Source organism: Rutidosis leptorrhynchoides, chromosome 5 (genome assembly GCF_046630445.1).
Source record: "Rutidosis leptorrhynchoides isolate AG116_Rl617_1_P2 chromosome 5, CSIRO_AGI_Rlap_v1, whole genome shotgun sequence".
Classification (NCBI taxonomy): Eukaryota; Viridiplantae; Streptophyta; class Magnoliopsida; order Asterales; family Asteraceae; genus Rutidosis; species Rutidosis leptorrhynchoides.
Window position 1 is genome coordinate 44,976,468 of NC_092337.1, and position 144,179 is coordinate 45,120,646.

Here is a 144,179-nt window from a genome sequence, read left to right on the forward strand (position 1 = left end):
TTAACTTTGGTCCATTGGTTGAGGATTTTTTTTTATTTGACCAATTTTCTGTGGTTCCTACTATTCCCCCTCCGGAATCTCTTCTTCTTCCGGTTCCTCTTCTTCTGGTTCCTCTTCTTCCGGTTCCTCTTCTTCCGATTCCGTTTCCTCTTCTTCCAGTTCTTCGGGAACTTGTGAATCTTGCCAATATATATTCAACTCTTCATTATTATTAGGTGAGTCAATGGGATTTGTGCTAGAGGTAGACATCTATCACACAATATCAAACATGTTAAGAGATTAATATATCACATAATAATTACATGTTAATAATATATAGTTTCCAACAAAAATGTTAAGCAATCATTTTTAAAGAAAACACGGTCGAAGTCCAGACTCACTAATGCATCCTAACAAACTCGATAAGATACACTAATGCAAATTTTCTGGTTCTCTAAGACCAACGCTCTGATACCAGATGAAATGTCCCGTTCATATTGATTATAAACGTTCCATATTAATTGATTTCGTTGCGAGGTTTTGACCTCTATATGAGACGTTTTTCAAAGACTGCATTCATTTTTAAAACAACCATAACCTTTATTTTATCAATAAAGGTTTTAAAAGCATTACGTAGATTATCAAATAATGATAATCTAAAATATACTGTTTACACATGACCATTACATAATGGTTTACAATAGAAATATATTACATCGACATATGTTTCTTGAATGCAGTTTTTTTACACAATATCATACAAACATGGACTCCAAATCTTGTCCTTATTTTAGTATGCAACAGCGGAAGCTCTTAGTATTCACCTGAGAATAAACATGCTTTAAACGTCAACAAAAATGTTGGTGAGTTATAGGTTTAACCTATATATATCAAATCGTTACAATAGACTACAAGATTTCATATATCAATACACATCCCATACATAGAGATAAAAATCATTCATATGGTGAACACCTGGTAAACGACATTAACAAGATGCATATATAAGAATATCCCCATCATTCCGGGACACCCTTCGGATATGATATAAATTTTGAAGTACTAAAGCATCCGGTACTTTGGATGGGGTTTGTTAGGCCCAATAGATCTATCTTTAGGATTCGCGTCAATTAGGGTATCTGTTCCCTAATTCTTAGATTATCAGACTTAATAAAAAGGGGCATATTCGATTTCGATAATTCAACCATAGAATGTAGTTTCACGTACTTGTGTCTATTTTATAAATCATTTATAAAACATGCATGTATTCTCATCCCAAAAATATTAGATTTTAAAAGTGGGATTATAACTCACTTTCACAGATATTTCCTTCCTCGGAAATAAGACTTGGCCTCGGATCGATTCACGAACCTATATAAATATGTACATATATTTCAAAGTATGATCAAAATATAATTACAACCATTTTTATTATGTTTTAAAGATTTGAGTGTATTAAGTCAGCTGTCCTCGTTAATAACCTACAACTAGTTGTCCACAGTTAGATGTACAGAAATAAATTGATATATATTATCTTGAATCAATCCACGACCCAGTGTATACACGTCTCAGGCTAGGTCACAACTCAAAGTATATATATATTTTTGGAATCAACCTCAACCCTGTATAGCTAACTCCAACATTACTGCATATAGAGTGTCTATGGTTGTTCCAAATAATATATATACATGGGTCGATATGATATGTCAAAACATTTGCATACGTGTCTATGGTATCCCAAGATTACATAATATATTAGAATACATGTATAATAGAATATAAGTTAGCTAGGATATGATTTTTATGGATTTGTTAAGCATTTCCCGTAGCTAAAAAGATCAAAAATATCCAATCTTGTTTTACCCATAACTTCTTCATTTTAAATCCGTTTTGAGTGAATCAAATTGCTATGGTTTCATATTGAACTCTAATTTAAGAATCCAAACATAAAAAATATAGGTTTATAGTCGGAAATTTAAGTTACATGTCAATTACTAAAGAGGTAGTTATTTCCGTCGAAAGAACGACATCTTGATGACCATTTTGAAAAACATACTTTCACTTTGAGTTTAACCAAGATTTTTGGATATAGTTTCATGTTCATATGAAAAATCATTTTCCCAGAAGAACAACTTTTAAATCAAATTTATCATAGTTTTTAATTATCCAAACCAAAACAGCCCCCGGTTTCACTACGACGGCGTATATCCGATTTTATGGTGTTCATCGTGTTTCCAGGTTTTAAATCATTAAGTTAGCATATAATATAGATATAGAACATGTGTTTAGTTGATTTTAAAAGTCAAGTTAGAAGGATTAACTTTTGTTTGCGAACTAGTTTAGAATTAACTAAACTATGTTCTAGTGATTACAAGTTTTAACCTTCGAATAAGATAGCTTTATATGTATGAATCGAATGATGTTATGAACATCATTACTACCTCAAGTTTTCTGGATAAAACTACTGGAAATGAGAAAAATGGATCTAGCTTTAAAGGATCCTTGGATGGCTTAAAAGTTCTTGAAGCAGAATCATGACACGAAAACAGTTCAAGTAAGATTTTCACTCGAAATAAGATTGTTATAGTTGTAGAAATTGAATCAAAGTTTGAATATGAATATTACCTTGAATTAGAAAGATAACCTACTATAAATAACAAAGGTTCCTTGATCTTATATGATTACTTGGAATGGATTAGAAAGCTTGGAAGTAGACTTGCAAACTTGGAAGTATTCTTGATTTTTATGAAACTATACTTATGGAATTTATGAAGAACACTTAGAACTTGAAGATGGAACTTGAGAGAGATCAATTAGATGAATAAAATTGAAGAATGAAAGTGTTTGTAGGTGTTTTTGGTCGTTGGTATATGGATTAGATATAAAGGATATGTAGTTTTGTTTTCATGTAAATAAGTCATGAATGATTACTAATATTTTTGTAATTTTATGAGATATTTCATGCTAGTTGCCAAATGATAGTTCTCACATGTGTTAGGTGACTCACATGGGCTGCTAAGAGCTGATCATTGGAGTGTATATACCAATAGTACATACGTCTAAAAGCTGTGTATAGTACGAGTACGAATACGGGTGCATACGAGTAGAATTGTTGATGAAACTGAACGAGGATGTAATTGTAAGCATTTTTGTTAAGTAGAAGTACTTTGATATGTGTCTTGACGTCTTTCAAAAGTGTAAGAATACATATCAAAACACAACATGTATATACATTCTAATGTTGTTAACCCAATGTTTATTATATCAAATGAGATGTTAAATTATTATGTTATCATGATATTATGATGTATGAATATCTCTTAATATGATATATACATTAAAATATAGTTACAACGATAATCGTTACATATAAGTCTCGTTTCGTAATTCTTGAGTTAGTAGTCTTGTTTTTTACATATGTAGTTCATTGTTAACACACTTAATGATATATTTAAATATCATTTTATCATGTTAAATATAGTGTATCAATATCTTAATATGATACATATGTATTTAGTAGACGTTATCATAACGATAATCGTTATATATATCATTTCGAGTTTCTTAACTTAGTAATCTCATTTCTTATGTATATCACACATTGTTAATATACTTAGTGAGATACTTACTCATCATAATATCATGTCAACCATATATATATGACTATATATACCACAACATGTAGTTTTTACAAATTTGTAACGTTCGTGAATCGCCGGTCAATTTGGGTGATCAATTGTCTATATGAAACTTATTTCATTTAATCAAGTCTTAACAAGTTTGATTTCTTAACACATTGGAAACATTTAGTCATGTAAATATCAATCTTAATTAATATATATAAACATGGAAAAGTTCGGGTCACTACACTAAAGCCGTGAGACTTCAAGGAGAAATAGTTACGTTCACACAAAAGCCAAATGAAACATTATATGAAGCGTGGACAAGATTTAGAAAGTTGTTGAGAGGATGTCTGCAGCACGGTTTAGACACTTATCAAATAGTGCAAATATTCTACCAAGGTGTCAACGTTGCTACACGAAAAGACATCGACATAACAGCTGGTGGTTCCATTATGAAGAAAACCGCAACTGAAGCTTACAAAATTATTGATAACACAGCATCCCACTCACATGAGTGGCATCAAGAAAAAGATATTTTTCGATCATCTAAAGCGGCTAGAGCCGATTCTAGCCATGACTTTGATTCCGTTTCCGCAAAGATAGATGATTTCGAGAGACGAATGGAAAAGATGAATAAAGATATTCACGCAATACGAATCAGTTGTGAGCAATGCGGTGGACCACACTTAATGAAAGAGTGTCACATCGAACAAACGATGGAACAACGAGAGAATGTTTCCTACATGAACCAAAGGCGGGGAAATAATTATCAAAATAATTATCAACCGCTAAGGCGAAACTTCAATCGAAATCAAAACATTCTTTACAATCCAAATGGACCCAACAATAACTCGTATAACCAACAAGGTCCGAATAACCAACCAACTCAAAACAACACTTTCAATCAACAATGACCTAGCTTGTATAAACCACCACAACAAACCGAAGAGAAAAAGCTAAATCTGGAAGAAATGATGGCAAAGCTAATGGAATCTCAAACACAATTTATTACATCTCAAACCCAAACAAATGAGAGGTTTCATCAGTCATTAAGAACTCAACAAGCTTCCATTTTGAATCTAGAAAAACACGTAGGTACTCTTGCTAGCATGATGAGTGAGAGGGAACAAGGAAAGCTACCGAGTAATACTGAAGTAAATCCTCAGAATGAGAATGTTAATATGGTTTCAACGAATTCTAAAAAACCAGCTCCAGAAGATGGGAAGGTTTTAGATGTGAGTAACAATGAAGAAGTTACAACACCACCACCACCACCCGAGTATGTAAAGCCAGTGGTGGCACCATACAGACCACCCATCCCGTTTCCAAGAAAAGGAGTTGAGTATGAGCAAGTAATAGGTAATAAAGTTTATGATACCTCTAGAAAGAAGAAGAAGAATAAGAAAGTGTAAGAAACAAAAACCGTAAAGATAAATCCGGTGAAGACAGTTCCATCAAAAGTTCCACCCAGGTTGGGTGATCCGGGTGAATTTATTGTTCCTTGTCTACTTAGTGATTGTGTCATGTATGATGCACTAGCAGATTTAGGTGCGAGTGTGAGTGTTATGCCTCTTTCATTATATAAGAGATTAGGAGTAGGTGAGTTAAGTCCAACAGAGATGAGTGTCCGACTCTTTGATCGAACCATTAGGCACCCAGTTGGAATTGCTGACAACCTACCCGTTCAAGTAGGTAATTTAACCTTTCTAGTCGAATTCATTGTCATTGACATAGAAGAGGACTCAAACATTCCTCTAATTTTAGGTCAACCATTCTTAGCGTCCACCGGAGCGTTATTTGATGTAAGAGAGGGTAGAATGACACTTAGTAATGATGAAAAATCGATCACCTTTATAAGTCGAAAGTCTAAATCTCCACCAACCAAAACCGTTGAACCAACAAAAATGATTGGTAAGATCCATGTTGTTTTACCAACTCCAACGGTAGTGCTTAACAATAATAAAACGCCTAAGTGTGGGGAAGATGAAGTAACACCTAATTATGACCTGATAACAAAGAACCCCGTTGTTGATACAAAATTAAATGACCCCGTTATTAATAGTTCAATGAAGAAACTTATTAAACGGATTCGCGATGCTAGAACCATGGGGAACTTTAAGTTATGTAACCGGTTAGTATCCAATCTATCGCCTAAAGAAAAGGCGAAACTAGTTGAATTTATGGATATTACACAGGAATCCGACCAATGGCTTAAAGTAAAAGTCACAGATATGCAAGTTGATTATGGTCCTAGAGAAATTGACGATGAAGTTAATCACAATTTTGACACCACAGCTACCTAAGTGTGGGAAGATTCAATTGTTCTAAAAGGAAAACACTGTCTAGAGTTAGTTGTTCTGTTCTCGTGTAGTTCTGAGAATGGAATCTGATTGGTCTTTTCCACTAGCAGACATTAAAGAACTAGTTTTCTTTCCCCCATTCTGAATTTTTTTTTATTTTGTAGGTTTTATATGAAATTAATATGCTTTTTAAATTTAAGTTTTGTGTGAATTTAAAAAAAAATTTACTTTATTTCATTAAGTTTAAAAAATGATTTCTAAAATTCATCGTAAGTTGAAGACTAGGTCATGAAACCGAAATTGCTTTACCCGAGGGCGGGGCGACAAATTTTGTTATCATTATTTTTAATATTATTGATCTAAAGTATACCAAAAAAATTAAAAAACCCAAAAATCTTTGCTTTTAAAACAATCACTTTAACGACAAATTTTAAATTTTGTCGAGGGACGGACTAGGTAAACATACCGAAACTACCTAAAGTAAAAGGAAACAAAATTTTAAAAAATTATTCATTTAAATTGTTTTAATAAATAAAGGTTTATATATATATATATATATATATATATATATATATATATATATATATATATATATATATTATGTTTGTAGTTTATCTTATGTACAAAACAGGGTAAAACAGCGCACTTGTAAAGATTAAGTTAAGCAAAAGCTACTAATTTTGACGATAAGACGCAAAACATATGTGAAATTACAACAAAAGGAATGAACGATGAGGCGCGCCATCTATCATTCGACGACCTTAGTAATTACAAACTCGGTATTTTTAATCACTTTTCTACACTAATCACCCTCATGAATTTATAATTATAGTCTGATTTCATGCAAATGAGGGCATTGCATGATCTCAAGTGTGGGGAAGGGTTATAAATTCTCTCGGGTTTACACTTAGTTTAATTGCCAAATTTTGTGAAAATTTGAAAAAATTTCAACTAAATGAATTCAAAATCATGTTTATACATATTTATGAACGATAAAACTAAGTGTTAATCCGAAATTATTGCTACCTCGGAGAGAACATAAATGGAGAAACAACCCAAAACGTTAGAATTCATTTAAAATGGAATAAAGGAGAATAAAAAGGCAAAGAAATAAAATAAAAAGCTAAGTGTGGGAAGAATTTACCAAGTTCTTCAAAACATATATCACATATTTGTACAAGATTATTGCAGGTACTTTTGCTTTGGACGATTTTAATCAGTTTTACCTAATTTACTGTAATATATTTGAAAGAATAGATGGATCTACATGATGAATCAATTCCATCATTAAAAGGAAGTAAAGTCTTCCGAAAAATACACGCGCTTCTTTATTTAGGTCAGGAAGTTGTCGTCCAGACCATTTGTAGAGTCTACGAAAAACCTTGAAAAGTTTTCTCGAAATTCAGCTGGAAATCCACGGACCTCAACATCAAACAGGGTCGCCAAGTGGTCAGACTTATCCTAACCATGAGAGGATCTGTCTAGTAAAATGGGGAGGGCGCCGTGCAAATTAGCTTGATAAGGCTAATGAATCCGACCCCCAGAAAGGATAATCTCCTTAAAAGATTAAAAATCAGCTTTTAAGCCTGATATTACTCAATCCTTGAGATTGACTTTAAAGATTGAGAATTACAAACTCATAGAATTCAATGATATCTAAACTCGAACTTGAACGAGAAAATATTTTGATCAATATTACAAACCGATTTGTTTTCTGAAAACCCATTTTCAATGCGTTATTTATCATTGAACGTAAAATCCTAGGAATTCACCTAGAATTCATTAGGTCACCTGAACCAAATCGGGTGTCAACCGTAAGAATGGTGGTTGCATAGCATGGTCGAAGACAGGACCTTGTGCCAGACCGAAAAACTATTGGGTGATCTTTACTATTGCTCCTACAAAGGATAGTAATTGCATCCGACACGATATATACCATAATCAAAAGCATGTCACGGGACATTGCCTTAACAGTTGCTTGTTCAACGCTTTCCTTTACAACTGGAAGGTAGTTTATCGAAAGGTAATATACGGAGCAAGTATACTGGACGTGTTGCTTTCCTAATACAAGGTTAGCAAGTGGGTGACACAAAACCGCAAGTTTTGAACTAAAATTTTAAAATCTGAAACCCACAAAACCCACAAAAATAATTTGCAAACACCGGTGAAGGGTTCTTCCGGAAATCTTATCTAGGGTAAAAGCTAGAATAAATTTTCAAAAGATCAAATGTTTTCATAAAGATCCAATTTCCTTAAAGGATCTAAATTTTTAATAGTCATGTGGAACTGTAAACCACATCGTGACTATCATTGTGTATACCGTTGTATCAAAATCACTTATGTATAAAGTGTGAGAATAAAAAAGTGATTCAAGTGAAGTGTGATTTTTATTTCAAGACTATATTGCTTGAGGACAAGCAACGCGCAAGTGTGGGAATATTTGATAATGCAAAAAACGAACATATATTTCATAGCATTATCCCTCAAGAAAGACAAGCTTTTAGTTGCAATTGTTCTATTTACAAGTGATATTCGTTTAAATAATAAAAGGTGAAGACAAAAGACAGATTCGACGAATTGAAGACGCAAAAGACCAAAAAGCTCAAAAGTACAAAGTACAATCCAAGTGGTTCAAATTATTGATGAGAAACGTCTAGAAATTACAAGAGTACAAGCCGCGAAACGCAAAGTACAAGATATTAAATTGTACGCAAGGATGTTCGAAAATCCAGAACCGGGACCAGAGTCAACTCTCAATGCTCGATGCAACGGACTAAAAATTACAAGTCAACTATGCACATGAATATAATATAATATATAATTAATTCTTAAAATTATATATATTATGTTATATATTAAAACCGTCGGCAAACAAGAAAACAAAATTATGTGAGCTGGATCAGAGGGCCATGCGATCGCATGGCCTGGAAGCACAATTTCCATGCGATCGCATAGGGCCAAAAGTCAGGCCAAGTGCTATAAATTGCAAAGTTTTCAGCCGAGTTTGGTACTCCTTTTTCTATCCTCTCTATCTCTCTGTAATATATATATATATATATATATATATATATATATTATAATTTTAATTTTAATTTTAATTTTAATTTTAATAATAATGAGGGTATGTTAGCGAATGTTGTAAGGGTGTAAGTCGAAATTCTGTCCGTGTAACGCTACGCTATTATTAATCATTGTAAGTTATGTTCAACCTTTTTAAATTAATGTCTCGTAGCTAAGTTATTATTATGCTTATTTAAATCGAAGTAATCGTGATGTTGGGCTAAATATTAAGACGGGGTAATTGGGCTTTGTACCATAATTGGGGTTTGGACAAAAGAACGACACTTGTGGAAATTAGACTATAGGCTATTAATGGGCTTTATATTTATTTAATTAAATGATAGTTTGTTAATTTAATATAAAGATTTACAATTGGACGTACCTATAAATAACCACATACACTCGATCGGACACGATGGGCGAGATATTTATAAGTACTAATAATCGTTCATTTAACTGGACACGGGAATGGATTAATAGTTAATGGACTTATTAAAACAGGGGTAAATTACATACAAGGGAAATTGGTGTAATTATAGTTTAAGTCCACAATTAGTTGGAATATTTGACTTCGGATATAAGAATAATTTGACGAGGACACTCGCACTTTATATTTATGACTGATGGACTGTTATGGACAAAAACCAGATGGACATATCGAATAATCCAGGACAAAGGACAATTAACCCATGGTAATAAACTAAAATCAACACGTCAAACATCATGATTACGGAAGTTTAAATAAGCATAATTCCTTTATTTCATATTTTATCGCACTTTTATTTTCATTATATTTAATTGCACTTTTAATTATCGTACTTTTTAATTATCGCAATTTTATTTATTGACATTATATTTATCGCATTTTAATTATCGCAATTTTATTATCGTCATTTACTTTACGCTTTAAATTAAGTCTTTTATATTTTTAATATTTTACATTAGATTTTAACTGCGACTAAAGTTTTAAAATCGACAAACCGGTCATTAAACGGTAAAAACCCCCTTTAATAATAATAATATCATATATATATATATATATATATATATATATATATATATATATATATATATATATATATATAGCGTTAAACTTGGCTAGTTCCCTGTGGACGAACCGGACTTACTAAAAACTACACTACTTTACGATTAGGTACACTGCCTATAGTGTTGTAGCAACGTTTAGGTATATCCACTCTATAAATAAATAAATAACTTGTGTAAAATTGTATCGTATTTAATAGTATTTAGCAATAAAAATATAACTATTTCGTATACTACCTCGCATAACATCAGTAACAAATGAGAGGCTTAACCTAAAATGAAGAACATAAGACTTTATATACCCCTGCTGTTGACTCACCTGTACGAGTCATCCATCACACGTACGAGTTGGCTCCATAAGCCGTACGGGTGATCACTCACTTGTGTCTTCTCATTTAGGTTGTAATTGTGACTTAGCTCAGCATCAACCGTGTATGAGCCTGTCAGCCGTATGAGTGAGGCTTCACTAGCACGTCTGACTAAGTCTAACATAGTCAAACATCCAAATCTCGTTCCAGCAGTTCCTGTAACCACATACAAACATGTATAGGATAATAACGAGCGATCATGGTGGCCTGTAAACTGTTATACCTGCAATGGACGTGGGTAGATGTCTAGGGACTTGCATAAAATGCATCAACACCATTGCCCCATTGTTTTGAGGGATATAGCAATTGACTATGGTCCGAAACCAACTAAATTATTTGATGAATGGTTAGAAGCCGAAGGTTCTAAGAAATTTATTGAAGATGCGTGGAATCTAAGCGTTGAAGGGAATAGGGTTGATTGTGTGTTTCGTAACAAGCTAAAAAATGTTAAGCAAGCGTTGAAAGAGTGGAGCAAAAAAACCTTTGGTTGTCTTGACTTAGAGATTGAGGAACTAAAGAAAAAAGGCGTGTGGGGAATTGATTGCGGAGAGACGTGTTTTAAGTGATGAAGATAGACTTAATTGGATGGATACTAGGAAACAATGGACTGATAAGGAAAAGGTACGAGCAAATATGGCAAAGCAAAAGTCGAGGGTTAAATGGATCCATGACAGATACGAAAACACAAAATATTTTCACTCGGTTTTTAAAAGAAGGCACTCAAGAAGAAACATTAGGGGGTTGAATATCAATGGGATTTGGTGTGAGGATCCTATCGAGGTTAAGCAAGCCGCTTTTAACCATTTTAAGTTGCAATTCGAGAAAATAAATGTCATAAAATACGTTTTTCGGATGCTGATTCTGCTGCATCAGCAGTTACTGTTTTAAACACAGCAGCGATTACTGCTTTGTCTGATTCGGTCTCTGCTGCTTCGTTTGTTCTTGCTACCAGGCAACTAGGATTGGATACTTCAGCTAATGCTGCTGCTTTGTGATTCGTCTGATTGGGCTACTGCAGCTACTGTATCCGTGATGATCAAAATCGACAACCAACAAGCTGCTGATATTGAGGCTGTGTTCACGGAAAGGGAGGTGCTTGAGGCTGTTAAAGAATGCAACTGTTTGAAGGCGCCGAGTCCAGATGGTTTTAAGTTTAAATTCTTTTATTTGTATTGGGACTTGATTAAGAACGACCTCTTGAAAGCTCTTAGTTGGTTTTGGAAAAATTGTGATACCTCCAAAGGTTGTAATGCACTTTTCGTTTCTTTGGTCCCAAAGAAAAATGATCCAATGGATCTCAACGATTACCGACCTATCAGCATCCGAAAAGTCTTACCTTCGGTTATTGGGTTCGAGCAAAGCGCATACCTTAAAGGTAGGTTCATTCTTGACGGTTCTCTAATTGCAAACGAAGCTATTGATTATCTAAAGATAATTAAAAAGAAGAGTCTCATTTTTAAGTTAGACTTTAAGAAGGCGTTCGATAGTTTGAGTTGGAATTTCCTTTTTGATATAATGTATAGAATGGGGTTTGGCCTTCGGTGGAGGAATTGGATTCGGGCGTTTCTTAAATCGGCTTCTATATCGGTCCTTGTTAATGCTTCTCCAACCAATGAATTTCTCACTGAGAGAGGTGTTCGACAAGGCGATCCTTTATCGTTGTCACCTTTTCTTATTGCGGTGGAGGGTTTGAATTTCATTATTAAAAGGACTTGTGATGTTGGTCTCTTTAATGGGGTGGAAGTTGGTAAAGATAAAGTTAAATTATCCCACTTGCAATTTGTGACGATCGCTCCAAATCCATATGGACGAACACGTCATTCATCGATTTCATTGTGAGGTATTTGACCTCTATATGATACGTTTTGTAAACATTGCATTCTTTTGAAAAGGCACACCATAAATGAATATTTAAATCAAAAGTTTTCGACATCTGATGATTTCTACATATAGACAATCACCATAAATAATAGTTTACAATAGTACTTCCGTTGACAATGTAGTCAAAATAAGATACATGGTGATGATTTGGTGAATGCAACGTTTCCTTGAAAAATATGCCATGTAAGACTCCATGCACATAGCTTGTCTAACATATAAGCAAACAGCGGAAGACTTCTAGGGAACCTGAGAATAAACATGCTAACAAGTGTCAACACAAAGGTTGGTGAGTTCATAATTTGAATGTTTTGCATAATTGATAGTGCTCTAAATGAACATATATTTAGTAGCAATATCCTCCCAATATGTAAATTATTTTGTTGTAATTGTCCTATTTTAAGTTGTAATCGTTTATATTAAATAAGTGCGAAGACAAAAGGCGAAAACGACGATTTAAAGACGCAAATGACCAAAAAGCTCAAATGTACAAGATACAATCCAAGTGGTTCAATTTATTGATAAGAAACGTCTAAAAATGACAAAAGTACAAGTTGCGGAACGCAAAGTACAAGATATTAAATTATACGAAAGGACGTTCGAAAATCCGGAACCGGGACATGAGTCAACTATCAACGCCCGACGCAACGGACTAAAAATTACAAGTCTACTATGCACAAGAATATAATATAATATATAAATAATTATATTAATTATTTATATTTTATATTTATATATAAATTATGTCGACAAGCTAAGATCCAAAAAATTGTGAGCTGAAAAATCAAACTCCACGACTCGCGGAGTTTGAAGGCCAAAAACTCCACGACTCGCGGAGCAGCCAGATTCCAAAATGCCTATAAAAGGCCACGAGCTTCTGCAGTTTTAAAAAAATAATAAAATAATAATAATAATACTCTGTAATAAATAAATATATATATATATATAATATATATATATATATATAGTATAGGGTAGTTTTATATTAGATTAGTTCGGGTTATGTAAAGGTTTTTTTACGGGTTTTTAAAGTCAGAGCTCTGTCCGTGTACTACTACGCGATAAATAATCAATGTAAGCTATGTTCTCCTTTTTAAATTAATGTCTCGTACTTAAGTTATTATTATGCTTATTTGAGCCGAAGTAATCATGATGTTGAGCTAAATATTAAAGACGGGGTAATTGGGTTTTGTACCATAGTTGGGGTTTGGACAAAAGAACGACACTTGTGGAAATTAGACTATGGGCTATTAATGGGCTTTATATTAAATTAACAATACCTCGTTAATTTAATATAAAGGTTATGATTTGACGTATCTATATATAACCACATACGCTTAATCGGACACGATGAGCGGGATATTTATAAGTACGAATTATTGTTCATTGGGATGGATTAATAGTCAATGGACTCATTAAAACAGGGGTGGATTACATTCAAGGGTAATTGGTGTAATTGTTAACAAAGTATTAAAACCTTGGTTTACACACAGTCGATAACCTGGTGTATTCATTAAGCAAAGTATTAAGACTTTGTTACAGTTCGAATCCCCAGTTAGTTGGAATATTTGACTTCGGGTATAAGGTTAAATTTGCCGAGCAGTTTATAATTATGACCGATGAACTATTATGGACAAAAACCAGATAGGTTTCAAATACATCCAGGACAAAGGACAATTAACCCAGGACAATAAATTAAAATCAAAACGTCAAACATCATGGTTACGGAAGTTTAAATAAGCATAATATATTTTATTTCATATTTCCTCGTACTTTTATTTATTGTCATTTTAATTATTGTTATTTATTTTATATTGTTAGTTAAATATCGTCATTTACTATACGCTTCGCTTAAAATATAAAATCGATAAACCGGTCATTAAACGGTAAACTCCCCTTTTATATATTATTATATATAATTATATATATTTTGTACAAATATAGTTAATTAAAATATAGTGTGAAATAAGCCAGCTCCATGTGGAACGAACCGGACTTACTAAAAACTATACTACTCTACGATTATGTACACTGCCTATAGTGTTGTAGCAAGGTTTAGGTATATCCCATCTGTAAATAAATAATTAAAACTTGTGTAGTTTGTATCGCTTTTCGTATCAAAAATATATAGTATTTCACGTACACCTCGCACGACATCAATAATCTGTACATAAAGGTGGATCACAAGATTTCAGTTGTTTCTTCCAGAAACGTTTATCAAAATATTCTACAAGATTGAGCACCCTGGTAGCTAAACTTTAACGTTATAATAAGTACCCCTGTTTTAACATACATGCAACCAACACGTACAATACACGCAAACCAACGTGTACTAAACTCAAATAGCATACATCTGTTTTATAGTTCAGGCTAGGGTTTCTATACCTGGAACAGACGGGGATGTCAAGCCCTATGGATCCATATATAACTACTCGCGCCCACCAGTTCTTATAACCGGCAGTTACTAGTTACCAAAGCTAAGGGATTTTCGGTTCAAACTCGGTGTAGAATTTAGTATGTACTTGTATCCATTGCATTTAAAATAAAGTGCATATATTCTCAGCCCAAAAATATAGATTGCAAAAGCAATTAAAAAGGGAGCAAATGAAACTCACCTTAGCAGCATATAAAGTCGTTCACCAAAATGTGACTAATACTCGGATTACCAAATAACCGTATATCTCAACCTAGAGAATATATGCTGGTCAATAAATGTCTATCAAGCTAGGTCAGGTCATAGTGTATCACAATCCGAATGCTCGAGATCCACATACAAAAGTTTATCAAAAGTCATTTCAAAAAGTCATTCTGACTTAATACTATAGTTGAATGATCATGGCAATCGAACATTTTAACATTTCACATAGTTTTCTAATTCTTGTAAAATTAGTCTATAGTTTTTATAAGGCTTTAAAACATGATAAAACAGTCAATGTTGACAATTGTTCAACAAAACGAGACGTGTCTTAAATAAGGATTCATTTACTCGACTGGTAATATTTAAAAATCCATTTTATCAATCTCGTAAACAAGCTGTATAAATCTTAATTGCAGATTCAAAAGCAATTTCAATTAACGTTGATCATAATTCAGTTGCCCATATCTTTTAATTCGTTCATCGAAATTTCGCGATTTCTAAATGAAAAGTTATTGATTTTTCGCCAGCTTTCCAAAAACATGCATATCATATACCTTTTATCAGTAATATATATATTAAATTCGTGATTCATCATAAACTGTTTAATGATAAAATTTAGCATACAAGCATGCATAAACATATATACTCGAGCACTAGACATGGATACACAATTAATATATAAAAGATAAGATATGAATGCTTACGTATCAATATTGAGATTCAATATTGTAGGAAAGTACGTAGACGCAACAGAGATGATAAACACTAGATTTGATTCACAAATATACCCTCGAACATTACCCATAACCTCCTTGGCAATAACCCATAATTTCCTTAGCTCTATCCCGCTCAAAAACCCATTTTGAAGGTGACACGCTCATAACCTCGTCGTAGTATTTTATGTATATATACTACTAATAATAATATTATAATAAGATTAGTAATAATAATATTAATCTTAATAATAATAATAATAATAATAATAATAATAATAATAATAATAATAATAATATAATAAATAATAAATAATACTTCATAACTCATTGATACAATATACTCGTTGTTGACTCGTAATGATGTCCACGGTGCTTTCTTGAACTGGCAGAGCTTGTGATGTTAGAGGCGATGTTGACAGCACTGACTGTACTGGTGAGGCTAAGTGTACTATTGATGCTGTTGGTAAAACAAGTCTAGCCTGTACCTTACGCACCATTCCTGTCGGAGTTTCTATTCTCCTCTCTACTCATCTGATTTATGATTAGAACTGGGATAAATAATCTCTAAGATTTTAGAGATTACATAATCACCGTAGAATGTTTCTCCGATGAAGTTATGAATCAATACTTCATCATTTATTGTTGTTGGTACTCCTTGGTACCTATGGTGCGTATGATGTTGATATCCGAGGTACAGATTGTGATGTTGAGGTGTGGGATGCGGATGTTGTTGTTGGTGGTGGTGATGGTATTGTTGGTGTTGCTGACGGTGGTACTGTTGCTGCCGGTGCTGCTGCTGGTGCTTGTAACCTTTGCACCACATTCTCCAAAGCCACTACCCGAGCGCGAAGCTCGTTGATTTCTTCTATTACACCGGGGTGATTGTCGGTTCGGATGAGTGGACGAATAAGATCTAGAATTTGAGATAATATATAATCGTGATGACACACTCTGGAAATGAGAGAGAAAATGGTGTCTCGAATAGGTTTGCCGGTAAGTGCTTCAGGTTCTTTGCCAAGAGGGCAATGTGGTGGATGGAAGGGATCAACTTCTTCTTGTCTCCAATGACTAAGCAGGCTACGAACCTATCCCCAATTCATCTAGAATAGATGATGGCTAATTGGTTGATCCATTCCGGTTACGCTGTTTTCGGAACTTGAGTGGAAATCCATATCGGAATAGCTTTCGGAATCTAAGGAATTTGAACTAGATATGGGATCCATCTTGTATAATTAGGGAGATGATTTTTGATATGAATTAGATTATAAAATTTAGTTTGGTATTCTTCAATACATAATTTACATATGTATATATAATACCAAATTCCATAAATCACGGAGAAATTTTCGGAAGATGTCAGGAAAAGGTTATAGTAACAGATACGCTAAGATATGAATTTTTATCTACACACTATTTATGCAATAAATGCAGGAAAACGTGTCTAGACTTAAGAATGATAAGCATGTAATTTCCGACAATAAATGATAAGCAAAACTTTTAACATGCAGACACGGTCGAAGTCCAGACTTACTAATGCATCTTAACAACTATCAGTTAGACACACTCATGCAAGACCTGGTTCACTAGGACCAACGCTCTGATACCAACTGTGACGATCGCACCAAATCCATATGGACGAACACGTCATTCATCGATTGCATTGCGAGGTATTTGACCTCTATATGATACGTTTTGTAAACATTGCATTCTTTTGAAAAGGCACACCATAAATGAATATTTAAATCAAAGGTTTTTGACATCTGATGATTTCTACATATAGACAATCACCGTAAATAATAGTTTACAATAGTACTTCCGTTGACAATGCAGTCAAAATAAGATACATGGTGATGATTTGGTGAATGCAACGTTTCCTTGAAAAATATACCATGTAAGACTCCATGCACATAGCTTGTCTAACATATAAGCAAACAGCGGAAGACTTCTAGAGAACCTGAGAATAAATATGCTAACAAGTGTCAACACAAAGGTTGGTGAATTCATAGTTTTAATGTTTTGCATAATCTGTACATAAAGGTGGATCACAAGATTTCAGTTGTTTCTTCCAGAAACGTTTATCAAAATATTCTACAAGATTGAGCACCCTGGTAGCTAAACTTTAACGTTATAATAAGTACCCCTGTTTTAACATACATGCAACCAACATGTACAATACACGCAAACCAACGTGTACTAAACTCAAATAGCATACATCTGTTTTATAGTTCAGGCTAGGGTTTCTATACCTGGAACAGACGAGGATGTCAAGCCCTATGGATCCATATATAACTACTCGCGCCCACCAGTTCTTATAACCGGCAGTTACTAGTTACCAAAGCTAAGGGATTTTCGGTTCAAACTCGGTGTAGAATTTAGTATGTACTTGTATCCATTGCATTTAAAATAAAGTGCATGTATTCTCAGCCCAAAAATATAGATTGCAAAAGCAATTAAAAAGGGAGCAAATGAAACTCACCTTAGCAGCATATAAAGTCGTTCACCAAAATGTGACTGAAACTCGAATTACCAAATAACCGTATATCTCAACCTAGAGAACATATGTTGGTCAATAAATGTCTATCAAGCTAGGTCAGGTCATAGTGTATCACAATCCTAATGCTCGAGATCGACATACAAAAGTTTATCAAAAGTCATTTCAAAAAGTCATTCTGACTTAATACTATAGTTGAATGATCATGGCAATCGAACATTTTAACATTTCACATAGTTTTCCGATTCTTGTAAAATTAGTCTATAGTTTTTACAAGGCTTTAAAACATGATAAAACAGTCAATTTTGACAATTGTTCAACAAAACGAGACGTGCCTTAAATAAGGATTCATTTACTCTGCTGGTAATATTTAAAAATCCATTTTATCAATCTCGTAAACAAGTTGTATAAATCTTAATTGCAGATTCAAAAGCAATTTCAATTAACGTTGATCATAATTCAGTTGCCCATATCTTTTAATTCGTTCATTGAAATTTCGCGATTTCTAAATGAAAAGTTATTGATTTTTCGCCAGCTTTCCAAAAACATGCTTATCATATACCTTTTATCAGTAATATATATATTAAATTCGTGATTCATCATAAACTATTTAACGACAAAATTTAGCATACAAGCATGCATAAACATATATACTCGAGTACTAGACATGGATACACAATTAATATATAAAAGATAAGATATGAATGCTTACGTATCAATATTGAGATTCAATATTGTAGGAAAGTACGTAGACGCAACAGAGATGATAAACACTAGATTTGATTCACAAATATACCCTCGAACATTACCCATAACCTCCTTGGCAATAACCCATAATTTCCTTAGCTCTATCCCGCTCAAAAACCCATTTTGAAGGTGACACGCTCATAACCTCGTCGTAGTATTTTATGTATATATATACTACTAATAATAATATTATAATAAGATTAATAATAATAATAATAATCTTAATAATAATAATAATAATAATAATAATAATAATAATAATAATAATAATAATAATAATAATAATAATAATAATATAAATAATAAATAATAATAGTATGTGGAGACCAGATCAAGCTTTTATAGTATGTGGCCTGCTACAGTACCTCATGCGATCGCATGAGTTTTCAGTGTTTTTGCCATGCGATCGCATGGCCGCCTTATCCTTTTTTGTTTGTTAGTTCGTCGGCATCAAATAGTGTTTTACTGTAGCAAATAGTGTTTACTGTAGCAAATAGTGTTTACTGTAGCAAATAGTGTTTCACTGTAGCAAATAGTGTTTTACTGTAGCAAAGTCATTTTTATTGTAGCAAATAGTGTTTTACTGTAGGAAAGTCGTTTTTACTTGTACGTATATATATATACATACATATAATTGTTGATGAATCATCGTGAGCAGTCAAATGTAATTGAATACATGAAACAGTTCTAAAATTTTGAGATTCAACTTCATAGACTTTGCTTATCGTGTCGTAAATGTTAAAGATTAAGTTTAAATTTGGTCAGAAATTTCCGGGTCATCACACAATTCGCGGATGACACAATTTTCTTTGGTGATTGGCAAAGTCACAACTTTTGCAACCTCATGAAAGTGTTAAAATGTTTTGAAAATGTATCCGGACTTAAAATTAACTTCCATAAAAGTGTGTTGTATGGGTTAGGTGTGTCTGGTGATGAGGTGGGGAGGTTGTCCTCTCGAGTTGGTTATAAAGTGGGTGAGTTCCCATTCACTTATCTTGGTCTCCCGGTGTAACGACCCGCCAAAATTGCTATTGAACGATATGTTATTCATTGATTTCAGAGTGAGGTACTGACCTCTTCATGATACATTTTGTAAACATTGCATTCTTTTGAAAAAGGTACACCATAATTGAATATCAAATTCCAAGGTTTTTGACGATTGATGATTTCTACATATAGACAATCACTTTAATTAATAGTTTACAATACTACATCCGTTGATAATGCAGTCAAAATAAGATACATGGTGATGATTTTGTGAATGCAACGTTTTCTCGAATAAAACATGTATGACTCCATGCACATAGCTTGTATCACATATAACCAAACAGCGGAAGACTTCTAGGAACCTGAGAATAAACATGCTTACAAGTGTCAACACAAAGGTTGGTGAGTTCATAGTTTTAATGTTGCGCATAATCTGTATATAAAGATGGATCACAAGATTTCAGTTGTTTCATCCAGAAACGTTTATCAAAATATTCTCAAGATTGAGCACCCTGGTAACTAAGCTTTAACGTTATAATAAGTACCCCTGTTTTAACATACATGCAACCAACATGTACAATACACGTAATCCAACGTGTACTAACCTCAAATAGCATACGTATGTTTTATAGTTCAGGCTAGGGTTTCTATACCTGGAACAGACGGGGATGTCAAGCCCTATGGATCCATATACAACTACTCGCGCCCACCAGTTCTTATAACCGGCAGTTACTAGTTACCAAAGCTAACGGATTTTCGGTTCAAACTCAGTGTAGAATTTAGTATGTACTTGTGTCCATTGTGTTTAAAATAAACAGCATGTATTCTCAGCCCAAAAATATAGATTACAAAAGCAATTAAAAAGGGATCTATAAACTCACCTTAGCAGCACATAAGGTCTTTCACCGAAATGTGACCGAAACTCGGAATGCAACTAACCGTAGATCTCAACCTAGAGAACATATGTTGTTCAATACATGTCTAACAAGCTAGGTCGGGTCATAGTGTATCACAATCCTAATGCTCGAGACTGACATGCAAATGTTAACAAAAGTTATCTCAAAAGTCAACCTGATCCAATATAATCTTTAAATCTATACAAGTTTATTAACATAATATAAGTCTTGATAATTGAACGAATTTTTAGTTTATCAAACTCAAAATATTATTTATTTCAGGAGCTATATTATATTTGAATTATCATGGCAATCTGTAACGACCCGACTTTTTTGACTTGTTTTTGTGCCTTGTGATTTTTGAGAAACTGCGTATTTATGCGTACTGTGCTACTTTATACTCTGGAATCTTTGTACACATGGCTTACTTTCATTTATGTGTTAAAACGTGCCTTTAAGTACGTAGGATACTTAACTTGATCACCGGAAACCTTTATGACCGTTAGTGTCACTTGACGTTACAAACAAACTACGTACTGCGTACACGTTTAACTTTTGTCGTAATCGGAATATTATGACTACGAAATCTTAATTATTATTTTATAATTATAATTACTTGGGTTTTTGGATGCTTAATTACGCATAGTAATTTACTTATGCTTACTAGTTAGTCTTGTTGGACTTTCTACCTTGTTGGGCCTTAGTCCACCCTACACTAGTTAGTGGACTATTTAATTAGCCTAATTATAAATAGCTAGTGACCCACTATTATGTAAGACAAATTCCCATTTATTAGAGGGAACATACTAGCATTTATGTCAAGTATTATCCTTAATGTTGCATGGGATCCTAACATAAGCACCAACTTTAGACAACCATTAACCAAAAAACAAAAGTTGGTCTCCCTTGTCCCCTCTCCAAAATCACGGCCACCTTACCCCTCCCCTCACCTCATTCACCTATAAATACAAGCCTTATTCCATCCATTTTACACTTTCTTTCATTTGTAATTCACACACACTCACTCTCTAATTCTTTCTCTAGTTCTTTCTCTCTCTAAAAAGTGTAAGTATTGATTTTTCTTCTTCTTCTTCCTCTCTCTCTCTCTCTCACGAATTCATCATCATCATCATCATCATCATCATGGGTCTAGCTTTTTAGCTTTGATCTTGATTACATCTTGTAGATTCAAACATGGATTTGAATCCTTCAAGAGCATGGAAGATTCAAGCTTTCTAGCTTTGAATCTTCACCTACTTTGTAGATCTATATCTTTTAACTTTAATCTTGTTATTTTGTTATAAAGATTCAAATTTGTGTTTGTAATCTTCATGTAACTTAAAGATCCAAGCTTTATGCTTCAAGATCTTCAAGAACAACCAAGATGCAAGCTTTCTAGCTTGAATCTTCATATCTTTTGTTGGATCTAAGTTTCCTAACTTATGATCTCATTATTTTATTATAAAGATCAAAACTTGTGTTTATGGTCTTTATATAACTTAAAGATCTAAGCTTTATGCTTCAAGTTCTTCAAGAGCACTAAAGGTTCAATCTTTCTAGCTTTGTGACCTTATAACTTTTGTGAAAAGGATCCAAGATCTCTAGCTTAGGGTTTCATCACTTTATTTGACTTAGATTATGTTCATACTTGCTTGATTGAAGTAAAGTTTGTAGCTTTAGTTATAAATGTAACTTGTAATTGTGTTAAGACTAAGGATATGATGTAACCTTGGTTCATCATCCATCTAAGACTCTTAAATGAGTTGTGTTCTTACTTGGTCTTAACATATTGTGTGTTGATGGTAGAATCTTGGTCAAGGTGATGCTAACCCATCAACGAGTTGTACACTTGAAGCTACAAGCATCAAGGATGAGAACCGTGATGAGCATCAAGCACTAAGAACCCCACCATAGCACCTTGCTTACTATTTTCGGTATCTGATCAGACCACCTGGGCTACTGGAAAGTTAAGTTTCAGTTAGTTCGGTTCGAGTAGATGATTTTCCATTTATACCTCGTCTTAATCAGATTTACGGTTTAGGATTTATGGCCTTTCGAAAGTCACTACACCCTATTAACGTTGTGCTGAAATTTCTGACCTACTCGCACTTAAACCGTCGCCACAGTTAAACGATGACGAGTTTGGTTCTGGAAATTGGTCAGAAACTAGGGGACTCATATACGGAACCATATCCACTAACTACGCGTCTTTTCGATTTACGTAGAGGTCGTAGCAGCTTACCGAAGTCAGCCTATTGTTTTGATCTCTATTCTTGTCAAACTTACTTAGCTTTTATGATGATGAATGATGATGATGATGACACTTAAACTTATTTTATGCACTATTAGAACTTATGAGGATAACATACTGACCTAGTAACCTTTGACTTAGGTTGACGACCTTTCGGACCGACTTACTACTTGCATACTTTCATTGTCGACTTTACCGCTCTTATCACTGTGAGTTATAGCTTCCCTTTTTACCTATACTATTTTTGGGACTGAGAATACACGCGCTTTTTATGTTTTACTTACTTAACATGAGTTCTTAAACTTTACATATGTGTGGGTTATATAACGGCATAAACATTCCCCTTAGCACGGTAACGTTTAATCATTGGTTTTGAACCAGTGAAAGCGAATATTAGATATGGATCCATAGGGTTTGACATTCCCACTCGGGCTAGTCGCGCTAGCATTTAACGGGTGTTTAATACTTCATAAACATACGCACTCGCCAAGTGTACTTTTAGGGGGTTATAAACGTTAAGTTAGTTACCAAATGCCCACGGTTAAACATATACTTTTCATACTGTTTTGAAATACTGAAATCTCGAAGCCTACCTTACATTACTGTTACAACTTAAACTATAGCTCACCAACATTATTGTTGATGTTTTTAAGCATGTTTTCTCAGGTGCTTAGAGGTTTGTTGCTTCCGCTGTTTAGACTTGCTGTCTTGGTGTTTAAACTTGCTGTTAAGGACCTGCTGTGCTAGAATTCCGCTGCATAACATAGAGATGTCTCAATCATGGAACTTTTCGTTTACATACATAGTTTATGTTATTTTCAAATAATGACTTTGTAACGACCTTCGTGTCACGTTATCTTTTGTAAACACTATCTTTTATGAATGCAAAACTAGTTTTCAAATAGCATGTAGTATTCGACCGTGTAAAGATCCTATTGTTGACGAATCGTACACGATGGTTTTGTACGGGGCGTCACATTTGGTATCAGAGCATTGGTTGTAGGGAATTAGGTTGCATTAGTGAGTCTAGACCAGACCGAGTAGGATTCACTAATAGGACTAATCTACAACTTGCTAGTTTACTTGTTTCTGCGAAACTTACTGAATGCTGCTACTTACTTTTACTGCTATATGACGTATACCGCTACATGTTTTCATTACTGCATGACATCATCTGTTTTCGATTGCATGATACTTCTGTACGATTTGCTATTATTGCCATGCTATTTATTGCTATAGATGATCTAGACTGTCGTAGTTATTTTTCCTAATACGAGCTTGCTTTATGACTTACTGACATGGAAAAAGTTATTTTTCCCTGTTCAAATATCGGATGTCCCGCCCGTTATCATTTTGGAGAGCGACTCAGACTCACCCTTCACCTCGCCTGCCATTGTTGCCGATTCACAGATCCCATCGTTGACACCCTCCAGTGACTCTGGCGATTCGTCCTCTGGAGCCAGTGGCCATGCACCCGACCCAGTGATCACCTCAGATGGACACGAGGATCCACCAGAGATTCCAGCCCCACAACTTTAGTGGTACTGAGGGGCCAGTTGGATTGACTAGGTGGTTTAAGAAACTAGAAGCTGTGTTCCGTGTAAGCAGCTGCTCAGAGAAGAACAAAACTAAGTATGCCTCCTGTACGCTGCCGGACGGCGCCCTAACCTGGTGGAACACACTTGCTCAGGCCAAAGGTATTGACGAGGCTTATGCTACTCCTTGGGAAGAATTTAAGGGAGCCATGATCGAAGAGTACTGCCCCAGAACAGAGATACAGAAAATGGAGGCTGAGTTCTGGGAGTTGAAGGTTGTGGGAAACGATCTTGATGGTTACAATCGTACGTATCTAGAATTAGCGCTGATGTGTCCCACGATGGTTACCCCGGAGTTTAAGAGAATGGAACGATACTTGTGGGGACTTCCCAAGTCCATTTAGGGAAATGTCACCTCTTCTAAGCCACCCAACATCCCGGAAGCTATGCGCATGGCGCACACCCTGATGAACCAGATCACCCGCAAGAAACCTGAGAAAGCGAAATCAGAATCGGGGACTAGTCATGAGAAGTGTAAGTGGGATGGAAACAAGGAAAGGACTTTGATCAAAACCCAGCTAAGAGGCATGAGGGTTTCAAGGGAAACAACGACTGGAGGAAGCCCAACCCGACCCCTAGCTCGAACCCCAACTACAAGGGTACTCTACTGCAGTGCAAGAGGTGCTACAAGCACCATACCGGCTACTGTAATGTGGTCTGTGAAAAGTGCAAAAGGACCGGGCATATTGGTTAGAACTGCAAGATTCCCACCCCAACGGTGAAGACAAACCCTACTGGACCAAGGCAGTGCTATGAGTGCGGACAACAGGGCCACTTCAGGAATGAATGTCCCAACAAGAGAAAGGACGGCGGGCCAACACGTGGAAGAGCTTTCAATGAGAACGCAAGGGATGCCCGTGAGAACCCCGACTTGGTTACAGGTATATTCACTATCAACAATCTATTAGCTTCTGTCCTATTTGATACTGGTGCCGATAGGAGCTATGTTTGTAGACACTTTTGCTCTAAGATATATTGGTCGTTAGTTCCTTTAAAGGAGAGTATGCTTGTTGAGGTAGCCAATGGAAAACTTGAGAAAGTTGACCAAATTGGCCGAGGAGCTATTATCAATATAGCTGGCGTAGATTTCGAGATTGACTTGATACCCATCAAATTGGGAAGTTTTGATGTGATTGTCGGTATGGACTGGTTGACCAAAGTAAGGGCCGACATTATCTGTAGAGATAAAGCTCTTCGTATACCCCACGAAGATGGTGAGCCACTGATTATTTACAGAGAGACATGTAGTTCGAAGCTGAACCTCATTAGTTGCATGAATGCACAAAAGATCATGAAGAAAGGACGTCTTGCTATTTTAGCAGATGTGAAAACGTTAGAAGCCGAGGTGAAGAGTGTGAATGATGTACGAATTGTGAACGAATTTCCCGATGTCTTTCCGGAAGAACTGCCTGGATTACTGCCACCGAGAGCAGTGGAGTTCCAGATCGATCTAGTGTCGGGAGCTGCACCAGTAGCTCGCGTACCTTATCAACTAGCACCTTCTGAACTGCAAGAGTTGCAGAGTCAACTGCAGGAATTGCTAGACCGTGGATTTATCCAACCGAGTTCATCGCCTTGGGGCGCACCTGTTTTACTCGTAAAGAAGAAGGATGGATCTTTCCGCATGTGTATTGATTATCGTGAGCTGAACAAGTTAACGATTAAGAATCGGTATCCCCTTCCCCGAATTGACGATCTTTTTGATCAGCTGCAAAGATCCAGCATTTATTCCAAGATCGATTTGTGACCAGGTTATCACCAGTTGAGGGTGAAGGAGAGCGATGTGATGAAGACTGCGTTCAGAACCCGTTATGGTCACTATGAGTTTTTAGTGATGCCATTCGGTTTAACCAACGCACCTGCTGTGTTTATGGATCTCATGAATCGAGTATGCAAGCCATATCTGGACAAGTTCGTTATCGTTTTCATAGATGATATCCTCATCTATTCCCGAAGTGAAGAAGAACATGAACAACATCTTCGACTAGTGTTGAAACTCTTAAGACAAGAGCAACTTTATGCCAAATTCTCCAAGTGTGAATTTTGGTTGAAGGAAGTCCAATTTCTGGGTCATATTGTGAGTGATCAAGGTATCAAAGTTGATCCAGCAAAGATCGAAGTTATCAGCAAGTGGGAAACCCCCACTACTCTGACTCACATCCGCCAATTTCTAGGTCTTGCCGGTTACTACCGAAGATTTATTGAAGGTTTCTCTCTGATTGCGCGTCCTTTGACCGCGCTGACTCACAAAGGGAAGAAGTTCGTTTGGGAAAAAGAACACGAATCAGCATTTCAAAACTTGAAGCAGAAATTGACCACCGCACCTATCTTATCTCTTCCTGAAGGCAGTAATGATTTTGTCGTATATTGTGATGCCTCGAAAAATGGTTTTGGTTGCGTATTGATGCAAAGATCGAAGGTTATTGCCTATGCTTCTCGTCAACTAAAGATTCACGAGCGAAACTACACAACTCACGACCTTGAACTTGGAGCTGTTGTCTTCGCACTAAAATTGTGGAGACACTATCTTTATGGAACTAAAAGTACCATCTTCACCGACCACAAAAGCCTCCAGCACATATTCGATCAGAAACAACTGAACATGAGGCAGCGACGATGGATCGAGACGCTGAACGACTATGATTGTGAACTTCGTTACCATCCTGGAAAGGCAAATGTCGTAGCCGATGCCCTGAGCCGAAAGGAGAGGATGGTACCTCTTCGTGTCCGTGCCTTGAACATCACCATTCATTCAAATCTCAATAGCCAGATTCGAGTAGCCCAAGATGAGGCTCTCAAAGAGGAGAATATTTCTCAAGAACACATGAACATTCTCGTTTCACGATTCAAGGTTAAGGAGACTGGACTCCGATGCTTTGCCGGAAGGATTTGGATACCTAGTTATGGAGATCTACGGAGCCTTATACTAGATGAAGCCCACAAGTCGAGATATTCGTTTCATCCAAGAGCCGGTAAAATGTACCACGATCTCAAGGAACAGTATTGGTGGCCTAATCTTAAGAAGGATGTTGCAACTTACGTTGGTAAGTGTTTGACTTGCTCTAAAGTTAAGGCCGAACATCAAAGGCCATCTGGATTACTTCAACAACTGGAGATCCCGTAATGGAAGTGGGAAAGGATAACAATGGACTTCATTATAAAGCTCCTGAAGACGGTAGGCTGTTATGATACCATCTGGGTTATCGTTGACCTACTTACCAAATCTGCACACTTCTTAGCCATGAAGGAAACGGATATGATGGAGAGACTCGTGTAGCGACCCGACCAAATCATGTTTGACGGCGCCGTCTACTTAGGTCCCGTTACGTGGTCGTAAGTCTTTAAGACAAAGTTTGACCAAAATATGTCGCCTTCATTTCAAAATAAAGATTGTTCCCAAAGTTTACAAGAATTGTTCAACCAATAGTTAAGTTACAACGTTATAATACGAATGAAATCTAGGCGACACGGTTTAAAGTAAAGTCAAAAGACGCTCCATGAAATGCACATATACTCGACATCCAATGCAAGTATCAAATAATGAGCGGAAGCATGTATCATGTATCGTTCAAGGACCTGAGAAAAACATAGAAATCTGTCAACGAAAACGTTGGTGAAATCATAGGTTTAAGTAAGTAAGTACAAGTGAACCACAAGATTTGCATCAATGAAATAATAGTAATACATTCCAAAAGTTTGTTTCACGAGCACCCAATTATCAAAGCTTAACATTCCTTCCATTGTATACCCCATCACTTAGTGCTAGAACAAACACTGATTCTCGAAAATATATTTCATCCGTAGACGGTAGCGAACCGTCAAGGATGAGGGTTGTCAACCCATATGGCCATATAACATAAGTTCTCGCTTACACCCGGCAAGTGTAACTAATGATAATCGAATTGAGGATTTTGTTCTAAACTCGTATGTAGAATGTTTGTTTTCCCGTTCTTGTGTTCACTTAGTTCAAAAGAATCGTTTATGTTTTCTCATCCCAATATAAGTTCAAAAAGAGTAAAAGTTGGACTATGATCTCACCTTGAGTGCACGAGTAGTAAAGTACTTCGACAAGTAAACGTGTGCAAAGAACAATGCTAGTCTTGACCTAAACAATAGGTTGTATCAATAACGGTAAACACGATAGGTCAAAGATGTTCAATTAGTCCTATGGCTCGTTACGACTCGATTATTTAGCATGTGAAATCAAATTGCCAAGTTTCATGCAAGATACAAGTATATAAATAAGTTAGGAAGGTTGCATAATCATTTGGGTAAGTTTGACAAAAAGTCAAACTTTGGTCGGTCAAAGTCAACGAAAGTCAACACGTTCGGGTCGGGTTCCGAACTATTTTTCTGAGGTTTTTAATCATATATGAACATGTTAGAACAAGTTTCATGTGAATCGGAGGTCCGTAGTATGCCAAACATTTTTCGTAATTTGGACATGGTGGTCAGAGCCTGACCAAGGCTTATGTCGCGCCGCGACATAGTCTGGCCGCGCCGCGGCATTAGCCGTGCGCTGGTACCTGGTCAGTCTCAATTGTTCAAGTCCCAAATCAAAACTCTTTCAAGCATAAATTACAAACCGCTAACATTTAGAACTCGCACCTTATATCGTTGGAAAGGTAATTTGACAAAGAACACAACTAAACACAATTCATCAACCAAACTTCCACTTACAACAACCAAAAACCGTAATTAAACGTTCATAATCAAAGTTCAAGTTCCAAAAACGCATTTTATGATTCGGGCAACCAATTTACATGAATGATATGCCGTTTTGAAGGTAATCAAGCATACAATCCAACTAAACACTTACCAATAATAATCCATGGCATTCAATGCATCAAAAGTCCATTTCAAGTTCATCAAACCCTAACCCAAATTCACCAAAATCAATAATCAAGTTCATGAAGTTTTTCTAAGGCAACCTACACATCAAATTGAAGCTAGTGATGCTAGTAACACAATTAAAACATCAACTTTTAACATCTAACAACATATGATCATCCAAAATTCAAGAATAACACACCAAAATTCAAGTTCATGCTAGTTACACTAAAACAACGAGATCGAGCATACAAATTACATATTCATGTTAGACTTGAGCCATAGACACTAATTAACACTTTTATAAGTTAAAAACATCAAGAACACAAAATCTAGTGATTTTAGAAAGTTACCCAAATGAGATGAAGTTGGTACCAAAACGAAGAGGATGAAGAGAGGATCACGAATATGTAATTTATTTTGTTGTAAGCCTCCTAGATCGAATTTAGATGATGATTGAATGAATTTGGAAATTGGGTGTGTGTGTTCTTGCTAGAGAGAAAGAGAGAGAGATGAAGATGAAATGAATGGGTGAAAGGGGTTTGACCCTTTGACCTAGTCAAGGGTTTGATCCCTTGTCAAGTTTAGTCCCTCAACTTTCGCTCGGGTGCGGGAATTACCTAAACGAGATAATTTAAAACGCGTATCAACGGGAGATGTTATAAACATATAACGGACTTTATATTAGTATAACGGAAAAATAAATGGAAAAAGGCGGGATGTTACATTACCTACTCCTTAAAAGAAATTTCGTCCCGAAATTTAAGTAGGCGTAGTAGTCGTTGTTTCTTCCTCGAGATCTCGCGTTTCCGAATTCACGAATAGATGAGGATACTTCCTTTGCATTTGATCTTGTCTTTCCCAAGTAAACTCGGGTCCTCTTTTGGCATTCCAACGAACCTTGACAATCGGGATTCGGCTTTGTTTCAATGTCTTGACGGAGGTGTCCACAATTTCAACCGGTTCCTCCACAAAATGAAGTTTGTCATCAATAGTAAGTTCTTCGAGAGGGATGACGATATCGGGTTCGGCAAGACACTTTTTCAAGTTAGATACATGGAAGGTAGGATGAACGGAGTTCAATTGAGGCGGAAGATCTAAACGATAAGCAACGGTTCCAATACGCTCCAAGATTTCGAAAGGACCAATATACCGCGGATTTAGCTTCCCGCGTTTCCCAAAACGGATTACACCCTTCCAAGGTGCGACTTTTAACATTACTCGGTCACCGACTTGAAATTCAAGATCGTTGCGTCGTTTGTCGGTATAGCTCTTTTGACGACTTCGGGCCGTCCTAAGCCTATCTCGGATTTGAACGATTTTCTCGGTGGTTTCGTGAATGAGTTCGGGTCCGGTGATTTGCACGTCGCCTACCTCGGCCCAACAAAGAGGTGAACGACATTTGCGGCCATATAGCGCTTCAAAGGGTGCGGCTTTAATACTCGCGTGATAACTATTGTTGTAAGAGAACTCGGCGAGAGGTAAGTGCTTGTCCCAAGCTTTTCCGAAATCAACCACGCAAGCTCGTAACATGTCCTCTAAGGTTTGAATTGTACGTTCGCTTTGTCCATCGGTTTGAGGATGATATGCGGTGCTCATGTCTAAACGTGTTCCCAACGCTTCTTGCAATGTACGCCAAAATCTAGAAACGAAACGGCCATCTCGGTCGGAGATAATCGATAAAGGTACACCGTGTCGGGCTACGATCTCCTTAATGTAAAGTTGTGCAAGTTTCTCCATTTTGTCCGTTTCTTTCATGGCCAGGAAGTGTGCGGATTTGGTGAGACGGTCAACAATAACCCAAATGGTATCATAACCGCCCGTCGTTTTTGGTAGTTTGGTGATAAAATCCATCGTTATCCTTTCCCACTTCCATTGCGGGATCTCGGGTTGTCGAAGTAGTCCGGACGGTCTTTGGTGTTCAGCTTTGACTTTGGAACATGTCAAACACTTGGAAACATAAGTAGCTACGTCCCTTTTGATGTTCGGCCACCAATATAGCTGTTTAAGGTCGTGGTACATCTTATTGGCACCGGGGTGAATCGAGTATCGTGACTTATGGGCTTCATCTAAAATAAGGCTTCGTAGGTCCCCATAACTAGGCACCCAAATCCTTCCGGCGAAATATCGGAGTCCGGTTTCTTTAACTTCGAATCGAGAGGTGAGGACGTTCAAGTGTTCGAGAGAGATGTTTTCATCCTTGAGAGCCTCATCTTGGGCTACCCGAATTTGGCTATTAAGGTTTGTGTGGATGGTGATGTTTAAGGCTCGGACACGAAGAGGCACCACTCTTTCTTTTCGACTTAAGGCATCGGCTACTACATTTGCCTTCCCGGGATGGTAACGAAGCTCGCAATCGTAATCGTTTAAGGTTTCAATCCACCTTCGTTGTCTCATGTTTAGTTGCTTTTGATCGAAAATGTGTTGAAGGCTTTTGTGATCGGTGAAGATAGTACTCTTGGTTCCATAAAGATAGTGTCTCCACATTTTAAGTGCAAAGACGACGGCTCCGAGTTCGAGATCATGCGTCGTGTAGTTTCGTTCATGGATTTTGAGTTGTCGAGAAGCATAAGCAATGACTTTCGTTCGTTGCATCAATACACACCCAAAACCATGTTTCGAGGCATCACAATATACAACAAAGTCATCATTGCCTTCGGGAAGTGACAAGATAGGAGCGGTGGTTAGCTTCGTTTTCAAGATTTGGAATGCGGATTCATGTTCGGTCGCCCAAATGAATTTCTTTCCCTTGTGAGTCAATGCGGTTAGAGGACGTGCAACCAAAGAGAAATTTTCGATGAATCTACGATAGTACCCGGCGAGACCCAAAAATTGACGAATGTGAGTAGGAGTAGTAGGAGTCTCCCATTTGCTAATGGCTTCGATTTTCGTTGGATCGACTTTAATACCTTGGTCACTTACAACATGACCAAGAAATTGAACTTCCTTTAACCAAAATTCACACTTGGAGAATTTGGCATAGAGTTGTTCTTGTCTTAAAAGTTCAAGCACAAGTCGGAGATGTTGTTCGTGCTCTTCTTCATTTTTAGAATAGATCAATATGTCATCGATGAACACAATAACGAATTTATCGAGATACGGTTTGCACACGCGGTTCATAAGATCCATGAACACCGCCGGTGCGTTAGTGAGACCAAATGGCATGACAAGGAATTCATAACTACCATAACGAGTTCGGAAAGCGGTTTTGGAGACATCTTCCCCCTTAACCCTCAATTGATGATAACCTGAGCGGAGATCGATTTTCGAATATACACAAGACCCTTGTAGTTGATCAAAGAGGTCATCGATGCGAGGAAGAGGATATCGGTTCTTAACCGTCAATTTATTTAGTTCACGATAATCAATGCACATTCGTAGGGATCCGTCTTTCTTTTTAACAAACAAAATCGGAGCGCCCCAAGGTGAATGGCTAGGTTGGATAAAACCACGATCAAGTAGTTCTTGGATTTGACTTTGCAATTCTTGCATTTCAGATGGAGCGAGTCTATATGGTGCACGTGCTACGGGTGCGGCTCCTGGAATAAGATCGATTTGGAATTCAACCGGTCGATGAGGCGGAAGACCCGGCAATTCGTCGGGAAATACATCGGAATAGTCACTAACAATTGGCACATCATCGATGTGCTTCTCATCGGACCCGACTTTCTTAACGTGGGCAAGGATCGCAAAACAACCCTTACGGAGTAGTTTTCTAACTTTAAGGCACGAAACGAGGTTGAGTCTGGTGCAACTCTTATCGCCATAAACAATCAAAGGTTCACCATTCTCGATAGGAATTCGGATTGCGTTAAGATCACAAAGAATGTGAGATTTCATTTTGACTAACCAATTCATACCAATTATTACATCAAAGCTTCCTAGTTCCATGGGTATCAAGTCAATTTCAAATTCCCTACCCAAAATGTTTAACGTACACCCCCGGTAATATGTGTTGGCACTTAATAGTTTCCCGTTAGCCACTTCAATGGTATAAGTGGTATCTAATGGAAGAGGTGGAGTGCTAAAAGAATGAGTCAAAGTCTTGGATACAAAGCATTTATCGGCACCCGAATCGAATAAACAGGAGACATAGGAATTGTTGAGAAGAAACGTACCCGTGACTAGTTCAGTGTCATCCCGGGCTTCCTCGGTGTTGATGTTAAAAGCTCGGCCGCGCGTATTGGTGTTATCTTTCCTTTTCGGGCATGCATTTCTATAATGACCCGTTTGGCCACATTCGTAACAAGTGCCCGTCTTTGGTGCATTGGGTCACTTTCGAGCGACGGGAGTAGCACTTTTACAATCGTTGGCCTTATGACCAACTCCTTGGCACCGGTGGCAAATTAACTTACTACATTCGCCAAAGTGATGTTTGTTGCATTTGTTGCAAAGAGGTAGGTTCCCGGCATAACCTTTCTTGCCGTCGGAGGTGTAAGGCTTCTTAGCAAAGTTGTTGTTGCTTGATTGGGAGGGTTCCCACTTTCTTTTGTTGCCGCCCGATTTATCCTCGGCCTTAGGTGCCGGAACTACGATTTCGTCAACCGTTTCAATTAGTTGGCGAGCCATGTTCATAGCGGCTTGATGAGTAGTGGGTTTGGATGACATCACCCCTTGTTTGATGCTTTTTGGAAGACCGAGCATGTAGAGCTCAATCCTTTGAGATTCGGGGTTAACAAGATTAGGACACATCAAGGATAGTTCGGCGAAGCGTTGATTATAAGCTTTAAGATCGTTTCCGACCGCTTTCAAAGCTCTTAGTTCTTCCTCAAGCTTTCGGGTTTCTTCGCGCGGAAAATATTCAACAATCATCTTTTCCTTTAGATCGGCCCAAGAGAGGGCATGAGCTTCATCGGTACCCACCGATTGTACATAAGTATTCCACCATGTAAGAGTGACACCGGCGAAGGTGTGAGTGGAGTATTTGACCTTGTCTTGGTCCCGACAACCGCTTATGCTAAAGACGGCTTCCGTTTGCTCAAACCATCGGGTGAGCACGACCGGTCCCCCGGTTCCATCAAAAGTGTGAGGTTTGCACCCCATGAAAGCTTTATAGGAGCATCCCTCGTTTGAGTTTCCGGCTCCATTGTTGTTGTTGTTGTTGTTGTGGTTGTGGTTGTTATTATTATTGTTGTTGGATGAGTGACCGGCCATGGCCGCATCTACGGCGGTAGCTATCATCCGTTCGAGAGCTTGTTCGGGAGTTTCATTGCGGCGTACACGACGAGGAGCCATTGTTCCTTCAAGACACAAGAATATCATTGATTAGTATTCTCAATAATACTAACCGTGATATAGAATAAAGATAAAGAGAAGTTTTTTTTTTTTTTTTTTTTTTTTTTTCTCGACTCGCCTTAAATTCTTTATGTCATAATGTCGGAACGTTCATACGAGTCACCGTAATATAATCCCGGAAATTATATTACCCTGATTCATATGTGCATTCGACATCATTTCATATAGTCAAGGTGGCGTGTCAATCAAATTAAACAACGTGAGATTAAGATGAACTAAGAGTAGATATGAGTAGAAACGTTCGAGTATAAATGCACAAGTAGTCAAGTAATTCCTACTTCAAGTCTATATGCCGGTTGTAGTCTAGACTCACCAATGTACCCTATGACTCGGGGTTGACACTAATGAACTCTAAATCCCTACAACCAACGCTCTGATACCATCTGTAGCGACCCGACCAAATCATGTTTGACGGCGCCGTCTACTTAGGTCCCGTTACGTGGTCGTAAGTCTTTAAGACAAAGTTTGACCAAAATATGTCGCCTTCATTTCAAAATAAAGATTGTTCCCAAAGTTTACAAGAATTGTTCAACCAATAGTTAAGTTACAACGTTATAATACGAATGAAATCTAGGCGACACGGTATAAAGTAAAGTCAAAAGACGCTCCATGAAATGCACATATACTCGACATCCAATGCAAGTATCAAATAATGAGCGGAAGCATGTATCATGTATCGTTCAAGGACCTGAGAAAAACATAGAAATCTGTCAACGAAAACGTTGGTGAAATCATAGGTTTAAGTAAGTAAGTACAAGTGAACCACAAGATTTGCATCAATGAAATAATAGTAATACATTCCAAAAGTTTGTTTCACGAGCACCCAATTATCAAAGCTTAACATTCCTTCCATTGTATACCCCATCACTTAGTGCTAGAACAAACACTGATTCTCGAAAATATATTTCATCCGTAGACGGTAGCGAACCGTCAAGGATGAGGGTTGTCAACCCATATGGCCATATAACATAAGTTCTCGCTTACACCCGGCAAGTGTAACTAATGATAATCGAATTGAGGATTTTGTTCTAAACTCGTATGTAGAATGTTTGTTTTCCCGTTCTTGTGTTCACTTAGTTCAAAAGAATCGTTTATGTTTTCTCATCCCAATATAAGTTCAAAAAGAGTAAAAGTGGGACTATGATCTCACCTTGAGTGCACGAGTAGTAAAGTACTTCGACAAGTAAACGTGTGCAAAGAACAATGCTAGTCTTGATCTAAACAATAGGTTGTATCAATAACGGTAAACACGATAGGTCAAAGATGTTCAATTAGTCCTATGGCTCGTTACGACTCGATTATTTAGCATGTGAAATCAAATTGCCAAGTTTCATGCAAGATACAAGTATATAAATAAGTTAGGAAGGTTGCATAATCATTTGGTTAAGTTTGACAAAAAGTCAAACTTTGGTCGGTCAAAGTCAACGAAAGTCAACACGTTCGGGTCGGGTTCCGAACTATTTTTCTGAGGTTTTTAATCATATATGAACATGTTAGAACAAGTTTCATGTGAATCGGAGGTCCGTAGTATGCCAAACATTTTTCGTAATTTGGACATGGTGGTCAGAGCCTGACCAAGGCTTATGTCGCGCCGCGACATAGTCTGGCCGCGCCGCGGCATTAGCCGTGCGCTGGTACCTGGTCAGTCTCAATTGTTCAAGTCCCAAATCAAAACTCTTTCAAGCATAAATTACAAACCGCTAACATTTAGAACTCGCACCTTATATCGTTGGAAAGGTAATTTGACAAAGAACACAACTAAACACAATTCATCAACCAAACTTCCACTTACAACAACCAAAAACCGTAATTAAACGTTCATAATCAAAGTTCAAGTTCCAAAAACGCATTTTATGATTCGGGCAACCAATTTACATGAATGATATGCCGTTTCGAAGGTAATCAAGCATACAATCCAACTAAACACTTACCAATAATAATCCATGGCATTCAATGCATCAAAAGTCCATTTCAAGTTCATCAAACCCTAACCCAAATTCACCAAAATCAATAATCAAGTTCATGAAGTTTTTCTAAGGCAACCTACACATCAAATTGAAGCTAGTGATGCTAGTAACACAATTAAAACATCAACTTTTAACATCTAACAACATATGATCATCCAAAATTCAAGAATAACACACCAAAATTCAAGTTCATGCTAGTTACACTAAAACAACGAGATCGAGCATACAAATTACATATTCATGTTAGACTTGAGCCATAGACACTAATTAACACTTTTATAAGTTAAAAACATCAAGAACACAAAATCTAGTGATTTTAGAAAGTTACCCAAATGAGATGAAGTTGGTACCAAAACGAAGAGGATGAAGAGAGGATCACGAATATGTAATTTATTTTGTTGTAAGCCTCCTAGATCGAATTTAGATGATGATTGAATGAATTTGGAAATTGGGTGTGTGTGTTCTTGCTAGAGAGAAAGAGAGAGAGATGAAGATGAAATGAATGGGTGAAAGGGGTTTGACCCTTTGACCTAGTCAAGGGTTTGATCCCTTGTCAAGTTTAGTCCCTCAACTTTCGCTCGGGTGCGGGAATTACCTAAACGAGATAATTTAAAACGCGTATCAACGGGAGATGTTATAAACATATAACGGACTTTATATTAGTATAACGGAAAAATAAATGGAAAAAGGCGGGATGTTACAACTCGCTCAACTATACATCAAAGAGGTTGTATCCCGTCATGGTGTGCCCTTATCGATTATCTCAGATCGCGATACCCGTTTTGCTTCCAGATTTTGGCGTTCTTTGCAAGAAGCCTTGGGAACTCGTCTCGACATGAGTACCGCGTATCACTCACAGACCGACGGTCAGAGCGAACGAACGATTCAGACTTTGGAGGACATGTTGCGTGCCTGTGTTATTGAATTCGGAAAGGCTTGGGAGAGACATTTGCCGCTAGTTGAATTCTCTTACAACAACAGTTATCATTCGAGTATTAATGCCGCACCTTTTGAAGTGTTGTATGGCCGCAAAGGCCGTTCTCCTATTTGTTGGGCCGAAGTAGGCAAAAATCAAATCACCAGACCCGAGGTAGTCCATGAAACAGCCGAGAAGATTGTCCAAATTCAAGCGAGACTTAAGGCGGCCCGAGATCACCAAAAGAGTTATGCCGACCTAAAACGTAAAGACTTTGAATTCAACGTGGGTGACAGTGTAATGTTGAAGGTCGCACCTTGGAAAGGTGTGATCCATTTTGGAAAGCGCGGAAAGTTAAACCCGCTATATATTAGTCCTTTTGAAATCTTGGAGCATATTGGACCCGTTGCATACCGTTTGGATCTTCCGACTCAGTTGAGCGCAGTTCACCCTACTTTTCACGTGTCGAATCTGAAGAAATGTCTTGCCGAACCAGAACTTATCATCCCTCTCGATGAACTTATGATTGATGACAAACTCTACTTTGTGGAAGAACCTGTCGAAATCATGGACCGTAAGGTTTAGACTTTGAAGCACAATAAGATTCCAATTGTTCGAGTACGATGGAATGCCAAACGTGGACCTGAGTTTACCTAGGAACGAGAGGATCAAATGATGCAGAAGTATCCTCACCTTTTCCCGAATCCAACACCTGCCTCAGCTTAAATTTCGAGACAAAATTTCCATTAACAGGTGGGTAATGTAACGACCCGACTTTTTCGACTTGTTTTTGTGCCTTGTGATTTTTGCGAAACTGCGTATTTGTGCGTGCTGTGCTACTTTATACTCTGGAATCTTTGTACACATGGATTACTTTCATTTATGTGTTAAAACATGCCTTTAAGTACGTAGGATACTTAACTTGATCACCGGAAACCTTTATGACCGTTAGTGTCACTTGACGTTACAAACAAACTACGTACTGCGTACACATTTAACTTTTGTCGTAATCGGAATATTATGACTACGAAATCTTAATTATTATTTTATAATAATAATTACTTGGGTTTTTGGATGCTTAATTACGCATAGTAATTTACTTATGCTTAATAGTTAGTCTTGTTGGACTTTCTACCTTATTGGGCCTTAGCCCACCCTACACTAGTTAGTGGACTATTTAATTAGCCCAATTATAAATAGCTAGTGACTCATTATTATGTAAGATAAATGCCCATTTATTAGAGGGAACATACTAGCATTTATGTCAAGTATTATCCTTAATGTTGCATGGGATCCTAACATAAGCACCAACTTTAGACAACCATTAACCAAAAAGCAAAAGTTGGTCTCCCTTATCCCCCCTCCAAAATCACGGCCACCTTACCCCTCACCTCACCTCATTCACCTATAAATATAAGCCTTATTCTATCTATTTTACACTTGCTTTCATTTGTAATTCACACACACTCACTCTCTAATTCTTTCTCTAGTTCTTTCTCTCTCTAAAGAGTGTAAGTATTGATTTTTCTTCTTCTTCTTCCTCTCTCTCTCTCTTACAAATTCATCATCATCATCATCATGGGTCTAGCTTTTTAGCTTTGATCTTGATTACATCTTGTAGATTCAAACATGGATTTGAATCCTTCAAGAACATGGAAGATTCAAGCTTTCTAGCTTTGAATCTTCACCTACTTTGTAGATCTATATCTTTTAACTTTTATCTTTTTATTTTGTTATAAAGATTCAAACTTGTGTTTTACTTAAACTATTTTTGGGACTGAGAATACAAGCGCTTTTTATGTTTTACTTACTTAACACGAGTACTTAAACTTTACATATGTGTGAGTTATATAACGGCATAAACATTCCCCTTAGCACGGTAACGTTTAATCATTGGTTTTGAACCAGTGAACGCGAATATTAGATATGGATCCATAGGGTTTGACATCCCCACTCGGGCTAGTTGTGCTAGCATTTAACGGGAGTTTAATACTTTGTAAACATACACACTCGCCAAGTGTACTTTTAGGGGGTTATAAACGTTAATTTAGTTACCAAGTGCCCACGGTTAAACATATACTTTTCATATTGTTTTGAAACACTGAAATCTCGTGGCCTACCTTACATTACTGTTACAACTTAAACTATAGCTCACCAACATTATTGTTGACGTTTTTAAGCATGTTTTCTCAGGTGCTTAGAGGTTTGTTGCTTCCGCTGTTTAGACTTGCTGTCTTGGTGTTTAAACTTGCTGTTAAGGACCTGCTGTGCTAGAATTCCGCTGCATAACTTAGAGATGTCTCAATCATGGAACTTTTCGTTTGCATTCGTAGTTTATGTTATTTTCAAATAATGACTTTGTAACGACCTTCGTGTCACGTTATCTTTTGTAAACACTATCTTTTATGAATACAAAACTGGTTTTCAAATAGCATGTAGTATTCGATCGTGTAAAGATGCTGTTGTTGACGAATCGTACACGATGGTTTTGTACGGGGCGTCACACAATCAAACATATTTTATTATTTCACATAGTTTTTCAATACTTGTAAAATCATATTATAGTATTTATAAAGCTTTAAAATATGATAAGACAGTCAACTTTGACAATTGTTCAACAAAACGAGACGTGTCTTATATAGAAATTCATTTACTCGATTAGTAATATCTAAAAATTCAATTTATCAATCTCATAGACAAGTTGTTTAAATATTAATTTACAGTTTCCAACACAATTTCAATTAACGTCAAACATAATTCAGTTGACCATATCTTTTAATCCGTTCATTGAAATCACGCGATTTCTAAATGAAAAGTTATTAATTTTTCGATAGCTTTCCAATGACATGCATATCATATACTTTATATCAGTAGCATATGTATCAAATTCGTGATTCATCATAAACTATCCAATGACAAAATTAAAGCATACAAGTATGCATAAACATATATACTCGAGCACTAGACATGGATACACTATTACTATATAAAAGATAAGATATGAATGCTCACGTATCAATATTGTGATTCAATATTGAAGGAAAGTACGTAGACGCAACGGAAATGATAAACGCTAGGTTGACCTTTGACTTATGATCATAACCCCCAAGCAATACCCATAACCTCCATAGCTATAACTCATAATTTCCCTAGCTTCATCCCGCTCGAAAATTCGTTTTGAAAATAATTCGCCCATGACCTCGTCGTAATATTTTATGTATACATAACTAATAAATAATTATATGAGATTAATAATAATATTAAGATTAATATTAATAACAATAATATTAATAATAAATATTAATAATTCTTACGAAGTATGTAAATTGTATGTGTGTGTGTGTGTTTTTCTGCGATCGATATATATATATATATATATATATATATATATATATATATATATATATATATATATATATATATATATATATATATATATATATATATATATATATATATATATATATATATATATATATATATATATATATATATATATATATATATATATATATATATATATATGTTATAATTCAGTAGGCTTATAACTACCTTTAGTGGGTTTGTTCTTATATATAGGCTACTCATAAACTTAAAATAAGAGAGAGAAAGAATGGTGATATATGAAATATATTATATGTGTGCACATTTTGATTACATCCGATGGGGGGTATTTATAATACATAATATAGTGTACATTTTTTGACTTATTGAATTAGTTGTCATCCACTCACTTTATCACAACACTCCCCCTTGGATGACAAAATTGTTTTAAAGAGCAACTTAGTACTGCCTCGTTAAAAACCTTGCTAAAGAAAACCCAGTGGGAAAAAAACTTTAGCTAAGGGAAAAAGAGTGTAGCATGGAGTTGACTCCCCCTCAAGTAGACATCGCTGAGTCGTTACATCTTTTGAACATGCCTCATGCTAATATTGTAAACATGCGTTCTGAAAATAGCAGTTGGAAGTGCTTTGGTGAAAAGATCGTCAGAGTTTTTGCTGGATTGAACATATCTCATTTCAATTTAGTTATCCTTAATGAGATCTTGAGTGTATGAGAATAATCTAGGATGTATGTGTTTTGTTCGGTCACTTTTGATATACCCTTCTTTCATCTGTGTTATGCAAGCTGCATTATCTTCATATATAGTTGTTGAACTTTTATCGCGTTCTAGTCCACAAGAATCAGTAATGAGTTGTGTCATTGACCTCAACCAAAAACATTCCGGAGTGGCTTCATGTAATGCAATCGCTTCGGCATGATTTGATGATGTTGCAACTAAGTGTTTGTTTTTTAGAACGCCATGATATTGAGTGCCTCCATTTAGGAATTCATATCCAATTTGAGATTTAGCTTTATGTGGATCAGATAAATAATCTGCATCTATATAACCAAACAAATCTTGTTTCGAGTTGTTAGAATAAAATAATTATAAATCAGTAGTTCCCCGAAGGTATTAAAATATGTGTTTGATCTCATTCCAATGTCTTTTTGGTAGGGGTTGAGCTGAACCTTGTCAACAAATTAACTGCAAAAGATATGTCAGGTCTTGTACAATTTGTAAAATACATAATAACCCCAATTGCACTAAAATATGGAACTTCTGAACCAAGAAGATCTTCGTGATCTTCTAGAGGATGAAATGGATCAGTATCAATATTGAGATCTAACAACCATAGGAATACTTAATGGTTTTTATCTTGTCCATATTAAAATGTTTTAAAAATCTTTTCGGTATAAGTTGTTTGATGTATAAGTAAGTCATTAGTCATATGCTCAATATGTAAATCAACGTATTACTTGATTTTTTTTTTTATTTCAAAATCTTTCTCTAGAAGTTGAATGACTTCATAGATTTCTTTATTTAAGATAATTGATATAAACAACTATGTTCACATATCCGAACATTGTTTTTTATAAAACACACATGCAAATAAGTTTATATGTATACCCTTTTCTTATCAAGTAGTCATTTAATTGGTTATACCACATACGTCCCGATTGTATAACCCCATTTAGAAATCTTTGTGATTTAATGGAATATATTCCCTTGGGTTTTGCATTAGATGCTTATGATACCTTAACCCTTCAGGTATATTCATATATATCACTATTAAGTGATCCATACAGATAAGTAGTAACAACATTCATGAGATGCATTTAAATAACTACCAGGTTGATTAAGTATCTAATAAGTAATTGTATCCATTACAGGAGGATAAGTTTTTCTCCTAATTCATTTCTGGTCTTTGAGGGAAATCTTGAGTTACAAGTCTAGTTTTGCCTTGTAACTTCATTTGCACATTTTTTCGGATAAAAATTCATTTGTATCCCATACGTTTCACATCTTTAAAAGTGATAACGATTGATCCGAAAACTTTCTTTTATCGAGCGATTCTAATTCAGCTCGTATTGCTCCTTTCCATTGAGCTCAATCATGTCTATTTTGATATTCAATGACAGATTTTGGTTCCAGCTCATCATCTTTATTCATGATGTCATTATATGAAAAATTCTCATCAATATTTGTCATTCCATTTCGGTTCCATAATATTGCATAATTTATCGCAATATATGTATTTACATTTATCAATATCCTCTGCAGAAGGAGTATTAATATTTGGTTCTTCTTGAACACTTTATTTTACCTCATTATCAGCTGATTTTCTTTTTCGAGGATTTTTATCTTTGGAACCAATTGATCTTCCACGTTTCAGATGTGGCAAAGACTCATGAGTGACATTATTGCCAGATTTTGAAATTTCAATTCTAGCTGAAGCATTTATTATATATGATTTAGTCACTCCTTTTTGTATCTTTAAATGCATCACGTAATCGATTTGCAATTTCTTGCATATGCATTATTTTTGAACTTTCTTTTCGCATTCTTTTGTGCGAGGATCAACATACATTAATTGATGTTCACACCATGAAACATCATTTTATTTATATTTCATTTCTCCCCCTAATCTAGGGAACAATATTTCATTAAAATGACAATCAGCAAAATGTGCTGTAATAACATCACCCATCATGGGTTCTTATGATTGAAGATGTTTCATATCCAACATACATTCCCATCCTCCTTTGAGGACCCATTTTAATGCGTTGTGGTGGTACAACTAGAACATACACTGTACAACCAAATGTTCTAAGGTGGGAAATATTTGGCTCTCGACCAAAATTAAGTTGGTAATGGAGAATATTTATGACTTGCACTTCGTTTAGTGCGAATTAATGTCGCATCATGTAAATTTACATGTCCCCATATAAATATTGAGAGTTTTGTACTCATTTCCAATTGTCTAGTTATTAGCTGCAAGCGTTTATCTATTGATTCAGCTAAATCAATTTGTGTATGCACATGAGCAACTGGATATTCAACAACAATCCCTGTAGACATATAATAATCATTAAATGCTTGAGATGTTAACTCACCAGCATTATCAAGTCTCACCCTTTTAATGGTGTAATTAGAATAATGTGTTCTCAATTTAATAATTTGTGCAAGAAATTTTGCAAATGCCATATTATGGCTTGATAACACACAAACATGAGACCATCCGCTAGATGCGTCTATTAGAATCATGAAATATCAAAATGGTCCACATGATGGATGAATTGGTCCATATATATAACCTTGAATTCTTTCAAGAAACATTGGTGATTCATTCTCAATATTCTTTTCATTAATCACCATATGTGCTTTTCATTAATCACCATATGTGTTTTTCATTAATCACCATATGTGCTTTTTCATTAATCACCATATGCGCTCTTAATCATATGCGCTCTTAATCATATGCGCCTTTTTTATCATATGCACTTTTTATCATATGCACTTTTTATCGTATGCGCTTTTAATCATATATCCTTTTCACCATATGCGTTTTTAATCATATGCGCTGTGCTTTTCATTATATTAGCTTTTCAGTGCTACATAGATATTTCTCATTTCCGATTATCATTGACTGATAATCATATCCATTATGATATATATCAGAGAAACTTAACAAATTTCTCTTTGATTTGGGAGAAAACAAGACATTGTTTATCAGAAAATTCGTACCATTTGGTAATATGAATTTTATCTTTCCATTTCCTTTTGCAGGACCTAATATAGTATTTATAATTCTTTCAGATGATTTCAAATCAATGAAATATTTCTTAGATTTGAGTATAGTGTGTGTGTTACCACTATCTGCAATACATAGGTCTTTACCATTTAATTGATGTTGTATTTCAGCAGGATTCATACTAAAACTTCAAATAAGATAAGCAAATAATGAGTTATATTTCAGCAAGATAATCAAATTATATTACCTGCAAACAAGTTATAATCTGAAGTACATAAAAGATGACACTTAATAAAACATATGCGTTATGGTCTAAAACCATTTATTTATGAGTGATATATAACAAGCTAGGCATCTTAGAAAATTCTAACCATTCAAGTCTCAAGGTAGCTCGGGGTTTATTTAATCAAGATTTTTTTCAACAAATTCACTCTCGTTTTCTTTTCTTTTGGGACTTATTTGTAGAGCTAAACAAGATGTTCATGTATTCAAGAAATACTAGACTGATGATCCATGTTACCAGATCATTAATAAGAATCTCCGGGATTCTTATAAGAGCGTCTACTAACATCTTCAATTTTATTCTTTCATGGATCACCGTTATTTCTTGATAATTAATATCGTATCTATCTTTGAGTATTTTCCATAATACACTTGGATCTTCGATCATATAATATGTAGATTCTAAGGACTCATCAATATGTTTGCTAAGAAAAATACTTGCCATTGCTTTCTCTTGTTCGGAACAATTGTTATTTTCATTCAGGGTTTCTAAAATACCGATTGACTCGAGATGTTTTTCTACATTCATAACCCATGTTAAGTAGTTGTTCCCACTTGATTCTAAAGGAGCAAATTTAAGCCTTTTCAAATTCGACATTTTCTATTATCAAAAAGATGAATAACATAAATCATAATCATAATCAACTTCTATTCATAGACAAATAATAAAATGAAATTAGAATCATTTTAAATTCATAAGTAGCAAACAACAGAATAATGGTATGATTACAAATAATAAAACCACAAGGGCAGGATAGAATATAGGTTCACCCGGTGGTATATTAGCAACAATGATGATAGTTAATATGACCAATACAATAGGAAAAATCATCCTTGTGTGAATCATCTTTACAAAAACTTTTTGAGAGTAGTAATCTGAAAAAAATGAAGATTGATTTGTGAAAAAATGAAAACGGAGATGTTTATTTTATATCTGAAAAATATAGTTGTTGTACGTCGTCAGTTGACGTTAACAACCCTTATGTATATATGAGCGTTGTAACGTCGTTAGTTGACGTTAACGAATAAAGTCACTATATCAAAACGCGTATGAGTAATATAAAGGACAAGATTTTTTTTTTCTTTTATATCAAACGTAAGGAAAAAAGAACAAAAGACAAAATCTTTCAAAAAGATACGGAGTATATATATGAAATCAATTTATCAACTTGTTGATTTTGAAAATCTTATGTATTTAAAAAGACGTATTTATCAAATACTTTAGGGGTATGTTATGTAACTTATAATTAATAATTTCTATCATGTCACTTTCATGTGAATAATAAATTAATTAATTTCGTTTCATTTACTATTCATATGAATAGTAAATGAATTAATTTCGATTTACTATTTTGTTACTTGAGTAATATATATACATCATATATATATATATATTATTTGACGTCTCGGTGTATATGTGACACCGAAGGCTCAAATGAAAATAAACATTAGTATGCATGAAATAAATAATAATTAATTGCATAAGTAATTATAAATGTTAGATAACATAAATATAAATGTTAGTGAAGTTAATAAGAGTTAGTTTACAAAAATATAATTCAGGCGGTATAACCGACCATGTATAACATAAATATAAATGTTAGTGAAGTTAATAATAGTTAAATTACAGAAATATAGTTCAGGCGGTATAACCGACCATAAATATAAATGTTAGTGAACATAACTGTAAATGTTAGATAACATAAATGTAAATGTTAGTATACATAAATAAATGTTAGATAACATAAAATGTAAATTAGGCGACAGTGTCGACCATATATCATTTAGGTGGTATAACCGACCATATTAGTTAGGTGGCAGAGCCAACCATATTTAGTATAAATGTTGAGATAATCGTGCTGATAACGTGTTATAATTCAGTAGGCTTATAACTACCTTTAGTGGGTTTGTTCTTGAATATAGGCTACTCATAAACTTAAAATAAGAGAGAGAAAGAATGGTGATATATGAAATATATTATATGTGTGCACATTTTGATTACATCCGATGGGGGGTATTTATAATACATAATATACTGTACATTTTTTGACTTATTGAATTAGTTGTCATCCACTCACTTTATCACAACAATATATATATATATATATATATATATATATATATATATATATATATATATATATAATATAATTTTATAATAATATAATAAAGTAATAATATAATAATAATATAATAATATAATAATAAAAGGAATCAAACGTGTGTAATCTTAGCCGCCCCATTTTTGTTAGTTTATGCCGACAGTTTTTCACAGACCATTATTTCGTACTCTGTTGTTAATAATTGACGGGTAAAAGTATAAATAAAAAGAGTTCCACTTTTTATAATACATATATTTATTTTGGTCTTAAGCTTTATAAAACTAGTTGTAAAAATGTCCATTTATTTATAAAATTACTATATACGTTCGATGTAGAGTGTACGTACTAGTCTGCTGATCATTTCGTGCCACAGTAAATCACAAGATTCATTTAATCGAATGAATTTTAAAATTTTAAAAATTCGCATTTCTTAAATACTTCAAGGGTATATTATGTAACTTATAATTAATAATTTCTAATGTCGCTTTCATGTGAATAGTAAATTAATTAATTTCGTTTCATTTACTATTTATATGAATAGTAAATGAATTAATTTCGATTTAACTATTTAAGTTACATTGTTGTACGTTGTGCTTTACAACTTGTACATCTTTGATTTAACTTCGTATCTTCTTAAAAATTTAAAAAAATACATCATAAAATTAAACGATTATATACGTAAAAATTTTAATTTGAAATTGTATCATTCACTAGTAAATTTTTATCATTTCGTATATAAATATTATTCGCATGTTTCCTTATATATGTATACATACACAATTATATAATTATCACAAGTTATGACGTTCGTGAATCGTCGGACAAACAAGGTGGTCAACCGTTATATAAAACTCATTTACAAAAGTTTTAAAACTTGTTAAAATGCATTGCTTAAATATTAAATCATATATAGAATTGGTTTAAATAAGTCGAAATTTTCCGGGTCACCACACCCGGTTGGTAAAAATACGAGTCTTGAGAAAAATTGGAAACTCGTTTTTGAAATGTTCAACTCCCAACTCGCGAATGGAAAAGCAAGATCGATTTCTTATGGTGGAAGGCTTACGCTCGTTAAATCGGTTCTTAGTAGTTTACCGCTATACTACTTTTCGATTTTTCGTGCCCCTTTGAGTGTCGTTAAAAAATTAGAGAGTGTTAGGAGAATTTTTTTTGGAGGTGGGACGGGGGAACGTTCAAAATTGTCGTGGGTCAAATGGATTAGTGGCTTTTATCTTATGATGATGGGGGTTTAAATATCGGGTCACTTCGGGGGAAGAATCTTGCACTTTTGGGGAAGTGGTTTTGGCGGGAAAAAACCGAGCCAAACTTACTTTGGGTTTCCATTATTAAAAGTATTTATGGTGCTAATGGGCTACTTCCTCCGACGGGCCTTAATGGGCCGAAAGGGGTAAGTAGCGTGTGGTCAAATATTGTACGTGCAGGTACTCTGATCGAGAAGATGGACATCAACTTTGCGGGTTCATTTTTAAAAGTGATTGGGGATGGGCCGAAACAGATTTTTGGAGTGAACCGTGGCTTAGTGATATACCATTAAAGCAAAATTCACGTGTTTGTTCCACTTGGAAGAAGAGTCGAAAGTACGAGTACGAGATAGAGTCACTTGGATTGATCGTGATGTAACTTTCTACGGGAATTGGAGGCGAACACCATCGGGTAGAACACTTGGTGACCTTGATTCCCTTAGGGCACTATTAAATGCTTACGTGAAACAAGATAAGACTAAGGATTCATGGGTTTGGAACCAAGCGGGAAACGGGATATTCACTACAAAGAAATTGGCTGCTATTATTGATAACAAAATCCTTTGAAACGGGTCGAGTTCGAATGAAGAATTTTTGAAGAATTATTTGGTACCTAATAAAGTTTCAATCTTCATATAGAGGGTATTAAAAAGACGAATACCGGTACGTACCGAACTTGATAAAAGAGGTATTGACCTAGATTCCGTTAGATGCCCTCTATGTGATACGACGTGGAGACTATTGAACACACTTTATTCTTTTGTCGACGTGCGCTCGAGATTTGGGATCGGGTCTATAAATGGTGGGTTCTAGGAGCAGTATCAAATGTAAGCATTAATGAGGCTTTTCGCGGCAATTGTAATTGTTCTTTATCCTCATTATGGTCGAGTATTTGGCAATCAATCGAGTGGACGTGTGCCTATCTTCTATGGAAAAATAGGAACCAAAAGTTGTTTTCTAACTCTGCGTGGAATGGTCCTACGGGTCTAATGGAAATACAAGTTAAATCTTTTGAATGAATTTCAAGTCGCATAAGAAATCGGAAGATGGATTGGCTAGGTTGGATAATCTCGGATCCATGGTCTTGTTTTGTCTAATGTATTGCATTTATAGTTGCTCTTCCCGCAACTTACTTTTGCTTTGTTTTTTCTTCATTGATCGAGTCTTATGTATGTTGTTCTAAACATTCAAGTTTTTGTAATGGGCTTGCCTCCCTTTAGTGGGCTCTCGAGTTTAATAATATTTTTTCTTTTGGAAAAAAAAAAAAAAAAGTGAATTTTGTGTTGTTGTAGAGGGGATTATAGTAGTGTAGTAGTATTGTGGGAAAAAGGGGCCGGTATGGTAGTGAAGTGAAAGAGGGTTGTGAAAAATGTTGTAGGATATGGTTAGAAGTAATTTGTGAACGGGTAAAAAAGTAATAAAATAATGATAATTTTTTTAAAAAGGAGAAAATGGAAGAAATTATATGATTGGATGAAAGAGTGCTTTGGTGCTCGTTGTTTGCCTTACACGTATTAACGTTCGGTCTTTACAACGCCCCCATAAAGCCTCGTCATAAGCGTTGTAGAGTGTCAACTCATACAAAAAATTATTTTTAATGCTGCATAGGAAGTGGTCTTATTATGTTCTTATTTACGCGTCAAAATTTTTTAGACATCCGTCATATGTCGTACAAAGTTAGCTGTTGAATTATATATGTAAAATCAAAATCATATATTATTGATAGTGTTTATATTTTTTTAGTCGAACATATGTTTTTTTAGTAATTTTTGCATGTACATGAAAATAAAAGGAAAAATTCCTTTATTTGTTGTATTATAAATTTTGTTTTGCACTTGAAATTAGTTAATAGACGTACCCTTATGCATATTAGTCAAATTGTTCCAACATACTTTACAAATTTTCTATTGGCGGCCAAACAAGATGAGTTGTGAACAAGGAAAAACGTATATACTTATCATATTGGCAATTGTACAATAGACGCAACTAGTTTTCGAACCCTCGCTTCGCGCCGGAGGTTCGGTTTTTAATGTATTTTATTGTGTTTAGTTACGGAGCCTGCGAGTGAAAAATCAACGTGTATGAAAAGTACCCCAAATATTTAGCGTTTTTTAAAAAGAATCCGTTTTGCGTATAGTTAGTGACGTTGTGTTCGTAAAATTATTTCGAGTTTAACGATGATGCCGAAAAAATTTAACTCGTTGCGAGCGAGAAGATATGACATGTTGAATATTTGGGTGGAGTTTATTTAAGATTTTTTATGAAAATGTTGATTTGGCACTTTACCCCCTGTTTAGGGGCCGATTTTAATGTTTGAACAAAGTGTGGGGTTTTTTTTTGACAAAGTGGAAGTTATTTTAAAAAAAAAGACGAAATGACAAAAATACTCTTAATACTATTCATCATTTTTATCCGATAGTTAATATGATAATATGGATGGAACTAATCAAAATTTTTAATATTGACTTCTTTCTTTATTTTGTTTTTGTTTTGGAAGTTAATCAATTACAATTTAGGTATCATAAACTTAAAGAATTTTTATGGATGGACATTTAATTTTAATTACTATTACTATATTATCTAACAGACAAAAAATGTGAATAGTAATTAGAGGTATTTTCGTCATTTCATATTTTTTTATTTTAACTAATTTTCATTACACCAATAAAACCCCCTACATTTTTTTCATAAATTCAAAATGACCCCCCAAATAGGGGGGTAAACTGTCAAATAACTATTTTAATAAAAAATCTTAACTAAACTCCACCCAAATATTCAACGGGTCATATCTTCTCGCTCGCAACGAGTTAAATTTTTCCGACACCATCGTTAAACTCGAAATAATTTTAGGAACATAATGTCATTAACTATACGCAAAACGGACGCTTTTTAAAAAACGCTAAATATTTGAGGTACTTTTCATACATGTTGATTTTGCGTTAAATTTTTAAAAGTCGAAAATTTCATAGCGAAACACGGAGATGCACATATATTGTTAATTTAAAATAATATTTAAATCTTTCGTGGGTTATACCTTTTAGTTCAACTAGAGTTGCGCTTCAACGACATCATCGTTAGCTACGAAATAATTTTACAAACTAAACGCAATAAAATACATTGAAAATCGAACCCCCGACGCGAAGCGAGGGTTCGAAAACTAGTTAATGACTAAAGGAGTGAAATAAAAGTACTTAAATCATTCCTTTTATATAACACTATCAAGAGTCATTTTTTGAACCTTTTAATTAGACACTCAACAAAAGAACGGTATTCTTCATGTTTTTTTATATAAAGAAGTTGAATTTTTTTAATAGCAACTATAAAGGTTGTCATTAAAAAAAATTAAAAAATTCATATTCTATTTGTACAATAAAAATAACCACCTACATTTTAGAACTAACTTCTATTAACAAACAAAAAGTAGTACTATTTGTTGCAAAAATTATTATTTAAATACAACTCTATGAGTTATCATTATTTTCAAAAAAAAAAAAAATTAATTACCAATTAACACACTTTTTTATAATACAATATCTTTGACATTTCCATACAGTAAATTGGACGGTGCATGATCATAACACAATCTTAAAATTGTAATTGTAATATTGTAATTGCAATTGCAATTGCTGCAGCAGCAGCAGCAACAACAATAATAATTTAAACTTAAATTTTACACCAGTGATTTTCTAGAAAGTTAACTCATAAAACTCTTACATAATGTTTTTTACGAATATATAAATGTCCTCCACGCTTAGACTTTGAAGTCAAAATTTTGTAGTTATAGAGAAATCTTGATACCATTATGCTAATGTCTCGTATGTTGATAGCAGCCTACGATGTCTATATATAGTCTACGATGCGTTAAGCGTACATTGTGATACAACTATAAGTACACGAAAAATAAAGAACAGAAAAATTCTAGATGATCACGTCTAATTTCATTTGATTCGTTATTATTTTAGATTTAGATTTAGATTTGCATAACTGTACGTATATGAATAACGGTAAAGCATTAGTAAGTGCTCATTAGTTAACAGTGACGGTTGCATTTGATAAGACATCACTATCTTTTGTTCAACTATTCAAATATGCTAGTAGCTAGTCATTAATCATATCTCTTGTACTTATATTGCTTTATGGCTTTTGAATTTTTATTTTAACATAAGTAATGCAAACTGGTAAGAAAATGAAAATATTTTTTAAAAGAAAATGTTCACAATCAAAAAATACAAATGAAAGGACGAAGTGTAGTTACTAGCTTAGGCCACTCCAACCGAGTATCCGCCCTCGCCTCCCCGATTAAAGACGATAGAGGGCGTCAATGTCATTCCATCAACCCTCGCCGCCCTTGTTTGCTTCGTGCTGCTATTCATGTTTATTCCGCAGATTTGAGAACGAGAAATACGTGATTCGGGTGCACGTCACCTACTATGACATATGTTTATCGAACACATTTGGGACCTTCCATCTAATTATCGTGTTCGAAATCGTCTAGCCAGGGGACCTACAAACAAAGGCGGAACCTTCTCAGATTCCCAATGACAAAGATGAAGAGGTCGAAGAAGAATCCGACGAAGATCCGAAGACGATCAATGGTTTTATTGTATTTATAATGTAATGTATTTTATTAGTTTTTATAATGTATTATTTTAAATTTATTTTAATTTTTAATGTAAGGTATTTTAATTTTTATAAAAGTAGTTTTTAATAAATAAATAATATTTTTTAAAGAAAAATGTCATGGTTGAGAGTGTTTAGTGTTGTGTTAGTCCTGTTAAACAAATGATGTTGTGACGCTGATTTGACAGTTAATTCTGAAGAGGGAGTATGTCATGATTGAAAGTGACCTTAAAGAATATTCTTTAATGACTCAAGTTTGGGAAAATATACATAACTTTTCTTCTTCAAAAAAACGAGATATAATAAAAAAGGAAGCTTTCGTAAAAAAGTAAGATACTCAAAACAAAATATACAGTGAAGGCTGAAGCGCTACAAAAACAAACAATACAAAGAAGGTCGAGGCGCAACCAAACCAAAAAGGAGCTACAAACAATAAAAAAGACTATATCGCTACAAACAAAACTGAAACGACCCGTTCATACCGATTATAAACGATACACAATAGTTGATTTCATTGCGAGGTATTTGACCTCTATATGATAAGTTTGACAAACATTGCATTCGTTTTTAAAAGACAAACTTTCATTTCAACGAAAGTTGACAAGTATGCATACCATTTCATAATATATCCAAACTATAAATGACTTAATAATAATCTTGTTGAACTCAACGACTCGAATGCAACGTCTTTTGAAATATGTCAGGAATGACTCCAAGTAACTCTTTAAAATGAGCAAATGCACAGCGGAAGATTTCTTCCTTACCTGAGAATAAACATGCTTAAAAGTAGGGGTGTTCAAAACCGGATATCCGAATTTCGGATATCCGAAATTTCGGATAGTGAATTCGTCCATCCGATATCCGAATCCAAAATTTCGGATATCCGATTTTCGGATATCCGAAATTTCGGATTCGGATACCGGATTATCCAAATATCCGAACTTTCAAATAAAACAATGTGAGTAATGTTCTTACTGAACAACGACGTTTAGATGAATTCAAATATAACAAAAATTTTAATTAAAATAAGGCTAGTAGATAAGAAATTAAATAACGAAATCGTAAGATCCATATGATTCTAACCTCTTATGAATTATGGAGTATTACCGAAAGGATTTGATTTATTACCTGTGAATATAGATTTAGTGTTATGCATTAAAATAAGGCTCTAATAAATATACTGTAAGCTTGTAAGCTTTTGGTTCCAATCTGCTTCTTTGTGTATGATTATTATTCCAGAATTCTTTAAACTTCTAAAGAAAAAAGTAAATCTGGGTTTCAATTGCTTCAAAAGTTCTACTATCCATCTGGAAAAAATGGCGGTTAATTCAAGAAGCAAATTGTACACAATTTTACCTTTTCTTTATACGTGGGAAAACAGAGGATATATACGATACTCATAATTGAAAAGTGTAATTTCGGATATTCGGATATCCGAATATCCGATTTTTTTTCAAAACTGCCATCCGATATCCGAATCCGAAAAATCGGATATCCGATTTTCGAATATCCGATTTTTCGGATATTCTCGGATCGAATTTTCGGATTATTCGGATTACGGATTCGAATACGGATATTATGAACACCCCTATCTATATGTGTCTCGAAATAGTTTTTAAATTAAAAAAAATTATTACCTCTATATACTAATTGCCATGTGGGTTTTGGTCGTTTAGGACCCCCCAAAAATAGGCAAACGACAATTCAAAAAAAAGAAGAAAAAAAAAAACCAAACACACCCCTAACCTTTAATGCAACTTTCGAGTTCACCCCCCAAATCATGGGTACAAAACGTAAACTTATTATTTTACTATTACAACTTAACCAAAATTCACCTAAATTTTCAACGGTACATATCTTCCCGCTCGTCACGCGTTAGATTCATCCGAACCCACCGTTCAACTCAAAAAAATCTTACGAACACAACGGGACTAACTCTACGCGAAACGGACGCTTCTAAAAAAACGCTAAATATCTCGGACTATTTTCAATACATATACATACACCAATAATAAACTACCAAAACTAACTACATCATATCGATGGTTATGTTTCCCTTTTTCTACGCAATCTTCCTGAAAACGCATAGGCCATTAGGTTTACTAGGTACTAACTACGTGTATCTAAAAACACCCGTAGCAAAACGTTTTTACTTCTGTAAATACATAACGCTACGTTAACTATGAATATGTAACCCGAAAGGTCCCGCAGCATCGCGCGGGCCACTTTACTAGTAAATACTAAACATCATTAAAAAATCAATTTTACTCTAAATTATTGTTATCACTCATTTATTTATTTAATAAATTATGTCAAAGTTATTTATTTTTTTCGTAAATCGAAAACTTAATAATAAAATTTTTTTCGATCAAAGTTACCTTATAAAAAAAGTATAAAACCTACATTTATTAAACATAAGGATTTCAATTTCGAATCGCTTTGCGCCGGTTCTTCACCCTTGATTAACATTAAATACATAGTTAATTATTGAAAAAGTAGTTATTTATCATCTTTTTTGTTATATTTTTTGTTTTGTCGAGGAATGACCCAAAATAGGTATGTGATTGATTTGTAATAAGGGTGAAAGTAATTATTCATCAATTTTTGTTTTAATTTTCGTCTTGTCGAGATAAACGACCCAAATGTTCAATCAATAAAGTGAGACGTACATCAACGATTGGTACAAACTATTTAATAAAATAGGAAAAACTATTTATGTAATATATATATATATATATATATATATATATATATATATATATATATATATATATAACAATAAAACAGTTATTAGAAAATGAGTTACATGGTTAATTTGTAATAAGAAAAAAAGTTAAATAATAATAAAGTGAAAATTATGTGATTTAATAATAAAAGTAATGATAATAATAATAATAATAATAATAATAATAATAATAATAATAATAATAATAATAATAATAATAATAATAATAATAATAATAATAATTTATAGTTAGTAGATAGTAGATAGTAAAAAGTTTGGAGTAAGTTTATAAAAACTATAGAGTTAAGTATTAAAAAGTGTGTGGTTGAATTATAATAAATAAAAAATTTGTTGTAAAATTGTGAAAGTTAGGAAGTTCACTATTCATTTCAACTCTCTCTTTTAGATAGAAAGAATAATTAAAATGATTATAATTATATTTAAAAATGTTATATTTTAGTAGGCTTATAACTACCTTTAGTGGCCTGGTTCAATATATTCAAATTGAAAGAACCAATAAAAGAGAGAGATGTGTTGTAGAAGATATAGGAGAGAAAGAGGTTGAAGAGAGGTGTGATGTATTTAATGTATATGTGTATTTTTGTAACTTACATTATGCACATATATATAGTACAAATTTTACTATCCATATTTGACTAATTACCATCCATATTTAACTACTAAATTTACAACACTCCCCCTTGGATGGTAATTTTTTTTAAAGAGCAATTAATACTGCCTCGTTAAAAACCTTGCTAAAGAAAACCCAGTGGGATAAAACTTTAGCTAAGGGAAAAAGAGTGCAGCATAGAGTTGACCCCCCCTCAAGTAGACAACGCTGAGTCGTCACATCTTTTGAACTTGCCTCATGCCAATATTGTGAACGTATGTTTTGAAAACAGTGATTGACAGTGCTTTGGTATAAAAATCAGCAGAGTTGTTGATTGAACGTATCTCATTTTAATCTGGTTGTCTTTTACGAGATCTTGAGTATATGAGAAGAATCTGAGGTTTTCATCTGAAACTGTATCATCTAAATCTTTTATGTACAAGTTTGACCCTTGTGATTTGTCTACAGTCTCCTTCATGGTTTGCTCAAACTGTTGTTTCAATTCCTATTCTCTTTCAGTCTTTTTCTGAGCCTTACCAATATACCATTCTTTTCCATCAAACTTATGACCGTTAAGACCGTTTATAGCTTTAGCGCCTCGTCAGCATTTATGTTTTGTTCTGTCATTTTTGATACTCTTCTTTCATTTGTACTATGTAAGCTGTATTATCTTCATAGATAGTTGTTGGGCTTTTATAGCGTTCTAGTCCACAAGAATCAATAATGATTTGTATCATTGATCTTAACTAAAATCATTCCCGAGTAGCTTCATGTAATGCAATCACTTCGGCATGATTTGATGATGTTGCAACAAGTGTTTGTTTTGAGAACGTCATGATATTGCGGTGCCTCCATTTAGGAATACATATCTAGTTTGAGATTTAGCTTTATGTAGATCAGATAAATAATCTGCATCTGTATAACCAAACAAATCTTGTTTCGAGTTGTTAGAATAAAATAATTATAAATCAGTAGTTCCCCGAAGGTATCAAACTATTTGTTTGATCCCATTCCAATGTCTTTTGGTAGGGGCTGAGCTGAACCTTGTCAACAAATTAACTGCAAAAGAAATGTCAGATCTTGTATAATTTGTAAGATACATAAGAGCCCCAATTGCACTAAAATATGGAACTTCTGAACCAAGAAGATCTTCATGATCTTCTAGAGGATGAAATGGATTAGTATCAATGTAACGACCCGGAAATTTCCGACCAAATTTAAACCTTAATCTCGATATGTTTCCGACACGATAAGCAAAATCTGTAATGTTGAGTCTAGAGAGTTTGAAATCTATATTCGGATAATCAGTTACCCCTTTTGACCAAGCCAACGATTCACGAAACAATTGCGTGTAAATTAAGAATTTTTATTATTAAGTATTGACATCAAAAATTATTATTATTATTATTATTATTATAAGACTTATCTTAATATTATCATTAAAAATAATTACTTTGTTATCATGTTCATTACCATTTTCGTAAATATCATTATTTAGTAACAATAATATTAGTATTATTAATATGAAAATAGATACGAAGGTAGAAACTTGTAAGTTGTTATATTATTATTATTATTATTATTATTATTATTATGTTATTAGTATTTTATTTTTATTAATAATAAAATTAATAAATATTATTATTGTTAATATTATTAAAACTATTAATATTATTACTGTTATTATTATTATTATTATTGATATCATTATAATTAAAATTAAAATTTTCAAAACTAGCATTTTTATTTAATTAACATTTTGTTATTATAATTATTAGTATTAGTATTATAGGATGAAAACTGTTAGTTATATAAACTATATTTAACTACATCTAACTATATTAAAATTTTATATTAATAAATATAAATAATTTGGATATTTATGAAACACATAATTAAAATAATAATTAAATCACTAATAATAACAAAATATATATTTATTCGATTACAGTTATGTGTATTAATAAATATACAAATGATATAGGTTCGTGAATCCGAGGCCAACCTTATACGTGTTCAATGATGTTATATGTATTTTTACTACAAAATACATTAGGTGAGTATATAGTCCTACTTTTAAACTCTAAATATTTCGGGATGAGAATACATGTATTTTATGTTTTACGTTATGGACACAAGTAACTGAAAAATATATTCTACGTTGAGTTGTACCACTGGCATACTTCCCTGTAGCTTGGTAACTGTTATTTACAGCGGTATTGTAAACGCGAATCCTGTTGATAGATCTATCGGGCCTGACAACCCCAACCGGACTGGACGACCAGTATTCAACGGTTGCACAGTACTTCGTTTCGTAACTACACTTGGTACGGTGTAGTAAGATTTCATAATAAAGGGAATATGCGACGTGATTAAATGTTAAGTATGGTTACCAAGTGCTCAACCACTTAGAATATTTTTATTAAAATGTTTACATATGAATTCTTGTGGTCCATAGTTATAACGCTGCTAGCATCAAACCTATATATCTCACCAACTTTATGTTGACGTTTTAAAGCATGTTATTCTCAGGTACGAATTAAGTCTTCCGCTGTGCATTTGCTCAATTTAAGGACATTACTTGGAGTCGATCATCGCAATGGGACCAAATGTTGATGACTTCGTCCAGATGGATAAGGACGAGTTATCACAGTTGGTATCAGAGCGTTGGTCCTAGCGAACCAGGTCTTGCATTAGTATGTCTAACTGATAGTTGTCAGGATGCATTAGCGAGTCTGGACTTCGACCTTAGCTGCATATTATAAGTATTGTATATCATTCCTAGCGGAAAAACTTCCTGCTAATCATTCCTAAGTCTAGACATGCCTTACTGCCTTTATTGCATAGATAGTGTATAGACAAATTTATATCTTAGCGTATCTATTACGATAGACTTTGCTTAATATCCTCCGTAAATTTCTCCGTAATTTAAGGGATCCTGGTACTATATATATCTATGCATATTATGCATTGAGAATACTATCCAACTATTATTTGCTGTCACTAAGCTTTTCATACCAAAAATCTTTTCTGTGATCGCGTACGATGGCCTCTACGAATCGACCAAGTTCTTCTGACTCCGAAGATAGCGTGACGGGAGCGCACCAACCGATCAACTACCGTGATTTCTTTAGAAAGTGGGGATGGGTTCGCGAAATACTTACCCTATGGAGAAATGAAGAAGGTACTCCATATCACGAGCCGAACTTACCACCTAACGTCGGAGTGCTCGACCCGCTCACCGGCGAACCTGTTCGCAACACCGTTTATACCCTTTTTGCAAGAATTTTTCGTCTTGAGGCTACCATTAACGGAACTAGAGAAGATATCCGACCTTTACCTCACACTGATAACCAACCAGGGTTAGTAGAAGAAGTTAAAGAACTCCGAGCTCGAGTGTTAACTTTAGAGGGCACGGTACACAATTTGCAAGCACCAGCAGTATCACCAACACCAGTAACATCACCAGCTTCAACACCAACGGTACCAGTACCACCAATAACCCAAGTTTCAACAATCCATGCCTCACCATCTCATTCTGCACCTCGAGTATAATCATCGTTCTACATCGATTATCTTCGCTCGACATGGCGATTATGTAATTTCTAAAGTTTTAGAGATTATGTAATCTAGTATTAACGGTAAATCAAATGAGTTTAATATCTTATTGACTCATTAAATCCATGATTACATCTGAAGAAAATATATATGCAAGTATATTTTCATAAAGATTGTAATTAAAATTCTTTTGTACAAACTGTTAATGGTGAAAATATTTTAACGGGTAGGTAATACCCGAGGAATATTTAGATTTCACATTAATCAGCTACACGGTACATTCTTCGACTCTGATTAAACAGTCAGTCATTATCCTACTTGTATCCATAGATATACGTATCCGTTCACCACAGAATCCATTTTCGTTCCATTTCATATTTGGATTTTGACTTATCAGAATCCAACAAGTGGCATAATGAAGAAAACATTGGACAAAATAAAATTTGTTAGAAACAAACGAATTAACTAATTGAAATTTTGTTAAGAATCTACGCTAACTGTTCCAGCTAACTGTTCCTAGCTAACTGATTACATTTTATTTATCGCAATTTAATTATCGCAATTTTATTTATCGTCATTTAATTTCTGTTATTTACTTTACGCATTTAATTTATCGTCATCTAATTTCTGTTATTTATTTTACGCCCTTTAAATATCGGGACACGTATACAAGGTTTTGACATATCATATCGACGCATCTGTATATATTATTTGGAATAACCATAGACACTCTATATGCAGTAATGCGGGAGTTAGCTATACAGGGTTGAGGTTGATTCTCAAATAATATATATACTTTGAGTTGTGATCGACACTGAGACCGGTACACGGGTCACGATACGTATTAATTAATTCGAATATTATATATTAATTTATATATGAATATATTGGACGATTGGACAATTGGATTATTGGACTGCTAACTTTGGACAATTAAAATGAATTAAAATATTGATTATAACATATGAAACTAAACATTTCTTCAAGTTTGCCACTTGATTTCATTTTAAACCTCATTCGTATCTTGACGATTACAATCTGTGTTCAAACCTTTCACGATTCTTGAAAACATCTCAATCGAGAAGATGAACCAACCGCACTTCATCTACAGAAGAAAAGATCTATACACATGAAAAACTCTTGAACCCAAAGTCATAGTTTAACACGCGCCGCGACGAATTCTTTAGCATTTATTAGCAAAAACAACCTTACGATTCCTTTTCAAAGTAGCCAATTTTGTCACAGCTTCGGCAGAACAACTTCGACCTTTCATTTGAATAAGTCTTATTATAACTTTGATATATACGATTGGTTTTCCTCATCGTTACCGGGGAACCTTTCATACTCCGCCATGTTATCATCGGCATTTAATCATCTAAAAACACAATTCGCCCAAAAACACCTCGGATTGATAATCGACGATTCAGATATGACTGCATTAAATGCAGAGGAAACAGTAAAATTTTAGATGGCCTAAATGGCCAAAAGTTTGATGATAAAGAAAGGAATGTTAGGAACGCTCGATAAAAAATTTAGTGCTGAAAAATGGATTGAGCTAACCGTGAAGGAAACAAAGAACAAATACAAGGAATGAACCTGCCTTCAAATAATGCAAATGATTCAGTGTCTGTTGAAACCGTCAGTATGAACCCTACTCTTTATTCTAAACTTTTTCAGATGATATTATTCATCATCATCTTATCTTAGATATTATAAGATATCTTCATATTTTCCGCTATACATATTCTCCATATTTCTAAAGATATTTTCACAACTATTCCTATCTGCAATCATCTATCTCCCCGTAATATCTGCGTTACAACATAAAAGAAACTGTGTTAGTTTCTAAATTCTGAAATCTTCAAGTTTAAAATATGAATGTTTTGAAGCAGTGTTGGGAACAGATGCGTGAATTAGTATAATATAATGAAACTTGATCAACTTCATTATATTACAGTAAGTCATGTTGCGTTTCTAATGGAATGTGATGATTCACAGTACCATCATTATGTGCCATGTTACACGGCTCTTACAATCTATCCAATCTCTAAACATATCAAGAAAATATTCTCTTGATGATTCGGTCTTTTCCAGGATATTCTAGTAATTTTACAAGTCAAAAATCGTGCCATTACCATTTCTTTCTTAGAACATTAACTTTGTTCATTTCGAATTTCATACCTACGAATTCTGGACCATTACTCGCTTGACTCAAAGTCGGGAAAATAAAACGAAAGCATGAAGTTTCGAAAAAATAATGAAGAATATAAAGTCCGATAATAACTCTGAAATTACAAACCGTGTATACCAATGCATATAACAATATAAAGACACGGGAGAACTAGAAACACTATGAACACAAGGGTATAGTAGAAGTAAATAGATTCTTCTGGCGGTAGATGAAAAAGAAGAATTACAGATACGGAAGTTAGGAGTATATCAAGGATTGGATGGAGTATATTAAATGAGTAGAGGGAGAAAGAATAGAAGGTGTGAGTTGTAAAGAAACGAAGGGATAAATTTATAGTGAAATATCCGACAGAGAAATCAAAACAGATTGCCACATTAAATCAAAGAAGATTCTGATCCCTAAAAAGCCAAATCTTGTTACATAAGATTTTCTTTAAATCCCTTAAATTCTGGAATTCAATCCTAATCACGTCATCGGTTAAAACAATTCCATAATCACTCATTTCATTCTTTTGTGATAGCTTCACTCGTTCGCTTCACATGTTCGAATCGTTTTATCCATATCTTTCAATAATGATAAAAATCCGTTATTACCTCATATTCGTCATAAAAACATTCCTATTGTTATTTATGACAACCTCTACCAAATTTCGGGGACGAAATTTCTTTAACGGGTGGGTACTGTAACGACCCGGAAATTTCCGACCAAATTTAAACCTTAATCTCGATATGTTTTCGACACGATAAGCAAAATCTGTAATGTTGAGTCTAGAGAGTTTGAAATCTATATTCGGATAATCAGTTACCCCTTTTGACCAAGCCAACGATTCACGAAACAATTGCGTGTAAATTAAGAATTTTTATTATTAAGTATTGACATCAAAAATTATTATTATTATTATTATTATTATAAGACTTATCTTAATATTATCATTAAAAATAATTACTTTGTTATCATGTTCATTACCATTTTCGTAAATATCATTATTTAGTAACAATAATATTAGTATTATTAATATGAAAATAGATACGAAGGTAGAAACTTGTAAGTTGTTATATTATTATTATTATTATTATTATTATTATGTTATTAGTATTTTATTTTTATTAATAATAAAATTAATAAATATTATTATTGTTAATATTATTAAAACTATTAATATTATTACTGTTATTATTATTATTATTATTGATATCATTATAATTAAAATTAAAATTTTCAAAACTAGCATTTTTATTTAATTAACATTTTGTTATTATAATTATTAGTATTAGTATTATAGGATGAAAACTGTTAGTTATATAAACTATATTTAACTACATCTAACTATATTAAAATTTTATATTAATAAATATAAATAATTTGGATATTTATGAAACACATAATTAAAATAATAATTAAATCACTAATAATAACAAAATATATATTTATTCGATTACAATTATGTGTATTAATAAATATACAAATGATATAGGTTCGTGAATCCGAGGCCAACCTTATACGTGTTCAATGATGTTATATGTATTTTTACTACAAAATACATTAGGTGAGTATATAGTCCTACTTTTAAACTCTAAATATTTCGGGATGAGAATACATGTATTTTATGTTTTACGTTATGGACACAAGTAACTGAAAAATATATTCTACGTTGAGTTGTACCACTGGCATACTTCCCTGTAGCTTGGTAACTGTTATTTACAGCGGTATTGTAAACGCGAATCCTGTTGATAGATCTATCGGGCCTGACAACCCCAACCGGACTGGACGACCAGTATTCAACGGTTGCACAGTACTTCGTTTCGTAACTACACTTGGTACGGTGTAGTAAGATTTCATAATAAAGGGAATATGCGACGTGATTAAATGTTAAGTATGGTTACCAAGTGCTCAACCACTTAGAATATTTTTATTAAAATGTTTACATATGAATTCTTGTGGTCCATAGTTATAACGCTGCTAGCATCAAACCTATATATCTCACCAACTTTATGTTGACGTTTTAAAGCATGTTATTCTCAGGTACGAATTAAGTCTTCCGCTGTGCATTTGCTCATGTTAAGGACATATCTTGGAATCGATCATTGCAATGGAACCAAATGTTGATGACTTCGTCCAGGAAGATTAGGACGGGTTGTTACAATCAATATTAAGATCTAACAACCATATGAGTACTTAATGGTTTTTGTCTTGTCCATATTAAAATATTTTAAAATCTTTTCGGTATAAGTTGTTTGATGTATAAGTAAGTAATTAGTTATATGCTCAATATGTAAATCAACGTAATACTTGATTTTTTTTTATTTTAAAATCTTTCTTTAGAAGTTGAATGGCTTCATAGATTTCTTTATTTAAGATAATTGATATAAACAGCTATGATCACATATCCGAACATTGTTTTTATAAAACACACGTGCAAATAAGTTTATATGTATACCCTTTTCTTATCAAGTAGTAATTTAATCGATTATACCACATACGTCCCGATTGTATAAACCCATTTAGAAATCTTTGTGATTTAATGGAATATATTCCCTTGGGTTTTGCATTAGATGCTTATGATACCTTAACCCTTCAGGTATATTCATATATATATATATATATATATATATATATATATATATATATATATATATATATATATATATATATATATATATATATATATATCACTATTAAGTGATCCATACAGATAAGTAGTAACAACATCCATGAGATGCATTTAAATAACTACCAGGTTGATTAAGTATCTAATAAGTAATTATATTCATTATAGGAGGATAAGTTTTTCTCCTAATTCATTTCTGGTCTTTGTGGGAAATCTTGAGTTACAAGTCTAGTTTTGCCTTGTAACTTCATTTGCACATTTCTTTTCGGATAAAAATTCATTTGTATCCCATTGTTTCACATCTTTAAAAGTGATAACGATTGATCCAAAAACTTTTCTTTTATTGATCAATTCTAATTCAGCTCGTATTGCTTCTTTCTGTTGAGTTCAATCACGTCTATTTTGATATTCAATGACAGATTTTGGTTCCAGATCATCATCTTTATTCATGATGTCATTGTAACATTATATGAAAATATCTCATCAAGATTTTTCATTTCATTTCAGTTTCATAATATTGCATAATTTATTGCAATTTATGTATTTACATTTATCAATATCCTCTGCAGAAGGAGTATTGATTTGTGGTTCTTGTTGAACACTTTCTTTTACCTCATTATCAGCTGATTTTCTTTTTCGAGGATTTTTATCTTTGGAACCAATTGGTCTCCCACGTTTCTGCCGTAGCAAAGACTCATGAGTGACATTATTGCCAGCTTTTGTAATTTCAATTCTAGCTGAAGCATTTACTGCTGGTATATATGATTTAGTCACTTATTTTTTGTATCTTTAAATGCATAAAGTAATTAATTTGCAAGTTCTTGCATATGCATTATATTTGAACTTTCTTTTCGCATTCTTTTGTGCGATGATCAATATTCCTTAATTGATGTTCACACCATGAAACATCATTTTATTTATATTTCATTTCTCCCCCTAATATAGGAAACAATGTTTCATTAAAGTGACAATCGACAAAACTTGCTGTAAAAACATCACCCGTCATGAGTTCAATATATCTTATGATTGAAGATGTTTCATATCTAACATATATTTCAATCCTTCTTTGAGGAACCATTTGTTGTGGTTGTTCAATTAAAAATACACTGCACAACCAAATGTTCTAAGATGGAAAATATTTGGTCTCCACCAAAATTAAGTTGGTAATGAAGAATATTTATAACTTGCACTTGATTTAATGCGAATTAATGTCACATCATGTAAATTTACATGTCCCCATATAAATATTGAGAGTTTTGTACTCATTTCTAATTGTCTAGTTATTAGCTGTAAGCGTTTGTCTATTGATTCAGCTAAACCAATTTTGTGTATGCACATGAGCAACTGGATGTTCAACAGCAATCCTTGTAGACATATAATAATCATTAAAAGCTTGAGATGTTAACTCACCAGCATTATCAAGTCTCATCCTTTTAATGGTGTAATCAGAATAATGTGTTCTTAATTTAATAATTTGTGCAAGAAACTTTGCAAATGCCATATTATGGCTTGATAACACACAAACATGAGACCATGCGTTAGATGTGTCTATTAGAAAAATGGTCCACATGATGGATGAATTGGTCCATATATATACCCTTGAATTCTTTCAAGAAACATTGGTGATTATTTCTCAATGTGCTTTTCATTAATCCCCATATGTGATTTTCATTAATCACCATACGTGTTTTTCGTTAATCACTATATGTGCTTTTCATTAATCACTATATGTGCTTTTCATTAATCACCATATGTGATTTTCATTAATCACCATATGTGCTTTTCATCATATATCATTTTCACCATATGCGCTTTTAATCATATGTGTTGCGCTTTTCGTCATATGCACTTTTCATTATATGCACTTTTAATCCTATGCGCTTTTCGGTGCTACATAGATATTTCTCATTTTCGATTATCATTGACTGATAATCATATCCATTATGATATATATCAGAGAAACTTAACAAATTTCTCTTTGATTTGGGAGAAAACAAGACATTGTTTACCAAAAAATTCGTACCATTTGGTAATATGAAATTTTGCCTTTTTCGTTTCTTATATCAAGTTTGCAAGAGCTGATATAGTATTTATAATTCCTTCATTTGATTTAAATCAATGAAATATTTCTTAGATTTGATCATAGTGTGTATGTTACTACTATCTGCAATACATAGGTCTTTACCATTTAATTGATGTTGTATTTCTGCAGGATTTATACTAAAACTTCAAATAAGATAAGCAAATAATGAGTTATATTTCAGCAAGATAATCAAATTATATTACCTGCAAACAAGTTATAATCTGAAGTACATAAAAGATAACACTTAATAAAACATATGCGTTATGGTCTAAAACCATTTATTTATGAGTGATACATAAAAAAACTAGGCATCTTAGAAAATTCAAACCATTCAAGTCTCAAGGTAGCTCAGGGTTAATTTAATCAAGATTTGTCAACAGATTCACTCTCGTTTTCTTTTCTTTTGGGACTTATTTGTAGAGCTAAACAAGATGTTCATGTATTCAAGAAATACTAGACTGATGATCCACGTTACCAGATCATTAATAAGAATCTCCGGAATTCTTATAAGAGCGTCTACTAATATCTTTAATTTTATTCTTTCATGGATCACCGTTATTATTATTATTATTTTTTTGATAATTAATATCGTATCTATCTTTGAGTATTTTCCATAATACACTTGGATTTTCGATCATATAATATGTAGATTCTAAGGACTCGTCAATATGTTTGCTAAGAAAAATACTTACTATTGCTTTCTCTTGTTCGAAATAATTGTCATTTTCATTCAGGGTTTCTAAAATACCGTTTGATTCGAGATGTTTTTCTACATTCATAACCCATGTTAAGTAGTTGTTCCCACTTGTTCTAAATGAGCAAATTTAAGCCTTTTCAAATTCGACATTTTCTATTATCAAAAAGATGAATAACATAAATCATAATCATAATCAACTTCTATTCATAGACAAATAATAAAATGAAATTAGAATCATTTTAAATTCATAAGTAGCAAACAACAGAATAATGGTATGATTACAAATAATAAAACCACAAGGGCAGGATAGAATATAGGTTCACCCGGTGGTATATTAACAACAATGATGATAGTTAATATGACCAATACAATAGGAAAAATCATCCTTGTGTGAATCATTTTTACAAAAATTTTTTGAGAGTAGTAATCTGAAAAATGAAGATTGATTTGTGAAAATGTGAAAACGGAGATGTTTATTTTATATTTGAAAAATATAGTTGTTGTAACGTCGTCAGTTGACGTTAACAACCGTTATGTATATATGACCGTTGTAACGTCGTTAGTTGATGTTAACGAATAAAGTCACTATATCAAAACGCGTATGAGTAATATAAAGGACAAGATTTTTTTTTTTCTTATTTTAACTTTTAAGATTTACTTTTAATAAAAATACAAACTACTTTTTCTTATTTTAACTTTTAAGATTTACTTTTAATAAAAATACAAACTACTTTTTCTTATTTTAAATTTTAAGATTTACTTTTAATAAAAATACAAACTACTTTTTCTTATTTTAACTTTTAAGATTTACTTTTAATAAAAATACAAACTACTTTTCTTATTTTAACTTTTAAGATTTAATTTTAATAAAAATACAAACTACTTTTTCTTATTTTAACTTTTAAGATTTACTTTTAATAAAAATACAAACTACTTTTTCTTATTTTAACTTTTAAGATTTATTTTTAATAAAAATACAAACTACTTTTTCTTATTTTAACTTTTAAGATTTACTTTTAATAAAAATACAAACTACTTTTTCTTATTTTAACTTTTAAGATTTACTTTTAATAAAAATACAAACTACTTTTTCTTATTTTAACTTTTAAGATTTACTTTTAATAAAAATACAAACTATTTTTTCTTATTTTAACTTTTAAGATTTACTTTTAATAAAAATACAAACTATTTTTTCTTATTTTAACTTTTAAGATTTACTTTTAAGAATAAACATTAGTATGCATGAAATAAATAATGATTAATTGCATAAGTAATCATAAATGTTAGATAACATATAAAGACCCCATCGTATTCGTATTGATCGGAATTAATCTCGACCCATGGTACCATGTTGTCAAATGACGTGTTGCGTACATAAAGTACCGTGTTGTCAAATGACGTGTTGCGTACAATCATGAGGTCTTATTAACATAAATATAAATGTTAGTGAAGTTAATAAGAGTTAGATTACAGAAAATATAATTCAGGCGGTATAACCGACCATATATAACTTAAATAACATAAATATAAATGTTAGTGAAGTTAATGAAAGTTAGATTACAGAAATATAATTCAGGCGGTATAACCGACCATATATAACTTAAATAACATAAATATAAATGTTAGTGAAGTTAATAAAAGTTAGATTACAGAAATATAATTCAGGCGGTATAACCGACCATATATAACTTAAATAACATAAATATAAATGTTAGTGAAGTTAATAAAAGTTAGATAATTTCTTACCTTGATTAGTGACGTGTGCTTGCTTAGATAAACCTTGATTATACGGAGCACTTCGTGCTGATAACGTGTTATATTTTAGTAGGCTTATAATTACCTTTAGTGGTCTGGTTCAATATATTCAAATTGAAAGAACCAATAAAAGAGAGATGTGTTGTAGAAGATATAGGAGAGAAAGAGGTTGAAGAGAGGTGTGATGTATTTAATGTATATGTGTGTTTTTGTAACTTACATTATGCACATATATATAGTACAAATTTTACTATCCATATTTGACTAATTACCATCCATATTTAACTACTAAATTTACAACAAAAAAACATTAATGACAACTTTTAGAGTTCTCTTTAAGAAAACTTTTTATTCATAATAGTAGTAGATTTGTAAGTTAAAGGATAGTTTTTCTCATGAAAATATGTAGTGATCTAGAATGTACAATAAAAACATATATGTCCAATTTTTTGTAATGACAACCATTAGCGTTTTCATTAACATTTTCCTTATATTTTCAATGACAGACCAACATATGTCGTGGGTTACATGGGATGAAGTAATTCGTCCTTACGGGTTGGGTGGGTTAAACTTGGGATCTTTAAAAAACAAAAATTTAGCCTTGATCGGTAAGTGGTGGTGGATGTTTAAAACCGAAACCGACTCCTTATGGGTCAAAGTTATTTCGAGCATTTATGGTCCTTCGGGTGGGTTACTTGGTGTTTCAAATTTACAATCTTGTTCGTCTAAATCTACTTGGTCCAGTATCATTGCAATAGGAAACCAAATTGAAGATTTCGGTGTAACATTTAAAGGGTCTTTTGTTCGGAAGATTAGTGATGGCACATCCATTTCGTTTTGGGGTGATATTTGGCTTGACAATGTAGCATTAAAGGACAAATATAAAAGACTTGCAAGGCTAGAATCAAAATTGGAAGCTATCGTCAAAGAGAGGCTGCCTTGGAATGGTTCTAGGGTCGCGGTTCTATGGACTTGGTCGAGAGCTCCGTTTGGACGAGCGATAGATGAAATCAGCGAGATTGAGGAAATGTTGGCTTCGATTACAATGGAGCCTGAACTGAATGATTCATGGGTTTGGGGCTCAAGTAATGGTGGGAACTTCACAACCAAAAATCTTACAAATTTTATTAACGCAAAAACAATAGGTGCGGGATCAAATGCAAGAGAGACTTTAAAGAATAACTTGGTGCCGAAAAAAGTGGAAGTCTTTATTTGGAGAGCGAGAAAGGGGCGGATACCGGTACACGTTGAACTTGATAAAAGATGGATAGATCTCCACTCGGTTCGTTGTCCATTATGTGACGATGACATCGAGTCAGTTGACGACTCCCTCTTTTCTTGCAAAAAAGTGTTCGAGATATGAAGTAAAATCTATAATTGGTGGGGTATGAGTGGGTTATCGAGTATAAATCTTGATGATATTCTTCAAGGTAAATTGGGTCTTCAAGGTTCGGATTCGGGAAAAGAAATTTGGCAAACAGTTCTTTGGTCGAGTTGTTATTTAATTTGGAAGAATAGAAATCAAGCGGTTTTCAAAGGTAAAGGTTGAAACATTTAACGGCGATAAACGAGATTTAAATTATAGGATTCGAGTAGATCGCGAAGAGAATAAAAGGGAAAACAATTGATTGGCATAATTGGTTCAATAATTCATCAATTTTCTTAGTTTAAATTCGGGTGATTTGGATGCTATCTTGGCATCTAAGTCTGTGGCTGTTTTCATTTTATCAGTATATGTAGTAATGTTGAGATGTATACATTGTGTGAACTATGTAATGTTTATTTTGGTGGAAATATAATATTGCTTTAAAAAATATATATATATTATTTTAAAGAAATTGAAAGAAATGCATAATTTCTTTGACATTGAAATAACTATATACTCCGTACTATCTTAAAATAACAAACCTAAACCAATCTAATGTATTACTTCGTATTAATTTATGCATAAAGTTTCTGATGACAGTTTTTAAGGTTGTTGCTAATTTTTTTTTTAAGAATATTATTTTATTCGTAGATTAGCCCTATTTTAATATATTGACACGTACGTTTAACTTATATCTTACATATTTATCGTTATCTATTGAAAAGGATAAGATTCACATGTTTCTCCTAAAACCATTAAAGTGAAAAAGTTAAACCCAAACGCGAAACATTCTCAAGCAAAAATTTTCACTCAATTTACATAATAAAGAAAGTCCCATACAATTTGTGGTAGACTTTGTTTTGTCTATATTTAGCTTTCATATAGGCCTTACACTTTAAGTATTAAAAATTGACGAGCGCATTTGGCATTTATTCATGCTTTTTATTTTCATTTGCTTCCTTCTTGATCCAAAGTTAGATTTCAATGAGAATGACATTTCACATATGAAAAGACTTAAACCTGAAGGCAGTTGTGGCAATCAATAAACCTATAAAACCTGTGTAAAAGTCCAACAAAATTATTATGTATGGATTCATATAGACATAAGTTTTGATTGGTATGAGTGTATTACAATGTTCCTATCAAGTGCGTTGGTGGAACAAAAAAGAATCATCAAGTTAAGAAGAAACCCGAGCTAGTTGAGTCGTTTTTGTTGCGGGATGTATACGAATATGTTCCATTAGATTTGTCTCGGATTGTACCGGATCGTGGTGGATGTCAGAATCTCATGGAGTTTAATCAAGATCCGGCATTGGTATTCATTCGGTCTCGATCAAGGCATCACATGAGTCTTAACAAACGTCTTTTGACTACAAATCCAAAATGGGTAAATTTCGTAAACCGGATAAACGTGGCAAGAAAGCGATTTTAGCAGCAGGCGATGCAATTGTTTGATATGGCATCGGCCCTTTCAGTTTGGTGATGTTTTATCGGGTTGCTTTAGTTATATTGTTATCTTGTCGAATCATGGTGCTTAATCATGTGTAGGTTTGGTTTACGTTTAGTTGGTATTTAGTTGGTATGACCCTTTTTGTGTTGGCTCGCTCATAGATAGCTTTTATTATGCGCTTTAGATTAGTCTGGTTGTGATATGCATTCTAGTTGCGAGGTGGTCATGGGTCGATGTTTGTATCTTGTATTTCGAAGTTCACTTTTCACTTTTGGTGAAGGGGCTAGGTTATATAAAAGTTTTTGGTTTTTTTGGCAAAAAAAGAAAGTTTTTTGTAGCTTAATGTCATAAGTATTCTCTAAAGAGCATATACTTTGGGCCATGTCGACTTACGTACGTCTCATTAACTAAATAAACAATATACCATGTGACGTATCTAATTAACCCTAACGGACTAAAGTCTACATCGGTCATCCCTAAACTATATTTTAATTGTATCATACCCTCTTTCTTTCTATAAGTGAGAGAGAGAAAAAATATAGTGATTGTGTCGATGACCTTGTTCCTTATGTATATATTCGATAAATTATGAATGAAAATCTTATGATGTAACGTTGATAAGTGACAATGCTACTGTCTTCGCGCAGTCAATGATCCAATAATTTGACAAGGGATGTAATTTTAATAAATCTCACTAATTACAATTTTTATCAATCGAGTTACATGACAATCCACGTAATATTTTTACTTGGTTAAGACGTTAAGATTATAATGTATACTTATATTGAGAATGCATGAATGAATGGGAGTAGGTTTGACTTAGTTGTCTGCTATAAGATAGTTAGTTTTAGAGCTTTTGACTTAAAAAGCCTATCCAGCTTGACTTCGCTATCACTCATGACTTGTATACTAGTCGGTCCAGAATGACTGTACTCTTTCTAATGCTAATGTCTATACTTTATGTTCAAGAGTCATATTTTGAATAAACTTGAATGAATGGAAGTAAAAAGAAATTTGGAAATTGCGTTTCTTAAGTTTATTTTTGAGTAAGAAAGGAAAGGAAGTAAAAAAAAAATTTGTGTTTTGGGTTGCTTTTTGGTTATTACTAGTTGTGTAGCCCTCGTTTCGCGCCGGGGGCTCCGTTTTGAATGCGAGTAAAAAAAAAAAGTCTTGATCTATTTTGTAAAAAAGAATTTTTTTCGACATCTAACATTGAAGGGTTGTTCCTTTTGTGAAAGTCGCTTCTTTTAACGTTCGTTTTTTTTTTAAAAGTTAGTTGATGTATTTTGTAAAAAAGAATGTTTTTCGACATCTTTTGGTAGCATTGAAGAGTTGTTCATTTTATGAAAGTTGTCTCTTTTATCGTTGAGGAAGAAAAAAAAAAGTTGGTTGATTTTTTTGTAAAAGAGAATTTTTTTCGACATCTTTTGGTAACATTGAAGGGTTGATTCTTTTACGAAAGTTGTTTATTTTATCGTTGGGGACAAAAAAAAAGTGAAATAATGAAAATATCTCTGATTACTATTGGTGAATAGTAAAACAGTGTTTTGTATAAATTATTTTAAGCTAGCCTAACTTTTGTGAATTTTTGTTTTGTTATTCTTTTCAAGCATATAGTACACTTATAATTCTAAAAGATGACGATGCTTTTGCTAAGACGGTCATTGGTCGGCTTTTGTAACTATTATCCAGCTTTCCACACAAACTTTTTTACATAAACCTTTAATTAAGTTATTAATTAATACTAACATATAATTACTCGGTAATATTCAAATTATAATACTGCTAGTAAAGGGAGCGTTGTTGGGATTCCGTTGCAGCGCCCTTCCAACGATGCCGTTGCTAGCCCAAGTCATAGATAAAAGTAGTCTAAGACAACGATGCTTTTGCTACGACGATCATTGGTTGGCGTTTGTAACTACTCTCGGACTTGTCACTCAAACTTTTCTTACATCTAACTTTAGTTAAGTTATTAGTTAATTATTAATACTAACTATTCGTAATAATTAATATTCAAATCATTGCAACAAAAATGGTGTATATCACCACAAAGTTATTGGTTTAGGTCAAGAGGTGGAGACTATACATACAGCTTTTTTTTAACGGTCAAAGAATTAATTATATAAATTAAGCGCTCCCTAGCAAGGTGCTAAGAGAGATTTACAACGACATAGAAAGTCATAAGTTCCAATTAGAAACTAAATGACTTCTATGTTTAATCCAACGAAATAAAAATAATCTAATTACATCGAAAAGACTAATAATGTTACAAAAAAACTCATTAAAAACGATGCCGTTTCGAAAACGCCAAATCACCCACAACAGAGAACACACGATAGCCATGATCCGCTGCTTACATGCAGTAGATAATCGAACCCCTTCGACTTAATCCAAAAATGTATCCCATGAACGAAAAATTGGCATGTCACAATCTATCCATATCCGAACATTGTGCCATAAATCTCTTGCCAACAAACAATCAAAGAAAATATGATCCCTAGTTTCAACACCATTATTGCACAACAGACACACGATAGAATTGATCTCTATACCTTTCGCGGATAGGTTCCAAGGAACGGGAAGAGAATCTATTCTTAAACGCCATAAAAAAATATTTACCTTCCGTGGGATGAATTTGAACCAACATGTTTTTACTTGCGAGGAAGGAAGAAACACTCGATCAATCTCCTCTCTTGCGGCTTTAACAGTGTAGTATCCATCCGAATTCAGTTTGCACGACCACTGATCTTCACGATCTGAGTAACGATATAGGTTTAAAAGATTGCGAAGAACCAAAAACGGCTGCTCGTTCCTACCACCAATCGAATCCCTAGACCACAGAAATTGCCACTCACCATTAACAAATTTATCGGCTATACAATCATCTTTGCCCAAGTGCAAATGAAAAAGACGGTTAAATTGAGAAGCTAAGGAGGTATTTCCGCACCATAAATCATTCCAAAAACTAGTATTCCTTCCATTACCAATATCCATTCGAAACAAGTCTGAGGGAATTAAACCATCGCTAGTTGCTTTAGAACAAGCAACCACTATGTTGCACCATATGCTTGTTAATGATACACATAATGATCCGTCTCAAAATTGGCAAGCATCTCGGCAAAAACCATACCCGGCACTACGCGTCCCGGTTTGCCAATCCTTTTTCTCGACATCCGTCTGGTGTCTTCCCGGACATTCTACCATAACGGATAAATGGCAAGTCTAAGAACCTGGATGACATACACACAACCGTGAAGACAATCATCATAATCATGACCGTGAAGAAACACTTGGAACAAGTGTCTGGCGAAATCTACCTGGCTGGACTAAGAGCACCGTGATGCCTTAACCGGAATCAAACCGCTGACACTACCGTCTCGGCGTTCCAAACCGACATGAAGACACTCCCGGGACAAGCACGTTGTCCCGGAACAGAATGCATTGCCACGGAGTAGGCACTCTGTCCCGGAGTGACCACTTGTGTGACGCCCCGTACAAAACCATCGTGTATGATTCTTCAACAACAGGATCTTTACACGGTCAAACACTATATGCTGTTTGAAAACCAGTTTTGCATTCATAAAAAGATAGCGTTTACAAAAGATAACGTGACACAGAGGTCATTACAAAGCCATTATTCAAATAACATAAGTTGTGAATGCAAGATAAAAGTTTCATGATTGAGACGTCTCTAAGTAATGCAGCGGAAATCTAACACAGCAGGTCCATACAGCAAGTCTATAACAACAAGACAGCAAGTCTAACAGCGGAAGCAACATCGTCTAAGCACCTGAGAAATACACGCTTAAAAGTCAACACGAATGTTGGTGAGCTATAGTTTGTTTGTTCCAGTAATGTAATGTAGACCACGAGATTTCGTATTCAAACAGTATGAAAAGTATATGCTTATCCGTGGGCACCCGGTAACTAACTTAACGTAATAATAATACCCCCTAAAAGTACACTTGGCGAGTGCGTATGTCCTAGAAGTATTAAACACCCGTTAAATGCTAGCGCGACTAGCCCGAGTGGGGATGTCAAACCCTATGGATCCATATCTAATATTCGCGTTCACCGGTTCAAAAACAAATGATTAAACGTTACCGTGCTAAGGGGAAAGTTTATGCCGTTATATAATCCACACATATGTAAAGTTTAAGTACTCGTGTCTAGTATGTAAAATATAAAAAGCCCATGTATTCTCAGTCCCAAAAATATTATAAGTAAAAAGGGAAGCTATAACTCACAGTGATAAATGCAATAAAGTCGATATGCAAAGTATGCAAGTAGTAAGTCGGTCCGAAAGGTCGTCAACCTAAGTCAAAGGTCACTAGGTCAGTATGTTGTCCCAAAAGGTTTAAAAGTGCATAAATTAAGTTTAAGTGTCATTATCAACATCATTATCATCATCATTCATCAACACTAAGGTAAGTTTAACAAGAATAGAGATCGAAACAAAAGGCTGACTTCGGACAGCTGTTACGACCTCTATACAAATCAAAAAGACGCGTAGTCAGTGGCTATGGTTCCTTATGTGAGTCCTCTACCCGCTGACCAATTTTCAGAACCTAACTCGTCTTCGTTTGACCGTGGCGACGGTTTAAGTGCGAGTAGGTCAGAAATTTCAGCACAACGTTACAAAGGCGTAGTGACTTTCGGAAGGCTATAAATCCTAAACCGTATATCGGATTAAGTCGAGGCCTAAACGAAAAGTCATCTACTCGAAATGAAATATCTGAAAATAAATTTTCCAGAAGTCCAGGAGTCTGATCAGACCACGAAAAACAGCAAGCAAGTGCTCCGGTGAGGTTCTTGGTGCTTGATGCTCATCACGGTTCTCATCCTTGATGCTTGTAAGCTTCAAGTGTACAACTCTTTGATGTTTTAGTATCACTTTGACCAAGGTTTAACCATCAACACACAACTAAGAGTAAAATCTATCATTCTACAAGTTTTGAACATCAAGATTGCCTCTTTATTGCATAAATCCAATAAAGCTTCAACCTTTGTTCTTTTTACACAAGTTTATGCATCTCCATCACATGTGATGATGAAGACTTGATCTTTATTGATAATGCTAAAAACGAACATTTATTTCATAGCATTATCCCTCAAGAAAGACAAGCTTTTAGTTGCAATTGTTCTATTTACAAGTGATATTCGTTTAAATAATAAAAGGTGAAGACAAAAGACAGATTCGACGAATTGAAGACGCAAACGACCAAAAAGCTCAAAAGTACAAAGTACAATCAAAGTGGTTCAAATTATTGATAAGAAACGTATCAAAATTACAAGAGTACAAGTCGCAAAACGCAAAATACAAGATATTAAATTGTACGCAAGGACGTTCGAAAATCTGGAACCGGGACCAGAGTCAACTCTCAACGCTCGATGCAACGGACTAAAAATTACAAGTTAACTATGCACACAAATATAATATAATATTTAAATAATTCTATAAATTATTTATATATTATATTAAAAACCGTCGGCAAGAAAGAAAACAAGCTCATGTGAGCTGGAAAACGAGGCCATGCGATCGCATGGCCTGGAGGTGCATTTTCCATGCGATCGCATGGCAGTAGGTATCAGGCCACACTCCTATAAATTCGCAGTTTTGGTTGATCAAATATCATCTATCTCTCTATCTCTCTCACGTATATATATATATATATATATATATATATATATATATATATATATATATATATATATATATATATATATATATATTATAATTTTAATTTTAATTTTAAATTCTAATAATAAGGGTATGTTAGCGAATGTTGTAAGGGTGTAAGTCGAAATTCTGTCCGTGTAACGCTACGCTATTATTAATCATTGTAAGTTATGTTCAACCTTTTTTAAATTAATGCCTTGTAGCTAAGTTATTATTATGCTTATTTAATGCCGAAGTAATCATGATGTTGGGCTAAAATATTAAGATGGGGTAATTGGGCTTTGTACCATAATTGTGGTTTGGATAAAAGAACGACACTTGTGGAAATTAGACTATGGGCTATTAATGGGCTTTATATTAACTAAATGATACCTCGTTAATTTAATATATAGACTTATAATTTGATGTATTTATATATAACCATATACGCTTGACTGGGTACGGTGGGCGGGATATCTATAAATACCAATAATTGTTCATTTTACCGGACACGGAACTGGATTAATAGTTAATAGACTTGTTGAAACATGGGTGGATTACATTCAAGGGTAATTGGTGTAATTGTTAACAAAGTAATAAAACCTTGGACTACACGCAGTCGATAACCTGGTGTATTCATTAAACAAAGTATTAAGACCTTGTTACAATTCGAATACCCAATTAGTTAGAATATTTGACTTCGGGAATAAGAATAATTTGACGAAGACTTCTGCATTTTATGATTATGACTGATGGACTATTATGGACAAATCCGTATGGACATATCAAATAATCCAGGACAAAGGACAATTAACCCATGGGAATAAACTAAAATCAACACGTCAAAAATCGTGATTACGGAAGTTTAAATAAGCATAATTTATTTTATTTCATATTTAATTGCACTTTTAATTATCGTACTCTTTAATTATCGCAATTTTATTTTATCGCACTTTTATTTATCGCAATTTCATTATCGTTATTTAATTTACGCTTTAATTTAAGTTATTTTTATTTTTAATATTTTACATTAGGTTTTAACTGCGACTAAAGTTTTAAAATCGACAAACCGGTCATTAAACGGTAAAAACCCCCTTTTATAATAATAATACAACTTATATATATTTTTGTATTTTTACAATCATAAGTTAAAAATATAGCGTTAAACTTGGCTAAGATCCCTGTGGAACGAACCGGACTTACTAAAAACTACACTACTGTACGATTATGTACACTGCCTATAAGTGTTGTAGCAAGGTTTAGGTATATCCATTCTATAAATAAATAAATATCTTGTGTAAAATTGTATCGTATTTAATAGTATTTCCTTGTAAAAATATAACTATTTTGTATACAAATCTACGCACATCAAGTATTTTTAGCGCCGCTGCCGGGGAAACTAAAACGCCGAAAGCGCGACGCTATATAAAAAAAAAGATTTTTATTAAGTCTTAGATCGTTTTTATAAAAATATACGTTTTAAATATTAAAAATACAAAAATATAAAAAGAAAAACAAAATATATATATATTTAAGAGCTGTTCAAAAATATATAAAATTATAAAATATTTCTATTTCTATTTTTAGTTTTTAAAAATATAAGTTTTATTTAATTTATATAAATACTTTTTTTATAAATATTAAAACAGAAAAAAAAATATAAGAACTCGGCCCGATCACTGTTGAAGCCCAATATCCTGGCCCGAAAATCTACCCCATGTGACCGCATGAGATTTTAACTATCAAACCATGCGATCGCATGGCTTGATTTGACCCGCCTGGTAACCTCAGCCGACAGTAGGGTTTAGTTTAATTATTATTATTATTATTATTATTGTTATTATTATTAAAACCCTAATTAGGGTTTAGTTTTTAATTAATTAGTTTAGTTTTTATTATTAATTTGTATTTTAAGTTTAATTTAGTTTTATTAATATATAAAATTAATAGTTTTATAAAATAAATAATATAAAATAATATTTTTATAAAAATTGTACTTTTTACAACTTTAAGTTTATTTTTATATTTTGTATCTTTTTATTTGTTTTAGCGTAATATTTGTATTTTTCGCTCGTATTTAGTTTTAACTCGTAGTTTTTGCCATAGTTATTTTTATTTCTAGATTCTTAGGCTTTGCCGTAAAATCCCTTAAGTACTTTTTCTTTAAACTAAGATTTAGGTGCTTTAGAATTTTGCGACGCCGTTTAAATATTTTAGTACCTTTTTAAGTTATTGTCGTTTTGGATATAGTATTTCTTTTAAGCTTTAATACCTTTAGACGCAACTTTTAATTCTTAGTTTTTAGACTTTTAAGTTTCGACGCGCTACGTTCTTTTTATTATTTTTCGACCTTTTATTTTTCGACGTTTTTCCGATGCGCTCTTTTTCTTTCTTATTTTTCGCCGCTCTAGTTTTTAGGACTTAGAATTTTTTTTTTTCCTATTTCTTATCTAAAATTTCTTTAAATTTCAAAAAAATTTTTATTTTAAGTGGTTAAATTGATAGACATCCAAAATTTTCTGCTTCGTAGTAATAGTTGAATTTGTTAGTGGCTGAGTTGTGAGCTTCCGATTTAAAGAGTTCTGGCTCCCTGCTGCATCTATTGGCTATTCGAAACGTGGGCAAAAGCAGAAAAGTCTATTATTTTAATAACTTATATAATTTTTTATCTTTTATAACTAATAGGATATTCAGTGAATGCACCGAGCAAAACGTTCACCACCTTTCGTACGTTCACCACCTGTAACCAGATCAAGACATCTAGCCAATATTGTCGCCGTTGATTTTTCTTTAGAATCGTCATCAAATCGACCAAGTACTCCAATTCAAATTTCCGATAATCCATTTTTTGAACCCGACCTCACAATTGAGAATCCGGAGGATATTCAGGGACAATTCAGAGATCCTGAACCACTAATCTTTCATCCGGAACCACCAATCATTCAAACAGAGATTGTCGAGGAACCAACCATTAAATCAGAATCCTATAGTGATTCAGATTCAACAAATTCAATCATGGAGAATCTGGAACCTCTAAGTATGGAAGACCGAATGAGAGCTAAACGCACTGGCCAAGGTCACGCAATTACTCAACTTGACATTAATGCGTCAGATTATGAAATCAAAGGACAAATTCTACACATGGTAACTAATCAATGCCAATTTAGTGGTGCGCCGAAGGAAGATCCAAATGAACATCTTCGTACCTTTAATAGGATCTGTACTTTATTCAAAATAAGAGAAGTGGAGGATGAACAGATATATCTCATGTTATTTCCCTGGACTTTAAAGGGAGAAGCAAAAGATTGGTTGGAATCGTTACCTGAAGGGGCGATTGATACATGGGACGTTTTAGTTGAAAAATTTCTTAAACAATTCTTTCCGGCATCTAAAGCCTTAAGACTTCAAGGAGAAATTGTTACGTTCACGCAAAAGCCAAATGAAACTCTATATGAGGCGTGGACAAGATTTGGAAAGTTATTGAGAGGATGTCCGTAACATGGTTTAGACACTTTTCAAATAGTACAAATATTCTACCAAGGATGCGACATCACTATAAGAAAAGACATAGATATAGCAGCTGGTGGTTCCATTATGAAGAAAACAACAACTGACGCTTACAAAATTATTGATAACACTGCTTCCCACTCACATGAGTGGCTCCAAGAAAAAGATATCGTTAGATTATCTAAAGCAGCTAGAGCCGATTCTAGCCATGACTTAGATTCCATTTCCGCAAAGATAGATGCTGTCGAGAGACGAATGGAAAAGATGACTAAGGATATCCACTTAATACGAATTAGTTGTAAGCAGTGTGGAGGACCACATTTGACAAAAGATTGTCTCAGTATTGAACTAACAATGGAACAAAGAGAGAATGTTTCATACATAAACCAAAGGCCTGGAAATAATTATCAGAATAATTATCAACCGCCAAGACTAATCTACAATCAAAACCAGAATTATAATCGAAATGTTCCATACAACAACCAACAAGGTCCTAGCAATCAACAAGTATCCAACAATACTTACAATCAACAAAGACCTATTTTTCAAAATAAACCACCACAAACCGATGATAAAAAGCCAAATTTAGAAGACATGATGTCGAAGCTAGTTGAATCTCAAACTCAATTTTTCACATCTCAGAAACAAACCAATGAACAAAATGCTCAAGCATTTAGAAATCAACAAGCTTCTATTCAAAATTTGGAACAAGAAGTAAGCAACCTAGCAAGGTTAATAGGTGAAAGAAAACCGGAAAGTCTACCTAGTGATACAAATACTAACCCCCGGAATGAAACAGCTAAAGCCATTACCACAAGAAGTGGTATTACACTTAAACCACCTGAAATGCCTGTAATTTCTGATAAAGCTATTCCTGCTTCACAAGAACCACAATCTGAGCAAGAAAAGGAAACAGAACCGGTAAAGGTTAATGAAGATAACACAATTAAGGCTAAACCTTATGTTAAACCATACCAACCACCACTTCCTTACCCTAGTAAAATGAGAAAAGAGAGACTTGAAGCCGAGCAATCCAAATTTTTGGATATGTTTAAACAAATAAATGTAAATCTTCCTTTCATTGATGTGATTTCAGGAATGCCTAGATATGCTAAATTTCTGAAAGATCTAATCACAAATAGAAATAAAATGGAAGAACTCTCGACTGTTACTATGAATGCTAATTGTTCTGCAGTGCTGTTGAATAAGATACCAAAAAAATTATCAGATCCAGGAAGTTTCACAATTCCATGTTTTCTGGGTAGTCTTAGTTCAATAGAAGCATTGGCAGACTTAGGTGCTAGTATAAATTTAATGCCGTATTCACTATACGCTAAACTAGACCTTGGAGAATTGAAACCAACACGAATAAGCATACAACTAGCTGATCGATCAGTAAAATATCCTAGAGGGATAATGGAGAACATGCTAGTTAAAGTTGGTACTTTAGTATTTCCAGTAGATTTTGTTATTTTGGACATGGAAGAAGATTCTCGAGTTCCTCTCATATTAGGAAGACCATTCTTAAACACGGCTAAAGAAATAATAGACGTGTTCGGTAAGAAATTGACCCTAAGTATAGAGGACGAGAGTGTTACCTTTTCAGTGGATAGAGCCATGCAACAACCGCAATCTGCAGATGATACATGTTATTATATTCAAACTATAGATTCACATGCAGAATTGTTAGAAGAATTTCCAGAATTACAAGGAACAGGAGAATGTTCTTTAGGAGAAGGAACTGAACCAATTGATGAAACTGAAATGTTAGCTACACTTATGGCTAATGGATATGAACCAACAACGAAAGAAATTCAAATGCTAAAAGAAGAAGACAGATATCGATATAAATCATCGATAGAAGAACCACCGACATTAGAGTTAAAGCCACTTCCAAACCATTTGGAATATGCTTATTTACATGGTGAATCTGAATTACCTGTAATAATATCGTCTTCTCTTACTGAAAATGAAAAATCTCAACTCATTTCTGTGCTAAAAGCTCATAAACCAGCTATTGCATGGAAAATTCATGACATTAAAGGAATAAGTCCTTCGTATTGCACACATAAAATCCTTATGGAAGAAGGTCATAAAACGTATGTGCAACGCCAACGAAGACTAAATCCGAATATGCAAGATGTTGTTAAGAAAGAAATTATTAAATGCTTGATGCAGGTTTAATTTATCCAATTTCTGATAGTCCATGGGTAAGCCCAGTTCAATGCGTACCTAAGAAGGGTGGCATGACTGTCATCACAAATGAGAAAAATGAGCTTATTCCTACTAGGACTGTAACAGGATGGCGTGTTTGTATTGATTATAGAAAATTAAATGACGCCACCAGAAAAGATCACTTTCCCTTACCTTTTATTGATCAAATGTTAGAAAGATTAGCCAGAAATAGTTACTATTGTTTTCTTGATGGTTTTTTCGGATATTTTCAAATTCCAATAGCACCCGAGGATCAAGAGAAAACCACATTCACGTGCCCTTATGGTACTTTTGCTTACAAACGCATGCCATTTGGACTTTGCAACGCCCCTGCAACCTTTCAAAGGTGCATGATGGCAATTTTTCACGACATGATAGAAGAATGCATGGAATTTTTCATGGATGACTTTTCAATCTTCGGTGATACATTTGAATCATGTCTAGTTAATCTTGAACGAATGTTTATTAGATGCGAACAATCAAATCTAGTACTTAATTGGGAGAAATGCCATTTCATGGTTAAAGAAGGCATCGTTCTTGGTCATAAAATTTCAAAGGAAGGAATTGAAGTGGATAGAGCTAAAGTAGATGTAATTGCTAAACTTCCACATCCCACCAATGTTAGAGGAGTTAGGAGTTTTCTAGGGCATGCCAGTTTTTACCGACGTTTCATAAAATATTTTTCTAAAATTGCCACTCCTATGAATAAATTCCTAGAAAAGGATGCTCCATTCATCTTTTCAGATGAATGTATCAAATCTTTTAATATTCTTAAAGAGAAACTCACTAATGCGTCGATCATGATAACTCCAAATTGGAATCTACCGTTTGAACTAATGTGCGATGCAAGTGATTTTGCAATGGGAGCCGTTTTAGGACAAAGGATTGAAAAACGATTTCAACCTATTTATTATGCTAGTAAGACGTTACAAGGAGCACAAACGAACTACACAACTACTGAAAAAGAACTCCTTGCAATTGTCTTTGCTTTTGACAAATTTCGTTCATATCTCGTTCTAGCTAAAACGGTGGTCTATACCGACCATTCTGCTCTTAGATACCTATTTTCGAAACAAGATGCTAAACCAAGATTAATCCGTTGGATCTTACTCTTACAAGAGTTCGATATTGAAATCCGAGATAAAAAGGGAGCAGAAAATCTCGCCGCTGATCATCTTTCTCGTCTTGAAAATCCTGAATTAGAATTTCTGAATGAATCGGCCATACAAGACAACTTTCCTGATGAATATCTATTGAAGATAGATTATAATGAAATTCCATGGTTTGCAGGCTATGCAAACTACTTAGTATGTGGATTCCTTGAAAAAGGATTATCGTACCAAAAATGAAAGAAATTCTTTAGTGATATAAAACACTATTTCTGGGAAGATCCACATTTGTTTAAAATGTGTCCCGATGGAAAAATACGCCGATGTATATTCGGAGATGAAGCTAGTCAAATCTTAAACCATTGTCACACAGGACCAATAGGAGGGCATTATGGGCCTCAACTCACAGCAAGAAAAGTTTACGATGCTGGATTCTATTGGCCTACAATTTTCAAAGACGCACACCTTCTTTGCAAATCCTGTGATGCTTGTCAAAGGGCCGGAAAAATAAGTCAACGTGATGAAATGCCACAAAATGTCATTCAAGTATGTGAAGTATTTGACATTTGGGGTATTGACTTTATGGGTCCATATCCAAAATCTCATAATAATCTCTACATTCTCGTTGCCATTGATTATGTATCTAAATGGGCGGAAGCACAAGCTCTCCCAACTAATGATGCACGAGTTGTAGTCAACTTTTTAAAACGTCTTTTTGCAAGGTTTGGAACACCGAAAGCTTTAATAAGTGATCGGGGTACTCATTTCTGTAATAATCAACTTGAGAAAGTTCTCAAAAGATATGGAGTAACTCATAAAATCTCAACCGCTTATCATCCACAAACAAGTGGACAAGTTGAAAATACCAACCGAGCATTAAAACGTATTCTAGAGAAAACCGTAGGATCAAATCCGAAGGAATGGTCCATGAAATTGGAGGATGCACTCTGGGCTTTTAGAACAGCCTACAAAACTCCAATTGGAACCACACCTTTTAAACTCGTTTACAGAAAAGCATGTCATCTTCCAGTAGAAATTGAACACAAAGCATTTTGGGCTTTGAAGACATGTAATCTTGATTTACATGAGGCCGGATGTCTAAGATTAAGTCAACTAAACGAATTAGAATAATTAAGACTTGAGGCATATGAAAATTCCTTAATCTATAAGGAAAGAACGAAGAAATGGCATGATAAAAGAATCAGAAGTTCAAAAGAATTTAAAGAAGGAGACAGAGTTCTTCTTTTCAATTCAAGATTCAAGCTATTTCCTGGAAAATTGAAATCAAGATGGTCTGGACCATTTATAGTCAAAAGAGTTTTCCCATACGGAACAATAGAGTTAATATATTCAAATGGGATTGAATTTAAAGTTAATGGTCACAGAGTTAAACATTACATACATGGTCCGATGGAAGTTGACAATGAAGTCAATCATAATTTCACCACCCAAGAAAACCTTCAAAATGAAAACATAAATATGTTATCAACAACATATGAAAAATCAAAATTGGAAAATAGGGAGGATTCAAATTGGAGTGATGAAGAAGAATTCTTATACAAACCTCCCATTCCAAGAAACGAAGAAAAATGTGAACAAGAAGTTCAAATAGAAGTGAAAGAACCAAGAAAAGAACACCTGAAAAAGGTTTACAAACCAATTCAACTTACTAAAGCAGGAGACCCGGGCGAATTTATCATTTCTTGCTTGCTTAATGATGGTGCTATATATAATGGACTCGCAGATTTAGGAGCAAGTGAAAATATTATGCCTCTTTCCTTATACAAAAGATTAGGTATGGGTAGATTAAAACCAACTAAAATAGGTGTTCAATCATTTGACCTAACCATTAAACACCCGGTTGGAATAGCAAATAATTTACTAGTTAACGTGGGAAGTTTGACCTTTGTTGCAAACTTCATAGTAATTAATATGGAGGAAAACCTTGATATTCCTCTAATTTTAGGTCGCCCGTTTTTAGCAACCACCGAGGCATTCATTGATGTAAGAGAAGGTAGAATGACACTTAGGGATTGTGACAAATCGGTCACCTTTGTGAACCGAAAGTTTAGATCTCCACCAACCAAAACTGTTAAACCAATAAAAACGCATAAGTGTGGGGAAGATGAAGAAACACTTAATGATGATCCAATCACAAAGAACCCCGTTGATGATACGAAATTATATGAACTCGTTTTTAACAGTTCAACGAAGAAACTTTATAAACGGATTCACGATGCTAAGATTAAGGGAAACTTTAAGTTATGTAACCGATTAGTATCCAATTTATCGTCAAAAGAAACGGCAATGTTAGTTGAATTTGTGAAAGTTACGGAGGAAATCAACAAATGGATTGAAGCAAAAATCAGAGATATACAAGTTGTTGATGATCCAATTGACAATGAAGTTAATCACAATTTCAACACCACATCTAACTAAGTGTGGGGAGGTTCGAATCTTTTTAGGGTAATATGTATTTCTGTTAGAGTTAGATATTCTGTTTTCGTGTAGTTCTCGAGAATGGAATCCGAATGGTCTTTCCCTAGCAGACCCTAAAGAACTAGTCTTCTCCCCCCATTCTGAATTTTTATTTTTTTTTAGGTTTTACGAGATGAAGAATTCCTGTGAACTAAACCATGGTCTAATGCTACACGCTTTGATCACTAAACGTAATAATGACACACTCTCGAGTGACCTGGTATCAGTAATAAGAGCCAAATTGGACGAAGTAAAAAAAGAACTCAGAAACGATCATAATAAGTTACTTTTTTGGTAAAGGAAAATCAAAATCCGCAGCGAAAAAAAGAGCACGACACCTTGAAAGATGTCACAAATGTGAAAAATGGTCACACGAAGGAAAATGCTCGACGAATCAGACATATTCCAATACCGAGTTCGTTACTTTATGCAGAGAAGGACCGTTCATATGTTTCGAAGAAAAATTGTTGAATGCTCGAGGTTATGCCTATGTAGCTATGGAAAACCAATTAGTTCGACTATCTTATGAGTGGGCTAAAGCAGGTCACTGAGAATTCTTTCTCACAGGTAAGTATGTACAGTTTTTATTTTTATTTTTATTGCTTTTAACCTTTTGATAATAAACGCTGAATCGTTCGCTATAAAGTATTAAATTGGTATTCAATAAAATTAGGTATGCGTAACCGAAATTATTGATATCATATAAAAATTTATTACATCACTGCGAAATTTACCGTTTATTCTTAAGGTATAAATATCTTTAATCAATCAACCCAAAATATTTCAGAAATTCGTCAGGAGTAAAACTAGGTCGTTGAACCGAAATTACTTTACCGAAAAGAGGGGCGTATATCTTTGATAATATTTGATTAATTAAAGTGGGATAAAAGACCAAAAAGATTTTTAATTTTATTTTTACTTTGTTTTTAAAATTAATATTAAATTAGTATTGTAAACTTTTTAAAATCAATATATTTAAGTTTGTAATTATTTAAAAAATTAATATTTTTAATATAAGTTTGTATGTATAAAATCAAAAATATAATATAAGTCTGGTGTGAATTTTTAATTTTAATATAAATTTTTAATTTTATGCATTTTAAATTTAAGTTTGGTGTGAATTTAAAAACAAAAATTTACTTTATTTCACTAAGTTAAAAATTTGATATTTAAAAATTCGTCGTGAGTTGAAAACTAGGTCGTTGAATCGAAATTGCTCTACCCAAGGGAGGGACGAGAATTTTTATTATCATTATTTTTAATCTTATTGAATTAAAGTATGCCAAAAACATTTAAAAAACCCAAAAAAATCTTTGCTTTTAAAACAACGATTAAAAATGACAAATTTTATGTTGGTGATTTTTAAGATTTTTATCTTTTTATTATTTCTATTTATTTATGTTTAAACACATTATATTTTGATACTTTTATTGTAATGTTTAATATTTTTATTTGTTGTACTAATATTTCATATTTGATTTGAAAGTGGGATTTTAAGTCCCATTTCAAATTACCATGCATGTTTATATTTGTATGTATGTATATTATCAATTGTATACAACAGGGTAAAACAGCGCATTTTCAAATACTGGCATTAAGTTCAGCAAAAGCTACTTATTTTGATGACAAAACGAAAAACGAATGTGATGTAACAACAAGAAGGAATGAACAAATGATGTGCACCATTTATCATTCAACAAACAAACGCCAATATGTTTGGAAACTTTGGTAAAATTTAATCATTTTTCTACGCTAATCACCCTCAATAATTTAAATTGTTACTGATTTTCTTGCAAATGAGGGCATTGCAAGATCTTAAGTGTGGGAAGGGGTTAAATTCTTTCGAATTTTTAAAATTTTAACTTATACACTTGGTTACCATTAAAAATACTAGTAACGCAGTAGTTGTATTAGAATCTAGTGCTCTCTGATAATAAAGAACAGCCCTAGTCTTATATACTGACTACCAATTCTAGTAAAAATTTTCAAAATTTTCAATTAAATGAACTCAAAATCATGTTTATACATATTTATGAACGATAAAACTAGGTGTTAATACCGAAATTATTGTTACCTCGGAAAGGACATAAATTGAGAAACAACCCAAAATGTTAGAATTCATTTAAAATGGAATAGAGGATAATAAAAAGGCAAAGAAAATAAAAGCCAAGTGTGGGAAAAATTTACCAAGTTATTTAAAACATAAATCACATATTTTTGTACAAATAATTGAAGATACTTTTGTTTTGAACAATATTAATCAGTTTTACCCAGTAAATTGTAATATAAAGATGGATCTACACGATGAATCAATTTCATCATTAAAAAGAAGTAAAGTCTTCCGAAAAAGAAACGCGCTTCTTGATTTAGGTCAAGAAGTTGTCGTCCAGACCAGTTGTAGAGTCTATGAAAAACCTTGAAAAGTTTTCTCGAAAATCAGCTGGAAATCCACGGACCTCAGCATCAAACAGGGTCGCCAAGTGGTCAGACTTATCCTAACCATGAGAGGATCTGTCTCGTAAAATGGGGAGGGCGCCGTGCAAATTAGCTTGATAAGACTAACGAATCAGACCCCCAGAAAGGATAATCTCCTTAAAAGATCAAAAATCAGCTTTTAAGACTGATATTACTCAATCCTAGAGATTGACTTTTAAAGATTGAGAATTCAAACTCATGGAATTCGATGATATCTAAACTCGAGCTTGAACGAGAAAATATTTTGATCAAAATTACAAACCGATTTGTTTTCTGAAAAACCCATTTTTAATGCGTTCATTACCATTGAACGTAAAATCTTGAGAATTCACCTGGAATTCATTAGGTCACCTGAACCAAATCGGGTGTCAATCGTAAGAACGGTGGTTGCATAGCATGGTCAATGACAGGACCTTGTGCCAGACCAAAAAACCATAGGGTGAGCTTTACTATTGCTCCTACCAAGGATAGTAATTGCATCCGACACGTTATAAACCATAATTAAAAGCATGTCAGGGGACATTGCCTTAACAATTGCTTGTTCAACGCTTTCCTTTACAAATGGACGGTAGTTTATCGAAAGGTAATATACGGAGCAAGTATACTGGACGTGTTGCTTTCCCAATACATGGTTAGCAAGTGGGTGACACAAAACCGCAAGTTTTGAGCTAAAATTTTCAAATCTGAAACCCGCCAAACCCACAAAAACAATTTGCAAACACCGGTGAAGGGTTATTCCGGAAAACTTATCTAGGGTAAAAGCTAGATTGAATTTTTAAAAGATCAAATGTTTTCATAAAGATTCAATTTCCTTAAGGATCTAAATTTTCATAGTCATGTGGGACTGTAAACCACAACATTACTATCATTGTTTATACCGCCGTATAGAAATCACTGATGTACAAAGTGTGAAGAATAAAGAAGTGATTCTAGTATTTTTATTTCAAGACTATATTGCTTGAGGACAAGCAACGCTCAAGTGTGGGAATATTTGATAATGCTACTAACGAATATTTATTTCATAGCATTATCCCTCAAGAAAGACAAGCTTTTAGTTGCAATTGTTCTATTTACAAGTGATATTCGTTTAAATAATAAAAGGTGAAGACAAAAGACAGATTCGACGAATTGAAGACGCAAACGACCAAAAAGCTCAAAAGTACAAAGTACAATCAAAGTGGTTCAAATTATTGATAAGAAACGTCTCAAAATTACAAGAGTACAAGTCGCAAAAAGCAAAATACAAGATATTAAATTATACGCAAGGATGTTCGAAAATCCGAAACCGGGACCAGAGTCAACTCTCAACGCTCGACGCAATGGACTAAAAATTACAAGTTAACTATGCACACAAATATAATATAATATTTAAATAATTCTATAAATTATTTATATATTATATATTATATTAAAAATCGTCGGCAAGAAAGAAAACAAGCTCATGTGAGCTGGAAAAAGAGGCCATGCAGGCCATGCGATCGCATGGCCTGGAGGTGCATTTTCCATGCGATCGCATGGCAGTAGGTATCAGGCCACACTCCTATAAATTCGCAGTTTTGGTTGATCAAATATCATCTATCTCTCTATCTCTCTCACGTATATATATATATATATATATATATATATATATATATATATTATAATTTTAATTTTAATTTTAAATTCTAATAATAAGGGTATGTTAGCGAATGTTTTAAGGGTGTAAGTCGAAATTATGTCCGTGTAACGCTACGCTATTATTAATCATTGTAAGTTATGTTCAACCTTTTTAAATTAATTTCTCGTAGCTAAGTTATTATTATGCTTATTTAATGCCGAAGTAATCATGATGTTGGGCTAAAATATTAAGACGGGGTAATTGGGCTTTGTACCATAATTGGGGTTTGGATAAAAGAACGACACTTGTGGAAATTAGACTATGGGCTATTAATGGGCTTTATATTAACTAAATTATACCTCATTAATTTAATATATAGACATATAATTTGACGTATTTATATATAACCACATACGCTTGACTGGGTACGGTGGGCGGGATATCTATAAATACCAATAATTGTTCATTTTACCAGACACGGAACTGGATTAATAGTTAATAGACTTGTTGAAACAGGGGTGGATTACATTCAAGGGTAATTGGTGTAATTGTTAACAAAGTAATAAAACCTTGGACTACACGCAGTCGATAACCTGGTGTATTCATTAAATAAAGTATTAAGACCTTGTTACAATTCGAATCCCCAATTAGTTGGAATATTTGACTTCGGGAATGAGAATAATTTGACGAAGACTTCCGCATTTTACGATTATGACTGATGGACTATTATGGACAAATCCGTATGGACATATCAAATAATCCAGGACAAAGGACAATTAACCCATGAGAATAAACTAAAATCAACACGTCAAACATCATGATTACGGAAGTTTAAATAAGCATAATTTATTTTATTTCATATTTAATTGCACTTTTAATTATCGTACTCTTTAATTATCTCAATTTTATTTATCGCAATTTCATTATCGTTATTTAATTTACGATTTAATTTAAGTTATTTTTATTTTTAATATTTTACATTAGGTTTTAACTGCGACTAAAGTTTTAAAATCGACAAACCGGTCATTAAATGGTAAAAACCCCCTTTTATAATAATAATACTACTTATATATATTTTTGTATTTTTACAATCATAAGTTAAAAATATAGCGTTAAACTTGGTTAAGATCCCCGTGGAACGAACCGGACTTACTAAAAACTACACTACTGTACGATTAGGTACACTGCCTATAAGTGTTGTAGCAACGTTTAGGTATATCCATTCTATAAATAAATAAATATCTTGTGTAAAATTGTATCGTATTTAATAGTATTTCCTTGTAAAAATATAACTATTTTGTATACACCTCTACGCACATCATTTATCATCACAACAAATATAAAAAGGTTCCAAGTAAGTGAGATCTACAATAATAACTTAGATCTCAAGTATTAAGAAAACCCTAAGCTAGAAAGCTTGGCTCTTTACAAGATTAATGAGACCATAAGCTAGAAAGCTAAGATCTTTAACAAAATAATAAAAATAATGAGACCATAAGCTAAAAAGCTAAGATCTTTAACATAATAATGAAACCCTAAGCTAGAAAGCTTGGATCTTTAGTGTTCTTGAAGATCTTGAAGCATAAAGCTTGGATCTTTAAGATACATGAAGATCATAAACACAAGTTTTGATCTTTAGTTCAGCATTTTTCTCCATGAGTTTCTTGATCGCTAGGTATTTTTCCTTCATTTGAACATCGATCCTTGCAATATGGCGAATTAGGCCATCGGTAGTTTTTCACAGATTCATGATCTCGTACTTGGCATCGACTTCGTCGTAGGAAGGAGATCAGGATCTTTTCTTTGATGGGCCAGTTTCTTCAAGACGTTTCCTCTTGTCTTTATTTCTCAGGGTTGGATAATATTCAGGAGACCCATGTGAATTTAGAATAGTATTTGGGCTATAATTTGGTGAGGGAGGACCACCAAAGCCATAAGGTGGGCTTTGGACTGGTCTTTCAGTGGAAGACCTTTCAGTATCTTTTTCGGTTGGCTCGAAAAGAGTCATTTTGTTCGCTTGATGAAAATTAGACATCCTAACATTAGGAAACAGATTTCGATTAGTTTTAAGATAAGATTGTAAAGCATATGTTTTAAGATTACAAGACAATCCTAAGTGCTCTAAGGCAGGAAAGGTTATAGTTTCCTAGATTGCTAAGGCACCCTAGCTAACAAGTAAGGCACACATAAGGATGCAATCCTGGTTCTCTATAACAGCCTGGTTATGCTCTGATACCACTCTGTGACGTCCTCCAGATAGGGTCTGGAAGAAAACGTCACTAATATCAAATAAACCAACATATTATAATACGAGAACAATTCTATATGATATAAACTTTATTGAGTACGCAGCGGAAAATAGAATGTCATTACAAGAATTTAAATTACAATGATGTAAATGTTTCAAATGCAAGAATAATAAATGCGATAGTTCTTGAGATCCTATGTCCAAGTAGCATCACATAAGTAGTAAGCTTGATCAATCAGTACCTGAGATAAACATGCTAAAGTGTCAACCAAAAAGGTTGAGTGAAATCATAGGTTTAACAAAAGTAGTTATCGTTGTTTTTAGAACACAAGATTTGTTTATAAAGTAGATCACACAGATCTTTAGTTGTCAAAGAAGATCACAAAGATCTTAAAAGTTGATCTCGCAGGGATCAAAAAGTTATGCCATTTCGTGATATTTAGACTAAACGTTCAAGTTTGCCCCAATGACAAGTTGTTCTGTCCTTGTCGGTTTAATTTCATTATCAAGTAATACAAATACATTGTTAAATGTATCGGGGACATTACTCCCAATAGGCCTACCCCCAATAATTAAGAATGCATTTAATGAGCAATTAAAAATATCACTGTAGGGACTTGGTCGGACATAGCCGGGTATAGCATAGTTTAACGGTTGGTACTTGTGTCTAAATTGTAAATAGTAAAAGTAGCATGTGTCTCACCCCAAAAAGATAAATAAGTTGCATGCAAGAAAGAGTGGGGCTATGAGTTCACCTTAATAGGAGAAGAGTTCATTATTCCTTGGAAAAGAAAGATAAATGAGTTGGATGATCGTGAGCCGAATGTCAGCCTAATGACATTAAGAATAGTTTAGATGTTTTGCCCGAGTTAAAGATAAGTTTAAGTATGTATGTACTTAAGCATAGTTCGTTTTGCTAAGTTTCTATTCTTAGTAAGTTTCCACTTTTAGTAGATTTCCATTTTTAGAAATTTTCCATATTTAGAAAGTTTCCATGTTTAGAAAGTTTCCATTTTTAGTAAGTTTCCTCTAGTAAGTTTCCATATTTAGATAGTTTCCATGTTTAGAAAGTTTCCATTTATAGTAAGCTTCCATTTTTAGTAAGTTAGTGTTGAACACTAATGAGTTGTCCTTAATAAGTCCACCACTTATTAAGTGTGAAAGTAACTAAGTGTATGATTACTATAGTCGGGTTGATATTGTGCACCATACCCAAACATCTATGCCACCGCCGAGTCACTAGAATGACCAATTGTTACCGGTTGGTCCAGGATTTCTCGACCAAAATCTAAGTTTGGCATTCGAAATCCACAAGCATCTCATAGTGGTACCAAGGATCACCCTAGGCCTTAAGCAGCGTCGACGTTCGAGTAATTTCACGCTATCGTGAATGACTATTGTAATTATAAGTATTATAATATAAGTAGTATATTATAAGTGTTAGTAGTAATATAAGTGTATAAGTGTTAGATAGTAGTATAAGTATAAGTAGTAGTATTTAATTAAGTAGGTTTAGATTAGGGTTTTAATTAATTAATGTAGTAGTAATAATTAATTAATGATTAGGGTTTAGTAGTAGTAGGGTTTTAATAAATTAGGGTTAGGTTAATTAGGGTTTTTATTTTATTTAATTTATATATATGTAATATATATATGTTTTGTGTATATATATATATATATATGCGTGTATATATGTATATATATATATTTCTTTTTTATAGTAAATATATGTATATGTGGTATGTATATCTTGTTTCCATTTTTAAACTGTTAACAAATCTTTTAACAAATCTTCTAGGGTTTAAAGATCAAACAAAAAAAATTCTTTTTTTTTTTAAAACTGTAGGTATGTATATATATGTATACTTTTTTTTTATGAACAATATGATTATGATTATGATTAAAATCAAGAACATGAATATGATTATGAACATAAACATGATTCAAAAGATAGAATTTAAAAGTTTGGATCTAGGGTTTTACCTTGATGAAAGGTGATGAAGATTAACAAGAAAAGATGAAGATAACTTGAAGATGAAGATCAAAACACTTGAATATCGAAGAACACACTTGAAGATCTTGATGAACACGAAGAATACGATGAAGATTACTTGAAGATTTCTTGAAGATCACTTGAAGATGGTGGTGGTGTGGTGGTGGCTTCTTGGCCGAATTCCAAGAGAGAGAGGGAGAGAGATTTTGTGATTTTGAGAGAGGATTGTAAGTATGTTTTGGTGCATGAAAAGCATTAGCCTAAGTCCCTATTTATACACACACATGGAGCATTCTAGATTTAGGGTTAGATTAAAAATACTTGGAGAAAAAGTTAGGGTTTACGGTGGTGATGATGTGGGCCGATTTTTAGGAGGGCAAAAGGGTCCTTTCACCCTTCCTAGGTCACGACTAGGTTTAGAGGGGAGGAGGTGGAACATTTTCGTTTAAGTCCTTGATCTTTTAGTTGTTTAAAATGGCTCGTTAATTGTTCCAAATTAATTATTTAAACACCTTAAGTTTTGAGTTATTACTTTTTGTACACCACGCTTGTAAGATTATTTTAATTGCATCTTTTATTAGTTGTCATTTGTTGCACGAAGTTATTTACTTTGTTTTATAATTTTTTTAAAGTTGATAGTTAAGGATCAAAGTTAACTCATTAAGTTTTAATTATTCGTTTGGGCAAAATAAATGATGAAAGGATATATAAATGTTGGAATTTTGAGGGTCGTTATAATTAAGTATCCAAAAACCCATGTAATTGTTATTATAAAATAACAGTTAGTATTTCGTAGTCGTAATATTCCGGTTACGACAAAATTTAAACGTGTACACAGTACGTAGTTCGTTCTAAACGTCAAGTGACACCAACGGTCATAAAGGCTTCCAGGGATCAAGTTAAGTAACCTACGTACTTAAAGGTACATTTTAATATAAAATGAAAGTAATCAACATGTAGGAAGTTCCCATAGTATAATATAGCTCAGTACGCACAAATACGCAGTTTCGTAGAAAGCACAAAGCACAAAAGCAAGTTGAAAAAGTCGGGTCGTTACATTACCCACCTATTAATGAAAATTTCGTCCCAAAAATTTAAGCTGAGGTAGATGGTAGAGTTGTGAAGAGGTGAGGGTATTTTTGTTTCATCTGATCCTCTCGCTCCCACATAAACTCAGGTCCTCGTTTTGCATTCCATGGATCCATATCTAAGATTCGCGTTCACGGTTCAAAAACCAATGATTAAACGTTACCGAGCTAAAGGGAATGTTTATGCCGTTGTATAACCCACACATATATAAGTTTAAGTACTCGTGACTAGTATGTAAAACGTAAAATGCGTATGTATTCTCAGTTCCCAAAATAAGTTAAAGTAAAAAGGGAATGCTATAACTCACAATGATAAAGTAGCGGTAAGGTATGACTCGGGAAATAAGCAAGTACGTAGGTCCGGAAAGTCCTCAACCTAAGTCAAATAGTACTAAGTCAGTAAATCGTCCGAATAGGTTTAAAAATATGTAAATAAGGTCTTAAGGGTCATCATCATTCAGCATTAAACAAAAGGTGTAAAGTAAGTTTCATTCATGAAAAGAGTTTGAAATAAAGGCTGAGTTTGGTCAGTCACCACGGCCTCAATACCTACTGAAATAAGGTAAGACCAGTGGCCATGGCTCTGTATATGAGTCCTTTAAGTGTGGTAAAATTTACAGAAGCAAACTCGTCTTCATTTGACCGTGGCGACGGTCTAAGTGCGAGTAAGTCAGAAATTTCTGCACAACGTTAAAAGGACATAGTGACGATCGGAGGGCCATAAATCCTAAACCGTAACTCGGATTAAGACGAGTCCTACATGAAAAGTTATCTAATCGAACAGAGCTATCTGAAAATCATAGTACAGCAGCCCATGTCTTACTGATCAGACCCAGAAACAGCAAAACTGTAGGTTTCGGTGGGTTTTGGTGCTTGATGTTCATCACGGTTCTCATCCTTGATGCATATAGCTTCAAGTGTACAACTCGTTATGGGTTTACATCATCTTTACCAAGTTTTGACCATCATAACCCAAGTGCAAGTCTAAGATGTGTAGCACAACTCAATCAAGTGTTGCAAGTGTTTTGATGAACCAAAGTTACATCAAAGTCTTAGATTTAACACACATATGAAATATAAAAGAAATGTAGAACTATAAACTTGAAAATAACTAACTAATCAAGATCTTAAGATGTAGAACATAGTTCTTAGTTTGATCTTGAAGATCCATGACTCAAAAGTCTAGATCTAACATAAGTGTATGATGTGGTAGCGTGGGGGTACGAAATAGTTTATATTTTTACTAGAAAATACTATTAAATATGCTACAATTTTAGACAAGTTTTAATTATTTATTTACAAACGGGATATACCTAAACCTTGCTACAACACTATAGGCAGTGTACCTAATCGTAGAGTAGTATAGTTTTTAGTAAGTCCGGTTCGTTCCACAGGGAGCGGGCATATTGCACACTATATTTTTAAACAACTATATTTGTACAAAATATATATAATTATATATAATAATATATAAAATGGGGGTTTACCATTTAATGACCGGTTTGTCGATTTATATTTTAAGCGAAGCGTATAGTAAATGACAGTATTTAAATAACAATATAAAATAAATAACAATAATTAAAATGACAATAAATAAAAGTAAGAGGAAAAATGAAATATATTATGCTTATTTAAACTTCCGTAATCATGATGTTTGACGTGTTGATTTTAGTTTTATGCCCATGGGTTAATTGTCCTTTGTCCTGGATTATTTAATATGTCCGTCTGGTTTTTGTCCAAAACAGTCCATCAGTCATAAATATAAAGTGCGAGTGTCCTCGTCAAATTATCCTTATACCCGAAGTTAAATATTCCAACTAATTGGGGAGTTAAACTGTAACAAGGGTTTAATACTTTGTTTAATAATTACACCAGGATATCGACTGTGTGTAACCCAAGGTTTTAATACTTTGTTAACAATTACGCCAAGTGTCCTTGTACATAATTTCACCCCTGTTTTAATAATTCCATAGACTATTAATCCATTCCCGTGTCCGGTAAAATGAACGATTATTCGTACATATAAATACCCCGCCCATCGTATCCGATCGAGTGTATATGGTTATTTATGGGTACGTCCAATTGTAAATCTTTATATTAAAATTAACAAACTATCATTTAGTTAAACAAATATAAAGCCCATTAATAGCCCATAGTCTAATTTCCACAAGTGTCGTTCTTTTGTCCAAACCCCAATTATGGTACAAAGCCCAATTACACAATTTTAGTATTTTAGCCCAACATCATGATTACTTCGGTTCAAATAAGCATAATAACAACTTAGTTACGAGACATTAATTTAAAAAGGAGAACATAGCTTACATTGATTATTTATCGCGTAGTGGTACACGGACAGAGCTCCGACTTTAAAACCCGTAAAAATAACCTTTACATAACCCGAACTAATCTAATATAAAACTACCCTATACTATATATATATATATATATATATATATATATATATATATATATATATATATATATATATATATATATATATATATATATATATATATATATATATTATTTAGTATTATTATTATTATTTATTTATATATTTTTTTTATATTAAAATCGAACGAATGCATGGCCTTTTATAGGCATTTTGATTTCTGACAGCTCCGCGAGTCGTGGAGTTTTATGCCTACAAACTCCGCGAGTCGTGGAGTTTGAAAATCCAGCTCACAAACTTTTGGCTCCTAGCTTGTCGACATAATAAATATATAAATATAAAATATAAATAATTAATATAATTATTTATATATTATATTATATTCTTGTGCATAGTTGACTTGTAATTTTTGGTCTGTTGCGTCGAGCGTTGAGAGTTGACTCATGTCCCGGTTCCGGATTTTCGAACGTCCTTGCGTACAATTTTATATCTTGTACTTTGCGTTTTGTAACTTGTACTCTTGTCATTTTTAGATGTTTTTCATCCATAAATTGAACCTTTTGAATTGTATCTTGTACATTTGAGCTTTTTGGACGTTTGTGTCTTCAAATCTTCGTTTTCACCTTTTGTCTTCGCACTTATTTATTTAAACAATTACAATGAAAATATAATACAATTACATATGAAACCTATTATTTATGAGGGATATTGCTATGAAATATATGTTCCTTTTTAGCCTTATCAAATATCCCCACACTTGAGCGTTGCTTGTCCTCAAGCAATACAGAACTTGAAATAAAAACATACATGAATCACTTTTTTATTCATCACACTTTGTACATCAGTGATTTTGATATGGTGATATAAACAATGATAGTAATGATAGAACATGGTTAAAGGTGGGTGTGTCATCCACAGTTGCCTCGGGTTTAGGTCAACGACACTTGCAATCAAATAGCCGATTTACTTTCGGTTTCCAAAGCAAAGTGCACATTTGAAAGGCGGTTTACAGTCCCACATGACTATGAAAATATAGATCCTTAAGGAAATTGGATCTTTATGAAAACATTTGATCTTTGAAAATTCAATCTAGCTTTTACCCTAGATAAGTTTTCCGGAATAATCCTTCACCGGTGTTGCAAAATATTTTTGTGGGTTTTGTGGGTTTCAGATTTGAAAATTTTAGCTCAACACTTGTGGTTTTGTGTTACCCACTTGCTAACCTTGTATTAGGAAAGCAACACGTCCAGTTTACTTGTCCCGTATATTACCTTTCGGTAAACTACCGTCCGGTTGTAAAGGAAAGCGGTGAACAAGCAACTGTTAAGGCAATGTCCCGTGACTTGCTTTTGATTATGGTCTATATACGTGTCGGATGCTAGTACTATCCTTTGTAGGAGCAATAGTAAAGATCATCCTATGATTTTTCGGTCTGGCACAAGGTCCTGTCTTCGACCATGCTATGCAACCACCGTTCTTACGGTTGACACCCGATTTGGTTCAGGTGACCTAATGAATTCCAGGTGAATTCCTAGGATTTTACGTTCAATGGTAATGAACGCATTGAAAATAGGTTTTCAGAAAACAAATCGGTTTGTAATTTTGATCAAAATATTTTCTCGTTCAAGCTCGAGTTTAGATATCATTGAATTCCATGAGTTTGAATTCTCAATCTTTAAGGTCAATCTCAAGGATTGAGTAATATCAGTCTTAAAAGCTGACTTTTGATCTTTTAAGGAGATTATCCTTTCTGGGGATCTGATTCATTAGTCTTATCAAGCTAATTTGCACGGCGCCCTCCCCATTTTACGAGACAGATCCTCTCATGGTTAGGATAAGTCTGACCACTTGGCGACCCTATTTGATGCTGAGGTCCGTGGATTTCCTGCTGATTTTAGAGATGACTTTTCTAGATTTTTCGTCAACCTACAGCTGGTCTGGACGACAACTTCTTGACCTAAATTAAGAAGCGCGTGTCTTTTTCGGAAGACTTTACTTCCTTTTAATGATGGAATTGATTCATCGTGTAGATCCATCTTTTCTTTTCTTTCATCGGGTAAAACAGTTAATTTAGTCCAAAACAAAAACACCTGCAATAACTTTACGGAAACATGTGCTAGATAGTTTTTAATTGAATAACTAGGTACATTCTCCCCACACTTAGTTTCTTTCTTTGCCTTTTTATTCTCCTTTATTCCATTTTAAATGAATTCAAACATTTTAGGGTGTTTCTCAATTTATGTCCTTTCCGAGGTAACGATAATTTCGGTATTAACACCTAGTTTTCACCGTTCATAAATATGTATAAACATGATTTTGAATTCATTTAGTTGAAATTTTTTAAAATTTTCACAATATTTAGAAAATAAGTCAAGTATAAACCCGAGAGAATTTATAACCCTTCCCTACACTTGAGATCATGCAATGCCCTCATTTGCATGAAATCAGACTCTAATTATAAATTAATGAGGGTGATTAGTGTAGAAAAGTGATTGAAAATACCCAGTTTGTAATTACAAAGCTCGTCGAATGATAGATGGCGCGCCTCATCGTTTATTCCTTCTTGTTTTATCACACATATTTTTCTTCAAAAACGGTTGCTTTTCTGAATTGTTTGCTAATCTTTAAAAATGCGTCTTTTACCCTAATCATGCATTTTTATTAACGAGTTATGCACTAACCCGAACCCCTAATTTAATGTTAAGTGGGGTTAGACTTCCCCATACTTAGCTGACGACATGTGAAGTCGATAGAATAAGTTCCACGAATTAAAATAGTGAGCCAGTTATTTACATCTCGGGTGTCATAAAATATATCAATGGGTTTAAAGTTTAGACCCACCCGATCGTCACTACTTAATTCTTTTTTAAGTGTAGCTTTTAGTAAATGGATATGTCTCTTTTCTGGTTCTTGGTCAAATGGATCGATATACATCGATATACATATTTCTATAGGGTGGATAATTCCTAACATTTCCTTTCGTTCATTCTCGGGATCAAAGGTTTCACCTCTATTACCCAATTGGGTGAAATTCGAGGTGTCATTATCTATTAAAGCTCGTAGTTCATCTTCAGTAGATGACTCGTCTATTGAGAATATTGGGTTGGAAGGTTGTGGAATGGTGAATTTCGGGATTGGAGAAGATTCTTCTTCATTAACGGTACTTATTGGTCTCACCATTTTGGTCTCGGGGGTAAAATTTTCAACGTTATCGTTTTCCCAAGAGTACCAATTTTTCACCCTTACTTCTTCTTTATCCATTGATGGATCGATGATTTTGTCGGTAGAGGCTAATGTGTCGATATGTTGTGAAATTGATAAGACTGAATAAAAAGTATCATCGGGATAGTTGGTAATTTCGGAGCTCTCGAATTCATCAAAATTCGATGATATGAGATTTTCTTGCACAATACTCCTCAGATCAACAGGTGTGTAGTCTGATAGAGTTTTAGCTTGCCGGTTTACAAACTCTCTCATTTGTTCATTTTGAGCATTGAGTTCTTCGAGTTTGATTTTCATATTGTCTAATAAATTTTCAGACACGTAATTTTTCTCGTCTACTGGTTGTTGAGTTTGGATATATTCTTGGGAATAATCCCAATTTGAATTGTATTCTTCATAATCATTCCATTCAGGTTCCGTGGGTGCGTAATTTTCCATAGGAACGTAATAATAACATTCCCATGTTGAGTGATAATCTCCACAGATTTCACAACCAGTTATTGTTTCGTCATTCGTGATCCAAGATTGACCGAACGAATTGTCATCAACACTCGTTTGAGAGTATTGATTTAATTGATTTTGGATATCAAAAAGGGTTTCCATAGCCTTGTTTTCAAAATTTTCCATTTTATTGCGATGGCCAAATTTTAGCTACAATGTGGTGCATTTACTAATTATCCTATTAGTTATAAAAATAGAAAAACTTATATAAGTTGTCCAATTAATAGACTTTTCTGCTTTTGCCCACGTTTCGAATAGCCAAAAGATGCAGCAGGGAGCCAGAACCCTTTAAATCGGAAGCTCACAACTCAGCCACTAACAAATCCAACTATTACTACGAAGTAGAAAATTGTCAACGTCCATTAATTTAACCACTTAAATAATTTTTCTTTCCGTTTGAGATATTAGATAAGAAATAGAGAAAATTTCTAAGTCCTAAAAACTAAAGCGTCGAGAAATAAGAAAGAAAAAGAATGCGCGTCGAAAAATGTCGAAAAATAAAAATAAGAAAATAGCGCGTCGTAACTTAAAAGTCTAAAAATTATATCTAAAAAGTTGCGCCTAAAGGTCTAAAGGTAAATGCAATTTTATTCAGAAAACGGCAATTACTTAAAGGCACTAAAATCTATTTAAAACTAAAGCGAAAAACGGCGTCACAAAATTCTAAAGCACCTAAATCTTAGTCTAAAGAAAAAGCACTTAAGGGATTTTACGGCAAAGCCTAAAAATCTAGAAAATAAAAATAAGCTACGGCAAAAACTATGTCTTAAAACTAGCTACGAACGAAAAATATACAAATATTACGCTAAAATAAATGAAAAGATACAAAATATAAAAATAAACTTAAAGTTATAAAAATTATTTATTTTTATATTATTTATTTTATAAAAGTATTAATTTATATATATTTAATAATACTAATTAATATTTAAAATACAAATTAATTTAAAAACTAAAACTAAATATTAATATTAAATATAAACCTAATTAAGTTTTAATAATAATAATTAAATTATACTCGTAATAAATGCCAAATTAGGGTTCTGGTTGCGTCTGTCAGGGTGGCTCCGCGAGTCGTGGAGTTTTAAGCCTGCAAACTCCGCGAGTTGTGGAGTTTGCATTTTCGGTTTTTTTTTTTTTTTAAATTTTATATTGTTTTTCTAAAATGATATATAAATATATTTATACAAAAATAAATTAAAAATCTAGCGTTTCGCCAAGTTCCCCGGCAGCGGCGCCAAAAACTTGATGTGGTAGCGTGGGGGTACGAAATAGTTTATATTTTTACTAGGAAATACTATTAAATATTCTACAATTTTAGACAAGTTTTAATTATTTATTTACAAATGGGATATACCTAAACCTTGCTACAACACTATAGGCAGTGTACCTAATCGTAGAGTAGTATAGTTTTTAGTAAGTCCGGTTCGTTCCACAGGGAGCGGGCTTATTGCACACTATATTTTTAAACAACTATATTTGTACAAAATATATATAATTATATATAATAATATATAAAAGGGGGGTTTACCGTTTAATGACCGGTTTGTCGATTTATATTTTAAGTGAAGCGTATAGTAAATGACAGTATTTAAATAACAATATAAAATAAATAACAATAATTAAAATGACAATAAATAAAAGTACGAGGAAAAATGAAATATATTATGCTTATTTAAACTTCCGTAATCATGATGTTTGACGTGTTGATTTTAGTTTTATGCCCATGGGTTAATTGTCCTTTGTCCTGGATTATTTAATATGTCCATCTAGTTTTTGTCCAAAACAGTCCATCAGTCATAAATATAAAGTGCGAGTGTCCTCGTCAAATTATCCTTATACCCGAAGTTAAATATTCCAACTAATTGGGGACTTAAACTGTAACAAGGTTTTAATACTTTGTTTAATAATTACACCAGGATATCGACTGTGTGTAACCCAAGGTTTTAATACTTTGTTAATAATTACGCCAAGTGTCCTTGTACATAATTTCACCCATGTTTTAATAATTCCATAGACTATTAATCCATTCCCGTGTCCGGTAAAATGAACGATTATTCGTACATATAAATACCCCGCCCATCGTATCCGATCGAGTGTATATGGTTATTTATCGGTACGTCAAATTGTAAATCTTTATATTAAAATTAACAAACTATCATTTAGTTAAACAAATATAAAGCCCATTAATAGCCCATAGTCTAATTTCCACAAGTGTCGTTCTTTTGTCTAAACCCCAATTATGGTACAAAGCCCAATTACCCAATTTTAGTATTTTAGCCCAACATCATGATTACTTCGGTTCAAATAAGCATAATAATAACTTAGTTACGAGACATTAATTTAAAAAGGAGAACATAGCTTACATTGATTATTTATCGCGTAGTGGTACACGGACAGAGCTCCGACTTTAAAACCCGTAAAAATAACCTTTACATAACCCGAACTAATCTAATATAAAACTACCCTATACTATATACTATATATATATATATATATTATATTTATTTATTTATTATTTAGTATTATTATTATTATTTATTTATATATTTTTTTATATTAAAATCGAACGAATGCATGGCCTTTTATAGGCATTTTGATTTCTGACAGCTCCGCGAGTCGTGAAGTTTTATGCATGCAAACTCCGCGAGTCGTGGAGTTTGAAAATCCAGCTCACAAACTTTTGGCTCCTAGCTTGTCGACATAATAAATATATAAATATAAAATATAAATAATTAATATAATTATTTATATATTATATTATATTATTGTGCGTAGTTGACTTGTAATTTTTGGTCCGTTGCGTCGAGCGTTGAGAGTTGACTCATGTCCCGGTTCCGGATTTTCGAACGTCCTTGCGTACAATTTTATATCTTGTACTTTGCGTTTTGTAACTTGTACTCTTGTCATTTTTAGATGTTTTTCATCCATAAATTGAACCTTTTGAATTGTATCTTGTACATTTGAGCTTTTTGGACGTTTGTGTCTTCAAATCTTCGTTTTCACCTTTTGACTTCGCACTTATTTATTTAAACAATTACAATGAAAATATAATACAATTACATATGAAACCTATTATTTAGGAGGGATATTGCTATGAAATATATGTTCCTTTTTAGCCTTATCAGTGTACAAAGTTATAATTAAAGAAAGCTTACTTACATGTTCTTGAACTTTTAAAGTTAACTTTTGTTCAAGAAAAATGAGATCAAAGTTAACTAGTAACATTGACCATTTACAACCAAAATCACGATTTTAATAAGCAAGAAAATGAAGAAATAAGTTAAGTAAACAAGTTAATATGTCATGGTTGTTCATACTTTAAAGATTCAAGCCTAAGTCTTGATCTTTAGGAAGTAAACTTTTAAGTTTACTTCATGAACTTCAAGTATGTCTTACAACACATGACTTTCTTTCTTTCAAACATTATATGTAGAACATAACTAGTAAGTTAAGTCCTTGTGTGTTCTTGTAAATGTAAGATAAAAAGAAGAATAAACTAAAGAGTTTGATTCTTGTAACTAGTAAAGAACAACAACAACAACTAGTAAGTAACAATAATCAAAGACAAGTAACAATCAACAAAAGAATGATGATGAGGAGTCTTTGGTTTGGTTTTCACTCAAGGAAGGAAGAGAGAAAATGTTCAAGTTACTTAAAATCTTGAGAGAAAAGTGAGATGAGAGAAAAGTGCAAGTAAGTGTGTGTGATAAAATGAAAGGAAACTAGCAACAAGTAATACAAAGAAATGAAACCAAGCCTCCCTTTACTCCCATCACAACCTACGGTTTCTACAAGGGGGAGGGAGGAAGAGTTTGTCTACTAGTTCTTTACATGCATTTGACTAAAAAGGAGGTTAATAAGGGTGTTTACATGGGAAGTATCAAGTAACTAGATTCTAAGTGTAATAAACTATCTAGTTAAACTTAAATGGGTTACTTATATGTAAGTATGGGCTAATAAGTCCACTAAGGAAGTAGGGTGGGCTCTTTAAGTCCACTACCATTAATTAAAGCCCAAGTTCCATTAATTAACAATTAAATCCAACAAAGCCCAAGTAATTAACTAATAACCTTAGTTACTTAAAATGATTAATAAAACTTAATCATGAATGTAAATAATATTCTAAAAAATATTATTCGTGAAAGTTTTGTGTGTCACAAAGACGTTTCGGGCATTTAAAGTCAAGTACGGGCAATCATGGCAACATGTAAATGTAATAACATACATTCGTTTAATCACAAGTATTAATAATAATAATTATTAATAAATAAAAGTTGGAAAATCCAGGGTCGTTACATTACCCACCTGTTAAAGAAAATTTTGTCCCGAAATTTTAAGGAGTGACCAACAGTGGTACCGTATTCGAACAAGAAGGGGCGTATCAAAGTTCCGTGAGACTCGTGGCTCAAAAGTAAGTTATTTACCTTGAAAGGTACTTCGGCGTATGAAAGTGAGAATAGACATCTGCCGTTAATTAAGTCTCTTATCCTAGGAGATCAACAAATTGATTTCGTTTCTGATTAACAGGACTATGTCATCTGAATGTATATGCACAAAAGGAAAGATGGTGTGCTTAGCCTTACAGGCACCTTCAGTAAACTGGATGCGTGAAATAAATGTTTCTAAACTCATCTAAAACATCGAGCGCTTATGTCGTAATACAAAGCTGACAGGTAGGATGGAAAATATGGTGGTCACAACCATGCGATTTGATGTCTGGATAGTGATAGCCACGGCTTTTACTAAACCCCTTAATTTCGGAAGGAGGCTATAGGCATAAGGAATCCGATGTTTAAGAACGTTTCATTTGAATAAGTGAATTGAAATCTTAGCTAAAAGTGACCAATCGGACTTGCAAGCCCTAATTATTCATAGTTTCTTCAGAACGGTCTGAACGAACAATAAGGAACATCACCTAGTTTACCATACTGCTGGTGAACCTATCCTTGGATGAAATGAAAACACAGTTCTGTAATGTAACTGCATCCTTTTAGTTACATGTTGAAGTTAGGGTTAACGTTAACTAGAGCAACATACAGTTGCAACCAATGAAGGAAGGAACATATAGAGTATCCACATCAGTGCCGTAAATGTTTTAAGCAGTCCCCTCCCAAGGGATAACAAGATTCATAGGTTCTCAAAGTATCTTATATTACATTTCCGGAAGAAAGTCGCACGAAAGGTGTGGTCTTTGAGCGAGAGTGAACTCTTCGAGTGGTTCGTTCTGAATTTATCCATGTACCTAAGGGGACGAGCGAATGAGAAGATACGTGAACTCTTGGTCCTAGAGAATGGTTTACTCTGAGTGAAAATAATCCCAAAAGTGATTTCTTGTACCTTAATATACTGATTCATAGAGATGATATTTACGAAGGTGTTGTGATTTGCCGTGAAGTATTGAAAACAGTAACCCACCTAGTACCTTTCCTACAATGGGGTGACCAATGAGTGTACCTCAGAAAACTGATTTATCGGTCCACGTTTTTGTCATGTCTAGCTTTAAAAAGAACATTTTATGGGTGCAAAGATTTTCTGACAAATTTTATAAAACCGCCATCCAAAGTGGCTCAAGAGTTTTTAACAAAGATCTTAATAGTAAGTTTCATCTCTAACAGAGGGTGAGAAAAAGTGTGATCCATACATGGTGTAGTCTAATATGAAAACCTTTAATAAAATCATCTAAGGGAGTTTTGATAAAAACAAAACCTTTAACCGTTTGTTGTGACAACGTAAACGGAACAAAGTTCCTAGTAAATTTAGAAGTAGGTGCAACGTGTACCATTTTGAACAAAACTATTTGACTTAAGTTGAATAACTCGGTAAAGGAGCAGTTTTTAAATAATTTGAAGATATAACTTTAGTATCAAAATAAGTAAGTATAAATTTATACATATATGATTTTATAAATCGTATAAGTGACAGAAAAGTTTTTAGTACTTTCAATGTCTGTAAATCTTGTGAGGACCGCACAAATATACAACGTACAAAAATTTTGATAAACATAGTTTTTCGTATTGCAAAGGTTACGAGTTGGAAAAGATTGAGTGGAAAAGTTCCGAATCATCGGGTGACCAGTTACCAGGTAATGAAAACTAATGACATAAATGTAGTCTTGGTAATTATCTGGACACAAGTCTTTGGGCCAACAATATTTACGTGCGAAGTCGTTGCTAAAAGTGAGGTACGAAGGATAGAGCACGAGGATGAGAAGTTAATTGCTTCTTGAATTTGCAAAGTGCCAAACAGGTTATGACTAGTATTAAATTCAGAATAATTATGGTATTAATACCACTAAATGAGAATCCCTTGGAATGAGTTGGGACTTAGAGCTATGTAAGAAAGAGCATTGTTCCAACAGGTGTGGTGAAATAAATCCATGGGGTAACGCAATAGTTTTGAATGGTTTAAGTGTTAGTGGACGCCCGAAGGCCTTGAATCTCTCGATTTTGTCAGTTATAAGGTCTCCATGATTACTTGGATACGGATAGGCAACGAAAAGTTTTATATAATAAGCAACGAGAGTTTCATAGAAATTGTTTACGGTGACAATGTAAGAGAAGAAACGAAGTTCTTAGTAAATTAGGGTTATGTACAACACGTACCGTTCAAAGTATAATATCTTCTGAATAAAAGATTTGATTTGTGAAAGTGAAAGTAAAGTTTCATATGTATTTGTCAAAAATAAGTAATCATTTACTTTATTTTGTATAACGGATACGATTTCAAAAATTCGCATGAATGGCAGATAAAATAATTTACTTTTATAAAACTTTGAGAGGATTGTTCCGTAAAATAGTGGGTGAAAAAAAATTTCGCAACCAAAATTTTCATATATCGGTGGTTACAAATTGGAAAATGATGGATGAGGATCGATTAAATGATTTTTTTTTTTTTTTTTAAGTTTCAGGTGATATTTGAGCAAAAATGTTACGAGGTAATGAAAACTGTTAGATTTAAATGTGGTTGATGACTATTAGTAGGGCATAAGTCCTTTGACCAAAAATGTTTAAGTGTGAAGTTGTTGCTTATAAGTGAGATACGAATGGGGGGCATGAGGATGAGAGTTAACCACTCATTGATTTTTGGAAAATTTCGAACTGGTATGACTAATATCGAGGTAAGAAGGATGATGTTGTGGTTATCATCGAATAAGAAATTCCTCGTAATAAGTTAGGATTTAGAGTTGCGTAAGAATGAGTATCAAATGAGATTCTTGGGAAATCTTCAATATAGAATTTGAATTGTTGAAGTGACGGAATACAATTTCCTTTAAGTATCGCGGTGCAAGTTTGTCCAGTGTATCGGTTTCTCTTGTGGGTAGAAAGTGAGCAGATTTGGCGAGATGGTCAATAATAACCCAGATGATGTCCTAACCGCCTTATCATCTTTGGTAGTTTAGTGATGAATTTCTTCCCATTTCCATGGTGGGATTTCGGCTTGTTGTCATGTAACTAATAAGGTTCAATTTTCGAGCTACATCTCTTCCCATAATAGTTTCACCATTCGTGCGAAGTATACGAATAATTTCTCCTCATTATAAATGAATTCTGCTTTCATCCTTGAAAGTCAGTTCGTTCCAACTATTTCATCAAAGCTTCCTAACTTGATGAGTATTAGGTTAATCTTAAAGTTCATCCCAACTATTGCATCCAATCTTATTATACTGCCGTGAAAATTGTGTCAATCTTCTCAAATAACATATGCCTGTGTGTAGGTAACTAATCCTTTTCAACTACTACATTAAAACTCCCAAGTTTGGTTAATATGAGGTCATTTCCAAATGACCCACCTGTTAATCTTAAAGTACTACCTTAAATTATTCCTCTATCTTCCTCAGCTTACCATTTGCTTGCCCTATAGAATACTTAACCCTCATGGTTGTTAATGGCTTATTAGTCGTAGCACTAAGGTTCTTAGATATAAGGTTTCTATCGCTCCAATATTAAACAGCCTTGAGACAATAAAACGTTGTGATGAAACGTACCCTAACTAAAATCAGGATCCATGCAAGTCTCCATAACGATTGCTTTACCGCAGGAAATTTTAAAGTTTTTCCTATGTGAGAACTTTTTCCTTAAATGTCCAGGGTGTCGATATCTACAGCAAATTTTCGGGTTATCAATTCTGCAATCAAGGCCCCTCTTGTACAGTATCTTGGCTACGTGGTTATTCTTTCCCTACCTTTAACAGGCTACAATGTGTATGCTCAAGTGATTCCTAACAAAATTTTCCCTGGATCACCCCATATTCCTCATGTAGTAACATTGGAACTTCTGCATGATTTACTTCAATATAATCATGCTGGCCTGGCATCATTAAATTGTACTAAATCGTGCGTTCATTCCAATACCATTCCATATGGTCAATGTAACGTGATCACTTCCAATTATACACAATTTCATCTAACGGTGCTTTATCTATACCATCTCCAAACAGAATCGACATAACTAATCTCACAGTTTCTCGATGTGGGTGCGTAGGTTCCGTAGATCATGTATTAATGCCTAAGTGTCCCGAAGTTTCTTCAAAGGTTCGGATTCAGGTAACGTTGTTAGGTTCCTTCTAGATATTCAATCCGGGTCTCACGTCGGGTTGTACGTGTAGCAAGTAGTAAAACGATGTGTTTGAGCATCAGTAGAAGGTACTATAACCTTGCGAGAGGAGATGTCCTCCCGACTTATCCAATGTCTAGGAGTGTTAGGGACTTAAGTCCAAAAGTGTCATTAGATCGTCGAGCAGTGGTGAAGAATGAAAGAGTTAAGTGACGGTCACGCAAGCGTACAGGATATGTGTCAACTGAACAATCTTCTAGATTACATGAAGTAATGTTTCGATCTCTGGAATGGTGGAGCAGTAGTAACAGGTGGATTACACTACTAGTTCTTAGGGTTAAACGAGTGGGAAAGTAGTTCAGGAAAACATCTGAACTGGGAATGATAAGTTCTCCAAGTTGGTATAGCGAATAGTAGGCATGTAGCAAGAGCGTAATCAGGCATAACACTACAGCAGCCTAGATCGTTTACAACAGCACGTAGCATGGCAAATAGTAACAGTATCATACCGAAGTAACATGCTAAAAGCTGATGGCAGCATGCAGTAGCGAGAGTAAACAAAAGCATACAGCGAGTTTACATAGCAGTAAAAGGAAACGGTAGCATGTAGTAAGCTCATACAGCAGTAGAAGTAAGTGGTGGCATGCAGTAGTATAACAGTAGCATGCAGCAGGTTGCGCAGAAACAAGTAAACTAGCAAGTTGTAGATTAGTCCTATTAGTGAATCCTACTCGGGTCGGTCTTAGTCTCACTAATGCATCCTAATTCCCTACAACCAATGCTCTGATACCAAATGTGATGCCCCGTACTAAATCAACATGTACGGACCATCATCAACAGGATCATTACAAGGTCAAACACTATATGCATTTTCAAAACAAGTTTGCATTCATGATAAAAGGTGACATCATAACTAACGTCAAATGTTTTACATCAAAAGTATGCTTCAATGAACAGTAGCAATAGGTAATAGTACGTGACCCTAAGGTCGTTACAAATCATAGTTCAAAAGTAGTAATGTTTGAATGCAAGTAAACGTTCATGCAGTGACATCTCTAAAGCAGCGGGTGTCTACAGCAAGACTAGTACACAGCGGAAGCAGCTAACCTTAAGCACCTGAGAAAAACATGCTTAAAAACGTCAACACAAAGGTTGGTGAGCTATAGTTTATGTATAACAGTAATGTAAGGTAGGCCACGAGATTTCAGTGCTACAAAGAGCGTTTCAAAACAGTAATCCAAACCAGTATGTTTAAGTATATGCTCAACCTTGGGCACTCGGTAACTAACTTAACGTTTATAATACCCCCTGAAAGTGCATTTGGCGAGTGCGTATGTCTACGAAGTATTAAACACTCGTTAAATGCTAGCGCGACTAGCCCGAGTGGGGATGTCAAGCCCTATGGATCCATATCTAAGATTCGCGTTCACGGTTCAAAAACCAATGATTAAACGTTACCGATCTAAAGGGAATGTTTATGCCATTGTATAACCCACACATATATAAGTTTAAGTACTCGTGACTAGTATGTAAAACGTAAAATGTGTATGTATTCTCAGTTCCCAAGATAAGTTAAAGTAAAAAGGGAATGCTATAACTCACAATGATAAAGTAGCGGTAAGGTATGACTCGGGAAATAAGCAAGTACGTAGGTCCGGAAAGTCCTCAACCTAAGTCAAATAGTACTAAATCAGTAAATCGTCTGAATAGGTTTAAAAATATGTAAATAAGGTCTTAAGGGTCATCATCATTCATCATTAAACAAAAGGTGTAAAGTAAGTTTCGTTCATGAAAAGAGTTTGAAATAAAGGCTGAGTTCGGTCAGTCACCAAGGCCTCAATACCTACTGAAATAAGGTGAGACCAGTGGCCATGGCTCTGTCTATGAGTCCTTTAAGTGTGGTAAAATTTACAGAAGCAAACTCGTCTTTGTTTGACCGTGGCGATGGTCTAAGTGCGAGTAGGTCAGATATTTCTGCACAACGTTAAAAGGACATAGTGACGATCGGAGGCCCATAAATCCTAAACCGTAACTCGGATTAAGACGAGTCCTATATGAAAAGTTATCTAATCGAACAGAGATATCTGAAAAATCATAGTTACAGCAGCCCAGGTCTTGCTGATCAAACCCAAAAACAGCAAAACAGTAGGTTCTGGTTGGTTTTGGTGCTTGATGTTCATCACGGTTCTCATCCTTGATGCATATAGCTTCAAGTGTACAACTTGTTGATGGGTTTACATCATCTTTACCAAGTTTTGACCATCATAACCCAAGTGCAAGTCTAAGATGTGTAGCACAACACAATCAAGTGTTGCAAGTGTTTTGATGAACCAAAGTTACATCAAAGTCTTAGATTTAACACATACATGAAATATAAAAGAAATGTAGAACTATAAACTTGAAAATAACTAACTAATCAAGATCTTAAGATGTAGAACATAGTTCTTAGTTTGATCTTGAAGATCCATGACTCAAAAGTCTAGATCTAACATAAGTGTACAAAGTTATAATTAAAGAAAGCTTACTTACATGTTCTTGAACTTTTAAAGTTAACTTTTGTTCAAGAAAAATGAGATCAAAGTTAACTAGTAACACTTGACCATTTACAACCAAAATCACGATTTTAATAAGCAAGAAAATGAAGAAATAAGTTAAGTAAACAAGTTAATATGTCATGGTTGTTCATACTTTAAAGATTCAAGCCTAAGTCTTGATCTTTAGTAAGTAATCTTTTAAGTTTACTTCATGAACTTCAAGTATGTCTTACAACACATGACTTTCTTTCTTTCAAACATTATATGTAGAACATAACTAGTAAGTTAAGTCCTTGTGTGTTCTTGTAAATACAAGATAAAAAGAAGAATAAACTAAAGAGTTTGATTCTTGTAACTAGTAAAGAACAACAACAACTAGTAAGTAACAATAATCAAAGACAAGTAACAATCAACAAAAGAATGATGATGAGGAGTCTTTGGTTCGGTTTTCACTCAAGGAAGGAAGAGATAAAATGTTCAAGTTACTTACAATCTTGAGAGAAAAGTGAGATGAGAGAAAAGTGCAAGTAAGTGTGTGTGATAAAATGAAAGGAAACTAGCAACAAGTAATACAAAGAAATGAAACCAAGCCTCCCTTTACCCTGATCACAACCTACGGTTTCTACAAGGGGGAAGGAGGAAGAGTTTGTCTACTAGTTCTTTACATGCATTTGACTAAAAAGGAGGTTAATAAGGGTGTTTACATGGGAAGTATCAAGTAAGTAGATTCCAAGTGTAACAAACTATCTAGTTAAACTTAAATGGGTTACTTATATGTAAGTATGGGCTAATAAGTCCACTAAGGAAGTAGGGTGGGCTCTTTAAGTCTACTACCATTAATTAAAGCCCAAGTTCCATTAATTAACAATTAAATCCAACAAAGCCCAAGTAATTAACTAATAACCTTAGTTAATTAAAATGATTAATAAAACTTAATCATGAATGTAAATAATATTCTAAAAAATATTATTCGTGAAAGTTTTGTGTGTCACAAAAACGTTTCGGGCATTTAAAGTCAAGTACGGGCAATCATGACAACATGTAAATGTAATAACATACATTCGTTTAATCACAAGTATTAATAATAATAATTATTAATAAATAAAAGTTGGAAAATCTAGGGTCGTTACAATCGGTCTGCGGGTGATATGCGGTACTCATGTCGAGATGTGTTCCCAAGGCTTCTTGCAAGGAACGCCAAAATCTAGAAGCAAAACGGGTATCTCGGTCTGAAATAATCGATAAAGGTACACCGTGTCGAGATACAACTTCCTTTATGTATAATTGCGTGAGTCTCTCCATCGTATCAATTTCCTTCATGGCTAGGAAGTGTGCAGATTTGGCAAGACAGTCAACGATAACCCAGATGGTATCATAACCTCCTACCGTCTTCGGTAGCTTCGTGATGAAATTCATCGTTATTCCTTGTCTGAATGGTGATGTTCAAGGCATGGATACGAAGAGGTACCATTTTCTCCTTTCAGCTCAAGGCGTCAGCTACAACATTTGCCTTGCCAGGGTGGTAACGAAGTTCACAATCATAGTCGTTCAACCTCTCAATCCATCGACGTTGTCTCATATTCAGTTGCTTCTGATCAAAGATGTGTTGGAGGCTTTTGTGATCGGTGAAGATAGTACTCTTGATTCCATACAGATAGTGTCTCCATAGTTTGAGCGCAAAGACAATAGCTCCAAGTTCAAGATCATGAGTAGTGTAGTTTCGCTCGTGAATCTTCATTTTTCGGGAGGCATAAGCAATAACCTTTGTTCGTTGCATCAATACACAACCGAAACCTTGTAGGGAGGCATCGCAATACACAACGAAGTCATCACTACCTTCGGGAAAGGATAAAATAGGTGCGGTGGTTAACTTCTGCTTCAGGGTTTGGAATGCCGACTCTTGCTCGGTTTCCCAAACGAACTTATTCCCTTTATGAGTTAACACAGTCAAAGGATGCGCAATCAAAGAGAAACCTTCAATGAACCTTCTGTAATAACCGGCGAGGCCTAAAAATTGACGGATATGAGTAGGAGTAGTGGGGGTTTCCCACTTGCTGATAGCTTTGATCTTCGCGGGATCGACTTTGATGCACTGATTGCTCACGATATGACCGAGAAATTGAACTTCCTTCAACCAAAATTCACACTTAGAGAATTTGGCATAAAGTTGCTCTTGTCTCAAGAGTTCTAGCATGAGTCGAAGATGTTGCTCATGTTCTTCTTCGCTTTTGGAATAGATGAGGATATCATCTAAGAAGACGATAACAAACTTGTCCAGGTACGGCTTGCATACACGATTCATGAGATCCATAAACATGACAGGTGCATTGGTTAAACTGAATGGCATCACGAGAAACTCATAATGACCATAACGAGTTCAGAACGCAGTCTTCATCACATCGCTCTCCTTCACCCTCAACTGGTGATATCCTAATCGTAAATCAATCTTGGAGTAAAAGCTGGATCCTTGCAGCTGGTCGAAAAGATCGTCAATTCTAGGAAGGGGATACCGATTCTTGATCGTCAACTTGTTCAGTTCACGATAATCGATACACATACAGAAAGATCCGTCCTTCTTCTTCACGAACAAAACAGGTGTGCCCCAAGGCGATGAACTTGGTCGGATAAATCTACAGTCTAGTAGTTCCTGCAGTTGGCTCTGCAACTCTTGCAGTTCGGAAGGTGTTAATCGATAAGGTGCGCGAGCTACAGGTACAGCTCCTGGCGCTAGATCGATCTGAAACTCAATAGGTCTCGACGGCGGTAATCCCGGTAGTTCTTCTGGAAAGACGTCAGGAAATTCGTTCACAATTCGCACATCATCCACACACTTATCCTCTGTCTCTAGCTTCTTCACATGCACTAAAATAGCAAAACGCCCCTTCTTCATAACCTTTTGTGCCTTCATGCAACTAATAAGGTTTAGCTTCGGACTACATCTTTCTCTATAAACAATCAGTGGCTCACCATCTTCGCGAGGTATGCGAAGAATCTTCTCTAACTTCTGCTTTCACTTTGGACAACCAATCCATACCGATTATCACATCAAAGCTTCCCAACTTAATGGGTATCAATTCAATCTCGAAATCTACACTAGCTGAGTTTATAATACCTCCTCGGCCAATTTGGTCAACTTTCTCAAGTTTTCCATTGGCCACTTCAACAAGCATACTCTCGTCCAATGGCACTAACGACCAATCTATCTTAACTCCTATCGGCACCGGTATCAAACAGAACAAAAGCTAATAGGTTATTGATAGTGAATGTACCTGTGACCAAGTCAGGATCCTCACGGGCATCTCTGGCATTCATGTTGAAGACTCTCCCACGTGCTGGCCTGCCATCCTTCTTCTTGTTCGGACATTCATTCTTGAAGTGGCCCTGCTGGCCGCATTCAAAACACTTCCTTGGCCCATTCGGGTTTGTCCTCATAGCTGGGGTGGTGATCTTACAATCCTTGCTGATATGTCCAGTCCTCTTACACTTTTCACAAACCACGTTGCAGTACCCAGTATGATGATTATAGCATCTCTTGCACTGCGGAAGGCTACCTTTGTAGTTAGGGTTCGAGCTAGGGTTCGGGTTAGGATTCTTCCAGTCATTATTTCCCTTGAAATTCTCATACCTCTTAGCTGGGTTTTGATCAAAGACCTTTCCCATGTTTCCGCCCCACTTACGTTTCCCATTACTAGTTCCCAATTCTGATTTCGCCTTCTCTGGCTCTTGGCGGGTAATTTGATTCATCAGGGTGTGCACCATGCGCATAGCTTCCGGGACATTTGCTGGTTTTGATGAAGTGACATTTCCTTGAATGTCCTTGGGGAGTCCCCACAGATACCTCTCCATCCGCTTATACTCCGGAGTAGCCATTGTGGGGCACATCAAAGCTAACTCCAAGTAACTTTGGTTATAGGCTATAGCCATCAAGATCAGTCCCTACAACCTTCAGTTCCCAAAACTCCACTTCCATCTTCTGAATTTCGGTTCGGGGGAAATACTCCTCGATCATAGCACTCTTAAACTCCTCCCATGATGTAGCATAAGCCTCGTTAATTCCCTTAGCCTGGGCGAGTGTGTTCCACCAGGTTAAAGCGCCATCCGATAGTGTACAGGAGGCGTACTTAGCTTTGTTCACTTCAGAGCAGTTACTCACACGGAATACAAATTCCAACTTCTTAAACCATCTTATCAGCCCAACTGGTCCTTCAGTACCACTGAAATTGTAAGGCTTGCAGCTCTGGAACTCCTTGAATGTACACCCATTCCGAACAGCTGGGTTGGCTGGTGGAGCTGGAGCAGGGTTGGCATTCACCATAGCTGCAGCTACTCGAGCAGCTATCATCTCATCGAGCTGAGCTGCGGTGGGGATTTCTTACGGACCTCTTCCGTTTGCCATGGATCTTCCAAACAAAAGTTTCAACTTAAGTCAAAATCCGCATTCAATAATTCATAATGCTATAGCATAAGGTAATCAATTGGGAAACATCACAATACACATTAACTAAGCATGGCAAGTTAGTTGCCAATAGCACGAAAACCAACAGGTAATAACTTAAATAGAACACCGTATAATAATTAAACAACATTAAGTTTCATTCATTAATAAGAAAGTTGCATACTTCTTCATAAGGTTCGTATAATACTTGAGTAAAACATGAAACTACTAACGAGATTACATAATGAAATCTAATACGATAGCCCTATGGTGATGGTGGGTAAATGATGTCCATCAGGTGGGACATCTGATCCTCGAGCTCAGTTACCCGAGCACGGAGGGTATGCACTTCCCTCGTCAGTTCCTCGACGACGGGGGATGCTGGTGGGGCAGGTGGTGCAGATGGTGTAGGTGACGCCGGTGGTGCAGATGGTTCAGATAATGCAGATGTAGCACTGGAAGTAGATGGCATGGTGCGGGCGGTCTTACGCACAAATGGATCAGCGGGATAGGGCACTGTGACGACCCGGAAATTTTCGACCAAATTTAACCTTAATCTTTATTTGATTTCGACACAATAAGCAAAGCCTATTAAATTGAATCTCAAAAACTTTTGAACTTTGTTCATGTAATTATTTAAACCTTTGACTATTCCTGACGATTCACGAACAAGTGTTTGTAAATAAATGTGTGTATATGTATATATAAAATAAATATAAGTATATATAATGATTTGAAATTACAGAATACAGTTAAAGCATCTGAATTAAATATGTAAAATATTATATAAAATAATAAAGTTGTTATTAAAATGAATCTATATATAAATATATATGATTTCTATAAATAATTATTATTATTATATGTATAAATTATATATATTAAAATGTATAAGAATTTAATACTCAAAATAGGTTATTATATAATAATTATTAAATATTACTTAATCAATAACATTAGATATTAATATAATTAAATTACAAGTTAAAATATAATTCTTATATTATTATTACATTAATTATTATTATTAGTATCATTAAAATTATAGTATGAAATTTGTTACATGTAATTTGTTATATTATTATTAGTATTATTATGATTATTGTCATCATTATTGTTATTATCAATATTATCATATTATTATTATTATCTTTATTCTTAAAAATTATTATTATTATTATTATTATTAAACTAACACTAATATTAAAATTATAACAAGTATTATTATTATTATTATTATTATTATTATTATTATTATTATTATTATTATTATTATTATTATTATTATTATTATTATTATTATTATTATTATTATTATCATTATGATTACTAATGTAAGTATTATTAATATTATCAGTATGATTATTATTATTATTAATGTTACTATAAAAATTATTATTAATAATCAATATTATCAGTATTTTTATCATATATTATTATTAATATTAATAGAATTATTATTATTAAATTATTTTCATTATTTATTAAAAATAAATAAATTAAACGAATTCTGAAGTAGAGTCAATTGCCTATCTCTATCTTACTATGCTGATTTTTGTTTATTGTCTCTAAAATCGAATCAAATCCCCATGTACAACCAAATTCGGTTAAAGGTCTAAATCTGTTTTATTTTTTTTATTTTTTTTTCCTTTTTTTCTCTGATTGAATTGGTCGAACACTATCTTCCTATAAATCAAACAATCATTCACATGTAATTAACAACAACCAGTTGACTTCTTACCATCTATAACAATTACAACAGTTTTAAACAAATTCAAATTTTGAATTTAGACAGAAAAAGGAAGAAACTAGCAGGTACCTCTGTTATGTCAATTTTTTTTTATCAAATGCCTGAATTCGAATCAATTTAAAAAATTTATAAATGTAGATTTGTTAAAAATCTTTTACTAAAACTACCTGGAAAGTTTCACGATCCAATTTCTCAAATTGATGTTGAATTTCAAAGTCAAAGTTAAAAAAAATAAAAGTCAACCGATTTGTTCTTGGTAAAATTGGAATTCATTTTTATGTTTCATGTTAAATTGATGATTTAAGAAGTTTCTAGGAAGGATTTGAGACCTGTTTCATGTTATAATCGTAAGTCAAAACAGCCTTGAATTCAAAATCACCATTGAAGTTTTGTTGTGTTCTTCGTGAATTTATCCAGCTGTTACTGCCATATTTTTTTTTTTAAATTTCTGTTCTAATTTAATTCAAACACTCTTATGGGTCGTGCCTGTTGTTAGTACATGTCATAAAACAAACAATTAAATTGAGGTTGGAAAAGTGTTAGATCGATTGATTTGATAAAGAAGAAGGAGAGAAGCAGATAGATATAGTTATGCATTTTATTACAGGGTATAATCACAGAAAAACAAAGTTAGAGGAGTGGTGTTGGGTGTTTGCGGGTGAGCGATTGGTCACGAGTTCGAGCCCGATCAAGGACAATTCTTTTTACACAAAGCTTTAAAGGGTATACACAATTATTTTTATTTTTATTATTGCTATTATTAATTATTATGATTATTATTATTATTATTATTATGATAATTATTATTACCCCTAATATATTAGAAGTATCATTGATCATATTAAGAGTATTATCATTATCGATATTATTAGTATAAGTATTATAATTACAATTAGAACTATTATTATTATTATTATTATTATTGTATTACTAATAATATTATCCTTATTAGTAATATGACTAAGTAGTAATATTATTAAAAATTAACATTTGTAATAAGATTGTTATTATTGTTATTATCATTACTATTATTAAGTATTAGACATTATTATCAAAAATATTATTTTCATTATCATTATTATTAAACTTTACGTTTTATTTAAAAATTACTGTTATTACCATTATTATTATTATTATTATTATTGTAACATCCCGCCTTTTTTCCGCTTATTTGTCCGTTTAAATTATTTAAATTCCGTTATATGTTTATAACATCTCCCGTTGATACGCGTTTTAAAAATATCTCGTTTAGGTAATTCACGCAACCGCAACCGAACTCGAGGGACTAGTTTCGCCAAGGGAGCAAAGATGTGACTAGCTTTTGACTAGTCAACACCCACCTCCCTTTCTTTTTCATTTTCATTTCCCTTTTTCTTTACTACTTTCATATTTTTCTCTCAAACTTCATCACAAAGATTCATCATCCAAATCAAATCTAGCAAGCTTCAATCTAAACAAATTACGTATTTGGAATCCTTGCAACTTCCTCTTCGATTCCATACCGATTACATCTCATTTGGGTAACTTTCTAAAATCACTAGATTTTATGTTCTTGATGTTTTTAACTTATAAAGTTGTTAAGTAGTGTCTATGGCTCAAGTCTAACATAAATATATGATTTATATGTTCGATCTTGTTATTTTTAGTAACTAGCATGAACTTGAAAGTTTGGTGTGTTTGATTGATGATTTGATTGCTTAAATGTTGTTGTTATGATAAAGTGCATGTATTAAATGTGTTCCTAGTATCACCAGCTTCAATTTGATGTGTAGGTTGCTTTAGAAAACTTCATGAACTTGATTAGTGATTTTGGTAAAATTGGGTTAGGGTTTGATGAACTTGAATTGGACTTTTGATGCTTTGAATGACATGAAATGTTATTGGTAAGTGTTAGGTTGTATTGTATACTTGATTACCTTCGAGACGGCATATCATTCATGTAAATTGGTTGTCGAATCATCGATTTGCATTTATGAACTTGAATGCATTATATGAGGAGTTTTGAATGTATTTTTTGGTTGTTGTAAAAGTAAATGCGATTGATGAAATGTGTTTAGTTGTTTTCCTTGTCAAAATACCTTTCCGATGATATAAGATACATGTTTTGGTTGTTTGCGAGTCATAAAAGGTGATTGTTTGAAGTTAGGTTCGTGCATTAAACTTGAAAACTACCAGAATTCCTGCACAGGTAATGGCGCGGCGCGCCATATCCCCGCGCGGCGCGCCAAAGTGGGCTGTCCACTTGTCATTTATAAGGAAAAATATTTGCTATGCTAGGGACCTCCGATTCACATGAAACTTGTTCTAACATGCTTATATATGAATAATTAGCACAGAAAAATAGTTCGGGACCTGACCCGAACGTGTTGACTTTTCGTTGACTTTGACCGACCAAAGTTTGACTTTTTGTCAAACTTAACCAAATGATTATGCAATCTTTCTAACTTGTTTCTATACTTGTATCTTGCATGAAACTTGACAATTTGATTCACATGCTACATAATCGAGTCGTAACGAGCCATAGGACTAATTGAACATCTTTGACCTATCGTGTTTACCGTTATAGATACGACCTATTTGTTTAGGTCAAGACTAGCATTGTTCTTTGCACACGTTACATATTGAAGTACTTATTACTCGTGCACACAAGGTGAGATCATAGTCCCATCTTTCAAATAACTTTTATGCTTTAAACTATAGGATGAGAAACATATACGTATCATACTTTTACACTTTGAACACAAGTACGAAAACAAACATTCCACGTACGTGTTTGAACAAAAATCCTCAATTCAATTATCATTAGTTACACTTGCAGGGTGTAAACGAGAACTTATATTATGTGATCACATGGACTTGACGAGCCTCATTCGGACGGTTCGCTACCGTTAGCGGATAAAATATATTTTTGAGTATAGTGTATGTTTTAACACTACGTAACAGGGTACAAAACAGTTAAGTTTGATAATTGGGTGCCCGCGAAACAAATAACAACTTTGGAATGCAAATGATTTTGATAATCATCTTATATTAAATCTTGTGGTTCAAATGCAACGTTTACTAAAACACCTATGATTTCACCAACATTTTCGTTGACAGTTTTCTATATGTTTTCTCAGGTCCTTGAATGCTTAAGGATACATGCTTCCGCTTACTTTTTGATACTTGCTTGGATGTCGAGTATACATGCATAGTTGGAGCGTCTTTTGACTACTTTTAAACTGTGTCGCATAGGTTTCATTCGTACGTTAAACATTGTAATATAACTAGTCATTGAACTACTTTTGTAAACTTGAAACATCCTTTTACTTATGAAATGAATGCGACATATTTTGGTCAAACGTCTTGTTAAAGACTTACGACCACGTAACGGGACCTAAGTAGACGGCGCCGTTAAACATGATTTGGTCGGGTCGCTACAGATGGTATCAGAGCGTTAGTTGTAGGGATTTAGAGTTCATTGGTGTCAACCCCGAGTCATAGGGTACATTAGTGAGTCTAGACTACAACCGGCATATAGACTTGAAGTAGGAATTACTTGACTACTTGTGCATTTTTACTCGAACGTTTCTACTCATATCTACTCTTATTTCATCTTAATCTCATGTTGTTTAATTTAATTAACACGCCACCTTGACTTAGTGAAATAATGTCGAATGCACATATGAATTAGGGTAATATAATTTCCGGGATTATATTACGGTGACTCATATGAACATTCCGACATTATGGCATAAAGAATTTAAGGCGAGTCAAGGAAAATTTTTCTCTATCCTTATTCCATATCATGATTAGTATTATTGAAAATACTAATCAACGGTATTCTTGTGTTTTGAAGGAACAATGCCTCCTCGTCGGGCTCTACAACGAATGATAGCCACCGCCGTGGATGTGGCCATGGCCGGTCACTCCTCCAACAAAAACAATAACAACAACCACAACAACAACAACAACAACCACAACAACAACAATCAAGGGGCCGGTAACTCAAACGAAGGGTGCTCCTATAAAGCTTTCATGGGGTGCAAACCTCACACTTTTGATGGGACCGGGGGACCGGTTGTGCTCACCCGATGGTTTGAGCAAATGGAAGCCGTCTTTAGCATAAGCGGCTATTGGGACCAAGACAAGGTCAAATATTCCACCCACACCTTTGCCTGTATCGCCCTCACGTGGTGGAACACGTATGTACAGTCGGTGGGTACCAATGAAGCTCACGCCCTCTCTTGGGCCGATTTAAGGGAAAGGATGATCGTCGAATTTTTCCCTCGTGAAGAAACCCGAAAGCTCGAACAAGAGCTAAGAACTTTAAAGGCGGACGGAAACGATCTCAAGGCCTACAATCAACGTTTCGCCGAACTATCCTTGATATGTCCCAACCTCGTGAACCCCGAATCTCAAAGGGTCGAACTCTATATGGATGGTTGATGTCAAAGCAGAGGGGTATAAAATACTATTAATTTTTAGCAGAAAATACTATTAAATACGATACAATTTTACACAAGATATTTATTTATTTATAGAATGGATATACTTAAACCTTGCTACAACACTTATAGGCAGTGTACCTAATCGTACAGTAGTGTAGTTTTTAGTAAGTCCGGTTCGTTCCACAGGGAAATCTTTAAACAAAGCTCAACGCTATATTAGTTTAATTTTATAAAAATACAAATATATATATAAGTAATATTATTATTATAAAGGGGGGTTTTTACCGTTTAATGACCGGTTTGTCGATTTTAAAACTTTAGTCGCAGTTAAAACCTAATGTAAAATATAAAATAAATACAAGACTTTAAATTAAAGCGTAAAGTAAATAACGATAATGAAATTACGAATAATGCGATAAAATTAAATTGCGAGAATTAAAAAGTACGATAATTAAAAGTGCGATTAAATAAAATAACAATAAATAAAAGTGCGATAATTAGAAGTGCAATTAAATATAAAATAAAGGAAATTAAATATGAAATAAAAGAATTATGCTTATTTAAACTTCCGTAATCATGATGTTTGACGTGTTGATTTTAGTTTTATGCCCTTGGGTTAATTGTCCTTTGTCCTGGATTATTCAATATGTCCGTCTGGTTTATGTCCATAACAGTCCATCAGTCATAAATATAAATTGCAAGTGTCCTTGTCAAATTATTATTATACCCGAAGATAAATATTCCAACTAATTGGGGATTCGAATTGTAACAAGGTTTTAATACTTTGTTTAATGAATACACCAGGTTATCGACTGCGTGTAAACCAAGGTTTTACTACTTTGTTAACAATTACACCAATTACCCTTGAATGTAATTTCACCCCTGTTTTAATTATTCTAGTGGCTATTAATCCATTCCCGTGTCCGGTTAAATGAACGATTATTCGTACATATAAATACCCCGCCCATCGTGTCCGATCGAGTGTATATGGTAATTTATAGGGACGCCCAATTGTAAATCTTTATATTAACATTAACAAACTTTCATTTAGTTAAACAAATATAAAGCCCATTAATAGCCCATAGTCTAGTTTCCACAAGTGTCGTTCTTTTATCCAAACCCCAATTATGGTACAAAGCCCAATTACCCAATTTTAGTAATTAGCCCAACATCATGAAAACTTCGTTTTAAATAAGCATAATAATAACTTAGCTACGAGACATTAATATAAAAAGGTTGAACATAACTTACAATGATTAAAAATAGCGTAGCGTTACACGGACAGAATTTCGACTTACACCCTTACAACATTCGCTAACATACCCTTATTATTAGAATTATAATTAAAATTAAAATATAAATTATAAATATAAATATAAATCGTATATATTGAGAGAGATATATTATGTGTTAAACTCGTCAGAAAACTGGCTTTTTATAGGACCTGACCAACAATCTCACACCATGCGACTCGCATGGTTTTGTGCTTCTGGCCATGCGAGTCGCATGGCCACCCTGGATTCAGCCAACTACTTTTGTTTTCTTCTTGCCGACGTAATATAATAATAATAATATATATAATATATAATTATATATAATTATATATATATTATATTATATTCTTGTGCATAGTAGACTAGATATTTTTGGTCCGTTGCGTCGGGCGTTTCTTCTTGGCTCAGGTCCCGGTTCCGGATTTTCGGACGTCCTTGCGTATTATTTTAAATCGCGTACTTTGCGTCTTGTAACTTGTACTCTTGTCGTTTTGAGACGTTCCTCATCAATATTTTGAACCTTTTTAATTGTATCTTGTACTTTTTAGCTCTTTGGACCTTTTTGTCTTCAATTTGTCGAATCCGTCTTTTGTCTTCACCTTTTATTATTTAAACGAATATCACTTGTAAATAGAACAATTGCAACTAAAAGCTTGTCTTTCTTGAGGAATAATGCTATGAAATATATGTTCGTTTTTAGCATTATCAAATATTCCCACACTTGAGCGTTGCTTGTCCTCAAGCAATATTGTCTTGAAATACTAGAATCACTTCTTTATTCTTCACACTTTGTACATCAGTGATTTCTATACGGCGGTATAAACAATGGTAGTAACGATATGGTTTACAGTCCCACATGACTATAAAAATTTAGATCCATTAAGGAAATTGGATCTTTATGAAAACATTTGATCTTTCGAAATCTAGTTTTTACCCTAGATAAGTTTTCCGGAATAACCCTTTACCGGTGTTTGCAAAATATTTTTGTGGGTTTGGTGGGTTTCAGATTTGAAAATTTTAGCTCAAATCTTGCGGTTTTGTGTCACCCACTTGCTAACCTTGTATTTGGAAAGCAACACGTCCAGTTTACTTGTCCCGTATATTACCTTTCGGCAAACTACCGTCCGGTTGTAAAGGAAAGCGTTGAACAAGCAACTGTTAAGGCAATGTCCCGTGACATGCTTTTGATTATGGTCTATAACGTGTCGGACGCAATTACTATCCTTGGTAGGAGCAATAGTAAAGCTCACCCTTATAATTTGTCGGTTTGGCACAAAGTCCTGTCTTTGACCATGTTATGCAACCACCGTTCTTACGGTTGACACCCGATTTAGTTCAGGTGACCTAATGAATTCCAGGTGAATTCCTAGGATTTTACGTTCAATGGTAATGAACGCATTGAAAATAGGGTTTTCAGAAAACAAATCGGTTTGTATTTTTGATCAAAATATTTTCTCGTTTCAGCTCGAGTTTTAGATATCATTGAATTCCATGAGTTTGAATTCTCAATCTTTACGGTCAATCTCTAGGATTGAGTAATATCAGTCTTAAAAGCTGATTTTTAATCTTTAAGGAGATTATCCTTTCTGGGGATCTGATTCATTAGTCTTATCCAGCTAATTTGCACGGTGCCTCCCCATTGTACGAGATAAATCCTTCTCATGGTTAGGATAAATCTGACCACTTGGCGACCCTGTTTGATGCTGAGGTCCGTGGATTTCCTGCTGATTTTAGTGATGACTTTTCTAGATTTTTCGTCAACCTACAGCTGGTCTGGACGACAACTTCATGACCTAAATCAAGAAGCGCGTGTCTTTTTCGGAAGACTTTACTTCCTTTTAATGATGGAATTGATTCATCGTGTGGATCCATCTCTTCTTTTCTTTCATTGGGTAAAACAGTTTAGTTTAGTCCAAAGCAAAAGTATTTTTAGTTATTTGTTACAGATATATGTGACATATGTTTAAAATAACTTGGTAAATTTTCCCACACTTGGCTTTTTATTTTTCTTTTTATCGTCCTCTATTCCATTTTAAATGAATTTTAACATTTTAGTTTGTTTCTCAATTTATGTCCTTTCCGAGGTAACAATAATTTCGGTGTTAAAACCTAGTTTTATCGTTCATAAATATGTATAAACATGATTTTGAATTCATTTAATTGAAAATTTTGAAAAATTTACTAGAATTGGGTAGTTAGTATATAAGACTAGGGCTGTTCTTTTTTTTTTTATCAGAGAGCACTAGATTCTAATACAACTACTGCTTTACTAGTATTTTTAATGGTAACCAAGTGTTTAATATAAAAATTTTAAAATCCGAAAGAATTTAACCCCTTCCCACACTTAAGATCTTGCAATGCCCTCATTTGCAAGAAATCAGTAACAATTTAAATTATTGAGGGTGATTTGTGTGAAAATGATTAAATTTTTACCAAAGTTTCCAAATATATTGGCGTTTGTTTGCTGAATGATAAATGGTGCACGTCATTTGTTCATTCCGTCTTGTTGTTATTTCACATACATTTTGCATCATTGTCGTCAAAATTACTTGCTTTTGCTGAACTTAATGCCAGTCTTTGAAAACGCGTTGTTTTACCCTGTTTTGTGCATAAAAGAGAATACATACAATACAAATATAATCATACATGCAATTTGAAATGGAACTTTGGCATCCCACTTTCGAACTATAAGAAAAATATTAGTACACAATAATAATAAAATATCAAACATTACATAAATATAATAAAATGTTAAGTGTTTAAAATAAAAATAGAAATTACCACTTATATCTACTGATCAGGAGGTGGGTTAGGAGGGAAATTAGGATATGGATCCCAATTCATGTTCGCGTCCGGGTTCCATGGCTGATTATAGGTGTACTGGTATGCTGCGTCATAATCATATGAATCATAGGGTGGTCTCATCTCTGGCTGATGTGCGGGATAGTATGCGGGTCGGGTCGGATAATACATCTCGCCAGGCTGCAACTGGCTTATAATTTGGCGCTGATGATAATCCCATCGGCCATGCTCTCGTTGCCGGGAATGCTCGTAGTCATTCCGGCGTTGCCATGCCTCGTACTGCATATGCCTATCATAGTTCGTCATGTATTCATCCTCCATACGAATACCTAAATCAAGAGCAGTCTCCCGAACAACTCCTATAATGTTGTTCGCCTCCTCCATCTCGTCATCCGAACCTCTCTCTACCTGTCGCTGAGGTCCCTCGTATCGATATACCCGACCACGTCTCATCAATAATACCCTTGCACCGTGATAAAGGTTTGAACTTATAGTTTCACCTCCGTCCTCTATTTCGTTCATTGGACCCCCTTGGTGCTTATCTACACCTAAATACTCTCCAATGAGAGTAATGAAAATACCACCACCTATAATACTCCCCGATTTCATCCCCGAAACTACATTAGCGAGATAATAACCAACACAATAGGGAATGTTAACGAAACTCCTCGGGTCTCTAATACACTTGAGGTAGAACAAATCATTTACGGTCAATTTCTCCTTATTCCTACCCCTTTGTGTAATTGTGTTTGCTAAGAATCTATGAATCACCCGGAGTTCAGCTCTGTCTATATCTAAGTATGTATGATTTCCACTGGCGTGAAATTCATTAAAGTGGGACATACGCCTCCAGACAGCGTTAATATCAAATTCCCTATCTACCCTTTCTCCTTGGGCAATCAGGCTATTACAGTCGGGGCTCAAAAGTTCAGCAGGGGTGTAAATCTGTAAGGCCCTGGCTAAATCTATCATGGACATTCTGTACATGCGTCCACCTAAAAGAAATCTAATAAAGCTTCTATCATCTATCCTCCTAACATCACTGTTTAACTTAATAGTACTAAGTAATTCTATACACCATTCCCTATATATGGTTCTACGAATGGAAAATAGGCGCATCCAATCGTTAAACTGAGAATTACCATACCTTTGCACCAATAATTGCCGAATCGGTTCGGCAAGGTCAACTGTTTCCAAAGGTACCCAGTCAATTGCCCTTGGCATTTCAACAACCTTAAAGTAGAGAATGTGCATGTTCTTTTGATAGTCTGGATACTCTATCCAACATCTATCAAATCTCAGATTTGGGTGTAACTGATCTTCATTAATGTCTAAACTCAGAATCCTTTGATGTGGAGCGAATTGACGAAACTGATTCACGAATAATTGATCTTGATCGTGATAAGGAATATGTTGCTCCTCCTGTTCTTCTTCTTCTTGTTGCATATGTTGTTCCTGTTCATGAAACATTTCCGGTTCGGGCTCTGGTTGCCTGGACGATGATGCTCCTGATCCTCCAGTATCGGCTTTCTGCAAAACACATTAAACACAAAATTTGTGCATCCAAATATGCATTAGTGTTAGCAAAATAATAACTTGAAACAATTATGATGACCTGTTCAATTCATAACACATTTTATACACATTTTCTTAACGATAACAATTCTACACTTTTACATACGAAAATGTGTACAATGTTTTATCACATTTAAACTCTTAAACATGTCAACAATAATTATTATAACAATTAAACACTTGTTACATGGCATTCAAATCAAACTAGTGCTCATTTTCATATTTTTGTCAAGTCTACACTTTGTCAAATAAGCATATACGAAAAATGTACATCAAGTTCATAAGCATTTATCTCAAATAACATGCCAAAATAATCACTACTAGCAATGAAACAAGTTTCAAATGGCCTTTATATCAAATTATCCAAGTTCATGAATTTTTAGGCTTAAAAAGTCTACTTTAATTCTCAAAAACATGTTTAGGCTCAAAGTTTGGATCAATTAACTACCTAAACATGTTACACTACTTAATTTAGCAACAATTCATGACAAAAATCGGCCATAACCTGTTTATATCAAAAAGCCCCAAATTGCTCAAGAACACAAACCCTAGATTCTTAAAAATTTGAAGTTTTTAGCTTCAATTCATGTTAAATAGCTTCTATCTAGGATATACATGCATAATATAACATCAATTTAGCTCTAATTACACCTAAATTTAACAAAATCAAAATATAAATTTTTTAGCTCAAGAACACAAAAATTCGAATTTAAAGAGATTAGGGGTGAAATCTTTACCTTTCTCCTGAAGGGGTTGAGACTACTGAATCTAGGCATGATTATTGTGAAGTTTTGCAAGAAATTTGGTGAAAATTGGTGAAAAATTGAGAGAGTTTGGGAGAGTTTTCGTGTATATGTGTGTGTATTGTGAGAAAGAAGCAGAACTCGCTGAGCTTTTGATCCTGTCCAGTTTTTTACATCCATGCGAGTCGCATGGCTTAAGCCTTTCCCCCATGCGACTCGCATGGGGTGTAATTCCAGGTTTTTTTTTTTTTTTTTTTTTTTTTTTTTTTTTTTTTTTTTTTTTTAAAAACCTTAAACTTTTAAAACATAAAATTTAATAAAATTTTAAAAATTTTGTTTCTTTTTAAGACGAGGTCGTTTCGGGACGATGTCCTAGTCCGTCCTTCGACAAAATTTTAAAATTTGTCTTTTTGTAGCGATTGTTTTAAAAGCTTAGATTTTTGGATTTTTTAATTTTTTTGGCATACTTTAAATCAAAAAGATTAAAAATAATGATAATAAAAGTTCTCGTCCCTCCCTCGGGTAAAGCAATTTCGGTTCAAAGACCTAGTCTTCAACTTACGACGAATTTTAAAAATCATATTTTTAACTTAATGAGATAAAGTAAATTTTTGTTTTTAAATTCACACAACTTAAATATAAAATTCAAAATTAATAAAAAAAATAATCACACCAAACTTAAAATTTAAAATGCATAAAATTAAAAATTCATATTAAAAATTCACACCAAACTTATATTAATTTTTCAAATATTTACAATTTTAAAAAATATTGTTTATATAAAGTTTACAATATTAATTTAAGGTTTAAATATTAATTTTAAAAAACATGGTAAAAATAAAATTAAAAATCTTTTTGTCTTTTTATCCCTCTGTAATCAATCAAATATTATCAAAAATATGCGCCCCTCTTTTCGGTAAAGTAATTTCGGTTCCAAGACCTAATTTAACTCATGACGAATTTTTGAAATATTTTGGGTTGATTGATTAAAGATATTTATACCTTAAGAATAAACGTTAAATTTCGCAGTGATGTAATAAATTTTCGAACGATATCAATAATTTCGGTCGCCAAACCTAATTTTATTTAATACCAATTTAATACTTTTTAGCGAACAAATTAGCGTTTATTATCAAAAGGTTAAAAATAAAAATAAAAATAAAAACTGTACAGACATACCTGTGAAATAGATTTCTTAGTTATATGATCTATTGTATTCATAAGATAGTCGGTTTAATTGGTCTTCCATGGCTGCATAGGCGTAACCTCGAGCATTCATTGTCTTTTCTTCTAAACATATGAACGGTCCGTCTCTGCATAAAGTAACAAATTCGGTATTTGAATAGGTTTGATTATTTGAACATTTACCTCCATGTGACCATTTTCCGCATTTGTGACATCGTTCTAGGTGTCGTGCTCTTCTTTTCGCTGCGGATTTTGATTTTCCTTTACCAAATTGTAACTTATTATCTTCGCATCTGGATCCTTTTCTAACTCCGTCCATTCTTTCTCTGATTACTGATACTAATTCACTCGGTAGTATGTCATTATTACGTTTAGTGATCAAAGCGTGTAGCATTAGACCATGGTTTAGTTCACAGGCAGTCTTCATTTCGTAAAAACCTAAAAAAAAATAAAAATTCAGAATGGGGGGAGAAGACTAGTTCTTTAGGGTCTGCTAGGGAAAGACCATACGTGTTCCATTTTCGAGAACTACACGAAAACAGACAATCTAACTCTAACAGAAATACATATTATCCTTTAAAGACTTGATTCTCCCCACACTTAGTTAGCTGTGGTGTCGAAATTGTGATTAACTTCGTTGTCGACTTCCATTGGACCCTGTATGTAATGTTTAACTCTGTGACCATTAACTTTAAATTCAATCCCATTTGAATTTATCAATTCTATCGTTCCGTATGGGAAAACTCTTTTGACTATGAATGGTCCAGACCATCTTGATTTCAATTTTCCAGGAAATAGCTTGAATCGTGAATTGAAAAGAAGAACTCTGTCTCCTTCTTTAAATTCTTTTGAACTTCTGATTCTTTTATCATGCCATTTCTTCGTTCTTTCTTTATAGATTAACGAATTTTCGTATGCTTCATGTCTTAATTCTTCTAATTCGTTTAGTTGACTTAATCGTAGACGTCCGGCTTCATGTAAATCAAGATTACATGTCTTCAAAGCCCAAAATGCTTTGTGTTCAATTTCTACTGGAAGATGACATGCTTTTCCATAAACAAGTCTAAAAGGTGTGGTTCCAATTGGAGTTTTGTAGGCTGTTCTAAAAGCCCAGAGTGCATCCTCCAATTTAATGGACCATTCCTTCGGATTTGATCCTACGGTTTTCTCTAGAATACGTTTTAAGGCTCGGTTGGTATTTTCAACTTGTCCACTTGTTTGTGGATGATATGCGGTGGAGATTTTATGAGTTACTCCATATCTTTTAAGAACTTTCTCAAGTTGATTATTACAGAAATGAGTACCCCGATCACTTATTAAAGCTTTCGGTGTTCCAAACCTTGCAAAAAGACGTTTCAAAAAGTTGACTACAACTCGTGCATCGTTAGTTGGGAGAGCTTGTGCTTCCGCCCATTTAGATACATAATCAATGGCTACGAGTATATATAGATTATTATGAGATTTTGGAAATGGACCCATAAAGTCAATACCCCAAATGTCAAATACTTCACATACTTGGATGACATTTTGTGGCATTTCATCACGTTGACTTATTTTTCCGGCCCTTTGACATGCATCACAGGATTTGCAAAGAAGGTGTGCGTCTTTGTAAATTGTAGGCCAATAGAATCCAGCTTCATAAACTTTTCTTGCTGTTAGTTGAGGCCCATAATGCCCTCCTGTTGGTCCTGTGTGACAATGATTTAAAATTTTACTAGCTTCATCTCCAAATACACATCGGCGTATTATTCCATCGGGACAACTTTTAAACAGATGTGGATCTTCCCAGAAATAGTGTTTTATATCACTGAAGAATTTCTTTCGTCTTTGGTACGATAATCCTTTTTCAAGGAATCCACAAACTAAGTAGTTTGCATAGTCTGCAAACCATGGGATTTCTTTATAATCTATCTTCAATAGATATTCATCAGGAAAGTTGTCTTGTATGGCCGATTCATTCAGAACTTCTAATTCGGGATTTTCAAGACGAGAAAGATGATCAGCGGCGAGATTTTCTGCTCCTTTTTTATCTCGGATTTCAATATCAAACTCTTGTAAGAGTAAGATCCAACGGATTAATCTTGGTTTAGCATCTTGTTTTGAAAATAGGTATCTAAGAGCAGAATGGTCGGTATAGACCACCGTTTTTGCTAGAACGAGATATGATCGAAATTTGTCAAAAGCAAAGACAATAGCAAGGAGTTCTTTTTCAGTAGTTGTATAGTTTGTTTGTGCTCCTTGTAATGTCTTACTAGCATAATATATAGGTTGAAATCGTTTTTCAATCCTTTGTCCTAAAACGGCTCCCATTGCAAAATCACTTGCATCGCACATTAGTTCAAATGGTAGATTCCAATTTGGTGTTATCATGATCGGTGCATTAGTGAGTTTCTCTTTAAGAATATTAAAAGATTTGATACATTCATCTGAAAAGATGAATGGCGCATCCTTTTCTAGGAGTTTATTCATAGGAGTGGCAATTTTAGAAAAATCTTTTATGAAACGTCGGTAAAAACCGGCATGCCCTAGAAAACTCCTAACTCCTCTAACATTGGTGGGATGTGGAAGTTTAGCAATTACATCTACTTTAGCTCTATCCACTTCAATTCCATCTTTTGAAATTTTATGTCCAAGAACGATGCCTTCTTTAACCATGAAATGGCATTTCTCCCAATTAAGTACTAGATTTGATTTTTCGCATCTAATTAGCATTCGTTCCAGATTAACTAGACATGATTTAAATGTATCACCGAAGACTGAAAAGTCATCCATGAATACTTCCATACATTCTTCTATCATGTCGTGAAAAATCGCCATCATACACCTTTGAAAGGTTGCAGGGGCGTTACAAAGTCCAAATGGCATGCGTTTGTAAGCAAAAGTACCATAAGGGCATGTGAATGTGGTTTTCTCTTGATCTTCGGGTGCTATTGGAATTTGAAAATATCCGGAAAATCCATCTAGAAAACAATAGTAACTATTTCCGGCTAATCTTTCCAACATTTGATCTATGAAAGGTAAGGGAAAGTGATCTTTTCTGGTGGCGTCATTTAATTTTCTATAATCAATACATACACGCCATCCTGTTACAGTCCTAGTAGGAATAAGCTCATTTTTCTCATTTGTGATGACAGTCATGCCACCCTTCTTAGGCACGCATTGAACTGGGCTTACCCATGGACTATCAGAGATTGGATATATCAAACCTGCATCTAGCAGTTTAATAATCTCTTTCTTAACTACATCTTGCATATTAGGATTTAGTCTTCGTTGGCGTTGCACATACGTTTTATGACCTTCTTCCATAAGGATTTTATGTGTGCAATACGAAGGACTTATTCCTTTAATATCATGAATCTTCCATGCAATGGCTGGTTTATGAGCTTTCAACACAGAAATGAGTTGTGATTTCTCATTTTCAGTAAGAGAAGACGATATTATTACAGGTAATTCAGATTCACCATGTAAATAAGCGTATTCCAAATGGTTTGGAAGTGGCTTTAACTCTAATTTCGGAGGTTCTTCTATCGATGATTTATATCGATATCTGTCTTCTTCTTTTAGCATTTGAATTTCTTCTGTTGTTGGTTCATATCCATTAGCTATAAGTGTAGCTAACATTTCAGCTTCATCAATTGGTTCATTACCTTCTCCTAAAGAACATTCTCCTGTTCCTTGTAGTTCTGGAAATTCTTCTAATAATTCTGCATGTGCATCTATAGTTTGAATATAATAACATGTATCATCTGCAGATTGTGGTTGTTGCATTGCTCTATCCACTGAAAAGGTAACACTCTCATCCTCTATACTTAGGGTCAGTTTCTTACCGAACACGTCTATCATTGCTTTAGCCGTGTTTAAGAATGGTCTTCCTAATATGAGAGGAACTTGAGAATCTTCTTCCATGTCCAAAACAACAAAATCTACTGGAAATACTAAAGTACCAACTTTAACTAGCATGTTCTCCATTATCCCTCTAGGATATTTTATTGATCTATCGGCTAGTTGTATGCTTATTCTTGTTGGTTTCAATTCTCCAAGGTCTAGTTTAGCGTAAAGTGAATACGGCATTAGATTTATACTAGCACCTAAATCTGCTAATGCTTCTATTGAACTAAGACTACCCAGAAAACATGGAATTGTGAAACTTCCTGGATCAGATAGTTTTTCTGGTATCTTATTCAACAGCACTGCTGAACAATTAGCATTCATAGTGACAGCCGAGAGTTCTTCCATTTTCTTTCTATTCGTGATTAGATCTTTCAAGAATTTAGCATACCTTGGCATTCCTGAAATCACATCAATGAAAGGAAGATTTACATTTATCTGTTTAAACATATCCAAGAATTTGGATTGCTCGGCTTCTAGTTTTTCCTTCTTCATTTTACTCGGGTAAGGAAGTGGTGGTTGGTATGGTTTAACATAAGGTTTATCCTTAACTGTGTTATCTTCATTAACCTTTTCAACTACCGGTTCTTTTTCCTTATCTTGATCAGGTTGTGGTTCTTGTGGAGTAGGAATAGTTTCATCAGAAGTTACAGGTATTTCAGGTGGTTTAAGTGTTGTACCACTTCTTGTGGTAATAGCTTTAGCTGTTTCGTTCAGGGGGTTAGCATTTGTATCACTAGGTAGACTTCCCGGTTTTCTTTCACCTATTAACCTTGCTAGGTTACTTACTTCTTGTTCTAAATTTTGAATAGAAGCTTGTTGATTTCTAAATGCTTGAGCATTTTGTTCATTGGTTTGTTTTTGAGATGTGAAAAACTGCGTTTGAGTTTCAACTAGCTTCGTCATCATATCTTCTAAATTCGGCTTTTTATCATCGGTTTGTTGTGGTGGTTTGTTTTGAAAATTCGGTCTTTGCTGATTATAAGTATTATTGGATACTTGTTGATTGCTAGGACCTTGTTGGTTGTTGTATGGAATATTTCGGTTATAGTTCTGGTTTTGATTGTAAATCGGTCTTGGCGGTTGATAATTATTCTGATAATTATTTCCAGGCCTTTGGTTTATGTATGAAATATTCTCTCTTTGTTCCATTGTTAATTCAATATTTAGACAATCTTTTGTCAAATGTGGTCCTCCACACTGCTCACAACTAATTCGTATAGCATGAATATCTTTAGTCATCTTTTCCATTCGTCTTTCCACAGCATCTATCTTTGCGGAAATGGAATCTAAGTCATGGCTAGAATCGGCTCTAGCTGCTTTAGATGATCTAATGATATTTTTTTCTTGGTGCCACTCATGTGAGTGGGAAGCAGTATTATCAATAATTTTGTACGCATCAGTTTCGGTTTTCTTCATAATCGAACCACCAGCTGCTATATCTATGTCTTTTCTTGTAGTGATGTCGCATCCTTGGTAGAATATTTGTACTATTTGACAGGTGTCTAAACCATGTTGCGGACATCCTCTTAATAACTTTCCATATCTTGTCCACGCCTCATATAGAGTTTCATTTGGCTTTTGTGTGAACGTAACAATTTCTGCTTGAAGTCTTACGGCTTTAGATGCAGGAAAAAATTGTTTAAGAAATTTGTCAATTAAAACATCCCATGTATCGATCGCTCCTTCAGGTAACGATTCCAACCAATCTTTGGCTTCTCCCTTTAAAGTCCAGGGAAATAACATGAGATATATCTGTTCATCCTCCACTTCTCGTATTTTAAATAGTGTGCAGATCCTATTAAAGGTACGTAGATGTTCATTTGGATCTTCCTTCGGCGCACCACTAAATTGGCATTGATTAGTCACCATGTGTAGAATTTGTCCTTTGATTTCATAATCTGGCGCATTAATGTCTGGATGAGTAATTGCGTGACCTTGGCCAGTGCGTTTAGCTCTCATTCGGTCTTCCATACTTAAAGGTTCCAGATTCTCCATAATTGAATTTGTTGAATCGGTATCACTGAATGATTCTGATTTAATAGTTCGTTCCTCAACAATCTCTGTTTGAATGATTGGTGGTTCCGGAGGAAAGTTTAATGGTTCAGGATCTATGAACCGTTCCTGAATATTTTCTGGATTCTCAATTGTGAGGTCGGGTTCAAAAAATGGATTATCGGTATTTTGAACTGAAGTACTTGGTCGACTGGATGACGATTCTAAAGAAAAATCAACGGCGGTTATATTTGTTAAACGATGTCTTGATCGAGTTACAGGTGGTGAACGTACAAAAGGTGGTGAACGTCTTGCTCGGTGCATTCACTGAATATCCTATTAGTTTTTAAAAGGAAAGAAAAATTATAATAAGTTATCCAATCAATAGACTTTTCTGATTTTGCCCACGTTTCGAATAGCCAAAAGATGCAGCAGAGGGGCAGGATTCGTTTGGTCTCAATATAATTGAGGACTGTTTGGCTCCAATAACCCGGTCCACGTACAAATCCAACTATTACTACGAACCAGAAAATTTTGATGTCTATTAATTTAACTACTTAAAATAAATTTTCGTAATTTTAAGAAATTTAGATAAGAAGTAGAATAAAATTCTAAGTCCTAAAAACTAGAATGGCGAGAAATAAGAAAGACAAAGAGTTCGTCGCAAAAGGTCGAAAAAGAAAAAATGGTTGAAAAATAAAAGGTGACGGAAAAATAAAAGAAACTTATCAAAACTTAAAAAAAATACTTAACTAATTTAACCTTATTACTACAACTAACTTAAAATTATAATCGCAAATTGATATTACTAATTGAAATGATAATTGATACATAGTAAAAGGTCTAAAAATATTAAAGCTTACAGGAAAAACTAAATCCCAAATGGAAATAACTTAAAAAGAAACTAAAACGTAAAAAGGCGTCGCAAAATTCTAAAGCACCTAAATCTTAGTCTAAAGAAAAAGCTCTTAAGGAATTTTACGGCAAAGCCTAAAAATCTAGGAGTAAAAATAACTATAGCAAAAACTAAGTTTAAAATTAAATATGAGTTAGAAATACAAATATTACGCTACAACGATTAAAAAGGTACAAAATATTAAAAGTTATTAAAAGTTATAAAAATATTAGATTTTATAAAAATATTATTTTTATATTTTATAATTTAAAGTATTAAGTATTATATAATTAAAACTAGTTAAAAGTAATAATTAATTTAAATAACTAAAACTTAATTAATAATAATAAATAAAACTAGGGTTTAAATAATAATAATAAATAATATCCGTAATTATTACGAAATTAGGGTTCAGATGTGGTCCTGTCAGACCCCTCATGCGAGTCGCATGGTTTTAGGGGGGGGGGTCATGCGAGTCGCATGACTGAACTGGACCAGTTCAACTGGACTGGTTCAAATGACGGGTCACGTATTATTTTATATTTAATTTCTTTTATTTTCTGTTTTAAATTTAAATAAAATATATATATATAATTAGAATAAAAACTTAAAAATAAACTTAAAATACTTTATAATTTTGTAAAAATAAAAGAAAAACTTAAAAATATACTTAAAATACTTTTTTTTTTTTTTTTTTTTTTTCGATTTTAAAAGCTTTTCTTTTAATTTTTTTTTATCTTTTTAATTTTTTAAACAAAAATATAAATTTTACAAAAACTAATTATAACTTAAAAATTAAAAATATGGCGTTTCGCTTTGGCGAATGTTAGTTCCCCGGCAGCGGCGCCAAAAATACTTGATGTCAAAGCAGAGGGGTATAAAATACTATTAATTTTTAGCAGAAAATACTATTAAATACGATACAATTTTACACAAGATATTTATTTATTTATAGAATGGATATACTTAAACCTTGCTACAACACTTATAGGCAGTGTACCTAATCGTACAGTAGTGTAGTTTTTAGTAAGTCCGGTTCGTTCCACAGGGAAATCTTTAAACAAAGCTCAACGCTATATTAGTTTAATTTTATAAAAATACAAATATATATATAAGTAATATTATTATTATAAAGGGGGGTTTTTACCGTTTAATGACCGGTTTGTCGATTTTAAAACTTTAGTCGCAGTTAAAACCTAATGTAAAATATAAAATAAATACAAGACTTTAAATTAAAGCGTAAAGTAAATAACGATAATGAAATTACGAATAATGCGATAAAATTAAATTGCGAGAATTAAAAAGTACGATAATTAAAAGTGCGATTAAATAAAATAACAATAAATAAAAGTGCGATAATTAGAAGTGCAATTAAATATAAAATAAAGGAAATTAAATATGAAATAAAAGAATTATGCTTATTTAAACTTCCGTAATCATGATGTTTGACGTGTTGATTTTAGTTTTATGCCCTTGGGTTAATTGTCCTTTGTCCTGGATTATTCAATATGTCCGTCTGGTTTTTGTCCATAACAGTCCATCAGTCATAAATATAAATTGCAAGTGTCCTTGTCAAATTATTATTATACCCGAAGATAAATATTCCAACTAATTGGGGATTCGAATTGTAACAAGGTTTTAATACTTTGTTTAATGAATACACCAGGTTATCGACTGCGTGTAAACCAAGGTTTTACTACTTTGTTAACAATTACACCAATTACCCTTGAATGTAATTTCACCCCTGTTTTAATTATTCTAGTGGCTATTAATCCATTCCCGTGTCCGGTTAAATGAACGATTATTCGTACATATAAATACCCCGCCCATCGTGTCCGATCGAGTGTATATGGTAATTTATAGGGACGCCCAATTGTAAATCTTTATATTAACATTAACAAACTTTCATTTAGTTAAACAAATATAAAGCCCATTAATAGCCCATAGTCTAGTTTCCACAAGTGTCGTTCTTTTATCCAAACCCCAATTATGGTACAAAGCCCAATTACCCAATTTTAGTAATTAGCCCAACATCATGAAAACTTCGTTTTAAATAAGCATAATAATAACTTAGCTACGAGACATTAATATAAAAAGGTTGAACATAACTTACAATGATTAAAAATAGCGTAGCGTTACACGGACAGAATTTCGACTTACACCCTTACAACATTCGCTAACATACCCTTATTATTAGAATTATAATTAAAATTAAAATATAAATTATAAATATAAATATAAATCGTATATATTGAGAGAGATATATTATGTGTTAAACTCGTCAGAAAACTGGCTTTTTATAGGACCTGACCAACAATCTCACACCATGCGACTCGCATGGTTTTGTGCTTCTGGCCATGCGAGTCGCATGGCCACCCTGGATTCAGCCAACTACTTTTGTTTTCTTCTTGCCGACGTAATATAATAATAATAATATATATAATATATAATTATATATAATTATATATATATTATATTATATTCTTGTGCATAGTAGACTAGATATTTTTGGTCCGTTGCGTCGGGCGTTTCTTCTTGGCTCAGGTCCCGGTTCCGGATTTTCGGACGTCCTTGCGTATTATTTTAAATCGCGTACTTTGCGTCTTGTAACTTGTACTCTTGTCGTTTTGAGACGTTCCTCATCAATATTTTGAACCTTTTTAATTGTATCTTGTACTTTTTAGCTCTTTGGACCTTTTTGTCTTCAATTTGTCGAATCCGTCTTTTGTCTTCACCTTTTATTATTTAAACGAATATCACTTGTAAATAGAACAATTGCAACTAAAAGCTTGTCTTTCTTGAGGAATAATGCTATGAAATATATGTTCGTTTTTAGCATTATCAATGGTCTTCCAAAGAGCATCAAACAAGGAGTGATGTCATCTAAACCCGCTAACCTACAACAAGCCTTAAACATGGCCTACCAATTGATCGAAACGGTTGACGAAATCGTAGTTCCGGCACCAAAGGCCTAGGATAAATTGGGCGGCAACAAAAGAAAATGGGAAGCCCCCCAATCAAGCAACAACTACAACAACAACTTCATCAAAAAGCCTTTCACCTCCGACGCCAAGAAAAGTTTTGGCGGAAATAAACCCTTTTGCAACAAATGCCACAAACACCACTATGGTGAATGTAGCAATCTATTTTGCCACCGGTGCCAAAGGGGTGGTCATGTGGCCAACGATTGTAGAAGTGCCGCCCCCGTCGCTCAAAAGGTGCCCAATGCACCAAAACCGGGTACTTGTTATGAATGTGGCCAAACGGGTCATTTTAGAAATGCATGTCCGAAAAAGAAAGCCAACCCCAACACGCGCGGCCGAGCTTTCAACATCAACACTGAGGAAGCCCGAGATGACAATGAATTAGTCACGGGTACGTTTCTCCTCAACAACACTTATGTTACTTGTTTATTCGATTCGGGTGCCGATAAGAGTTTTGTATCCAAGACTTTGACTCATTCTTTTAGCACTCCACCACTTCCACTAGATACCACTTATACCATTGAAGTGGTCAACGAGAAACTATTGAGTGCCGACACATATTACCGGGGGTGTACGTTAAACATTTTGGGTAATGAGTTTGAAATTGACTTGATACCCATGGAACTAGGAAGCTTCGATGTAATAATCGGTATGAATTGGCTAGCCAAAACGAAATCTCACATCCTTTGTGATCTTACCGCAATCCGAATTCCTATCGAGAATGGTGAACCCTTGATTGTTTATGGCGATAAGAGTTGCACCGGACTCAACCTCGTTTCGTGCATTAAAGTTAGAAAACTACTCTGTAAGGGTTGTTTTGTGATCCTTGCTCACGTTAAGAAAGTCGAGTCCGATAAGAAGCACATCGATGATGTGCCAATTGTTAGTGACTATTCCGATGTATTTCCCGATGAATTGCCGGGTCTTCCACCTCATCGACCGGTTGAATTCCAAATCGATCTTATTCCGGGAGCCGCACCCATAGCACGTGCACCATATAGACTTGCTCTATCCGAAATGCAAGAATTGCAAAGTCAAATCCAAGAACTACTTGACCGTGGTTTTATCCAACCTAGCCATTCACCATGGGGCGCTCTGATTTTGTTTGTTAAAAAAAAGACGAATCCCGACGAATGTGCATTGATTATCGTGAACTAAACAAATTGACGGTTAAGAACCGATATCCTCTTCCTCGCATCGATGACCTCTTTGATCAACTACAAGGGTCTTGTGTATATTCGAAAATCGATCTCCGCTCGGGTTATCATCAATTAAGGGTTAAGGGGGAAGATGTCTCCAAAACCGCTTTCCGAACTCGTTATGGTAGTTATGAATTTCTTGTTATGCCATTTGGTCTCACTAACACACCGGCGGTGTTCATGGATCTTATGAACTGCGTGTGTAAACCTTATCTCGATAAATTCGTTATTGTGTTCATCGATGACATCTTGGTCTATTCTAAAAGCGAAGAAGAGCACGAACAACATCTCCGACTTGTGCTCGAACTCTTGAGACAAGAACGACTATATGCCAAATTCTCCAAGTGTGAATTTTGGTTGAAGGAAGTTCAATTTCTTAGTCATGTTGTAAGTGATCAAGGTATTAAAGTTGATCCAACGAAAATCGAAGCCATTAGTAAATGGGAGACTCCTACTACTCCTACTCACATTCGTCAATTTTTGGGTCTCGCCGGATACTATCATAGATTCATCAAGGATTTCTCTTTGGTTGCTCGTTCTCTAACCGCGTTAACTCACAAGGGAAAGAAATTCATTTGGGCGACCGAACAAGAATCCGCATTTCAAATCTTGAAAACGAAGCTAACCATCGCTCCTATCTTGTCACTTCCCGAAGGCAATGATGACTTTGTTGTATATTGCGATGCCTCGAAACATGGTTTTGGGTGTGTGCTGATGCAACGAACGAAGGTCATTGCTTATGCTTCTCGACAACTCAAAATTAATGAACGAAACTACACGACACATGATCTCGAACTCGGCGCCGTTGTCTTTGCACTTAAAATGTGGAGACACTATCTTTATGGAACCAAGAGTACTATCTTCACCGATCACAAAAGTCTCCAACACATCTTCGACCAAAAGCAACTTAACATGAGACAACGAAGGTGGATTGAAACTTTAAACGATTACGATTGCGAGCTTCGTTACCATCCCGGAAAGGCAAATGTAGTAGCCGATGCCTTAAGTCGAAAAGAAAGAGCGGTGCCTCTTCGTGTCCGAGCTTTAAACATCACCATCCACACTAACCTTAATAGTCAAATTCGTGTAGCCCAAGACGAGGCTCTCAAGGATGAAAACATCTCTCTCGAACACTTAAACGTCCTCACCTCTCGATTCGAAGTTAAAGAAACCGGACTCCGATATTTCGTCGGAAGAATTTGGGTGCCTAGTTATGGGGAATTGCGAAGCCTTATTTTAGACAAAGCCCATAAGTCACGATACTCGATTCACCCCGGTGCCAATAAGATGTACCATGACCTTAAAGAACAATATTGGTGGCCGAACATTAAAAAGGACGTTGCTACTTATGTTAGAAAGTGCCTAACTTGCTCCAAAGTCAAAGCCGAACATCAAAGACCATCCGGGTTACTTCAACAACTCGAAATCCCGCAATGGAAGTGGGAAAGGATAACGATGGATTTTATCACCAAACTACCAAAGACGG

At 34.0% G+C, this 144,179-nt stretch overlaps 1 protein-coding gene across 1 annotated transcript; it reads left to right on the plus strand.

Moving 5' to 3' along the window:
- Window positions 1-11,406: 11,406 nt before the first annotated feature.
- On the plus strand, window positions 11,407-70,513 carry LOC139848577 (uncharacterized). The gene is made up of 2 exons (XM_071838303.1): window positions 11,407-12,121; window positions 69,657-70,513. The coding sequence occupies exons 1-2, from the start codon at window positions 11,407-11,409 to the stop codon at window positions 70,511-70,513; spliced, it is 1,572 nt and encodes a 523-aa protein (XP_071694404.1).
- Window positions 70,514-144,179: the final 73,666 nt, after the last annotated feature.

What these genes read in the sequence shown, in the direction of transcription:
- LOC139848577 (XM_071838303.1), top strand. Translation starts at nt 11,407, where the DNA reads ATGATCAAAATCGACAACCAACAAGCTGCTGATATTGAGGCTGTGTTC. An exon ending in CTTTAATGGGGTGGAAGTTG is followed by an intron (nt 12,122 to 69,656) that starts GTAAAGATAAAG and finishes TTTCAATGACAG; the next exon opens with ACCAACATATGTCGTGGGTT.